The sequence below is a fragment of the Ammodytes marinus genome (assembly GCF_949987685.1).
Source record: "Ammodytes marinus genome assembly, chromosome: 18".
NCBI lineage: Eukaryota > Metazoa > Chordata > Actinopteri > Uranoscopiformes > Ammodytidae > Ammodytes > Ammodytes marinus.
In genome coordinates, this window is record NC_137222.1 from 13141249 (window position 1) to 13285427 (window position 144179).

General features: G+C 40.3%; 7 protein-coding genes across 9 annotated transcripts; 4 read left to right on the plus strand and 3 right to left on the minus strand.

Moving 5' to 3' along the window:
* Nucleotides 1-10066: 10066 nt before the first annotated feature.
* On the plus strand, nucleotides 10067-18110 carry slc5a1 (solute carrier family 5 member 1; the record flags this gene model as incomplete). Its single annotated transcript, XM_080046158.1, has 11 exons — nucleotides 10067-10171; nucleotides 10287-10392; nucleotides 10819-10899; nucleotides 11050-11258; nucleotides 12068-12203; nucleotides 12359-12466; nucleotides 12560-12710; nucleotides 12806-12974; nucleotides 17347-17562; nucleotides 17687-17792; nucleotides 17896-18110. Exons 1-11 carry the CDS (start codon nucleotides 10076-10078, stop codon nucleotides 18108-18110), a joined length of 1593 nt encoding a protein of 530 aa, XP_079902284.1. The 5' UTR covers nucleotides 10067-10075.
* Nucleotides 18111-30729: 12619 nt separating this feature from the next.
* On the plus strand, nucleotides 30730-31956 carry rnf208 (ring finger protein 208). Its single transcript, XM_080046369.1, has one exon. It carries the CDS (start codon nucleotides 30912-30914, stop codon nucleotides 31692-31694), a length of 783 nt encoding a protein of 260 aa, XP_079902495.1. The 5' UTR covers nucleotides 30730-30911; the 3' UTR covers nucleotides 31695-31956.
* Nucleotides 31957-32119: 163 nt separating this feature from the next.
* LOC307264843 (uncharacterized protein) lies at nucleotides 32120-37271 on the minus strand. 2 transcript variants are annotated; one of them, XM_080046368.1, is made up of 6 exons: nucleotides 36504-37271; nucleotides 34683-34838; nucleotides 34245-34467; nucleotides 33891-33973; nucleotides 33644-33741; nucleotides 32120-33361 (listed from the first exon to the last, which is right to left on the minus strand). In XM_080046368.1, exons 1-6 carry the CDS (start codon nucleotides 37155-37157, stop codon nucleotides 33271-33273), a joined length of 1305 nt encoding a protein of 434 aa, XP_079902494.1. In that variant the 5' UTR covers nucleotides 37158-37271; the 3' UTR covers nucleotides 32120-33270. The 2 variants fall into 2 exon arrangements, with proteins under 2 accessions (XP_079902494.1, XP_079902493.1); XM_080046367.1 differs by having other exon boundaries at nucleotides 32178-33361; nucleotides 34683-34841.
* A 1989-nt stretch (nucleotides 37272-39260) lies between these two features.
* cimip2b (ciliary microtubule inner protein 2B) lies at nucleotides 39261-44077 on the plus strand (the record flags this gene model as incomplete). Its single annotated transcript, XM_080046620.1, has 5 exons — nucleotides 39261-39322; nucleotides 39931-40139; nucleotides 40937-41011; nucleotides 43663-43875; nucleotides 43962-44077. The coding sequence occupies 5 exons, from the start codon at nucleotides 39261-39263 to the stop codon at nucleotides 44075-44077; spliced, it is 675 nt and encodes a 224-aa protein (XP_079902746.1).
* Nucleotides 44078-45920: 1843 nt separating this feature from the next.
* Nucleotides 45921-52880, minus strand: LOC307264967 (AP-4 complex accessory subunit RUSC2; the record flags this gene model as incomplete). Its single annotated transcript, XM_080046536.1, has 9 exons — nucleotides 51504-52880; nucleotides 50526-50811; nucleotides 49378-50385; nucleotides 48155-48231; nucleotides 47843-48017; nucleotides 47559-47664; nucleotides 47425-47471; nucleotides 46180-46864; nucleotides 45921-46026 (listed from the first exon to the last, which is right to left on the minus strand). The coding sequence occupies exons 1-9, from the start codon at nucleotides 52842-52844 to the stop codon at nucleotides 45921-45923; spliced, it is 3831 nt and encodes a 1276-aa protein (XP_079902662.1). The 5' UTR covers nucleotides 52845-52880.
* An 8133-nt stretch (nucleotides 52881-61013) lies between these two features.
* scarb2c (scavenger receptor class B, member 2c) lies at nucleotides 61014-74287 on the minus strand. The gene is made up of 12 exons (XM_080046518.1): nucleotides 74090-74287; nucleotides 73239-73396; nucleotides 71875-72019; nucleotides 71201-71392; nucleotides 70953-71044; nucleotides 69824-69943; nucleotides 68803-68981; nucleotides 68154-68272; nucleotides 65995-66068; nucleotides 65490-65541; nucleotides 64896-65048; nucleotides 61014-62518 (listed from the first exon to the last, which is right to left on the minus strand). The coding sequence occupies exons 1-12, from the start codon at nucleotides 74210-74212 to the stop codon at nucleotides 62480-62482; spliced, it is 1446 nt and encodes a 481-aa protein (XP_079902644.1). The 5' UTR covers nucleotides 74213-74287; the 3' UTR covers nucleotides 61014-62479.
* A 2119-nt stretch (nucleotides 74288-76406) lies between these two features.
* On the plus strand, nucleotides 76407-121115 carry rai14 (retinoic acid induced 14). 2 transcript variants are annotated; one of them, XM_080046382.1, is made up of 21 exons: nucleotides 76407-76695; nucleotides 78076-78160; nucleotides 102267-102397; nucleotides 104290-104378; nucleotides 104724-104788; nucleotides 105793-105850; nucleotides 106390-106460; nucleotides 109570-109676; nucleotides 109823-110007; nucleotides 110578-110603; nucleotides 110968-111054; nucleotides 111568-111657; nucleotides 112443-112568; nucleotides 113109-113210; nucleotides 114026-114706; nucleotides 116011-116495; nucleotides 116804-116972; nucleotides 117097-117264; nucleotides 118390-118548; nucleotides 118697-118762; nucleotides 119200-121115. In XM_080046382.1, the coding sequence occupies exons 2-21, from the start codon at nucleotides 78125-78127 to the stop codon at nucleotides 119284-119286; spliced, it is 2988 nt and encodes a 995-aa protein (XP_079902508.1). In that variant the 5' UTR covers nucleotides 76407-76695; nucleotides 78076-78124; the 3' UTR covers nucleotides 119287-121115. The 2 variants fall into 2 exon arrangements, with proteins under 2 accessions (XP_079902508.1, XP_079902509.1); XM_080046383.1 differs by lacking the exon at nucleotides 110968-111054.
* The last annotated feature ends 23064 nt before the right edge of the window (nucleotides 121116-144179 follow it).

The window sequence follows — 144179 nt, forward strand, 5'->3', positions numbered from 1 at the left end:
CTAACCCGACTTTAGTTTATTGTCATATTTTCTTTAGAAAAACGTACTACAACATCAATAATGGATCTTAGGTTGTAGTCTGGAGATCACTATTGATCATATTGTGGCATTAAATATTTAAAACACATCACTGTCAATACTATTATCAACCTATTGTTTAGGGAAACAACGCTGAAGGAGGAAACAAGATAGTGACTAAAGAAGTTACTTTTTTCTTAATGTATCTGCTTATTCATAGGTATACACCTTGGTTTTATCAAAGGCACATCTATGATAATGCAGCTAATGAGTTTCCAGGAAACGAGAAGATACACCCAAGCATCCACAAAACATTACATTTCATTGCTTGGTATAAATAAATGTACAATAAATAATAATAGAATAACTAAAGAGAGCCAAAGCAAAAAGTGGTTAAAGTTGCTAAGGGTGGGGCACTCCCGTGGAGTAGGCTAGTGGATAGAGCGCGTACCATATTGGCTCCTTCGTTGCAGTGGTCGCGGGTTCGAGTCCGACCTGTGGACCTTTACTGCAGGTCATCCCCCTCTCTCTCTCTGTCTCCCCATTTCAACTCTGTACTGTCTAATAAAACTTGAAAATGCCAAGAAATTCCATGAGTCATTGCCTTCAGGTTGAAACCATGAAAGCAATTATTGCAATGTGAAAATGGACCACACCAGATGTAAATAAATCTAAATTCTGTTTGGTCTGGACCAAAGCAAGTGAACTAACGGACGTTCCCAGTATGAATACACCCTTAATGTCCTTAATAACATTTGACAAACTAATTATTTAGTTGCCAACTTGAATGTATTGTTTGAAAGTGCAAGCATAATCTCACCTTTCTGTGGCTTGTCTTTGTATGACGCTAGCAGCTGGAAGGCAATCCCAGTTTGACTCCTGGCCTCATGATTCATACATTAAGGGTCTCTACTGTCAGGCTCTTTCAAATGAAGTGTGCTGTTGTGGGAATCAGAAAATGATTTTACTATTAGCATAACTTAGCCTATCCTCTAAAGTGCAATTCTTTTGCGCAATGTTTCCTGACAGATTTACAGTTGACTCTGGTGTTTCCGCGCGGTTATTTAGCAAGTTGATGGGCGATGTTTTCCACTCTTACTTCTACTGGCTTAAGATTGCTTTCCCTAAAAGCAACAAAACAGGAGCAAGCAGAATACAAATCTCTGTACTTAAACCTGGATTTTACCAGACACATTTGGAATTTATTTGTGGAGAAAAACGAAGCTGGACAGATAGAAACTCGTTAGCCTAGCGAAAATAAAGCTACAAGCTAGGCTACGTTCTCTTAGTAGGCGAGCATCAAATTGTATATAGGCACTTAATGGCATTTTTTCAGAGGTAAGAAGTAATTTGTTTGCTCACCTCAACAGACTCCTTCAATCAAAGAATATCTGTTGTAATTGTATCTTCTGTGTGCCAGATCTCTTTGAGTGTCATTCCTCGCACAATAGGCTATCGACGCACTATTTCTACAGTGTTGTACTACTGTGCCACCTTGTGGCGAACCTATTCTGAAAGGTTTCTTGTAAAAGTGAAACAGAAAATGTGAGTTTTTATTTTATTTGAACTATTACTAAATTAATAAGACCATTCCTGGCTATATTATTTTTTCCCAATTAATTATTATTTGTTCACTCTGAGACCACACTGGTCATACTTTTGAACAGTTTTTTTTTACCCTGTTAGCCTACATGTTGTGTCGGACTTAGTTCGTCGTCACAAACCTACAGCAAAGAGTAGGCTATATGGCTTTGCTTCCAAAATGGTCATATTTGAAGTTTTCACAATATAGTTTATGTTGTGGAAATGGAAACTTGCAAGTCAAAAAGGTAAAGTTTGGATTTGACTGTTTAATTGCCTTCTGTTCCTTTAAAATTCTGTGCAACTTGTGGCCTAGGCCTACTGTATCTATCTGAATCTTTGTCACAGCGGACAGTTTTCCTTTCATTAGAAGAATAAGCAAAGATGCAACTAGAAACATTAACACCTCAGTTCTCGCTATTTCCAATGCAGATATGAACACTGTCAGGATTTACAGCTGTGTTTAAAGTCCAAATGACTGTCGTAAAAAGGTTTCCACAATGAAAAAATGCATCTCTTTTATGTGACCATGGTGGCTGCCTGTTGATGGAGACGCTGAAGCTAATCAACATGCCACTGAGGGTTGATGAAATGGAATACAACCAGTCCCAGCCTCCCACATTTCACTCTACGTTACCAATTTGATCAAAGGGAGGGGGCATTTTGGTTTTCACATATGGTACAGGGGAGCGTCACCTTTAACGACTGCCGTGGGATCCTTGTGAAAGTTCCGGCTGATCGCCCTGAAGCAATGCCTTCACCCGTGTCTACTACACACTGCACGACATCAACAGTTCCTGGGTGAAAAACCCCTCAGTCTTTGTCATGACTTGTGCTTACAATGCCCCTCTGTTACTGAATATGGAGCCTTGCCCTCAGATGGTGTTGTGATTACAACTGTTGAACTAATGCACATGAATTGTGCTGGCCTACAAGTGAACTCTGCCTCACACTGCTTTCTACTTTATTCTGTATTGACTGCACATTAGATAGGTCCAGTAATTCGGTCTGATAGGTATCTGTCACTTTGGGACTGAGGTTGATTTCGACATCATTTCAGTATGTGAACTTAAAGATTTATCTGAAATTTCTTTAAGGGATTTATAATAAAATCTTGAATATCAGTTAGCATTAGACACAAACCTCAAGCTGCAGATTGGCAGGTTTTGATTCATCAAGATAAACCCAGGGCTAATTAATAAATGAAATAATAGATTTTTATGAACTATTGTGTAATTACCTGGTACATTTTACAATAGCAGTCACTTGTGAATTTAAAAAGAAACATTCCGATGCACAAAAATACCACACAACAAAGTATTTTCTTTTTTCTACATTAAAACATTGCCAACACACAAAATAATGCATAACACACTGTTAACATAATGACAGAGAATCACAAAACATACAAAACATAATTAATGTTTCAGTGGGTATTGGTGCATTTTGCATTGTTCATTGCTGCGCTTAAAGAACTGGATGTAATTGTTGCCTTCCAAAGGTAGATGTGCTCAAAATAGAGACAGTCAATGGTCAAACTAGGATGTGTTATACTTCATTAGCTGTATACCAATGATTGTTTGAAATGTGTTACTATAAAACATTTGGACAAATGTACTTTTTTGATGCCAAACACCAAGATAATAGACACATGGGTGTCACTAAAGAATAATATGCATTTTGAAGATTTACACAATTGTTTTCTCTTTTAATAATGCTGTCTTATTCTAAAAAGACTATCTAACTGGGTTCCCCTTAATAGGCCTATTTTCTTGCCTACATTTTAATTTTTCATATAAGGAAAAGCACTTTAAACAACAATGTGTCTCTTGAGGTGTCTCAGTAATCCTTATTTAATACTATGAAACATTCTGTGTACAATTATGAATGTGTTTGTGGCTCTGGGAATGCTTTTAACACAAAATTATTTCAGTCTTGATGGGCATAGACATTGAATAGCCCACACAAAATAACATAGGTCTCAAAAATCTTGATCAGTCTGGAGCTGTTGGAAGGCCAACATCTCCTTTTGGGTTTTAAATCAGGACTGAAATCCCAGAGTGTGACTAAGGATTAATCCCACCGAGCACTGGCCTCATTCCAGTGATTGATTCTCATTCAAGTGAATATTGATTGTCCCCATTTAGGGTTTAAGCCGCCATTTGTAACATCAGCCTGATAACTCTCCCATCTCACTCTCTTAAATCTCTTCCTTTTCACTGTCACATTTCAGTACAGGCCTGTAGGGATGACTATCATCATGATTTGGCTTATTCTTTCTTAATTTTCTTTGTCTTTATTTGGCCATTTTGTATGGAACATTAACAAAACACAGGCCACATGTTTTTGCTTTGGCCTGTTGTTAACCCTCAATCACTTAATGTGATGCCTGCTCTCGCCTTCTAATCTGAGAATAATGCACACCTTTATTTGTGGGCAGTTCATAATGGCCTTAATTGTACAGCACTGTATTGAATTAACTGTTCAGAATACCTCTACTATACATACAGCCATTATTTTAACAACATTGTTTTTTGTGAGACATTGGCAGGCCTGCAAAAGAAAAGATAGGTATGTTGTGAGTGCTGGCTATCAAGTGAAATCTTTAAATATGAAATATAACCCATAATATGGTTCTATCATACATCATTCTTCATAAATCATGTCAGCATAATAATGATAGATAAAGCTGCAAGCATGCAATTCACTGGGTCGAAACAGTCCGGAAACAAGACTGGGACATCTTGTGCAATTTGGATTTTGTGAAAACAGTGATGTTACTGCTAGATCTGCCAAGGGTTAGACGTATTAACTCAAGTTTGAAGACATCCTGTACACTGCAAGACTATTAGGTACCTAATGTTATTTAATACAACAGCCTTCATAGTGTTTTTTAAGGGTGATTGATTGCTTAAGGCCATTACATTACAGGACTTGATGTAATGTTACAGGACTCCATGTACAGTATACTTATCAGGCCTCCCTGATCCCATAATGCTGGTCTTCTTTTCATTCCAGAGTTAATGAATCATCAGTCCGCAGGTGATCTTTTCCTACCAAGCCCCATTCTTCTGGAATCGTCTTCCCATACAAATCTTGCTAGCTCAATCGATTCTTTTAAAAGTAAACTCATAACACACCACTTAACATCTGCCTTTCATCACCTAGTTTCTGTCCTTAATACTATGGTATATACGATTAATTAATTATGCTTTTAATTCAAGTGGGTTGTAATTGAAAATGCATTGTTTAAAATGTTTAAATTCTTAGCTTATGTATACACTCAGCTGTAAAATCTAAATGGGCGTTTTCTGTGGGTAGATCCTGTAACCATGGGGTTAAAGGTAATGTGTGTCTCGTGGACATTTATACCATGCATACAAACAAAATTAAAGTAAAATGGCGACCATGAATCTTATGTCAAAAAACATGTCTTGTTGTTGTTATTGTAGATGGTATGACATCACTAAATTTAAATATTAAAGGAATAGTTCAAAATGTTTAAAAGGTGTCATAAACCGTTCCTGTAACTGTGCGTGTATTTTTGATGTAGAAATGGGCAGGTTAGCTTAGCTCAGGTAGTTGTGTTGTAGGCTACTCTGTCATTTAAAAACAAAATACATACTGGAAGAAAACCAGGAAGGGCCTGTGATGGTCACGTAAGTATTCAGATTCTAAAATAACAATGTGTTAAAAAAAAGGAGAAAGCAACATGATGTGATAAATACAGTAACTAAAGTCCCTGCAAGTACGCAGGAATGTTTAGTGATGTTATAAAGTTAATATTTTGACCTGCTCCCCTTGACTATCAGTGTTTGAGCTAATCTAACCTGGATGAGCGGCCTTTGCCCATTTCTATATAAAAATGCACACACAGTTAGGAACAGTTTCTGTCACCTTTTTTTGAGCTAGCGAGTGAGGCTAAAAGCAAATTATTCCTTTAAGGTGGCTGTCCTGGTAAAGATAATGGAAATTAGTGTAATGGAGTTAATTTCATTATCATTATTTTTTCTTGAGATCCGCATAACAATCTATTAAAGCTAATCTTATCCCTACTGTTACATTATAGTTTCTGATTAGATTTTGTAGATCATTCTGAATATGCAAGGTTACAGCAGTTAAAATTTTACTTTTTACTTCACCAAATGTATCAAATAAATTTTCATGAATAAAAAGAATAAAATGGCCTCTAATTTGTGGTGGAATTTAAGTTTAAAGTATCATAACATAGACATACTACTGGCAAGTACACGCATCTCAAAACAGTAGCCTGCTTCAGTTAATATACTCAGTTACTTTCCATTATTGGGAACCAGCATTGTTTGGAATACTACTGAATTCTATACTGCATATAGAGACACCTTGTGGTTGCTCATTGTACTTGTCCTGTATTTGTGCACTGATATTGTTTTCCTTTATTGGGAACCATACACGCCTTTCTTTGCAAGGTGTACAACATGCTGACAAATTAAAAAACTTACGATGATTCACCATGGGAGGGGTGAAGTGGTGGTTAAGTGCCTCTTATGCCTCGTTTCCACCGAGTAGAGCGGGTCGGGTCGGAGCGGTTCGGTCCGGGTAGTTTGGCTTTTCATTTGCCAAAAGTTGGGTAGGGTACGGTTTAAGCGCACCTAACCGCTCTGAGCCGCTCCCGATCTCAGTACTCCTCCGTAGGGGTACTAGCGGCCTGAAAGCGGGCCGAAAATGCATGAGAAGGCGGAGCTACACACTGCCGTCATTTGATTGGTCGAAAGAATCATTTCCGTCATGTGTAGATCTCGGCAAGAGTGAAGAGAGTCTTGTGTTTTGGCGAAAATGTGAGCACAGCTCTGTTTATTGTGTGGTGTTTTTCCTCGTCAATAAATTAATCAGTTGGTTACACTGTGTCCCATAGTCACGTAGCTGCTGCAGCCAGCACTGTTCGCTCACTGTCTCTATGAGTTGCGCCGAGCGGTCTCTGTGTGTTTACGCCATAGATAGTAGTAAAATACACGCTCACAACAACACGGGGGGAATACATAAAGAAGCGGCTGGTTTGAATCATCTCCGCCGTTTGTAGTCACCTCGGCTAGAGTGAAGAGAGTTTTGGCGAAAATGTGAGCGCGGCACTGTTTATTGTGTGGTGTTTTTCCTCGTCATTAAATGAATCAGTTGGCTACACTGTGTCCCACTGCTACGATGTCACGTAGCTGCCGCAGCCAGTGCTGTTCGCTCACTGTCTCTATCAGTTGCACCGAGCCGTCTCTGTGCTCACAACACGGGGGGAATAAATAAAGAAGCGGCTGGTTTGACCAAGCAAAAACAAGAGACCGCTGGCTTGACCACAGTTGTTCCCACAGCCCGATAGTTTGACCCACATTCTGGCGTCGGCTATCGCAGTCCAGCCTAAACCCCGCCCTACCAGTAAGGGTAGGGTCGGCGGTGGAAACAACACCGAGATTCTTAAAAGTGAGCTGTCCCGCTCTGAGCCGCTCCGATCCGACCCGCTCTACTCGGTGGAAACGAGGCATTAGTCTTACAGTAAATGAGAAAATATTTCCTTGTTGTAAGACCTTCCATGAAAATGCTTTGCTTTGCTTTAAACATTTTACTGTATAAGATTATTAACAATATTGACTGTAAGTAATTTGGGAAAAAGAAGACTACATCATGTTAATGTTTTATTATACAGGAACCATAGTCTTATTTATATCAGGAGGAAGCTACTCAGTATATTCCTACCTTAATGTTTACACAGTTTGATCAAGCTTACTTTTTTGCTTAATTAGCTCTAGTTAAGAAAGGTTTTCTATGCCACTGACATCATATTAGTTTGAATTTAATTTGACTGAAATAAATTAAATAATATTGAGTTGAATTTAGCTGCAGTGCAGATGTAGGTTATCTTTACTTGTGGTATTTCCTTGTGGGTTGATCATTAACTACATTATTTGCTTAAAGGTTAAACATTTTCACACTCATTTTCACATTCAAATTCACCTATCAGCATGGTTTATTTGTGCATCCTGATAGATTTTCAACCAAACACAATATAGGATATACAGTGTACTCTCTATTTTTCTCTCCCTCCCCTCCCCCTCCCACACCCACATCTTTCCTACAAAAGACAACTCTACCTGCTTGTGGGACCAAAGGTACACAAGTGTCTAACCCTTCAGTCATTGAGCAGTGACTCCAGCAACACTCTTGTTCTCTGGTCACCCACCTAGCAAAATGTCCCGTGACTATTTTGGATTCTCCCAAACAAGGAGCAGTGCAGAAAACGGCACAACCACTGTTGCCATCAACAATGCAGCAGATATCTCTGTTATTGTGATTTACTTTGTGGTTGTCTTGGCTGTCGGAATATGGGTGAGTTGTACAGCCTCTCTTTGGACCATTGTTCTAACACTTAAATAAACGCCTCACCAGTTTTACATTGGTGAAAGAAAAAGTTTGTTAAAATTAAAATCTGTGAAATGTAAAGATATTCTATCTATATCGTTGTTTTGTTTTTTGCTTACAATGATTTATATGTTGGAGAAGTAAATACAAATATCGCACTGAAACATATCACTATTAGCAAAACCTTTTGAGTGGACTGATATTTTGCAATAGTTCCATCTTACTCAAAAACCTGGTTTACCTTTGTTTTATATCAAATCAGAGGGCTTTCCAATATCATAATGCACATATTTAGTTAAATGAGTTTAATCTGTGAACAGTAGTGTTACTGTGATATTGTTGTGCATTTTCTCTTTTTTCCACTTTTTTTAATCACTGTTAAAACAGGTGTGTATAACATGTTTAATTGTTACCATTAACAAACATGCAGTGACTGTTGAAATCAAGTCTGTTTGTGTTGTGTACAAAGTCTGTTTTGTATTTTCTAAAATGAGCCCTTTCTCCTGTTGCAGGCTATGGTCCGTACGAACCGAGCCACTGTCGGTGGCTTCTTTCTGGCAGGGAGGAGCATGGTGTGGTGGCCGGTTGGTATCTAGTTCCTCAGAATGAGAGAAAATCTCACTCCAATACTTTAAGATTTAGGATCTTTAAGCTCTGTTACACTCTTCCAAACGGCAGTATTTATGGCTGAGAAGACACATGCTGTTGGAGAAGTTTGTGATATTTTAATACAAATTGGTAGTATAATATTGTGATGGAAGTTCTGTCAAGGTTGGAGGTCAACTCAGGTGGAAGAATATTTCAGGAGACTTGGATGTATTATGAAGCAATATTTATTACAGACTTGGCCAAGGAGAACCGGACTGAAACTCTCGTGACTTGCACTTCAATTCTGACAAACTCATGCTTAGAGCTGTGTTTTAACCTCGCGCTATCTCTACCACCTCCCCGGCTCGGGCACCAAGCGTACCAATGTTTTGGTTCAGAGCTGAACACAGTGAACGAAGAAGGAGATGAGACTTTATCTATACAACTGACCTAAGTGCCTCCTGTAAAGGTTCCAAGGCTGACCTAGAGTCTGAGAGACAAACACACAAGATAGGCATATGACCTATGAATCTTTCCCATTAATATTACAACTAAAGACACAAAATTCCCTCACAGATATGATGCAGTTTGTCATATTGGTTCATCAGGTTGTCTCTATTATTACTAGTGTGTAGTGATACCGACTACTTGACATGCTATAACTATGTCAGTCAATCCTCTTCTCTAATGTCAGTTCAAGCCCTTTTGTTGGTATCAAATGCATCCAAAAAAAGGGGTAAGAAGTGTCCAAATGATACCTGCATATTATTTATAAGTATAATTATGCAATTCACAGATCGGAGCGTCTCTCTTTGCCAGCAACATTGGCAGTGGCCACTTTGTTGGAATCGCTGGGACTGCTGCAGCTTCAGGAATAGCCATTGGTGGATTTGAATGGAATGTGAGTATTCACGCCTGATGTGCCATTACCCCATTATCACCTCTTACATAAATGTATTTTAGACCTGTGATACAGATTTGATATCTCTGTCGGGTGAGCTGACAAGTCTGTAGACTATGGATGGAAGAAACACAAGAGCCACATAACTAAATGTTGTCTTTTTAGGAATTTTGAGGAAATTGCTGTATTGATAATTCATTGCATGCATCCTTGTATGTTTGTGTGTTTCAGGCTCTTATAGTGGTTGTCATTCTGGGATGGCTCTTCGTGCCCATCTACATTAAAGCTGGGGTAAACAACAGAAAGGCCACATGTTGGACATATAAAACACCTTAATCTTCATACAAATAAATGTTAATTTCCTCTATCAAATTATACATTCACAACAGTTTAATCCTGTATTTTGTGTGAGTTCCTAATGTAAATCTTTAAAGGCAGAATGATAGGGCCTTTGTTGCAATGCAGTATTTTCTTTTTCAGCACAGAGCAATAAAATAAAGGAGGAGTAGGAGGTCATAAAAACAACAACATTAGTGTGGAGAATTAAGTGAAACAAACAAAAGTATAAATCTAATTTATTATGGATGTGTTCAGGTGGTCACCATGCCCGAGTACCTGAAGAAGAGGTTTGGAGGACAGCGTATTCGCATCTATCTCTCAGTGCTGTCCCTCTTCCTGTATGTTTTCACCAAAATCTCAGTAAGTCACTGTGACTCCACACCTGACAATCATTGATGACCCATATTTAAATTTACCACAATTGTGTTTTTTTTTAATCAAAAACTATGTGTTTTCTCCATTCTTCTCCACTCAGGCAGACATGTTCTCCGGTGCCATTTTTATCAACCTGGCTGTCGGGTTGAATATTTACCTGGCTGTTATCATGCTTCTATCAATTACTGCACTATATACGGTCACAGGTCTGTCCACTTAGGATAAATTCACTTCCTTTTCTCTCAGATCACTCATAAACCTCGAACCAGATGTCTTGTCTACTTAACAGTATGAGTGGCACCAGGCTGAGTTGCAAAGCCTTCTCAAAGCCATAATGTAGCCTCTCTCCTCTTGGCTTGTTTATCTGTGATATGTTATTGTGGTTTATAGCCTGTGAGTTGCGATAAGCAGTAAGAGGCCTTCTGCTGCTGTTTTGTAATAATGGAGTCTTGCCAACTTTAGTTTTGCAGAATGATCACTCATGTAACACCGAGCTTAACCTTGCATAATTAGGCCTGATGAATTGGATCATGTAGAAAAGCTAAATCGTAGTTTATTTTTTCCAATAAGTTCAATTATATACATTTGAATGCAGAATGTATACATTGGTAACGTCCCATATTTCATCTCAGGTGGATTGGCTGCAGTGATCTACACAGACACCTTACAGACCATCATCATGGTTGTTGGGTCATTCATCCTCATGGGCTTTGGTAGGTTCCTTTTTATCTTTATTCTCGTTTTCATAAGCTGTTATGACGAGACAAATCTGTCTGTCTGTGATAGCAAATTGTTGTAATGTAAAAAAAAAAGAAAAGAAAAAAGAGACTGTAAGTCAGTTTAACTTGCATACTTATCTTTAGCGTTCAATAAGGTGGGAGGCTATGAAAACTTCCAAACGCTCTACATGGAGTCGGTCCCTGCTATCACAGGCAACATCAGTGCAGAATGCTTCGAGCCCCGGGCAGACTCCTTCCACATTTTCAGGAACGCGATTACAGGAGACCTGCCGTGGCCTGGTCTTGTGTTTGGTCTCACCATCCAGGCCACCTGGTACTGGTGCACTGATCAGGTTAGTCCAGCAAATGGGCGGCACTGTTTGGTGTGACCGCTGTGATTGTGGTGATATTTTATTGTGCAGACTCGGTGACAGCTACTTGAAAAGAATAGCAACAATCTAGGTCATTAGCACACGCACTGACGTATACAATTGTTTCCTGGACATTTGTAAACACTTATGCAACTTTTATCTTGCTTGTTTTTGCCAGACTCACTCAAGCGGTCTCAGGTGACCTGTTGTAAGAGGACAGATGTGCTTTTAGTTAGACTTGAAAGCAATCCCAGAGACTGAGATAAGATTAACCGGCACACTAATGGATCTCGATGAAAAAAAAGAGATATGTTGATATACTACATGTTGACATCCAACACAAACATAATCACATTATGGTCAGCCTACTTTCTCCAGGTTCTGTTAATAAAAGAAAAAGTATTGCTTTCTGGATAAAGTGCTTTATTTGGATAGTTTTTTTAGTTGAGCCTGAAAGACAGAGAGAATAGTTGAGTCCATTACAACCATTTTATATCCATTTACCCATATTGCCATTGATTGAATCATGTAAGTATTCAAATTCTTTTAAAGTATTAAAGACACTTAATATGCAGAATAGTCTCTTTCTGTGTTACATTATGATATTATTGAATCATCCTTTTGAATGCATTAACATATGAAGTACCTAAAGGTGCTGTTAGGCTACTATTGCATGTTTTGTATTTAAAATATAACAAGTTGTATCTAAGTACATTAATTGAATTAATGGTTAAGTTACTTTGTAGCACAGCATGATACTACTTACCCTTTCCCAATTATTGTTTTTTTAGGTGATTGTCCAACGCTGCCTTTCAGCCAAGAATTTATCTCACGTCAAGGCAGGCTGCATCTTATGCGGCTACCTGAAGCTTCTGCCCATGTTCCTCATGGTTTTCCCCGGGATGATCAGCAGGATCCTCTATCCTAGTGAGTGTGTTCTGGTTTCTGAAGTTGATATTTGTGACTGACTGGTGTAAGCTGAAGCACTGATGTAGCCAATGCACATCTTACCACAGACATAATGGTGGATTTAAAAATATCTTAACATTCTGCTGATCTTGTTCATTTTTTTAAATTTCTAGATGAGGTGGCTTGTGTGGAGCCGGCCCAATGTGAAAAATTCTGCGGGGCCAGTGTTGGCTGCACCAACATTGCTTATCCCAAACTGGTGGTGGATCTCATGCCCGATGGTGGGTGGCTAAATACCTTTGTCTCGTGAGCTGAAAGTGAAAGCGACAGTTTTTCTCCTTAACCTTTCTAATAGGTTATTCTTTCTATGACAGGTCTGCGTGGTCTTATGCTGTCAGTGATGATGGCCTCTCTGATGAGCTCGCTTACCTCCATCTTCAACAGTGCCAGTACTCTGTTCACAATGGACATCTACACAAAGATTCGCAGCTCGGCCAATGAGAAGGAACTCATGATTGCCGGGAGGTAAGACATTTGTTTGGGGTTCAGTTGGATTGGAATTCATATGTGCAGCACTGCTAGGTTTATCCAAATGTGTGTGTGTTTTTGCCTGTGTATAGAGTGTTCATCGTGGCCCTGATCGGTGTGAGCATAGCATGGATCCCTGTGGTGCAGTCAGCCCAGAGTGGTCAGCTCTTTGACTACATCCAGTCCATCACCAGCTACCTCACACCACCCATCGCAGCTGTCTTCATGCTCGCCATCTTCTGCAAACGTGTTAATGAGTCTGTGAGTTTCCACTTCAAGCAAATTTCAGTTTTGAGTTCAATCTACAGCCCATTCCGTATTGTAAAAACAAGTATAATAATCTACAGCCAATCCAAAAGCTCTGTTAGGGTTGTACTTAGGAACAGCGGTGCACTAGCTGAAATGTCTAGGGCTCTTCAAAGTGATTACAATATAACTTGCTAGGGATATAAATGTGCACACTAAATAATCCATCCAATTATTATAGGGGAGAGTGGATTGAGTAGTGCCACCCCTTGTTTCTAGAAAACCATAGAAGAAATTGGAAATGTGACCACATATTTAAGAAGAGCCATCCATTTGACTCATCCTGTAAATAAGGGAGACACATGGAATAATACATAAGCACATTTAAGCTCAAAAAACATTTTTTTGCCTTTCAAAGTAACATTTCCATGATCAAGGTTTTATGATTATTGTGTCTGAACAATTATAGACACGTTTGAAAACATTTGACACATGTTTTAGTGCTTTAGTATGCTACACTTTGTGTCTATATAGTTAGCATGATGTCAGCCCTAAACTACTGCATCATGCTAATTATCCAAAATTCTGGGGTTGGGGTGATTTGTGCCAAAGGGCCTGGGGTGAGTTATACAGTCAAGTGCGAAAGTTTGTGAACCCCTTGAACATTTTGGAATTTTATTTATTTTTACCATTAATAATTCATTTTTATCAATACCAGTATTTTTTATATGAAATAGCAGGTGTTTGTTTATCAATTCAACATTTTTCTTTCCCAGAAATAAATTGTTAAAACAGATAAAACAAATTATTTGACAAATGTTGTATGATCAAAAGTTTGTGAACCCTAAGCTGCATTGCTTAAATCGAGCAAGTAAACACAATCAGATGGGCCAAATTGAGTCATGAAATGGACCAATGTAGTGAGAGATCTTTAGGGAAGAAATTGGGTGGCACTAGATACAACAGAGATAACACCAGGTCAGTTTAGGCTCACCAAAGTGAACCCATACAGGTCAGACATGCTAAAAGGGAACCCAATCTCTGAGGATCTCAGGAATAGAGTTTTGATGCTGCACATTTGTCTGGGGACAGCTATAAATTATTTTTTTTAAAGTTTGAGCTCCATCGGTCCACCGTGAGGCAAATCATCTACAAATGGAGAGCTTTAAGAGTGACTGAACATCTGCCTAGAAGTGGACTTCCTTCAAAAATATCCACAAGCGCCACAAGATAAGTGATTTTTCAGGTAAAAGCCAACCCAAACATTACATCTAGTGATTTGCAGACCTCTCGTGCAGCATCTGGGACAGATGTGCATGGTTCCACAATAAGAAGAAAACTCAGTCAACATGGCTTTCATGGGATGGTTGCTGAAGAAGCCTCTGCTCTCAAAAAAGAACAAAACTGTTTGTCACAACTTTGCCACAGAGCACCTGGAGATACCTGAAGTCTTATTCTGTGGACAAATTAGTCCAAAATTGAACTGTTTGGTCATAACCAAAACCGCCATGTTTGGGCAAAAACGCAATTCTGCCTACCACCTACAGAACCTTCTCCCAAGTGAATAATGGTGGTTTCAAATTGTCTGCAAATCTCCAGATGTAATGTTTGGGTTGGCTTTTACCTGAAAAATCACTTTTCTTGTGGCGCTTGAGGATATTTTTGAAGGAAGTCCACTTCTAGGCAGATGTTAAGTCACTCTTAAAGCTCTCCATTTGTAGATGATTTGCCTCACGGTGGACCGATCGAGCTCAAATTTTTTTTATGAATTTATAACTGTCCCCAGACAAATGTGCAACATCAAAACTCTATTCCTGAGATCCTCTGAGATTTGTTTCCCTTTTAGCATGTCTGACCTGTATGGGTTCACTTTGGTGAGCCTAAACTGACCTGGTTTTATCTCTGTTTTATCTAGTGCCGCCCAATTTCTTTCCTAAAGATCTCTCATTACATTGGTCTATTTCATCAACCAATTTGGCCCACCTGATTGTGTCAACCTGCTCGATTTAAGCAATGCAGCTCAGGGTTCACAAACTTTTGCACATACAACATTCGTCAAATAATTTGTTTTATCTGTTTTAACAATTGATTTCTGGAAAAGAAAAATGTTGAATTGATAAACAAACATCTGTTATTTCATATAAAAAATACTGGTATTGATAAAAATGAATTAATAATGGTTAAAATAAATAAAATTCCAAAAGGCTCAAGGGGTTCACAAACTTTCGCACTTGACTGTAAGTAAGTAAGTAAAATATATTTATAAAAGCACATTTATAACAGTTTGCACTGTCCAAAGTGCTATACATAGTGCATTCAGTATAGGTAAAAAATGAAGGTAAAATGAAAGTAACAAAAATAAAAGACATAAAGCCCAGACATCCACATATAAACAAAGATAGTAGTGCAGAGGTAAGATGGTTAATGGGGAGGAAAACAGATGGGTTTTGAGCCTTGATTTAAAGGCAGAAATGGAGGGGGAATCACATATGCCATGTGGCAGTTGGTTCTACAAGCGCGGAGCAGCTAGTGCAAATTACATTTCTGAGAGTTGTGCCATTGGCATGGCTGTATACGCTGGTCACCAAAAGAAAGTGATTGTCTACAGTAGCTCAGAAGAGACTGACATCTGCATTCCACTTAACGACACCACTGATGAGAGTTCAGATGGCCAGAAAGATGATGATGGTGACTTTGTCATTGTGAGCTTTGCAGGTAAAACCATTAGATCTGCTAGGCCTTGTTTAAGAAAATTGATTTTCAATCTTTGTAAAATATTTACTTTATTTACTTTAAATAAACCTTAAATAAGTAATTGTCTAATGGATTTTTCTGCATTACAGTTTATGAGATATATATCAATGGCACAATATACCCCATGATATTCTCTCCAAAGGGACAATGTACACCACACCGGGGGCAAGTTGTGACAACTTTTTTTCCGAAAGATATATTTCTTAAACAGTTTATTTCAGATCCAAAGTTATTGTTGCCGGGGATGCACCATATCCTGAAATATACATACATATTTTAGTTGGAGACATTATTGTCAAGGCCTCACTTTAAAGTCACTTTGAGTAAAAAGTGACACAGCTCCCCCCTCTCTCCCCTATATAATATATAATATTATTTTTTATATTTTTAATCTAGGGACTAATCCAATGTCCCTGTCACACAGAGAGACAGGAAGACAGACAGACAGACAGACAGACAGGTAGACACATAACCATTGCCATTGTGAAGTGAACGTTTGGGTTAAGTCATATAAGCATATAATATATAATAAGCAATCCGTTGTAAAGATCCTAAGAAATAACTGGCCAAAGGTCCTGGTATTACATATATTTTACTGCTTCCTCCAACGTCTTGTGTAAACGTGCATCATCTGACCATGAAGCAATTAAATGACAGTGCAAGTCATGTTATCTGATGTTGTGTAAACATTGTTGATATGATTCTTATTCTTACGATCATCCCATTTTACCCAAGCTTGACTGAAGTCATGCACTCCATTAGTCGATCAGTATTAGTTATCAGCATATTTACACAATTCCCAGTCACATTAGAACATATCAGTGAGAGAAGGTTTTTTAATAATCTCTAACATTCACTCTCACTCATGTTGCTGCCATTACTACCTTGGTTAATTTCTCCTGCCAAAGATCCAGCTGTATGGTTTCTTGCTAATCATGTCTACCATGACTTGAGTTGTATTATGTACAGTATATTTTATATCTCAGTTGTATTTGTCTGTCGGACATAATTATTTACATGCATCAAGAGAAGAACATTGGATACAACATCCTTACCATATTTTCGAAAGCTGCAGTCTCCTTTTTATCCATGCTAGCGGCATTGCTCCAGAGATTGCAATTTTGGGTCAGTTGGTCTGTCCACCACTTTGGTCCGGACCTGAAATATCTAAACAACTATTGGATGGATTGCTAAAGTTACATTCATAGACCCCAGTGGGAGAGGACTACAGACAGTGGTGATCCCCTGACTTTTCATTTAGTGCCATCAGCTTGTCGACATTTGTAGTTTTTAAGTAAAATGTATCAACATCTATTGAAAGTATTGTCATGAAATTTGTTTAATGATCAAATTACTGTGAAACGATTGACATTCCGATCAGATTTAGCTCAACTTTGTGTTTAGTGCAGATTTTAGCATGCCAGCACATCTAAAGTTAGTGGGCGAATATAGTAAACTCTCTTAAAAACATCAGAATGTTAGCATTATCATAAGCATGTTGCCATGCTAATCTCAAAATTTAGCTCAAAGCACCACTGAGTGTACATACATACGACTATAGACTCTTAGCCATGTTTATATAAACATTGCTGTGTAAACTGACAGTTTTCCCTACTTTTTGTCTTTTCTTCAGGGTGCATTTTATGGCCTTATGATTGGCCTGTTAATTGGCCTGTCCAGGATGATTGCTGAATTCGCTTATGGGACAGGCAGCTGTGTGAACCCCAGTAACTGTCCTACCATCATATGTGGAGTCCACTACCTCTACTTCTCCATGATCCTCTTTGTTATCTCCTGCGTCATCATACTGGTAGTCTCTCTCATGACCAAACCCATCGCAGACAAGCACGTACGTGACCACTGTTTGAAATGGGCTGGTTTAAACAATCTCCCAAACATGACCAATGCATACACTGCAATAACCAACATCACAAATATCTGGTTTCAACCCATGTGTTGTCTTCTTTGTCTAGTTGTATAGACTGTGCTGGAGCCTGAGGAACCGTACAGAGGAGAGGGTGGACCTTGAACAGGACGCTTGGGTTGATAATACAGATTCCAAAGATATGGGCATCGAAGGTAAGCAGGCATACATGTAGAACATACTGTATATAGGTGGATTCACACTTGCACGCACACAAGCAGGTTTTCTTCATTGCCTTTGACTTGTCGTCCATCACAGAACCCACCGAGCGGCCAGGCTTGTGCAAGAGGTTATTCTTGAGCTTCTGCGGCCTGGAGCAGCAAAGTGGCCCTAAACTGAGTGCAGAAGAGGAGGCAGCGCTGCAGAAGAAGCTCACAGACACCACAGAGGCACCTCTATGGAGGAACGTTTGCAACGCCAATGCCATCATACTCCTTTGTGTGGCAGTTTTCTGTCATGGTTATTTCGCATGAAGAAACTCGACAACGCCTGTTTCCCTTTTTGGATAGTGTAATCTTTGTTAAAGTGATAGTATTTTATAAGAATGTAAATTATGACCACATGAACTGTTGCCCACAAACCTCTTAGATAAGATTATAAAAAAAATGTCTGTACTGTATCATTATTACTGTACCTTGTATGGCTACATAACTCCTCCAGCATGCCCGTCTAAAACTCAAAATTATTCAATACCGTTTCTCTACACAAGTCTGGAGTACATTTATTTTAAAGTACATCACTTTTTATTCCAGTACAGATGAAAGTATTCCAGTGTTAACATGAGTTTTCTTTCCCGTCTTAACTGTTGTTTTTGATTTCAACCATAATCAGCGAAGGCAAGAGGATCTACTGTATGTACAGAACAGCTGCTAGACTCATGCTTGTCTTGACCTAACAAGGGACCACTCACACTGCCCATTGTAGCTGTGATTTATTACCCAGTTTGTGATGATTGCACACGTCCTTGTCATTGTTAACATGGTCAAATAATCGGAATGCCTTTGGCTTTGGCTACTTGTGATTCAGTTTTACTACATGAGTAAAACTGAATCACAATTACTGTGATTTTATAATTCCTGGTAATGACTGTATTTGCTACCTTGTTCTAAATGAGTCTGTTCTTTCACATATTGTGAGATCAAAGTCCATGGGCTCTGACACTTTGTTGCACCTCATTGTATGTTGTTTTAGGTGTTAATGAATAAAAACATCTCAGGGACGATGGGTTTAGACCACTGTCTGACTCGTTGCTTCCCTCTGGTGGTTCACAGTAGTTTCTGCTAGTCCAAGTGCATGACACTGCTTTGCTGTTTATTTTTCTGACGTTCAATGTATGATCAAAATCTGCTCTTATTGAGGTAGATTATACTTTGTGTCAATAAATGCTGGAAAACCAAAAAACACATGATGACTTTATCTACCACAAAGCTTGTTAATCAACTCATTCCATTATGACATGTTATCTCGCTCTGATCACTAACTCTGTGGTTAATGTAAACTAAGAACTATTGTAGGCCTGGGTTCGAGGTTGAATGATTTATGATTTCGGCCTTGGCCTTGCAGCCTTGCAGCCTTTGCTCTCTGTAGATTTATCTTTTTACCCCCGGCCTAATTATCCATCAGCTGCATATTATGTCATATCTTTTTCAATATTACCTTGGGCAGTTATTATACTGGTCCGCCTGGTGACTGATTGTCACACATCAGTCAGAAGTTAAAATGGACGTTTATCTCGCCCTCTGTAATATGAAGATATTTGTCTAGAATAACAGTTAGTCATTGTTTGAGGAAGTAGAATATAAAATTATAGAATGGATGAATAAATAACTGTTCTTTCAAAGGGAGAGTTCAGTATTTTTGAAGTGTGTTAGTATTAAGTACGCATGCATTGTTTGTCTGTTACCTTACGGAGATGGGGGTCAGCGCAGTCATTTTAAGGAGTTTGGGGGAGAAGTCGGCAAGTCAGCATTGTACTGTTGCAAAGGGGGCCAGCAGAAACAAGTTTTTTCGGCACATACTGTGTATGAATGCTTACCTAAAAAACAAAAATCCATTCAACTGTAAGATAAATTTAGGATTTTTTCACTGCCGACTTGCAGACTGATATGCTACACAGCACTTTTTTAAGTGTATTTTGGCCATGTATTACTATGGCAACTTGCCTCGATGCAGTGCTGCATATCAGTCCGCAAATCAGATGGGCAAAAATCCTACATTTAGTGTAGGCTAGAATTGAATGGATATTTATTTTTAGGTTAGCATTCTTATATTAAGTGAAAAATAGTTTTTCTGCTGGCCATTTCAGCAGCTGCACAAGGACATTTCTGCTAAAGCGACGTCCCTTCCAAACTCCTTAAATATCTGAGTTACATCCTGGAATTGAAAAATAGCCCCTTAATAATTAAGTGCAAATAAATCCAGGCCTTAACCAAAGCCTGCTTTTCTGGCTCACATCATCAAGGGGCTATGAGCACATTAGTGATAGTGCCTGTTCTCTGGCCAGTCGTGTCGACTGGTAACATGTTGTATTACTGATACCCACTCCTCTTTCAACACCTTGTGCACTCCACCACAAAATGATTTATAATGGATGGAATCCTCTCTCCCTGGCCTTCACATTCCGCTCCTTTTAGCTGCGGTGACCAGTTTGTTTGACACTCGCTTTGCCACATGCCAGGGATCAAATTTGTGGTGTTCGTCTTTGTTGTACCTAGCCTGGTTCTACCAGACCATCGTACTTCATTTCATTTGTACAGAAGGTCTGGAATCGCTCAATTGACAAACGTTAACTCACTTGAAGGCGGGTGTCTGTTGAAGTTTAAAACTATTGGATCTGCCCAGTGCCACTCTGGATCTGCCAACCAACCATGTCATGCGCCGGCTTCTGAGCTACTCCTTCTGTTTGCTGATTGGACCGGCAGAAATCTGTCCGGAGAAAACCTAAGAATATACCGCACACCCAGACTGACTACTGAAGGGAAATTAAAATTGAGCGGAAGTAGTAGGCGGGCGGTGCCAGGCTATGTCATACCCTCATTTACTTCACAATTTTAAGATATCCGTCAATGGAGGTGGTACAGACACTCCCTCCATTTTCTTGCATGGTTTTCAGTGTTACCTTTAAACATTTAGATTTTCCTTGAATCATGAGTACAGCATATAACCTTGAATTCCGCAACCTGTCACCCAGCACATTTAAAAAAAAACGTGCACGTGGCTGAGTGGCCTGAGGAGTCGCACCTGCCATATCTACAGAATATATCTGCTTCTCATGATTTAATGGTAGTAAACACAACACTCTTCCTTTTTTGGTCCAAGGTTTTTCAACAACAGGCAGACACAGACCTCTTCTTCAGTCTTGTACACTGTACATTTCCTCACTTATTGTTTTGAGGTTCGTCTAACTACAGAACCGTAACCGTCAAGTAGGCTATAGTGGAGTTGTTTGCTAATGTTTCGAGGGTGACTGTCCATAAAATCTGATCAAACCACACCCAAATAATTCTAAGGAAGCAGATTAGGTGAGTAATATGAGTCTATGAGTGTTATAATCTATTTTAATATTGCTGGTGGTGTTTTAGTTCTTTGAATTATGCTTATTAATTAGCAGTGTTTATGTTCTTTGCACATTGAATCAATAGCTCATAAAGTCATTTCATAACTTTACTCATCACTTACAAAACAAAAAGTTACATCACTCATTACTTTAATCATTGAGCACATCTCTGTCAAAGGAACTTTTAAACTCCACGCACACCTCCAAAACCACATGTCTGCATATTTTGTGTTTCACATGTTTGGAAAGAAAATTCAGTTGGAGGCATTAACTGACCATAAACAGCTAGCTTAACTTTAGCCCTGTCTTCAAGCAGCTATACAGAATTCCTGTCTTCAGACACTCACCAACACTTTTTTTTAAAAGATAACTTTTTGGCATTTTTCAAGCTTCATTGATAGTTTGGTGAGACAGAGATGAAACGGGGCAGAGAGGGGAATGACATGCAGAGAACGACCATGGGCCAGACTCGACCTGGTCTGCTGCAAAGAGTACTGAGCCTCTACGGGGACGCTCTAACCACTACCCCTCGAGTGCCCCACACCCACTAACTCTTAACCAAACCAGGTGATTCATGGCATGTTATTTGGATGACCTTGGACTTAATGAGTGTGTGTGTTGTACTCCTCTTTAGCTTAGGCTAGCTGCCTCCCCACAATTCCAAGCTAATTCATCTCTGACCAGTGTGTCCACTGAGACCCTCGATCATCAAACTCCTGGTAAGACTACAAAGCTGAATAAAACCCCAAAATGTTGAAGTAATATAGTAATATAATGGGCTTAGTTAGCAACTATATAGAAACTGCATTTTCAATTTACTTGCTACCTTACACTTACATCAACTTAAACTTACGTAATAGTGTAAAATAACCCAGAAAAACTGCTTAAAAGGGACAGAGTGAAATATTATCCTATCCCTTAATTACTGCCCAACCCTGGGAATATTTAATGCTATAAATAGAAATATTCATTTTCAGTTGCATATACAATTTTGCCTGGTAAAGGACATGTAACAGAGTACAAAAAAACCTGCAATCCAAATAGCAGCAGTTTGAGGAAATGATATTGTGTCATGATGTGTTGAGCACATACTCCACCAGGAAATATTAGGTGTTCAGATGTTCTGTTTTACCGTGTGGCTTATTGCTATATTGCTTCTCATTATATTATGCATATAATGTCCGCATTATGTAAGCATGAGACTCTTACATCAATTGAAAAATCACCTGTTGTTTTTTTTCCACTTTGATCTGAGGATGAGTTATCAGCCGGACGGAAGGCTTGAGCAGAGATACAAAACTTATCAAAATCCTCGTTATGTAACATCACTGCATTTTGTGATCTGTGGTGTGCTGTTCTGGATGATGCCTCGACTGAATTTATAAAAATTTCTTCAGTTAAGCAGTCAAGTCTGTTTTTCTGAGGACTCAGAGTCCCAAGGAGGAATATGTACAGCTCTGGAAAAAATCCACTCCAAATGTTCAGACTTCAGTGTCTCTTGTTTTACTCTTAAGAGGCATATGTTTTAGTAGAATGTACATTTTTGTTTTATAAGATAAACTACTGACAACATTTCTACCAAATTCATAATGAGAATATTGTCATGCAGAGCATTTTCATTAAGTAATGTAGAGATAAAGATTACATTTTTTTTTTCCCGGAGCTGTATATAATAATACCTCACTGCTATGTTGTTTACATGTTTGCTCTGAGGCTAGCCTTGTACGAAAGCATTGCAGCGTTGAATATGATGTATTTGTTTTGCGAAGTATCAAGTCAGCAGCCAGATGGACAGATAATTTGTGAGTGAATTTATGCTTTTTCTTGTCCTTTCAGATGTGCTGCTCTGCCAAGATTAGATCTATTTGCGCCAGCTTCCTGTATTTCCTGTGTGCCTGGCTGGTGTACTTAACAATGTGTGTGTGTCTCTGTGTGTGTGTGTGTGTGTGTGTGTGTGTGTGTGTGTGTGTGTGTGTGTGTGTGTGTGTGTGTGTGTGTGTGTGTGTGTGTGTGTGAGTGTGTGTGTGTGTGTGTGTGTGTGTGTGCATACGTGTGTTTCAGGGGTGGGGGTGGGGGGGTTATCGTTCCTCATTGGCTGAAATATTTTCTCTGGCGTCTAGAAAACGTGATCCTGCCTGCAGAGGCACTGCAGTGTGTGCTGCAGCGAGAGGGACCATCGAGAGGAAGAGAGGGAGTGTGTGTGAAAGAGAAAGAGAAAAAGAGAGAAAGAGAGAGAGAGAGAGAGAGGAGGAGGGGGTGGGCAGGCAAAACAAGCCCCATGCATAAGGAGGGAGCCAGAAGCACATAGACGGAGAGGGAGAGTGTGTGAGTGTGCATGTATGTGTGAAAACACTGCGCATGTGTGACTGTGAAGCGCACTGACTGGAGCAGACAGAGGAGAAAGAGGAGCAATGAACGGCAGCTGAGCCAAAAGGAGAGATAACAGCAGAGCAGAGGGATAAAGAGAAGGAGAAGAAGAAGAGATTTACCTGGAGAGCCAGCAGCTAAAGACAAGTGAGAGAGACAAGAGAAGGAAGACACGGCACAGACGCTCAGGTCAGCGCACAGAATAAGCTGCATATATCTGAGAGGGGATGGAGAACGCAAGACCAGAGGGACACGCTCAGCACAGACAGCTCGGAGGACAAAAAGAAGCAGGGGAGGGAGAGTGAAGGACAAAGGTGCCGGAGAGGAGAGGAGGAGAGGAACGAGGGATGTGGAGCACCCTGAGACATGACGCATCCACCTTGTAACAGCCTCCCTCCATCTTACATCTCCTCCATGTTTCCCTCTTGGCCTTTCACCCTGCTGCTAGAATCAAATGGACAGGAGAGAGCATCCTCCGTCTGCTGAGACTTCCGCCGAACAAAGAGAGGGAGACTGAGCGTCTTGGTTTATCTTATCCGCAGAGCAACATCAACGACAGCAATTGGAACCGGAGTGGGGTGGCAAGAAGAAAAAAAGACTGGAACGAAACAAGTGCGTATAGGCAGACAGGTGAGGATGAGAAAAACGGCTTTGCGGGTCTGAAATGATACTGAGGTGTGTGTGTGTCTTCGTATACCTGTGTGTTCTGTATGTTTTGGATGTGTGAGGTGTGGCTATAGCCTGTGTTGGTTTCATACTCACGCTTTTTTTAAACCTTCCTGGCTCTCTTTGTCGGGGAATCGAATTGACAGAGGTGGCCTTTTGCTTCGTTACGTTAAGCATGGGATTTACACGGTTGTTGCATCATAGCCGTCCATTTTGCAGACACACACACACACACACACACACACACACACACACACACACACACACACACACACACACACACACACACACACACACACAGAAGGATGAATGCATGAATGGAGACACACACAGATGCACAGGGCATACACCTGCACGCCCACCTTTTTGCACCGAACACAAACATAGACTGGAATCTGTGAATAGGCTGTGATGATGTGTGAGTTTTGGGATGGATGATATCTTCAGGGGCGACATGTCTCCAGCGGTTATGACATTTCCCAGACCTCTGTACAGCAGACAGAGGAAGAGGGGGGGGGGGGGATAGGGACAGGGCAGGAACGGCTTGTTCTGTCGCTGTCAGCAACACTGAGGCATCTCCATATTGGCCATACATTGGCGCTGCAGTGAGAGTGCTGCTGGGTACACACCATGCTGCGATTGCATAACTGCTGCTCCCGCACAAGCAACCCCTCCCACATTTGAGGCAGCACGCTAGAGCCGCTCCATCTCACACGGCCCAAATATTTTGGCATAATGGCACACACACACACAAGTCCCTCCTGACTCCCAGCTCAGACGACATCAACAGTGCCGTCCACCTTAAAGCATGTGCTGAGAGAGGCTCCTTAAAAACATCCTAATCAATAAAGTCGCTATCTCTAGTGAAAACCTGGACATTTGCTGAACCTTCTTCCCCCATAAATCTTCCATGAGGTCCGTGTCAGGCAGAGCGATCCTGCTAATGGCTGTTATTTTTCTGCCTGTGTGCAGCTCTGCAAGAGCTACGAGAACAAAGAGTACTTGGCTGTAATGAATTGCAAAGCAAAATGGCCGATGTCTGCCATGAATTAAAAACAACACCTCTCCACACATGCTCAGTAAGCACTTTCTGCAGCACAAACATATATCATACAGTGGCCTTTGGAATGTAAAGGTGATAATCAAAGCCAAATAGTAATCGGATTTAAATCATGTGAAAACCTATTTAAATCTCTTAGTTTGATATCAACTTACTGTGTGTTGTATGTGAGGAGAATCCATCCCTTTAATTCAGAAAATAAATATGAGTAAAAACCCATTGAGAAATGAAAAAAAAAGTCAAACAGAAACACAACATAAAAACAAGCAATACACAGAATTCCATCCGCCATTTACACACAAGCACACTCAATATGCTTTTTGCAATTCCCCCTGTATTCAAATCCTTCCCCATCTAATTGAATATGTAAGCGCAGTGTTTTCCAGTGAGAAGCTGCAGCCAGCAAACATACAGTAAATCTGGGGATTTGTCCTCAGATCACACTAAGGTCATATTATATGTTATGCAATACAAAACACGACATAATATCCCACACAGGTCCGAAGGAGAGGGACGTGGAGAGGAATGTTTTTTTTTGCCGAAGCATGAATGTGGATACATATCTTAACATTGCTGGAATACCTGACATAGTGCTGATAGGTGGTGTAGGGGCACAAAGACCCAGGCTGTCTGTTCTGTCCAAATTGTTCAGACAGACAGAAAGACACACAGCAATATGGAAATATAGATAGGTATATAGACAGACAGACAGACATTCAGACAGACATTCAGATAGATAGTTGGATGGATGGATGGATGGATAGATAGATAGACACATTCATTGAAAGCAAAGAGAGAGAGAGAGGTAGGGAGGCAGGCTGATGCAGGGCCTGATGACTCATTCAGAACATGGTGCCCTTCCTCTGATCTCAGATCTGCACAGGTGGAATCTATCCAGTGTGATCATGAGAATCTGACGTGTTTATATATATGTGTGTGTGTGTGTGTGTGTGTGTGTGTGTGTGTGTGTGTGTGTGTGTGTGTGTGTGTGTGTGTGTGAAATAGACGAAGGAACATGGTGGGAGTCTGAGATGATGATAGGAATGTTCTTTCGTGTGCAGCTGTGTGTGTGTGTGTGTGTTTTGCACACACTCACACACACACACACACTCACTCACTCACTCACTCACTCACTCACTCACTCACTCACTCACTCACTCAGGTGAGTGTTTGTGACACACACACACTCACTCACTCACTCAGGTGAGTGTTTGTGTCGGTTTAACCAGTCAGAGATAAATCATGCGGGACTGATAGCAAACACTTTCAAAAATATACCTTTCAGTGTCTCGTGTCTGTCTGTTATCTGTGTGTCTGCGTTTCTCCTGGAATGTACAGGGTGGTGCTGTGTACGTGATAGGGAGTCGTCTGATGGTGAGAATGTTCTGGTGTGTGTGTGTGTGTGTGTTCATGCTCAGTGCGTGTAATGGTATAAGGAATTTGCTGCTGCTGAGACACACTCCTCTGACATCTCTGTGGTCAGCTCTCCTCTTCCTCCTCGCAATGACGGGGTCAAATGCCTGCCATGATTTCATTAGTGTTATAATTCATCTGCAGGGACAGGGCCCAGAGCTATTGACACAAACACACAAACGCTTCCAATGTCAAGACTGTGGGAGAGCTGCAGCACTGTGTTAACATGGTGGTGTGGTCGGAGGATGAGCTCCTTACATAACCAGACAGGGCTCTGTTGATTAGGATGAGTCTGCGCCAATGCTGGCCCATCAGAAGACAGCCTGCATCAGTTATCAGCCCTTTTCATAGCACTGTCACCAAATTAGAGGGTAATTTTAGCTGCTTCATCTCCCCAAGGCTCAAAGGCTCCTCATGAAGCCTGCTTGCTTTTATCAATTCGACCCCTGCTGCCACAATCAGGCAGACATGTTTTCACATGCTGTTTTTAGCCACAAACTGTGTCACAGACACAGATATCTGCGAGAAAGTGGGGCTCGTGGTTATATGAGTTTCTAACAAAAGCAACAATATCGCTGTTTGAGAGTTTGTGAGGATCTGATTATGATGTATCGGTGGATAGTCATATTTAATGTTTTTTTTTATACAAAATAAACAGATATTTCAAACATTCGATTCAAATTGCTTATACTCTGCGATGATGTCATAACAAAATCGTTTCTAAACCTTCCGTATCATTTCTATGCTGCCATTCTTTATTATTTATTTCAAACAATACATATATCTGCAAAAAGGTAATATCAGCATATCGGCCTAGCTCTATTTCAAACCATTGCAAAGTTTAAATTCAAAAAGTCACACTTTTGCACATATATAGCCATTTTTAGAGGTGGAAAGCATCAATATATAATATAGTTTACTATGCCACCAGACCAACAACTTGTTTGAGCTGATATTTATTTATTTCAGGTACTGATATCATAACGTAGACATTTTTTTATGTTTTACTTTGATGATCTTAAAATGACAAAAAATACCTTTTTTTTTTATATATTTCAGCTTGATAGGCCTAAATACTGTAGCAGTCAATGACTTTAATAATTGTTTTTCTTAATTTACGATTCCAAGGGATTCATACTAAAAAATAACTGCCAGATTTTTTACAGTTGTTCTTCTTGGTGTTAATGCCTGTACCTGAAAGGCCATTATATAAACATTTTGAATGATGATTGTGTTAGACATTCCCTTCATGAACATGTATCACCATCTCATAAATAAATCCCCATCAAGATGTTTAAATGAAAAAAATATTTTCCTTCAAACGCTGAGCCGTATCAAACATAATGCAGACTGCATTTGCAAGAGGATGAAAAAGAAACAGCAGCTATTTTTGGGACAAGTGTTGCAGCACTGCAGTGCTGGAGGAACACATTTGGTGAGATTGTGAGCGATGATGACTATCAGCTCTGTGAGTCTGAGTGCAGGGAGCTATGTGTGCTATGTCAACAGATTCATGGAGAAAAGGATAAAGGGGTAAACAAACGTCTGCCTGCCCAACACGGCTCACTGCGTCACGTGAAAGCAATGGGCTTAAGCACTTCCGCCTGTTAGGTGCATCTCTCTCTCTCTCTCTCTCTCTTTCATTCGGGGTGAACCTTCAGCATAGGATGGGGGCAGGAAACCACCAAGAGGTGCATGTCTAAACAAACCATATATAGAAGCCAGGACCAGAGCTGTGCACCCTCTCCTCTTTCTCTTTATTTCTCTTATTCACCATGTAGGTCACCTCCTGCAGTAGCTACTCAGTTTTTTCGTCTCTAGTGAATCATCTCTGTCGACAGCAGAGCACAGAGTGAAAGATGTGTCATCCTCCCTCCTCTGCTGTTTGGCTGCTATTGTTTTGGTTGAACTAGAGATTTATTTTTTATCCATACACTTTTTCATTAACCCACACAGTATGACACAAACCCTTCAATGCGAATTTTTAAACCGTTCCCACGCACGTTAGTGTCTAACTGACGCAATTCACAAGTTTACAGAGCGCTGAGTGCAAGCAGGAAGTATGACAAGAGCAGGGCCTAAAAATGTTTCACAACCACCTGCTCACCAGATACCGTGGCAGGGCTTGTCTTTAAATCAATGAGTTATATTTATCTTATGCAGTTTCCAGCAATGATTACCATTAACCATTATGGTTACCATATAACTGATTTTCAACATGTTATGACTTTTAAGGATCTTTAAATGTGGTTGTTAACCATTCACAGAGATTTGCACACACATGTTTGTATTATCTTGAAAAGATTCACATCAAGAGATATCAACTTAAAATAAGAAGAGTAAGAGGAAAGCCCACCAGAAAAAAGCGCAACACTTATAATCTTCACTTTACTGAATTCAAAGAAATGCTTGGCAAATAAATATATTTTTGTGCTGGAATACAGCCCCACCATTACATAACATAACATAACCATAAATTATTTATTTAACAATGCCAAACATTTGGCAGCCCATACTTCAGAAGAACAGGTGTGCTCTGTTTATAATTCTCGCGCCTTTGTTCATGACATATCAAAACAATCTTTCGACTTTGTAACACACCAAATGTGTTTAGTCAAAAGAAAGGCGTGCTCTCGGTGCTGCGCCCCGGAGCGTGTGGCGACATGATAATTATCTCTCTCTCAGACTCACACCTGGGCCAAGGCCAAGATGCAAAAAGGAAATGGAACAATACATTTTTTTCTTCACCTCAGTGAGTCATCACAGCGGCCTCCATTGTAAGATAAATACAGATAAACTGGTCTTCATAGGTCAACTTGAAAGCTGATCAATTCCAAGGTTTAAAGGAATTCTGATCAATCAAATGCAGTAGTTCATCATTTTGAAGGAGTATCTTAGAGTCTTTCCAAAAAGGCATGTTTGATGAAAACCTATATGATTAAAATTTGTTGTATATTTTTGTGAAAGGCTGACCAACCGTGTATTCCATTCACTTTACATATTACGTTTCATTCAAATGAATAAAATCTTTTTTATCAGAGCAGAAATTCATGTGTTTTATACATCTCTTTTCTGTGTCCATAGGTAGATCGACCAAAGGAATCCCATGTACGAGTTCTGAAATCTGAGCCAGTGAAAAAGGGAGACAAGCACAGAAGCGTCCATCAGACTGTTATCACATGTTCTGCTCAGTTGGGAGGCCTGTCTTAGAGTAAAAAAAAAGAAAAAAAAAAGACTTTCACCTCTGAGGAATTCAGGATCCTTGGAGCTTGAAGGGAGTCATTCCAACAGCCACACACACACACTTTAAAGACCTCCCTGTTTCTTATCAACAAGCCACTTTGAGGGTCACACAGGGTTACGTGACCACACTGGACTAAGAGCAGAGAGAGAGAGAGAGAGAGAGAGAGAGACTGGAGGTTATTCTTTCTCACACACTTGAGTCGATGTGCAACACAACCGCAGCCAAACACAGGAAGTTAAACGTGGGGTAAGCAGGAAACACATGCAAGGGCTGGTTTGAGATGGCAAGAGTTTTCTTTGGCAGGCCACAGGATATAGTTTAAGACAATACCTCTTGGACCTTTCGAAACTGCCCGAATTAAACTCCCCCCACACACACAGACTCTGTGAATTACACCAACCTTTACTGTATGTATATATATGAGCAACTGTGTTCATATGAGATTATTTATTGGTGTTATCACTGAGTGAGAACATGTCTTTGTGCTAGACTTCTAACTGTCCTTGTATGTGAATATATATATAAATACGTTTCTGAAAATAGCTATCAGAGACAGCACAGTATCATCAGCATAAGTGAGTAAAAACCACAAAGAAAAGCTACCTTTAAGTAGTCAACACTGGTCACATACTGTAATTTGCACGGTTGAATCATCTCTACATATCAGCAGCAACCGAATAAGAGCTGCATATTGTGGTACTCTGGCTGAACTCCTCTATCTCTATTCCCCTCATAAAGACTCAGGCTGTCATCTGCACACGCTAGAGAGGGAATCACTGAGGGAAACATGGAGGCAACCATCCGTCCCCATGTCCCCTCCAATGGCTGACTTCTGAGGAAGAGCCAAATTTGTTTTCTCCCCTTGCCCAGAAACCAGGCATTGGTGTGTCCAGCACTGAGTAGAGCTAGAGCCACAGCCCCCCTCCCCCACCCCCTCTCTCATCCACCTCAGAAACAAAAACGTGCGAATGTCCTGCCTCAGGCGTCAGCCCGTCACCATCCCCATGGACACTGTCAAGATCATCCAGTCGGAGAAGTTCCCCAGAGACTGCCCTGTGCCTGTCACCCAGCCGCGCTATGCCCCGCCCCCCAGAGTGGCGTGGGACGGCGGGGGCGAAGGCGAGATCATCGTCAACCAGGCCTGCAGCGACCTGACCCTGGACATGGTGGTGGTGTCTCCCCGGCCATTGGTGCCCTCGCCGGTCCCTGTGGTGCGCCGGGAGCAGCAGAGCTACCTGGCGCAGCGCAAAACCAGTGCCAACGAAATCTGCTACCACCAGTTCCACTACAAGATGGAGGACGTCATCGTCAACCAGTACGTGCTGCGCTCCTCCTCCACCTCCTCGTCCACTTCCTCGTCCTCCTCGTCGGGCCCCGTCATGCCCTGCGAGCCCCTGGACTGCCCCACCTGCGGTCACACCTACAACTTCACCGGCAAGCGGCCCCGCATCCTCTCCTGCCTGCACTCGGTGTGTGAGGAGTGCCTGCAGATCCTCTACGAGTCCTGTCCCAAGTACAAGTTCATCTCGTGCCCCACGTGCCGGCGCGAGACAGTGCTGTTCACTGACTATGGCCTGGCTGCACTGGCCATCAACACCAGCATCCTGAGCCGCTTGCCCTCGGACCCCAACGGGCCCGTGCAGTGGGGCGGGGAGGCCGACCGCAGCTGCTACCAGACTGTGCGCCAATACTGCCAGTCGGCCTGCACCTGCCAGATCGCCAACCCCTTGTCCTCCTGTGGCATCATGTAGACAAGGGGAGGACACTGCAGGCATGACGTTGGCCCCTCCCCCTCCCCCACTACTCTGTTCGTCTATAAGCTCTACCCTTCCTGCCAATCTCCTCTCTCTCTCTCTCGCACACACACACACACACACACACACACACACACACACACACACACACACACACACACACACACACACACACACACACACACACACACACACACAAACACACAAACACACAAACAACACAATCAAACATTCAGTAAATAAATCCTTCCACAGATGTTATCTCTATATATTTAATAGCACAGATGGATGCTGTGTGGGACTAATGGATGCTGCTGGTTCAATAAATAGTAAATAAATGTATTTTATGTATGGACTGGAATCCTATTCACCCTCTCTCGTTTGGTTGGACGTGTTTGTCATTGACATCTCTTTACATGGGAATGCCAGGGGAGGTCTATCCCCCCAACCTAGGTGAATAAAGATAAAAAATAAATGAAAAAAGTAACCATGTGTGGCCTGCACTTATCTGTCAAGCTGAAGAGAGGATACAGCTAAAAAATGTATTTTCTTTTCTCATTTAGAATAGTGTACTTGATGCCTTTATGTTTTGGCTTTATTATTGACATAGATTTTAAGTTGGTCGTTAATGGATTCATCAATGCATTTGAGTATATTGTGGCATTTTGTTAAGGGGTTTCTGCAGCAAAAAAGTTTTTTCAAGCATGTTTTTATGCTTTGCTAATTAAGTTCATTTTCAGGTTCAAAGTCAGGGATGCTTTTCATGTTGTTGTTTTTTGCACAAACCTATTATATCCATTATTGCATCCATGCATACTCTAACACAGAAACAATTAAATTATTAATTGATTAGTCAGTCAGCTTTAAACACAAACTCATCATATCATTACACATTTTGATTCTTGATTAATTCTTTATGTCATTTATCAAGTAAAAATAATCAAATATTCACTTGAACCAGTTCCTCCAATGTGAATATTGGCTGCTTTTATTTAATTGACATTTGGTAATATCTGAGTTTTGAACTGTTATAATGTAATAATCAGTAGTTGCTGCCCCCATTAAGACATATTTGTCAGAAATATTATCATATTCAACACATGAAGAAGGTTTCTAGGAAGCCTAAAGGGTGCAGCCATTTCAGGTTGTGTAGACATATAGTACAGCATTTGTGTATTTGCTGGTTATGAATGTGGCTATGTTTTTTCTTATATTGCAAAAAAATTGCTTAAACAACATAAATGGGAATTTCAGAGGGATTGTTATATTTACAATTGACAATAATAGTGTGATTCACTGTATAGTGCACTGCACACAATTACTCTTTGCCAATTTTCAGCTTTGACGGGGTAAACATGACAAATACATTTCATTCCTATCACAGTTTTATATACAAACAGTATAAAAAGCAGAGGTGAGTAATAAATAAACATAGTAGATTGCTACATCACTTTGGCTCAGTAGGGTCAGTTTGAAAGCAGTGAATGTGCTTAGACTTTTAAATAAACATTCCTCCTCCTCAGAACTGAAATTAAAATGTCAAAAACAACACGACAGCCACTCTATGATCCATTTACACAGGCAGAGTTTTCCTCCTCCTCCTCCTGAACAGCTGGGTCAACCGTCGGCGGGCTGACATTCTCTCAGATGGCTGCGTCTGTTGGCTGAATTGTAAAAAAAAATAAAATAAAAAATCATTAAACCTAGCTGAAGCAAGCCATCGAAATAATATGTAAGCAGTATATAAGCTCAGTCATAGCACAGAAGAACAGACTGAAGGAGAACTCCCACCAAAGGCTCAGCATCTACTGTGCATCAGCTCTGGATGACTGCGTTAGGGTGGCTGGCTGCCATGTTGGAGCAGCACACACACTTCCTCAGTGCATCATGCACCATATGAGATTAATAATACTGCCCCCTTAGATGTTATGAATCAAATGCCTCACCTCTTAGTATCTCTCACAGCAGACGCATCTCTTCCCAAAGACCCAATTTTTAACTTCCAGTTCCTGTCAATTTTATTTGTCTCTTCTTTTACCGATTCCTGAAAAAGCAGAATTAAAAATAAAAAAAGCCTGAAAGTCACTAACACAAAATACAAATGATATAATGTGTGCATTCTTCCGCAGCTATTTTAATTGTTTATTACTTACAGTAGGTATCGATAATGTGTTGTGTTTGAGTGTGTTCTACCTGCTGTTCATGGTCTTCCTCTTCCTTCTCCAGCAGGTCATCTTTGCTCAGATGCTGCCCTCTGCAGTTTGTATTCACCCGTCCTGCACCAACACACACACACACACACACACACACACACACACACACACACACACACACACACACACACACACACACACACACACACACACACACACATCATTATAATACAGCTACAACACTAATTTCTTTCCATTTGGCATCCTATTTCCAAAGAAGTAAATGTTAAATGAATAAACATATATATATATATATACTATATATACTATCTATGACAAACACACATTACCAGCAAAGGTGAAAGTGGGGGGAAAAAAGTAGACTGTGTCTCACTTAAATGCAGTTTTGCAAGATTTGTGTCTGAGGCCGATCTCTGCCAAAAATGTGTGCGAGGATCGTATTTCCCCCGGCGGCCGTCTCGGGGACTTTGCTCTGCCGTTTCAAGACTTAGACAAGAAGAAGAGAGGTCCTCCTCCTCCTCCTCCTCCTCCTCCTCCTCCACAGCACCACCGTCAGTATCGGAAGCTTTAGACTCATTTCGACAGGTGTCGAGAGCCTGAAAGAGAGCCAAGTGATGGGACAGACAATGTTGTCATGGTTTTAATTTAAAAAGAACCCTCGGGGTGCGTGAAGAAGACATCTATTCATCAGCTGCTCGACAAGCTCACGTCATGTCTTTGGACCCAGCGCAGCGTTAAGAAAACTGTGACAGCCACTTAATTACCTTGCAAAAAAAAGCAACATGCACATGAACATCTTCACCTGGCCCACCTCCATGTCTGGTTGATGCTCCCCCAGGGCATCTGTCTCCATCTGTAATGCTTGGATGTGCATCTGTTGTCTGGCAAAGTCCTCTAACATTTGGCACACGTGCTCCAGGTAGCTGAGCCCAGGACTCAGGCCTTTCGTCTCTGCCTCGCCAAGGTTCTGCTAAAGGTCATAAAGCGAGAAAACGTGTTTGTAGGATGGAATACAAATGCAATGTACACACGTTTAGTTAAGCACTCTTACGGTGAACACTGTTAACATCATACATGCTGAAGATCAGCCTGTTTACATTTTGATGATGCTCAATTTAGAATTTAGCTCAAAGCACTGCACAGAGCCGTTAGCATGGCTGTAGACTTCAAGACCTTTTGATCAATATAATTGTGCTGTAACTATACCTTATTTTAATTGTAAATATATCCATGTTTTTAAACTAATAGCTCTGTCTACAAAATGTCAAGAAACAGTGATCCATCACAGTCCAAGTTGTCTTTAGATTTGTCTGACCATAAGTCCAAATAGGATCAAATATTTAAAAGAAAATACATTGATTTCTCACATTCAAGACAAATATTCCTAAATGAATCGTCTGTTAGTTAACTAACTTCATTCAGCACTTACTACAATTATAAAGTAATATAAACAAAATGCATCAAAATAATATCAAAACTATACTGATAATAGATAATGCATGAGAATTTGCTATATTTATAATATTAGGATGTGGATGTGTGCTATTAGATAATTCCTGAGGTTATACAACTCTAAAAGGGAAAGGGAAACACTCAACCTGTTTAATCAGAATATCCAGATGTGTCTGACGAACTGATTGCTTCTCAGTTTTCATTGATGCATGTTGGCAGTGAGTTTTGGAACAGGATAGTTAAAGTATAATTACGTGGGATTTAAAAGAGTATATAAGTGAGCAATTATATCTGCTTGGCATCTTGTGGCTTCTCAGTGTTGCATTCCTCAAAGCCTTTTAATCTTGGTTGTTGTACAAAGAAATGAACACACCTGCTCGAGGACTAAAGTAAACATTGAATTAAGTTAATTGAATACAACCAGTATAATTCAACGTTTTTTCTTTAAATAGTTTTAATTTTTTTCACACTAAGTCCATAAACCCATGGACATTTTTTTTTTAAGATATTTTTTTTTTTAATGCTTTATTGATAGTGTAGAGACAGAGTTGAAATGGGGCAGAGAGGGGAGTGACATGCAGAGAACGACCGCGGGCTGGAATCGAACCCGGGTCCGCTGCTGGCCGAGGCCCATGGGGGGGGACGCCCTACCAACTGAGCTAAGGGCGCCCCTACCCATGGACATTTTAAAGGGAGACATTTTTTCTTTCACATTATTGGTCAAAAAGTTGCTAATAATGTCTCACATTGGTCCAAAACCACATTGACTGCTCAACCCCCTTCCCCCACATGTCTCCATCCCTTCCCCTCGTGCCTCTGGGCTCAAAGTCACCTGGGCAGACTGGTTTGTGATCCCTTGGCACCACAGACAGACTTGTGACAGGCTGCAAATATGAAAGCCATCCTGTATGAGTAATGACCTGCCTGTGCTACTTTCAATGTTGCAACCCTTTAACTATGCTAAAGGTGCATTGCTACATTGTTGGCTTTATTTCAGGCTTTTCTACTACATTTACAAGCCTTCCAATATGCAAGACCATACACGTTACTGTGAAACTTCTTTCATTCTGCGACTGAGTATCGAACAAGCACAAACATTGATCCAGACTCAGTATAAAAGTGTAAGTATCTGTAAATTATTTGAGTTTCGACATACAGTATAGTATAGACTATATCTCACCTGAGATATTGTTTGAGACGGCTGCTCACACATCAAAGACAGCGGCCGTCTGCATATCGTTTCTGACATGGGCCTCGTGGGCACCGATAGGTTGACCGATCTCCTTAAGTCAAAGCCTTCTGCCCTATGACCTTTCACGATCTCTGACGAGTATCTTTTGGGAAAGAAAGACCCTTGTGGTTTTCTCCTGAGCACCACATTCCCTGCTGTGAGGGGTTCCGGGTTGTCCTTCAAACGTTTGGATTCAGTCCTTTGCAGGGCTTTCTCCACTTTAAGGTGTAAGGCGGCAGAGCCCTCCTGAGCTCTGCTGGCCCGGAGGCCGGGGGAGGGAGACGAGGAGGTTGAGAAAGGCGCAGGAGAGCAGAGGAGAGGGGACTGTGGTTGCGTGGTAGATGCTGGACTGAGTCTTTGGCCTCCTCTTTCTGGTGCAAATGTCGCCGAGAGAGAGCAAGGGGGAGTGGTGGGATAAGACGTGTCAGAGCTGGCCGTCTCGACTCCAGAGTCCACCGATTCAGAGCGCAGGTTTGAGCCCATGTCAGAGGAGTCCGATGGAGAGCCATTGTTGTTGGTGGGACGTTCTGAGTCCGGATTGGGGCCTCCTCCCTCAGTCATCCAAGCCTCGAGAAGGTTTCCAAAGCTCCTGTATAGATTCATCTCCAAAGTTTTTTTCGCCCCTCCGTCCCTAACACAACCTCTGCTCCTAAACTGCAACAGTAAAAAAGAAACAACAAGAGACCCAGGTTAGACTACAGCAGCACACCCAGTCATTAACCGAGGTGAACTGGCGACGTAGAATTCAAAACATCCCCTCTGATCCGCCTCTGGTCTTTCACCCCGCCCTCTTCCCAGCATCTGTCCTGTCAGAGCGCGGAGCCTGCGTGTTCATACCTGCTCCCTCCTGCCTGCTAAATACAGGGGGGAAGCACTGAGTCACCTCCTCCAGTGTTGTTGGAAATGTTGGATTTGTCTGCACACCTGTAAGAAATCAAAAGACGTAACAAGAAACAAGCCATGACACAGTGTCATGGATTTATCTCGGGACACTGTGTATTTACACACAGTATACAGGATAAAAGAATGACAGACTATCTCATTTGTAGTGGGTTTTTCATAAAAAGAGGTGCCGTTATGAGAGTTCAGAACAAAGGAATACTGTCTCAGAACTGCCCTTAAAAAGTTTCCTACAAGGTGAGATGGAAACAAAAGTTTACGCGAAGGGGTAACACAATATGTTGAAATTCCTTAGTAGACATAGAGTGCAATGGTATGTGTGTGTGAGAAGAGAAACTGTACGGAGGCGCTGAAACAGTAAACGCTGTTTCGTCATTTCAGCAAACCCAAGATTTATCTGAGGGTGTAGGAATGTGGAGAATGGACACTCCTGTCTGCTGATTGGATCTACATTCCCCAGGTGAACAGTGTCCGCATCAGATCAAATACACACCGGCTCGCTCACAATCCTGGTTACATAAAAAAAGTGAGAAGTTATTTTGAGACTGAGCAGTAGGCCTACAGTCACCTCTGTTGGTATGGTAACTGTGACAGAGGGACTCTACAGAAAGTATATACAGTATATATATTTACTAACCTAATCTGTTCATTTTAAGGTTCAGAAATGATCAAGTATTTCTTGACACACATTGCACACGTGTCCAGATCAGAGCCATTCAAGCTTCAATAGAGGATAATGGGGTCACGTCGTCTGTGTTTGGGGGGATAGATCTAGTGTGAGTTTGTGTATATTCAACAATTAATTACCAAATAAACACGGACAACACACACATTTAGAATGATATACCTGCAAGTGGAGATAGCTTTTAAAAACACTATTTAGACCTTTATAAAGGGAGGTGCAATCAACAGTTAACAGTTAACCAAATAATACAATCATTGTTTTGATAAATGCCTCCTTACAGGTAGAACATAACTTGTATTTGTTTGTTTGCTTGTTTGTTTTTTAACCTTTTTTTTAGACATATTTATCTATTTATTCGTATTTTTTTTATTAATTTATATTTTATTCTATTTATTTTTTATCATAATTTCTAAGATAAGAAAAAAGCGCATGGCACTTACATAATGTCTTGTGGTCACTGAAATCATTTCTCCTCTTCATACTATAGCCAGACAAGCTGCAGGATGTCGCTAGGGGACGACATTGAGTCTTTCTCAAGATTTAGGCCTTTACCGTATATTAAATAGTCACTTAATAAAATACGACACTACCCCTCTCCTTTCATAACACGATATTCTCATCAGAATAATACAATTGAGGATTGTACTGGTATTGTATTTTAAGCGAGGTCTATTCATGGTTATCCCTCATATGTTCTAACGTATCCAAATGTTTCAATATCGTCTTTCGTGTATTTAAAAAAAATTGTATATCGAAATCTACATAATACTTTTGGAAACAGTTCACGGAGGTTGCAGAGGTGTAGTGTCTGTCAGACGATACTAAGCTTAGAACAGGCATGCATTGTCTGCTGCATTTGACAGAGAAGTGATCAAAACAGGGCCAGCAATGCGAAAGACTGACAGTGGAACAGTAACTCAAATTGTGTCTAATAGAGCAAACAATAGCGTGTCTGTTAAGGTTTAAAGTTTCGGGGCACGAGCTCGCAGTGTGTGCGTCTCTCTCTCTCTCTCTCTCTCTCTCTCTCTCTCTCTCTCTCTCTCTCTCTCTCTCTTTAGCAACCAGCAAACAGCGCGGTCAGGGAGGAAGTGACCTGTGTCAGCCTCACACACTGGAACAATATGGAGAAGTACGCCCATAAATTCAGCAAAATGCTGACACAAGACCCACATTACATACCGGGGTGAGTAGCCTACATGCGTTGGCCTAATAGCCCGAGAGAGTGGTAAGAAATAACAAAATTCTTATAATTCTGAAGATCAAACAAGACACTGTATGACTGCGAACGGCACTTGGAATATTTATCATAAATAAATAAATCATAGTGTAAAGAGATACGAACATGAAAAATACATTTCAATAACATTTGGTAAATATAATTATCATGTGTAATGTGTTATGTATTAATATTAGGACTATTTGATAAATATTTTCTTGTCAGAGTAGTGCTATTTTTGCAGCATTATTTTCTGGTATGACAGGCCTATTTATAAGTATTGCATAAGAGAGTTTGGTGTTTTTGTTAATTTGTACACCAAAATCAACACAGACTTAGAGGATATGTAGGTAAGCATGGTAATAGTGAAGGTTTTGCCCATTACTGATTCATCCAATCAGCAATAAGTAAAAGTGAGTGTTTCTCCCATGTTACTCTGTTTAAGTGAACTGTATGATAGCATATCTCATTGCTGTAGGCTACTGCAGCTACTGAGCATGGACATATAAAGAAGCTACTGAGGCCGTCTAGATGCTAGATGTCTGTGTTTACCCCAGACTCCCTGTTGTTTTTAGGTATGCAGGCTATTGCCCACAGCTGAAGTACAATGTGGGGAGGTATTATGGCCTGGTCACAGCTGAGCTGCTGACCAGTGCTGAGGTGAGACACTCCAATCGTCTGGTACTCCACACAGGTCACGTCCCCGCCCAGGAGTCCCAAGGTGGTCTGACATTGAGAAGCATCAATGGCAGTGACTTGAAGAAGATGATACCAGGATACACAGGTATAGGTATAACACTAAAAGGGAAGGTGGGGGGCAACAAAGTAACTGAACACCTCATGGGAAATTAGTTTGTATAGAGAACACTAAAGCAAAGTTAGGTAACACTTGAATGCAAAAGCTGTTCATCTCATTGTGATGTTGAATAATAACTACATTTCCAATCAACAGTTATGACTCAATTCTGGCAAAAAGCCTTTAAATATATGAGTTTTCAATGCACAACATGATTCAACGAGAGCATGGAAATAATCTGGGTCCTTGTTAAATGATTGAGTATAAACGACCAGTTAAGTGTTGAAAATCAAGGTAACATACACAAATCAGGCACAGTTGTAGCAGTGCTTGCAGGGGTGATTTTAAAGGGTTACAGTCCTTTCCCCCCCTATATTAGTGTTTAAATAACTTTCTTGAACTTTACTGAAATATTTGGCACACACAGACACACTATTTTATAGCTTTATTAAAGGATCATGCAAATAATAAAATTAAATAAAAAAAAAAACATATGTTGCGCATTCTTCTTGTGATGCCTAGCCCTACAATTTGCTCTCTGTATAATCAACAGACCTCACTTTAAAGTTAACAGCAGAGGAACTTTGGGCCAAATATATAGTTCTGTTCTTTCTGATACTTTGAGCAACACATAGCAAACTGTTCACCACCAGTGTAGGCCTGCTGGGGTGAACGCAAAGACAGACATCGGAGATAGACGTCAGCAAATAAAACCTAAACTATGACTATACGCCACTAAAAATGTGGGTGAACCGATCATTGAATGTTGCATGTTGCTGTTTCAGGTTTCATTCCGAAAAGTCAAAACTACTTTGCCTGTAGCTACTCTGAAACCTGCAATAAAGCGCTGTCTGAGTTTTACTAGGAGGGGTGTTTGAAGATCCAACGGCAATCAACAGACCTGTCAGCTGTCGTCAACTACACCAACAAACAGTTTGATGTAACCTCTCTCTTTCACTCTGTTGCCAACACACACACACACACACACACACACACACACACACACACACACACACACACACACACACACACACACACACACACACACACACACACACTCACACACACACACACACACACACACACACACACACACACACACACACACACACACACACACACACATGTTGACATGACGCCTCTGAATAGGTTCCCTCTTGTTTAATTATCCATGGTGGAACTCCAGTGTCAGTTAACTGTAATGTAATCCACCCTGCAAAGAGACTGAGGCAGAACTGGTCCTGAAGGACTAAACACAGATTCACTAATCATCTCTCTGAGGTTCACATATATTTACATTTTTAGATAATTACTTTAAAAGAAATTACCAGCAGTATAATCATTTCTTTAGGGGACACATTTGCATTCACTTGCACTAAGCTACTGATGTCATTTTTACTGGAATTTATTAACATTAAGCATGTGTTTATTGGTATTATATATTTACATAATACAAAACAAGTACTTTATCTCAGGTACAATAAAGAGAACATTTGCAATTTATTTCCCCAGTAAAAGGCCTTAAAGGTGCAGTGTGTAGTTAAGGTGTAATTTGGCATAATCTAATGGTGAAAATTCTATGTTGAAACACTGTCTACCTCTAGCCTGGTCCTACCAGACCATCATACTTCATTTCATTCGTACAGAAGGTCTGGAATTGCTCAATTGACAAATGTACCCTGCGTTTCAAATCACATACTCTTTCATATTACTACACTACATACTAAAACACAGAAGAGTTTTAGGGCCACAGGAGAGAAAAGAAAATCAGATAAGGAAGATTTGTTTTTCATTATGTCGAGAAATGCCAAGAATAAAGACGAATACTCAAAAATGCTATTGGAGTTAGTGGGGCAACTATGTATGTTCAGCATACTACAATTGACATGCATGTTTTGGGACATCCTAAATCTTTTTCTGGCATACTAAATAGTAGAGAAGTATGGGGATTGGAACGCAGGGGTAAACTCACTTGAAGGGGGGTGTCTGTAGAAGTTTAAAACTATTGGATTTTCCCAGTGCCACTTTGGATCTGCCAACCAATCGCATAACGTTTAGTCGTTGTGACGTATGTCATGCGCCGGCTTCTGCAACTGAAACTGGTGCACGTCATTGTTCTCAGCCACTCCCTCTGTTCGCTGATTGGAACTGACTACTGAAAGGAAATGAAATGCCAGGCTAGTCTACCCCTCCCATTCATATAATTTACAGAAGCTACAGTGGCCTTCAAGGAAAGGAAGCTAGAAGATGTATTTAGTTATTTTCTCTATAGATATTCTTCTTCTTCTTCCAACCGGTGCATTTCCGGCAAACACCCACTATATATAAAAATGTGTATGGCTGTTAAGTTTGTCCGTTCTGTGCTACCATAGAAACATGGTGGTGCAACATGGCGGCCTCTGTGGAGGCCATGTTATGTAGATATAAAAATCTCATAATAAGGTAATAAAAGAAACAACACCTTTTATCTTCAAACAATGATTCACTATCTAAACATATTTATGAATATTATTTTCCATTTCTACAAAGTTTGTTGTGAGAAATGCCAGTTCCCGTTACACACTGTGCCTTTAAACCTGCGATAAAAACAAAAAATTGGCCTCTAGCTGTGAATGCAACATACTGTATATAGGAAAAGCTTGTTAGAAAGCAGTTGACTTATTTCATATCTACCAGATATTGAGGAAAATAAGCATTCAGTTGGAAAAAAAATTCACTCTGCGTTTAGCTCTTGTTTTGATCTCCACTCACTCCTGAAGGACAGATGTGGCTCATTAGCTATTAAATCCTAGCTCTGTCTGCTGTTTGTTGCTAAGCAGGTAGCATACAGTACGTTTTGAAAGCCTTTGCCGTAAACTAAAATAATTAACTGAAAGATGTTGAGAGGCTCCGGAGAGCCAAAGAACTGCTGTTGGGATGATAAATCTCTGTGGGCTCATCACCACAAGCAATCTCTTTGCAATACAAGTAGATATGTGCTCCATTGTTATTATGAAAATATTGGTTATATAGCAGCTTTAAGCTTTGAGTAATCTTTTGGCCATTACAGCAGAAACATTCCTGAAATATTACAGACTTGAAAAGTTGATATGGCTATGCATTTTCCTGAGCAACTATCAACACATCCGTCAAGCACAGGACGATGATCTCCCAATTAGTCACGTTTCTGGAAACCAGACAAATATTAAATAATATTCACTTACTTTAGACATTTACTTTACTCACTAGGTATTGTTTACTTTGTCTTTCTGTTGCTGGTCAGGTAACACATAGAAACCTGCATTTGTAGCCTGAATGTCAATTTGCTTTGCCGGAAATGCTAAGAGAAAGCTGTGAAGAACAGCAGAAATGGCTCATATTTGTTATGTTTGTTCATCACTTTGAATGATCCTTTTCATGTGACACATATTGTTATTTAATTTAATAGAAACAATATTGATACTGGCTTTTAGACTTTTTTTTCTTTCTGCCACATAATTCATAAAATACTCCCCAGCTCACTGATTTACAGGTTTTACAGGGCATGTGCCAAAATCTCGCTTCCTGATGGGAAAAGGTTATCCCATCGCTACTAACCAGGCACTGATCGATTTTGGGAGGCAGTACCGGAGTGATCCCACGTCCCAGAACTTCCCAGGGAGTAAGGACTGCACCACAGCTCCCATGCCAACCATCTATCCATCAAACAGGGGTGTGGTGCCGTTATTCACAGGGGACATCCCAGGTCTGTGATAGTGTTAGCAACACATTTGACATTACAAAGCCTCGCGAGTGACTCAAGTGAATGTCTAACTCTACACCTCCCCACAGGATATCAGTTCATGTACGGGCATACCTTCGGTCATCTTTCCCAGAATGCACTGGAAAAGAGTGGCATCAAGAAGACCTTTAAGACAAAGGCATACAAATGTCACACACTTCAATGAAAAGATTGTGACTGGCTAGATGAACTTGTGACATGAGTGAAATCTAAGAACTTGTCCGAAAGCCCTTACATTTCCATGATAACAATGTGTGCTGGATTGTAGAAATATCTGGCACATGAATAAACGTGTACTATAATGACAAGAAAAAAGTCAATATGGAAAGCCTTTATTGACAGACTTTTGATTGTCACTGGGCGATAAGCATTCAAAGATTGAGAACATTTTTCGAATAATTTCACAGACTTCACATTATTGCACCATATTAATAAAAAAATCTCACAGAACACATTTTCTGTTCTTTTCTCCCCCTCATCTATCCACCAATCTATCAAAATATACCTGACACACGTTTAAATACCTGAAACAGCCACAAGATGGCTTGGATTTGTGCAACTGCACAAACTTCACTGGAAGACCAACACCAAACAATTCCACACAAATCTCGGTGCTGGAAAATGTCCAAAACCTAACAGCTATAAAAAATTAACAGGAAGTTAAGAGTAGTAAGCTGTGCAGCATCCACTGTTGGCTTGTTAACTCATGCATCTACAGTAAATCCATGCTGGGTATTTGCTCAAGAAGGCAAGTTACTGGAAATAAAACATCACTGACAATCCACAAGGCTAGTGTGTAGCATATTTGGCACTAGTATGAGTGTATTGCTTCCTTTTTTTGCCTAAAGATGAAAGCTACAAATATGGAGAGAAAGACAGTGAAATATAAGAAATTGATAATTTTGCACCACAATAATGTCCAACAGTCTACAGAAGGTCAATAATAACATTTTGGATCAATATTCGTCAACAAGAATAATACAAAGGAGAGTAACAGGTAACATAAGCACCTATTTGCGGTAATTACAGAGTGCAATTGCAAATTGGCTCTCATTCATCAAGCTATTTCCTGGAAGACAACTCAAGATCTACTGTGCAAAAGATCCAGCTTTAAATTATAAAAGTAGGCCTATAAAACAACAAACAAGGGACATTTTTTACATTATGAACTGGTTGCACCAGCTGTTCAAAAGATAAACTAATCACATTGCAATGTAGGCTAAATGTTTACTAAGTGAACATAAATGCAATACTACATACACTGATTCATCTCCATGTGTAGTAGCATTAGCTAAACCAAACACCAAAAATACTGTAATTTGACCTTTTTAGATTGAAAAGTAAGAGATAATGTGAAATTTAGTCGACATACAGTATCTGAATTGTCAGGGAAGATAAAAAAAACAAAAACAACAATCAACTAAATAACAATATAGTTATTTTAAATTACAGAGGCATGCTTACTTCAAACAAAATGACTAGCTTTATTGCCTCTGTTAGATTAGCATAATGCAAATATTCCAGGTCATTCTAAATTCCGTAAATACTTCTAACTAAATATAACTGAATGTTTAAATAATACAAATGTATACCAACATCAACAAAGGATAATATGCTGAATGTGTTTTATGTATTGATTGGAACCCAACATTTGGTTTTTCTGGTAGATGCTACCACTTGTGATGCTACAGCGACTTCCTGTTTCCATAGTTGATTCCTTTTGATTGGACAGTGCCTCAGTGGTAACACATTACTACACTTTTACAAGTTAACACATTCCTGAAGTTTTAATGATGATACCTGATTAACACACACAATTAGTAATGGATATGAGAATAGCTGGTGCAACCCGAAGCTTGATGAATGTGGGCCAATTGAAACAAAGCTGCTAACCATGTATTTGTTGTGCTTTTTGATCAGTTCAGCAGTGTGATTGTGCACTGTATGTATTTTCATGCAATTAAGACTTTTTCTTATTACAGTAGATAGGCCACCCAAAGGTTAGGTTTTCAGCAGTCAGTCTGAGCCCCTCCTAGCTTCATTGACCTGATGGATTGAGCCAACATTCCAAGCTGTGATCTGTCCAAATGCAGCCACTGCGATGGTCGCTTGCACCTATGGAAACAGTAATAAAGAGGTATTAGTTGTTAGTATAGTGTTACAGTGTACTGTCTACCATCAATCTAGATCCCATTGTCACAACAAAAAATAACCCAAGAATACTTTAAAGTAGTGTCTGTTTTTTCATTGCTCACTGTTGGCTCTTACTTTCTGGTTTGTGCTTCGATATGACTCTGAGGAACTGTCTCTGTTGTCCTAGTGGAAGTATCTGCCGCTCCAAACAGTTTGGCCCATCGCAACCAACCCTGACATGGACTCTCCACCTCGGCACAAGTTGATGCATCCGCTGTCTGATTGTCTTTCTCTCCCCTCCTCTCGTCTTGCCTGCTGTCCACACTTATTGGAGACCAAGTATCTGCATCATTCTGGCTGCAGTCGTGCCCTTCAACCACGCCATCCAAGAGGTCAGGCTCTTTGGGCCTCCACTCTGGAATGAAGGCTATCAGTGGACTCCCACTGGCCTGCATCCCTCCGCAGTCCTTCTTATAACCACTTATATTCTGAGCACTGAGAGGCTCTTGGTGATGTAGATCTATGTGGTTTGAGATCTTAGTTTGCTGACCACCGTGGCTGCCGTTTACCTTCTTGTCAGCTTGCAGTAGTGGCCAGCAGGTCACTAGATGGGCCGAGCACGGTTGAGGTGGAGAGGCACCGTGCTCCTCTGGACAAAGCTGTCGGTTAAGTAACAGTCGGGGTTCCAGGAGCAAGTTGAGGTCAAACGGCAAAACGGAGAGCGGCTGCAGCAGAAGAAGCAGCTCCTGAAACAAGGGCTGACACTGGCCCAGGGACATGGATAGAAAGCCCCAAGAGTGGTAGTATGTTGTTACCACATCTGTGGAGACACACAAACATTAAAAAATATGCAATAACTGTACGGTAAAGCTCTAACAATGACTTAACAAGAGTACCCTAGCGGCTCTATGAGGGCATATCTGAGCTAAATGGTCAAAATGATAATGAAAACATGCTGCTTCTGAAAGTGTATTCTTGACCTTGGAAACCGTCTGACAAAAATAATGATATTTTCACATGGTCCACTGTTTTAACTCATTCACTAACCTACTAACTGACTGTCTAAGTAGGTGTTAAGCAGGTTATGTTACATTATTCATCATCTCAGTATGGCATGTCTGTAGGCTAACAATTGCTAATACCCCTTAACACAAAGCACAAAAAGTATTGGACCAAATAATGGGAGAAATCAAAATTTGACTTGATTAAGTGCTAAATGAAAAGTCAGTAAATCAGCAAAGTAATTTTGATAAATTGTGTGAGTGCCCACCAAAATGGTAGACCAACGGATCAGCCGATATCGCCAATTGACATTTTGCCAATCTGCAATCGTGACAAAAACTAATTTTAAAAGGAAGAGTAAATTGACTGTGCACGCACCTTTCTGACTCTGGAGGTGACTGAGCCAGAATTCCAAAGATCTCAAGCTGAAAGAAAAACAAAAGGTAAATGCTGTGTTTACAATAGAATTGTTTAGCATCAATGATAAGGCTAAGGGTAATTTTGGTACTAACTTCAGCAGGCCCATGATGAAGGCTCTCAGTCTCATGCAGTGGGTGGTAAGCTGGGGACATTGCCTGATTTTGGATGCCAGGCTTTGAAGGACTCTGGTGGATGGACCTGTAGTGGAGTTGGAGAGAGCCCAGAAAAAGAGTTAGTCATAGAGCACAAAACGAACAGTGAACCACAAACAATGCTGCTCCACTAATACATCAAGCCAAAGGAATCTTGGTAAACTGATGCAGATCTACATCCATGACATTTCCTTTTGAATCCTGATCACTCTAGTTGCATTTACCGATCCTAGTAGAGACTTCCACCACACTCCAGGAGTGGTTGCGGCGCTGCCCGATGATGAGATCCAGTTTGTGATCCCGTAGACCATCCTCTAAAATATTTTGGATCGTTGGGCACAAATGTTCCAGGACCAGTCCCGCGATTGTGGGGCTGCGAGAGCTGTTGCCCAGACGCATCTGTGGCAGAAAAAATATATGATACAGTAAATATGGTACTGCTGACACAAGTTATTTGATTCCAGTCCTAGAATGTCATTTTGGCACTTTTCCATTGTGAGATATCTCTCAAGCTGCTGAGCTCTGCCAATTCTTACCTTTTCGTCAGGGTCTCTACTGCTGCCAAAATGAGCCATGATCAAATCCACCGCTCTGCTCACAGCCCTCAGCAAACCTACAGACATTGGACGATTCAAGAGGTCGGATGAGCTGAAGCTGATATTAATGCTATATACTGTCCATTTAGCATTGATGACGTTTGGACGCATACAAAACAAGGATATATTGATATACAGCAAATGTGACTTTGCAAAATGCCATATTATGTGATTTCTGTGTAATATTGATTGCTAAACATTTGGTTTTGAAAAATCAGGTAATGTGTTTGGATGACCTGCTTCTACTACGAATCAACTTATTTTGTGAACCAACTTTTCGTTGTAGAAGATACCAACATTATTTTCTGTAACATTCTTTTAGAAGGTTGATTTGTGTTGGAAACAACTCAAAAGGATGTGACTGTACTGAACTGGCAGATTCTTTACTTGTTTAAAGAAAATAGGACTAAAATAAATATAATAAACCCACTGCCCAATGAAAATAAATATATAAGTATATTTTCAAGGTTCAATATCATACTGCATTAAAGCACATTCTAAAGCGAAGGAAATATGAAAGAGTCAGTTTTCCATTTTAGCAGCAGTGCTCATTGACCTGCCTTCCTCTGCCTTTTCTTTCTTCTCCTCAAACTGTCTAGCCTCTGCACATGTCATGGTAAATTCTTTATGCATGTTGATGCTGCCTGCAGTGCTGCACCACACTGACTGTTAAACACTGCTGTAAAACAAAAAAAAAAGATAGAAAAATCCTCCATCGTCAATTATCCATTGCAAAATGTTCACATTTACAGACTTGGAATTTGCACCCAGTGGTCCCATATGGTAGCACTAAATGATTAGGTGGGTTATAAATCAAGAGCACTGTTTCTACTGCATCATTCCTCCTCTCATTCTCTATCGCACACACATAGGCTACGGAGCAGAAGGCTCAGCCAATCCCGTGCAGGGAGAGTTAAAAATAGGTCATGTTTGAGAGGAAGCCCCTTCAGGGTATTGAGGGCACTGCTGCAGCACAGTGAGTTGTATTGCTGCTCCTAACAGCTCATCACTGTACAGACAATCCAATCAAGAAGGAACCCAGTCATTACTGCTATTGGGTCACTTCATTCTCCATTCACATTTCAACATGTGGCATATACTTCTTTTTTGACATCATGTTTTATACTAACTGATATGGTGACTCAGTCATTCATTGGCCTCACCTCTTCTCTGAAGATGGCTGATGGACATGGACTCATAAGATGTAGCGGGCGAGAGGCAGAACTCTGTCGGAGGCCTGTCACTTTGGATCAGAGATTCGCTGTGTTGACTCTGGCTCGGCTTCCCGCTGACCCCAGCAGTAGCGTCCTGGTTTTGCTGTAGGTGCAGCCCGGAAGCAGCCAAGGATAGCAGGGAACTCAGAGAGGACAGAGGAGCTACAGAGGACAGGGCAGCTGTAAAACTGCTGTGAAAAAAGCCAGAGTCAGCAGCAGGTGCAGCCTGGACCTGAGGGAACTTCCTTTCTGGTTGTGAGGCCGTGGGAGGAGAGAGGGACACCAGCAAGTTTGGGTGACGGGCATCAATGGTTAGGGGTAAAGTGGGAGGGGTACGAGTGAATACTGAATGGTAGGAGGTTTGGTTCTTGGGCTGAGTGTTGGCATGGCTCTGCTCAGGGCTGAGGTCAATTAGGCCCTGATAGGTGGGGTTTTTAACAAGGTTGCATTGATATGAGGCTGAGATCGGATTTGAAAACGTGTCAGTCTGAGTTTTCCATGGGCTCGTTTTATCTGGGACCTGCGATGGTCCGGGCTTTGGGCAGTTGTGAGTTGAATCCAGGCTGTGTTTTGATGTGCACGGGCTCGGGCGTCCCCTGCTTCTGCTGGACGGGCTACATGTGTGTCTGCTGCGGCTATAGCACGCGGGACTGGGAGTGCAGGTGGAGCAGGTGTCCGAGCTGGAAGGAGCCTCTAGGAAGACGGGGCAAGGGCTGCCCATTGGTGATAGATGAAGGTTGGTGAAACACTGACTCCTTTTGCCCTGGAACTTGAAACCCGATTGGGAGCTGGCAGACTTGCTGCCTTTCTTATTTATGTACTGGTCCAGAAGACAGCCCAAGTGCTGGGCCTGGGGTTTACCTTCTTCCGGTACCAGGACAAAGGGCTGGATGGGCAGTGATGTCGGTCTCTGGGCTTTACTGTAGCGCACCACTGCATTTTCCATTGAACATGCTCCTGAGATAGTTAGAAGATGAGATTTTCTTTTGTAAATAACAACAGAAGTTAGATTCACTTCACACACAAACATGTTTTTTTTCTCTCTCTCTCTAATAAACACAAGCAACAACAAAACAATCTCTTAATCACTGCCTTACCCCTCTCAGTAGCATCAGTAACACAGTGGTCCTGGTCCAGAGTCACAGATGGCCGTGTGCTTGTGCCTTGGCATTTACTGCTATGTGGGCTACACAGGCTGGGGCACAGTGAACGGGGCATGTGGGAGATGTTTTGGATGCCGTCTGTATGTTTCTTCCCGCAGAGGGCTTTCTCTGTGGAGGTGGAGGCAACCTGGTAATCATAGGTCTGAAACTCACAGCGGTCAAACCCGGCGCTGCACTGTGCAGGGGAGAACCAACTTTCCTTTAGATGATCCTCTTCTTCCTAAGGGTGTAACAGAAAATGACAGAACTGCTTAAAATTACACAACCAAATCACTTATACATTTTCATGCAAGATGTTGGTATTAACAGTCTAAGAAGGAATTCTTTATAATGGGTTTTTATAATCCTTCAAGCTTTTACTAATGCTTTACAGATCCTTTATAAGCCATTAATAAATACTCGTCTCTCACTTTCTTAAAAGCCTTTGACTCTGTAGCTGTAAATAAGTCATTAATCAATTGTTTATTTTTTTAAAGATTTTTTGGAGCACTTTTCACTTTATTAGACATATTTTTGTATGAGAGAAATAGTTGATATGGGTTAAGATGGGAAGACATGCAGAGAACTGACCATGACCATGTGTCGAACCTGGTCTGTTTTATAATAATCTATCTAGAAAATGTACATTTCTGATCAATGGATTTTGGTCTAGCCTCTACTTTTCAACTTTGTGACAATGCACTTTATCAGAAACTCTATGTTCGACCATTTTTTTTTAACTCTAGATATGGAATTTTCCTGACCAATTAAGTTTGTATTGGAAACATATATATAGGCCTACGGATGAATGGTCTTTTTTGGACAACAAGAATCTTGTTTTTATAAAATAAAATATGCATTATTTTTTGTCATTTTCCCTGAAAAATAAATATTGTTTCATATTATAATAACATAATTATATTAAATAATTACCTGCTTGACTTCTTTCTGTTGTCCTCCTTTCTTATGGTCAACAAAGAGGTGCTCGGAGGGAGGGAAGGAGCTGCTCTTACACTGACCCTCAGGGCAGCTGGTGAGGCTGGACCAGGCAGGGCTGGGCGACTGGGATGACAGATCACAAGTCACAAGCTTGTAGTACTTCTGGTTGGTCCCCATGGCCAGTGTAGCTTGGCTTTGGAGACATGCAGTCAGATCAGATACCTCCAGTGAGGAGAGACCCTGGGGTAGGGGCTCTAAGGAGTAAAGATTGCAGTTAGAGTCCAGTCCCTGAGGAGACCAGCAGGAAGCAGAGGGCGCCACATCAGCCTCCTCTTTTGGGAGAGAGTAAACGGCCATGTCATGATGTTGGAGGTCCTTGGCTGGAGTCTTGGGAACAGGTTGAAGGTTGAGGAACACAGAGCCCTCAGATGACCCAGAGGGGTGAACTGCAGGACTGCTGAGGTCCTGAGGCGTGGCAGGGTTGTTGCTCCTGTTATACATGGCGCAGAAGTTAACCACCACGCCATCAGAACTGTTACAGGAAGAGTCGCTTTCTGCGTGGCTGTTGGAGAACAGGAGCTCTGGGGAACATTTGTGTCGGCTGTGGAGGCAGCAAGAGGACAAGTCGTTATCCTTCAGGCTGTCTGAGTCCACCGTGCCAGATCTGCTCACGTGAAAGCAGAGGCATTCAGTCTGAAGAGAGTGCAGCTCTTTCGGATGGTTAGAGAGCCACTCTCGGTCGCTCTCAGTGCCCAACATGGCCCCTTCAACATTGCCCCATTTACTAGTGTCCATGTCCCCTTGGGGCGTTGGATAAATCCTGGCAGCATTACTACTACTTAGTGGCCAGTCAGAATTTCCGTGCAACACAAACGACGAGTCCTCGTGATATCTGTGGAGATTACCTCCGTCGCTATCTTCATCTTCCTCCTCCTCCTCCAGCTCTGTGTTGGGGAGGAAGGAGTTGTGTGAGCGCAGACTTCTAGCCCCTGAGTTTTCCTTCTTGGTATGGGAACTGGTCTCCTCGGGTGACGAGTTGGGGTCGTACCTCCCGCTGCTGTCACTGCCCCCCTCCTCCTCCGCTCGGTCCTCGGTGAGACTGCCGTAGCTGCTGGAGAAAGGTCTCCGGCCACCGGCGAAGGCTTGCTCTGGGTTCAGCGAGTCCTTCTCCGGGAGGGACACGGCTCGGGTCAGGCCCGCCGAGCACAGCCGGCCAGCGGGCCTCTTGGCCGAGCTGCACAGGGCCTGGACAGGGAGTTGCCAAGTGGGAAGCCGAACCACAGGGAAGTGGCACGCGATCAGGGTGTCCCCCGAGAGACTGGATGTTCCAATCATACTGCTGCTGCTGGATGAGGCAGGACCACGGAATCTGTCTCCATGTTCTTAACATAAAATCCTGAAAGAATAGAACAGAATAGATACTAAATACAGCGGCCTGCTTACTATCTGGTTTTTATGTAGTGTAGAAACACATTCACTAATGCATCCAAGAGTACAATGCTAGATTGTATGCGTGTATATACAGTATAACATACACGAGACAATCAATTACGACCACATCTACGGTGTATTCAGTCCAGAAACATTTTGGTTGTCAAGGGAAATGAAACATCTTAAAAATGCATAAATAAGCCAGAAGCATTATGAATCCTCCTCAACACAATTCAAAAATAGCTCATGTGATCTTAAAGTTAGCACTGCATGAAAATGGAAACTGGATCATTTTGCAACTGCATATTAATTGTTTATGTTGTTCTCCCTGTGGATCTGCTTCTTGAGATTTCTCAGTTTTTCTGACAACAGTGTCTTTCTTCTCTTAGGGACCTAATTACATATTTTAGTTTAAAAAATGTTTTTGCAGTAAATCCCAGCAGAATAAAAACAGATAAAAACATGAAGAACAACTGCAGGCAATTGCTGTCAGAGTCTGCTCCCTTACTTTAAACCAAAAGTCCTGGTCCTCCAGTCGAAAGTCCTACTGTGTTGTCTGCACACTCCGCTCAGCCTAGGCTCCATAATTCAGTCAACCATGACCAATCCCCTCCTCTCCCTGCCTGAGCCAACCACAGCCTCTCACTTACTCAGCTGCTCTGTAACTAGGGCAGCTGCACTGCAGAGACGCTCCGCTGGCACTGCTAAGAGTAAATAACATTTCCACATCAGTTTTAGTTCATGAAGCGTGTTCTACCGTGTTCTTGCTCCTGGTTCTACAGACATCAAACTTGAAACAAAAAAACTATACAGATGCAACATAATCATTCAGGAAATACAACCATGGGAAGAATTGCTGTGTTAAAGTAAATACAAAGCATCTGCACATAAAATATATTAACCCCCATTAAATCACAGAGAAGAAACTAAAGTGAATAATGAAATAATCCATTTAGGTTTTTAGGTGTAACTTCCTGTTTTGGGCTTTTTGTCACACGCCAAGCAGCCATCAGTTCAATAACATCACATCAAAGTGCTACTGTCTGGGCATAATGCGTAAACAATCTGACCAACATCTGTTGCAGCAGGCCGTAATCCTCTTTATTATTACACTGCTGCTATAAACAACACTGTTACTATGGCAATGAATAGTAAACACAATAACATCTTGATTCACTCAAAAGCATTAAAAGCCATGCAGTGCTCGTCTGATCAGAAATACTGAGCAAAAAAAAAAGAGGGTTAATCTGTTTATGGTACGATGTTAACACAACAACTGAAAAGAGAGGTATATTAAATGTGGTTATTGCCAATAAACTTCTTTTAGATTTGTATTGATTTTTATTTTGTATTAGTGCGCACAGATTCAAGTTTCTTTGCAGATACATGTGCTGTTACACGCTGGCCGAGTTCTCTCTTCTTCTTGCATGTTCAAGAAAGTAAATTATTAGATAATTAGTAGCCTTTTTCTGAACAAGCTGCTTAAAGATGGGACAACATCCTCAATTAAGGGCTCAGATTGTTAGAACTTGGCTGCTGAGGTCAAACCAGAAGGCTTAGCGTCTTTTCATCTCCACTCACCCAGAGATGGTGATTATTGGTTTGGAAGAGATGAGGTTGAGATGTCCTGAGCTAAGCAGCAGTGTTAACATGTTGGGGCAATTTCAGTCTAGAGCAGCGATTGCGGTCTTTTTTGGTGTTTTTTGGTTGTATTTTGTATTCATAAATACTAAGCCATTAGGCTATTTGAAAAACAGACAATCGTTTGGCTCCAGATTGTACAACAGCAGAATATCTCTCTTACGGTTGTAGTCGCCCAAGAGGTAAACCAGATAGGACCTTAAGTATATGGTTGGTGTTTTGTCCTTGAGCAACTTGATTCTGAACTTGACACTGATTTCTGATTATCCCCTTCAGCCAAAATAGATATTTCCCCTCAGAAAGTAAACCTGTAAGAAGCAGAATCATTTTAAAATCTACACAGTGTCATTTGATTATTAAGATTAGTCTCTCATATATAATGTCATTATGAGGGATAATATTACACTTGAGAGATGTAAATGCCATGTTGCATTAAATGTCAATATATCCTGTCCTTGCTTGTTTTCAACAATTCAATAGATCAGTACAGTACCACACGAAAGTGGGCCACTGTGACCGACTACTTTTTTTTGCAGAGGACTAACAATTCCACTGCAGAGCGGGATTCAGTGATGCACACTGCGAAATGTCTGTCAGGTTAAGTCAGCCATCTCACATGAGCGATGAGGCTCTTCTGTGGTTTCTATGTGAGGAAAAAGATTCAGATGTCCACTGTTGTTGTTATTGGCAACATGTTTACAATAACTTATTGTACAAGGTGTACTCAGGATGCTGCTGCTGCTACATACCATCAGTGATGTCTCTGTGTAATGAGACATCATTACAAATTGGGATGTATTCACAAGAGGAAAAGTGTCAGTAAGAACTCAATATAACTGCTGAACAAGGTCAGATGGAATGTTCCACCTCCATTGAGAAAAAATAAGTTATAAGTAATTTATGGACAGAGAGATAAGGAAGGTCAAAGGTGTTTGGGAATGTGCTATGTGGCCCAGTGCCTGTGTGCCTGTGTGTGTGTGTGTGTGTGTGTGTGTGTGTGTGTGTGTGTGTGTGTGTGTGTGTGTGTGTGTGTGTGTGTGTGTGTGTGTGTGTGTGTGTTGGTTACCATAATGAAAAATGGAATCATCAAAGTGTCTGAAGTAGGGCAACATGTTAGACAGCAAGAAAAAGCGGGAACACATGACACAAAAAACAAATCAAGCCAGAAATATCTCAGACAAAAAGAGAGAGAGTGAGAGAATTAATCCTCAGACAGAGCAAGACAATAAGAATCGAAATAGGCAAAACTGAATAATTGATGGGGTTTAACCACCAGCGGCTCTTTTAATAGCCTATATAGCCTACTTAATTCTTAACACCTACTTGAAAACTGTCGTCAGTCAGAAGTGATGTCCATCCATCCTCCTCTCCCGGCGATTCTGATTTAAATACGCGGCAACATCATGCAACCAAACTGTTATTTGAACCAAAAAAATCACGCGAGTGCTCGACGTTTTCCCCCCCATCAAACGATCACTGGGAAGCTGCTGTTTTCAGTTCTGTTACGTGATATCTGCGGGGAAAATAGCGTATCCGTGGAATGTACAACTATAGTATGGTAAAGAGCCCGCTCTGTCACTGAGGTCCTGGACGGACACACAGTGGTCCCCCACGCCGCCACCTCAGCTTCAGGACCACGCAGCCCGGCGGAGCTGTGACGTCACGGTGGCTTAAACCAATGGTGAGGGAGAAGTGGCCTGTCACTCAAAGCATCCGAGACATCCGGTAGGAGAAGAGTTGGTCGTCTTAAAAGCCTATGTAAATATTGTTTTGTTTTTTGAAAACACGATATAAATAAAAGAACATTGGCTTGTGTCTGCTCAAAATCATGAGAAATATTTACTGGTAAAACATGATTTTGATTCAAGGAAAAAACATACCTGATCATAATATATAGGCCTATAGTTAGTAGCCTATGTGTGCCATACTATTAAGCTACTCACGGGATATTTTTTTTCACAATATCTATTTATTCTTTTATTTTTATTAGCATAACTTTCACTGTTCAGTGTTCAGTAATAATGACACATCCCCACAGAAACAATAGATCTGGCATTATTGTAGAAGTAATCAGTGTAACTGATTCCTCAATAACAGAGACTATATGCACACTTTCACAATGCTTTAACTGAAAACTTAAAATCTGCAGACTTTAAAACTGCTTGCTGAGAATAAAATTACCTTATAAAATACTACAGTTTATTGGTCAAACCTAAAACGTGCTGCTGGCATATTTGGCTCAGCTCGCCCTCCAGTGGAGAAAAGGAGAATTTAGTTTGAAGCTATTATAGCATTCATTGTCAAGGACGGCTGTAAAATATCTATCACGTGGTTGCCCCTATTGTATAGGACTGTAGGTAAACGTCACATCTTAATCCACATGGTGGGAATGCTGCTCTGTGGGTATCAACAAAGAAACCCTCAGTAACCAGTCACAGGGCGTTGTCTCTTGCTTCAAAGAAGAGACATCCATTCTACAACAATGAATGTCTTCCAGGTGGGTGCCTTATGTAACTCTTAACCTCATTTAAAATACAAGCAGTCATCTTCTACATCATTTGGAAAAAATCTCTTCATTCAAACTGCTCCACAGCTGAGGCCCTCAAGGCCTTTATATATGGGATATAATCCAGAGTGTCATTGCAGGTGAGAATTACTTATATTTACTAGTAATGCAGTAAACAGATGTCAGAGGTCAATCATCGTTTTACCAAATCTGAACATTAAGACGGTAAAAAAAATGTGCTCACAATTATTGACCTTTCTATCAATTTCAGCACCTCTAACACAGTAACCGTTTCATTTTCCATATGGGAAAACATTAAATCTGTGAGAAAAAGTTCCCTCAGTGGGAAGTGGAGAGTAAGGAATCACATTATCCCCATCTTGTGGCCTTTATAATTTTACCTTGTAAGTGAAAAGTAAATTTGGCCTAGATAAAACAAATATGTATCTTCTTTATTATTATCCAACAAACATCAAAGTGTTCAGCATCTTTTCTCATTGCATTGAAAAAGTAGAAAGGAACTGTGAGGAATAATTTAATTAGCTCGGAGCTTGTTGACAAAACACAAAGCGGGCAACACAACCTCTTACATAAATGTTGAGTATATATAGATATTTACATTGTTTACAGTATGTACAAATAAATATAAGTATAATAATAACATGATCCAATAAACTCAGTGCACCTTCCAACCTTTGAATGAATATTTATATTTTCTTATTAAAAACATGTTTTACAGCCTTGTCTGGTGTCCGGCAAGTGTTTGAGACAAATTCAAATGTAAAAAATTAAATAAAAGATCAATACCGCTCTAGATTGAGCCATTTGATTGCTCAGGCGAACACTGCATTTACAGCTTTGTTTTGCTGCAGTGCAGTGCCAAATCAGATTACATTTGACTGAAAACACATGAGTGTGATAAACTGCCAGTAGGTCCTTTAGTTCAAGCCAGAAAGCCAGAGCAGTCGTTCCATTCAGGGTTCATTTGGAGGCACGTTGCATTCTTTGCTCCACAACACAGATGGTTGTTTTGTCCCCCTGATGGAGTTATGTTTTCTGTCTCCTCTTCAGTTGTGGTGCCAGAAGGAGCAGATCTTTTTCCTGTAGAGATAAAGAGCAGCTTTATTGCACTGGCATAACTGTCTTACTTTGTCTGTGCCATGCATGATTCATGTGGACAACAACAAAACTTCACACACTACAGAAATACAGTACTCAGTTATTATTGCATGCTGTTTGTATAAACTACAAAAAAGGAACATTATGTCTATTGACTATCATGGATATGCAGGGGCATCTCTGGTTTAAACCAGACAAAACATTAAAGATATGCAGCTAGTCTTGTTAATAGCCTTCAAGGTAGTAAATGACATTCATCAGAAATAGGCTGGAAATGTGTTGAGTTTCCAAAATGCCAAATGTCTGAAGTCTGAGAAGCTCATGCTATACCTGCAGTATGTTGTGCCACACTCTGAGTGTTCCCTGCAGCTGGCGCCCACAGGCTTCAGGCTGTTCCAACGCCACAGAAGTGACCGTTTGGTGCGCTGGACCAAACCGGTCCAGTTTTCAGGCATCGGCATTGAATTGACCTGTAAACAGCAAAACACAATACCTGTCAACACTCAAGTGATACATGGTGTTAAAATCAAACCCCTCCCAAAAGCCTAGATGTTTTCTTTTAGCACAAAATAAAAACAAACAGTAACACAGGGGTAATTGACTTACCTGAACGGCACAGATCAGAGTCAGAAACAAGGAGAGAACAATGATTTTTTCCTGATGGGTCTTCATCCTATGTACCTGCAGATGAGGTTCAACAGAGAGGCTCTGCGGTTGAGTCTGTTGTATTGTCCCATGCCACTTGTATTAAAGGCTTCAACTGGGTATGGGGAGGAGTTACCTGCTGGCATATACAGTATTAAAGACTGCATTCTCCAATACGCTACTTAATGACTGAGGCAGGGTTTTGGCAGAGAAGCTGATCTCAAGTCAGAGCCGCCGATGCAAACTTCTTTGCAGTGCGGTACTTATCAGTTTTATAATGGCAGCCAGGGTCAAAGGTTATCTGCAGGGAGCCAAAATACACTTTAACCCTGTAATTGAGGACAATTCCACGTCGGAGGTGTCAGGCTATAATCTTGGCATGTATCATGGGCTGTAGAAAAGTGTATCCATGTACATAAAGAACAAACTAGGTCCAAGATGGTGGTCCCTGGACCTTTATGCTGAGATGTGACTGCTTGCTACTAAACCGCCTAAGTGTGGATACATGAATTGTCCTCAGCTTGTTTGGATCTTGGGGTGGATCACAATCAAAGTCAAAGTCAAAGTCAGCGTTGTGAATGTCACTATCATAACAATATTGTAACGAATAATAGAGGCCAGCAGACAGATTTGTATGTTTTTGAATACTTTTGCAGATGTGTTTAGACTACCGGATAAGAAATTGAACAGGCCACATTCAAGGCCACTTCACACTTTGCATTGACACAGACAAACTGAACTGAGCTGAGAACTGCTAAGTTGGTCTCTAAATGCCATTGCCACTGTTTGTTTTTTTTCTTATTTTTTTTTATTGTTTGTTTTATTTTAAATTTTTATAATTTTCTGAAACAATAACTGTGTATCTGTGTATCTAAATCCGAATCTGATGAAAATGGGGGCGGGACCTGATAAGCCTTTGGCTTCTTCCGTCACCCTTCGGACAACACAAAGTAAGATGTATGAAGATATGAAAGAGAAAATTGTGTATTGGTGGAATTGTCCGAAAGAATAATAAATAAATAAATAAATAAATAAATTACTTTTTTTTAACAGACATACAGAGGAATCGAAATTGTGTTTGTCTCCAACCCACCCAAAAAAAAAGTAAATAAATTAAAATGTGCAATATGTGTAACATTATTTACAATATGTGCACAATGCAGTAGACTGAAGAAATTGAAAGTGTACATTATAAAGGAAATACATAGATTCATAGTCCAGAGTTCTTGGGGGGAAATGTGAGGGGGTTTCAAAGTCCAGAGTTCGTGGGGGCAGAGGTGAGGGAAGGAAGAGAGATGAGCTTCCTGACAGCCTGGTGGAAAGAGCTGTTTACCTGTCTGGTGGAGCCGGCCCGGAGGCTGAAAGAAGTTTGCCAAAATGAGCTGTACAGAGATGACCACAGATTTTACCATGGGGGGTTAGGGTTAGATACAGCAAATTTTTGGTTAATTATTTCAATGTTCAACTTGTGCTTCTCGGAATCTCACTGGCCAACAATACCAAACTGCAGAAGAGTAGATAGTGCAAAATTAAAGGAATAGTTAGACACTTATTATTTTTGTTGTCCAGAGTTAAATGAGAAGATAACCGATAACCCACACACATGTCCGTTAAAAAGAAGGACTAGAAGAAGGGAGAAACAGTTAGCCTGGCTCCGTCCAAAGTGAAAAAAAATCCACCTAAACACATATCTTAAGCTCACTAATAATCATATTACATCTGTGAAATTCACCAATCGTCGTTTAATGTGACTTAAATTTAAAACAAAAACTTAAAAAAAATGTTTTGGTCCAGGTCGGTCTACTGTGAATACGTAGAAGTCTCAGGGGTGTAATGCTAAATTGTGCGGAGAACTCTTTAAAGATATATTTTATTTTACAGAGAAAACTTCTACAGTGTAACTTAATTTACAACTATTAGTTTAACTGACTCATCTGTTGAAAGAGGGGCGTGTCTGTGTTGTAAGTGCAGCTATAATCAGAAAGGTTTCAACACAGACTTTCAATATCTGCAAATAATAAATTAGTCACACCAACCCCGAAGACAGTAATAGGGTCACTCGCGCTGGATGTCTACACAGTACAAAAAGGAAAAAGATAAATAAGTAATGATAAATATAAAGCTTAAATAGCACTTAAATGAGCAAAATACAAACACGAACGTGAACATGAGACAGGTTTATTGAAATTGTAGCAAATGGCAAGACAATGTACACATTGTTAATTATGTGACCTATCAGAGTACTGGTATGTAAACAGTGATGTCATGTTTATTTCACTATATATGAGTATTATTTATTTGTACACATACACATATATAATACATTTAAAGACAGTTAAGCGCGCGCTCTCTCTCTCTCACACACACACACACACAGGGATCAAACGGTGGTAATTGCTAAACAAATACACATCATATTCTAAACAGAAAATCAATTGCATAACAGTGGGTAACCATCAGTCTTTTCACCCAAAACTTTTGATAAAGTAACAATAATCTGATAAAAAGCTTTATAGTAGTGCACAATTTAATCTTTAAAGTCATAGGCAATTGCTAGTGGTTAAAAGGAAATGTTCTGTTTTGTAAAATATGTATCAGTAGTATAACTAGCATAAAGCTGTTCAAACACGGATTTTAAAGTATCAGTAAAAAAATTCAATATCATACATCCATGGCGAAGAAAATGTGCTTCACACCATCACGAGACAACAAATACACCGCCTGAAAACCTTCCCTTTATGCTGCTACTGTACAGGTAATACTGGTTTGGATGTTATTCCACATTGCACCGTTTACATTTAATGTGGATCGCTTGATTTCCACTGAAATAAAAAAAATCAGAACACATGCTTTTAAAGGGAAGCTGATCTAGTGCCAGCCAACCCAAGAACTTAACACAGAAGTCTTTTTTGCACTGCGTTGACTTCACCTGGTCATGGGATTGTTCCAATACAAAACGGTAAAATGCTGATGTTACAAAATTATTATAAATAAAAAGGTTATTTCCCTTGCATCAGAACCGCTAAACTGTTTCCTGCTTAGAGATGCCTCAAAAATATCACCAGACCATGCTATAAACGGATTACAGACCCACTTAAAAAAAAACTCAGTATTCCTTCATTACAATTGTCAGATCTGCAGCCGTTTTTCACTTTTCACCGACAGACACTTTACATACAAAGAAAAGCAGCAATATCGCACACAAATATGGGTTTTGGTGAATTATTGACACAATTTTTCACTTTAACCCCAAGATGTTCGAACAGATCAGAGCTGACTCCATATAATTCAAATTCCTTCGGAAGGGGATTTAAATTATTTTTCACACAGTTTCAATCCAAAATCCGATATTTATCTTTAAAAAATAACAATGTACTCACTTTAATATTTCATTAAAAGTGACTCATGCCACTAAGACCAAGCCTTGTTACAAGCAACACAAAGAGAGGAAACAGTCCTCTTCCCTTTGTGTCCTAAAAAGACAACAGATTCAAAAAGGTGGAATTCTGGTTATTAATGGAAATTCATACTTTGCTGTTTATAATAAAAACTTTGGATTAATTGAAACCTTGATGTTAAAATACACTGAACCATGGCAATCCCCCTCCTGTTAGATCCTTTTTTGCTGTTAGGATGAGATCAGGGGCTGTCGTTCAGCAGCAGTGCTCTGAAAAATGAAGCCAGACACAAATTGGCATTTAGACAGTGCTGAAAAATATTATATATAATATATATATATATATTAGTGCTGTCAGTTAAACGCGATATTAACGGCGTTAACGCAAACCCATTTTAACGGCGTCAATTTTTTTATCGCGCGATTAACGCTCGTCATGTCCTAGGAGACGTTGTGGTTTTTTCACAAGCTGTTGAATCAACTAGTAATGTTTTAACAACTGAAACACCACAAACTATACATATGGCTCGCAGTTAAGTTACTGTCAATTCAAACGGAACATGTCCTACAGCGTAATTTCACATTAAAATCATTTAACTGGCAAAACGACGAAACGTCAAGTCAATTCTGACTTTTATTTTGAAGCAGAAACCGGAACCTAGCACTTCCTAGCTCAGTTACGCGACCGTCACTAGTCTTCCGTGTGTGACTCTGAGACCCATGCTCTGAGTCTACACCAGGGGTGTCCAAACTACGGCCCGCGGGCCAACTGCGGCCCGCGGCCCGCTTTTTATTGGCCCGCGGCCGATTTTAAGAATATAATGTAATATGGCCCTTTAAAAAAAAAAAATTTTTTTTTTTTTTTTTTTTTTTTTTTTCATTTCTTAGTTAAGCCACTAGTGCAGGGGTGTCAAACACTGATTGATTGGCCTGTGGCACATTTTAAAAATATAATGTAATATGGCGCTTTTAATTTTTAAATAATTTAAATGCACTCATTATATTACAGAGAAATATGTCCCATAAAAGAAAAAGAGCCCATCCCAGAGGACCCTGCATAATATTTTATTTTAAATTAATATTATTATGGAAAATCTATGTCCTTCTCCAATAGCTTCTAATTCATCTGACACAGTGTCTCCATTTTTTTTTCATACAAAATTAATACTTAAAACTTAATTTCCCTCTCAAAGTGCACCAGATTCATGCATTTCACTTTAAAAACGTAAAAAAATCTCCCGGGGGGGCATACCCCCGGACCCCCCTAGGAGGGTCGAGACCTCGGCTGGATACTATTTTCACCCTGCTGGATATTGGATGCAAAGGCAGAAAACACTGGATGTATCATTGGCATATAAGCAAAAGGGGAAATGTGTCTGTTTAATGTGCAAGGAAAGTGTTACCGTGAAGAAGGATTACAATTTACGAAGACACTATGAAACTAAACATCAGAGCAGCTACATGTCCTGATAAATGTGTTATTTTTGCAAAGTGGCCCGGCCCTTCGTAGATTTTTCTGTATGTGGCCCTCAGTGAAAAAAGTTTGGACACCCCTGGTCTACACGGAAAAGAACAGAAAAGAAAGCTTTTCATTTGCAGAAGTCTAACTTATAACCCTGCGCGCACACCAAAACTTCCATGAATGTTAGTGGCAGCCACCAGTCATTCATTTTCACTTTAATTTTCGCTACGAAGGGAGACTGAAGCCTCGGCTGCAGCAGCGCCATGGCAACCACCTGTGTGTCCACTCAACACAGTCTGAAATAAGTTGTGGATGAAAGACTCCCAAAACATTTAGGCAGCAACCAGTCTAATGTAGCCTTAATACTAATTTGTTTTATATACCCTATGTTGTTTTATGGTTTGGTTTTTAAATAAAAAAAGAAGTTCCAATATGTTTGTGAATGCTGTTCAAGGGGTAGGGTGCAGGGGGGGGGGGGTCAATAGGCTATTGTTATTTGCACTGAATTGCAAATTATGATATTTTAGAAGAAATATTGTATCATTGTAATTCAGTGTATTTCTTCTTAAATATCATAATTAGAATGGGTGTGATAAGAGCATTAAAATGAGAAAATATAATGGGACAAAAAGAAGTCAAGGGACATTCAGGCTAGAATAAATAAAAATGCGATTAATCGCGATTAATCGCGAGTTAACTATGACATTAATGCGATTAATCGCGATTAAATATTTTAATCGCTTGACAGCACTAATATATATATATATATATATATATATATATATTATATTTTGATAATATTTTGATAAAAGTTAACATATACAGTATAATATGAAGGAAAACATATTAATACAACATTTACATTGGCATTATCAATTTGCCCCGTAACATTATCAATGAATAATATGCATAAAAAAAACAAGAGCTGACTTTTAATATTTAATATGTTTATTGTTATTCATAAAATGTTGACAATTGCTTAATTGTTACAGTTCTTTGGTAGAGCCCAGATTTTGTGTTTAACGGTCATTTATATTATTTTACATTTTATATTTCTATTTAAGTTTTGAACTGTTGGTCATAATCATTTAATCGATGGTGAATTTTTTTTAATTATTTTTTTATAAAATTATTTTTAGCTGCAGTTCTAAGGACCACACAAACCAATTAACCTCCAACACTCACCTCGGGGACCTTCTGTAGACACATCAGGAACATGAAGACGCCTCCCAGAATGATACCTAGACCAATCAGCATGAACGGAATGTTCTCCACGATGTTCTGCTCCGTAACGATCACCTGCAGCTTTCTGACTGAGGTGTCGTCGATGACAACGCTCTGAGAGGATGGCAGGAGGGCCAGATTAAAGGTAATCGGTCAGAGTGGAATAAATACACTGAACAAAGAAATAAACTTTTGCCAGAGCTACAGTACATCCCCTATTAGAGGGAATAGTAGACTTTGTTGTTCTGCCGTTTCATGACTGTAATGTATTTTAAAAGGTGAGGAATTTTAAATTCTATAAACAACTGGCATTCAGTTACTTATAAAAGTCAAGTAATTATGTTTTTTCTTCACTTCCAAGAAGCACATGCTTCACATTAGGCTCTTTTTTAATCTGTAAACTATCAAGAAGTGTGTGTGTGTGTGTGTGTGTGTGTGTGTGTGTGTGTGTGTGTGTGTGTGTGTGTGTGTGTGTGTGTGTGTGTGTGTGTGTGTGTGTGTGTGTGTGTGTGTGTGTGTGTGTGTGTGTGTGTGTGTGTGTGTGTGTGTTTGTACCTCATTGAGATAAACCACTGGAAAAACCACAGTCCTCACGTTTCCTGTTAGACTGAAAGAAAAATGTAATTATTTCAAAATGTGTCACTTACTATGATAATTATGTTAAGTATGTCGCCTACAAATTAGGGAATAAGCGGAATAGAGACATTTAGAAAACATGTTCATGCCCTTTAATGTCTTTTGTGCCGCCTGTTGTTTACTTGTGTAGTCTACATTTGGTTTGTGTACATGTAGTATGACATGTACATCTCTTCGGTCTGGACTAAAGATGATATCCCTGTTTGTTTCTTCAGATGCCAAGCAAGTTTAATACAAGTGAGCCAAGGCTGTCCAAAAGTAATTTCATGATGACGGTGGCATGATGAATTGCTTTACACTATCTTACTGGCAAGCCTTTCCTAGATACACAGCTAGTCATACAGCTGTTAAAGACTTCATTGAAGCCAATATGGTGAAGGTGGAGTCCATGACAAAAGACTGATGGAGGCAATGAGCCAGTTACCTGAAGGCGGGAATCTGCTCCACAAAGACGTTGACCTGGAGCCGCTTTGCTGCTCGCAGGATGATTCCTGTAAGCTGTGAAACAGAATTTAACTTTGTGAGGAACACATGCATTAAGAGAAACTTTACAGCACCGACTACACTCACTGCTGTCACTTAGTAATATATACACTTTAAAGCTTCAGCACCAATAAGACATGTTCACAAGACACTGTATTATGTCGAAGATCTTTATGCTGCAAATACCTTTTCATAGATGTACTTTGTGTGTTTGGTTCATTAATGATTTGACACACCAACTTACACATGCTGTTTGTACGCTAGTGAAGTTACCAGCAGAGACACTTTATTGTGATAAAATCACAGCCCTGAAGCTGGCAGTGCAGTTATACAGGGCACCGTAACCCACTGTTTATGACCAAGGTCGAAGTACTTTGACCAGTCTCAATAAAGTCATGTGTTGGGACAGTGAAGATTAAAGTATAGGAGGAAGGATATAAACAGACAAAACAGTAGCTTTGTTTACTGCCTTTAGAGACTGATTTTAACTCATGATGCCAACACCTTACACGTCGGCATTAATGAGGTGTTACTTGCTGGGTTGGGCCAAAAGACAAAGGTTTCTTTGATATATACTGAATATCTTTGATATTTACGTGTCACAATTCTAGGACTAAGCTTCAATTAACTACATAATACATATAGGGCCAGTTTCACAGACATGGATTAAGCCTAGTCCTGGACTAAATGGAATTTTGAATGGAGATTGTCCATTGAAAGTACAATTTAGTCCAGAACTAGGCTTAATCCATGTCTGCGAAACCGGCCCTTAAAATGGCAAACCTAAATTAATTAATTAAAGTTTCAATGCAAAGAAAATTCAGAAAGACGACAGTTTCGAACATAACTCCTTATAATAATTAGAACTTCTTCACTGTTTATGTCTTTGTAGTGATTTTGCATCCATTACTAATTAGATATTTCTACATATAAGGGTGAAGAGACGTCCAGTGAAATATTGTGCTCCTGGCAGGTGTTTTTTTTTTATGTTGATTCCTGTTTTCAAAGATTTATGACAGTAACAAAGTTATTACAGTATTACAAATGATAAGAGCTGTAGAGCTTATCTTTTGCGACAGCTCCGTTCCTTGTACCAGCTTTAATTGTTAACCTTCGTAAAAGGAGAAAAAAAGAGGCTGTGCTTGCATGGGTAACGATTGGCTTGCCAAGTCATTCAAGTTAAGATAGTTCACCATCTAGTGGCAGAACATGCATGCTTTTAAAAAAAAAATTAAAGATATTTTTTTGGCATTTTTATGCTTTATTGATAGTGTAGAGACAGAGTTTTTTTTTTTTTTTTTTAAACCTTTATTTATACAGGTATATCCCATTGAGACTGAAGACTCTTTTGCAAGGGAGACCTGTTTTTCCTTTCCCACGTTACCATTCACACACACATTCATACACCGATAGCAGGCTAACTATCGACATTCACATGAGGCAAGGTGGGTGAAGTGTCTTGCCCAAGGACACAACAACTATGAAACAGGTGGCAGGGCGGGGATCGAACCTCCAACCCTTTGATCATCGGCCGACCCGCTCTACCAACTGAGCCACAGTCGCCCAGAGTGGAAATGGGGCAGAGAGGGGAGTGACATGCAGAGAACGACCGCGGGCTGGAATCGAACCCGGGTCCGCTGCTGGCCGAGGCCCATGGGGGGGACGCCCTACCAACTGAGCTAAGGGCGCCCCCATGCTTTGTTTTTGTTCCGTGTTTTATAGTATACTGTCCGTTCTCATATCAGCTTTCTACATTGGAACTCATGACTGAAAAATGACTCATTTTAACATCATGTGGTTATTGGGTCATTCATTTTTCATTTTCAAGGGAAAGTTTGAAAAGTGTGAAGAGGAAGCTGGAAACCTCCAGCACACATACACTAAGAATAGATTTTAAGGAAGAGTAGGAGACAAGACATCTTGAAAAATATTTGAACATTAGCAGACTGTTTAGTAAAGGAGAATGTATAAATGTAATTTAAAAAAAATTTTTGGGGGGAGGGGGGCGGGATACAAATTATTATTCCATGCATATTATTCTAAAAAAACATGTCTTTAGGCCCAGGGGATCTTTAAGAATTACAGTTGAAATGTTCTTACCGGATTGATATCAATGACTGTCTGGTGCTGCTCCTTCTTAGGCTTCATGCCAAATACACCCTGAACAAATTTCTCATCGCCCTGGTAGAAGTGTGGTGAAGACATTATGATGGGAGCTCCTGAACAGACAGAAGATTCAGTTAGAAGAACATTATGAGAGATACTCAACAGAGCAGCACATTCAGAATGACAACAGTAATGAAGATCCAAGAATACATTTATTATAGCTAACACAGTTAACATAAAAGGTGCTCTATGCAGTTTCAAGAGGGGGGGATTTGTTTACCTTTGCAGAGCCTGCAGTTAATTTACTAAACATACTTACTTTCCATGTCATTCTTAGTATTGAATAATTCTAACATCATTAATCAAAACTAAATTATTTTGAAGAACCTGGAACCAAATGAAAGACTATAATATGTTTGAAAACAAAACGGTGGGCCCTGCTGCTGTGACCAACAACAGTGAAAAGGTAACTTTTCACGTTGCTTTCTAACTTCAAACTGTGTTTCAGGGATCCAATTTTCCTGTGAGGAAAGTTTGTTTATTTAGTTATGAGAATAAACCTAAGAAAATGTTCAGTTGTATGACACACCTAAAGTTACATAGTGCACCTTTAAATAAGATGTGTCACAATGAGACTTCCCACCTTGTTTACAGGGGCTGACATTCAGCACGCCTGAGCCCAGGCAATTATCATCAGGGACACAGAAGCCTGCGTTGGCTGGGTTCACAGTGCTATTGGCAAACACCTGGCTAGGGGGACTGAAGCGATACCCGGGGATTCCCTTCACCGTCACATCCTCCTCGTACAGAGCATACAGAGACCTTGGGAAACAGAGTCAAATGCTGGTTAATCTTCTGCAGACATTTTATTTGTGACATTGTGTTTGTTTTATGAAAGCGAAACTAACAAATGGGAGAGTTTGGAAAATACATGAACAAGTACATGAACTGTATGGTAAGCTTATTTACAATATTTTTTTTTGTCTCTGAAATGTTACTGGCTCATAAACCTTGGCTGTCTTCTTTTCCCAACCCCAGTCAGTAGTTAGTTGATCCGTGCATGCTCGCTTCACCCTCAGTTCTGATGTATGAACAGACAGCGTCGGAGAGAGCTGATGTTAGTTGTCTTAGTCAGCTCTAAATAGGAAGTAAGCCAACAGTGACCTAATTCAGTGACCAGTCATGCGAACAACAGGGCTAAATTGGATTCCTTAATCCTATATTCAGACATGAATAAATGCTGAGGGAAAAGGCCTAGGAAGAAGACATTCATAGGTCGACTGAGGGGGGAGCCATTTCACCAGCACACTCACAAGCCAGGCAGAATGAGTCAGCAAAAGAGAAAGAAGAAAAAAAAACCTTCTTTATTGCAGTCAATTTCATAATAAAGAGTCCGTGCTCAGTTGTGCTAAATAGGTGACCTAAATTAACGACAACATGCATTGTAGCTGTTGTTGAACATCCCTGAAGCTAATCTCAACATATGGAAATGACAAAATAATAACACCACCCACATCAGCTTAAAAGGGACTTCATTTACTGTTGTGTTTTTAATATTCTGTGGTCGAATGTTTAGGCTCATCCGACTCAATTTTAGCGCCTTCAGAAAGCCCCACTGACGCACAACCACAATATTTGAAAAAACACTTTTTAAGTCTACTCGCCTGCATAGGTCAGAGGAGAACATGTAGAGAGTCTCCTTCTTGGTGATGAGTGGATGGAAAGACGCCCCATTGGTTCCATTGATCATATTGCACTCAGCAGATGTCCACCAATTCAGCGAGCTGCGTGCACACAAAAATAAATAATATCATTAATCATTTCTATAGTTTTTTTTAATCAGTCTGTCATTTACTTACTGTCATTTACTTATTTGTGGTTACTTATGAAACCACAAATATTTCATTTTTTGGCAGCACTATTGAAGATTACTAACCAACTTTTATTTTTTAAATTTAAAAAATGTAAATGTTTAAAATAGTGTCTGCTTGCAGTAAATAAAGAGAGAAACTGTTAGAAATGTGAGCAAGTTGCTTTAACTAACTATTCTAAAAATTACTTTTATTAGCCATGACAATCACAGGCTCAGGAACAGTGTTATGTTAATTGATATGTTATATGACAATGTCATGAAAACAGGAAACCAACTTGGAAAGAACCCTTGATAGAATCAGACATGATTAAACAAGCCTTGATGAGGTTCCTATCTGGTACTACTGATGCAATCATTTGTGTAATCCAGCTCTCGTCCAATCAAACTGCATGTTATTGTGGAAGAAGTTTTTTGTTGAAGAAAACTTCACTATAGTCCAAAATTAAAACAAATCTTTACTTAGTTTCAGAAGACAATACAGATGATTATGGTCAGCATTCATGCATGGAGAGAAGACCAGAGCATCCTACTCAGAGCAATGCCAGGGTCTTGACTGAGTTGTATACAAAATGAGCTGCTTTATACAGAATGGTTGACATTGTCAGATAGGTAGAATAACAATGGAACAATCAAGTTTGGTTCTTGATGACATCAATGCTAATCTGAATCTGGGAGCTTCCTGGATGGCACACACCTAGGGTGTCAGCCCAATCACACTGATTTAATTACAATAGAAACTCCAGACAGGATACATCAGTAGTTAAGATGAGAGGAAATACACTTCATACAATGATCAAATAATGAATGTTGAGACAAGAGTAGAATTAAACTAATCAATATAAAATTGGCTTCCACATTATCAATGACTCTCACAAGGGCTCATTTTCACACTAGCATTTTGTGCTGGTATAAACAATTACCTGTCACCGTTCCATGTATCCACTCTAGCAAAGTCCAGGTAGTTTTGCTGACCAGTGAAGAACACATATTCACCATCGTTGGAAGCGTTGTTCTGTAAGAAAAAAGAAAAGAAAAAGCACTCAATCAAGGGCCTCTATGATTAATCAGAAAGTAAATATAAAGGTTTATGTGCAACTATCTCATATATTTGGAACCTTTTAATAATTGACCATACTTTACACTATGCACCGAGTATACAATAACATACCTTATAGAAGAGTCCAAAAACATCATCCAGATCAGGTTGGAAGGTTTTGAGGGCTTTGAGCAGGCCGTCTTCATATCCCCACAGCATCTCTCCCACGGTGCGCGTAGTGAACAGGCCTTCTTCTGTTCCCTTCATATAGGAGTTGATTACATTGGCCACGAATGGGTTGTCCTTGAATCTCTCCATCACTGTCTGCCCAGGAGAAACAAGGGAAGGTATCTTGTTAAAGACAGGCTGCTGTAAGCACTTTTGCATAACTTTCATAAAGAAAACCACGTAACAAAATGAATCCTTGACTTAAGTACCATGAAAAAAAATTGCAATGCATCATTTACGGCTGTATTATTTTAACAGTAAAAGGGAAAATCACATCTAGCTGTGCAGTGTATGAGTAAACAATTTGATATTTGAAGTAAAGTTAATTATAACAGCACTAACTTGAGTGTGTTGTTTCTCTATAAAGTGGCGTACTGCTTTCAAAAATAATGTTACTCCTTGTAGTTATAGGTTAACCTAGTGATCTTTAAATGTTCACCTTAAAAATATGACAAAATACTAAAATAAATTGGTAAGGCAAAACTTACATTGCTAATAAAAAAAATAAATAAATAGAAGTTAATGCTACTGTGAGTCAATTTTGTATAATGAAACACCACTAGTAAGTCAGGGCTCACCATTGCGGGGATGTTGACTGTTCTGATGAGGTCACTCTCTGGACCTCGGGACATGTTACGATCAAATATGTAGGTCTTGGTGTTGACAGCGTTTACTTTAGTGCCATTATCCTGGAAATTCACTTGCTCCATAGGCCGGTACTCTCTGTGTAGAAAATTGTAATAGAGAAATTGTCATGAGATGAAAGAAGATAACTTGATACTTTCTTGTTAGCCTGCAGCAAAAAAGTACAAATAAAGTATGTCTTCATCTTTAGCACCCTTAGTCCAAAATGCACAACTTTAAAAGATACTGCATGCACAAGATTGACTTTAGTCACACTCTATTCATGTAAAGCCTAAATTGACGACGCCCTGTCATTTTTTTTAACTTGACACCTTCAGGGTATTGCAATTATTTGTTAATTAAAAACTAGAAAATCAGTCTATTCTTGAAATATACAGTACTGTGCAAAAGTTTTGGGCAGGTGTGAAAAAATGCTGTAAACTAAGAATGCTTTCAAAATGCTTATCAATTAAAAAAAATACTAAAAGTGAACAATGTAGTTATACTGGATAAGCAAGGTCTCTCCCAGTCCCAGACAAAGATTTCTGAGTTAAAATTTGAAATATGTGGCTGTAGCAGAAGGCAGTTTGTTCGCTGAAGGGCTAGAGAGCGGGACAATAATGCGTGTCTGCAGGCAACAGTCAGTGAAGCATGGTGGAGGTTCCTTGCCAGTTTCGGGCTGCTTTCTGCAAATGGAGTTGAAGATTTGTTCAGGATTTATGGTGTCATCAATGCTGAGAAAAGTAGATGGATGTACCAGGGGTCATACTGGTTTCTGCCAGTTCTGAGCTGATGGCACTGCTGGATTTAGATTTCTCTTCTGATCGTTCACTGCATTTTTTCACACCTGCCTAAAACTTTTGCACAGTACTTTACTTATCAGCTTTGTTGACTTCTATTTGTTATCAAAGCAAACATTTTGCATTACAGTGTATATTAGATATTGCTTGTGCATGTTCTACTTTTATGTGGACATGTTCCCTGTGTATCTGTGGGTCTCTTCTTCATTGTATGAGCAAGTTTGTATATGAGACAGCAAAACGTTTTGCAGAATAGTAGGCTATAAGAATGGGATGCAAGTGGCTTTTCAGTTTTAGAATGTTTTACTTGACTTCACAGTTTGCCCTTTTCTGTTCATTTGCATTCATGTGTTTCATTTTGATATTTTAGAAGAAGTCATCTTGAATGAATTTGCTTCCCCTTCCTTTAGATTTGAGCGGATGTTTTTTTCTCCCACGGTGACATCTTCACTTCTGTTTCATAGAATTATTGATGCATAGAACAATCAGTCTGAGTCTTCCCCCAGATCCTCTCTCACCTGTACGTATATGGGCCAATCTCCACCACAGCGGGCCTTTCCCCGTCCAGCGCCTCTTCGGGATTGGTCAGATTGAAGAAGTAAAACTGCATGTAAATAGGGGCCGGTGGATCTGCCCACGCATCAAATGCCTCCGAGCCATTCTTCAAGACTACTTCCTAAGGGGGACAAAGGGCAGTGGGTTACTTGTCCTAGACGGTTGAGAAAAATGTGTGACACTAGACAAAATATCTTCTGCTGACTAAGCTGTCCTCACATCATATGATAAACCAATGCTGGATGGCGAAATATCATGTGGATGAATTGTCATGAAGTCATAAAGTTGGCCAGAGGTGGGAATATCACAAAGCAGGAATAGATTCAAATAATTCTGAAAACTATGCCAGATAACTAGGAGATTTGAACATAGCATGATTATATGATAATGATGTGAATGCGGATGAAATTTCTATTTCGTTTAAACGTTTATACTGACATTAATATACCCAAACAGCCAACAACATGGTGAGTTCCTAAAACTGACTAAATCATTCTACACCAGTATTGGTAGCAGCACATGCCACAACATAGCCTCATCGAGACTACCACTCAGCTAGTCGCAACACAACTTTGTGAGAAATGCTATTCGTAAATATGAGTAAACATTCAACTTCATTTCTCAGTTAAAAAACAAAAACTGTGCAATACCCATTTTCAGAGTGTAACTGAGTTCCAAATACGGCAGACACTCTTTGATGTTGATTTTAAATCAGGCTAGCCGACATTAGCTGTCACCAAATGTCCAACGTTAGATTATTTGAGGACTAACCCTAACGCTTGTTATAAAACGTTAGCATGAATAAAATGCTTACCGTTTTAACCATCGACTGTACAACATGTTGAAAAACTCGAGACAAGTTCAAAGAAATACCCAAAATCAAAAGTAGCACGGAAAAAACTCCGAGGGAGTAAATACAGCATGATTTGAGTAGCATGATGACACAGAGGAGTGGTATCTCCAACGTTGACGGGAATGGCTTTCACCGTCACCAACAGTAGCTACTCCTGTGTTTGTTATGATCTGATGGCCCAACCAGGAACTTGCTCGAAGGAGCAAAGACACACTTCCGGAACTAAATAATTACCTATTGCCACTTCCGCTTTCTTCGACAGTCGCCGTGCCCTCTGGAGCATGCAGCCGCCACAAATACACTACAAGGATATATTTACAATTGCCAGATTAATGCAAGTTGTAATGATGTATAACTCTAAAATGTGATGGTCCCCTAACATCTATTAGAACATGTTTTCCACAGTAGGTGGTGACTTTAGCCGAAATGCGGTGAAAATATTTATCTTGTAGATAAAACCTCTTTGATTTTAATCACATGTATCACAGTAACGTCATTCGTTAGATCCCAGTCACAGGCAGATCCGGATTTTGGGACTGTGGTAGTTTTTTGTTTAGCATTACTTTTTTTGTTAATGGGCACCACTAAACAGGATATCCACTAAACATACTATAAGGTGGGTCCTGCATAATCATCTTAGATCCTATGTTTTGTTCAGGGGCTCATGGTGTTTCAGTAAATTAAAAACAGACCTAAAGACCCAAAGCAAAAGATGAACTGTGTGGACCTTCTTTTTTAATGCGCAAAAGTACCCTTATTTCCCTCTCCTAAAATGTGTTCTACCACTCCATACAATAAATACCTACATTTCTAGTGCTTTTGACTTTGAGTATGGGTCTTGAATCAATTCTTGACCAAATAACCAATTCCTATATCCTTCAGGTTGTTCTAGTGTATGCAGCATCCTTACCAGCATAAAATAATAGACAAAAACATCACTTTTTAGTAGCATAGAAACCACATTAAATTAGATATTTTGATGTGTCTTATATTATAATAAGCATAATGTAATATACGATATGTTTTGAGATGTATGACATTTATTTATAGGTCATTTTAGAAAACCCTTTTGTTACCATCTATTTATTATTAATCATACAATTTATATTAACAATCTAGTAAATAGCTTCTCCACTAGATGTCACTGTCTTGGCATTTAAGCACACCATGACCCACATTCTTTATAGGGCTATAAACTGGAGTCACAGTACTCAATATTTAATACAGCCTAAAGTAGGCCACACCTTGGCTAAACAGAGTAACCTTTTAGCAGACTCTGTGTCACACTGCCCTTTTATCTATATCACTTTCCTTTCTCTGATTGTCCACACAGAAACATAATTTCAAAGATTCTGCTCATACTCATTTAGATCTGCCAACACAATTGAATAGATCATAGATTATATGCCTGATTGACACTGAACTAAGTGAGAACAGGATTCATTTAACAGAGATAATCTTTGGATCAAAACATTTGAACATTTGCTTCAAAAGAGTGGTTTTGGGTACAATGACAGACCCACAGACGGTGAGGTAGGCCTATAGCCTTGGAAACATGATCTCATCTTACCAAATAGCATCAACATCTAAACCTTATTCAGCCCAGACGTGTTCTTACCTGCACTGATTAGTTTCATTGCAGGGTTGTTGCGTCAATGCCCGTATTATCAACATGACTCGTCTGACAGGCGGTTTCTCAATCTGAGAGATGGAACGCAATGATTTTACAGACACATTATGTGTACACACAGCCTGTAAAAACTACTTCTGTGGAGCTGGAGGAGCTTTGTCAAGTCAGAGATGCATTATGGGAAATGTATGGCCCAGCTTTTTGGAGCTTGGCTCACTGGGACTAATCTTCAAAATATATTGGCTCCTCCTGATGCATTCATTTTGACCATTTTCACCACACAAAAAATCTGTCTATTTGTGCCCCAACCATAGACTGTGTAAAAGAAGGCACCAACTTTATGGAGACAAAATAATCTAGGCATATGTATATGCTGGGACATGAAAACACACAACAGTTTTAGGGGGAGTGTATGTCTGGTCAAAAAGCTTACAATTAGCCTATAGTGATTAATTAAGAAAAAGTGGCGCCAAGAAAAGAATAAGAATGTCTATTCTATTCTAAAATATTCTATTCAAGTTGTGTTAGTGCAGTTTTGTGGGAAATGTGAGAAATGCCCCTTTAATCAGAACATGAATGGGGCACAATGGAGAACACGAGAGGGCTCCTTCACCGTGGTCACGAGAGCACTGGGAGAGTGACGTCATTTTCCCAAACCGGGCAAGAGCCGAGAGTTGAATCCCGAGTGAGAGACAGTCAGGAGTCCGCGAACAAGTTTTAATGTATGCGGGCCGAGTCTGCCCAGTGTGTCGGAGCCAGGTCGGAGCGCACCGTTTTCCTCTCCTTTATGCATCCGCCTGCTTGATTTAGCTTAACAACGGCTCGCTGTTCCCTCACCGGCTCGGTAGCTTCATCTGTTTTTGGCACAAAAAGCGGTTGTGTGTCAGTTCTACTTGTATGTTTCCAGCCTTTTTTGCGACTCCCAACACACAACGGGGTAAGTGTACATGTACAGCAAATCTCATGTAAATAGTTGTTTGTAGAAATGATGGCTAGTTATTGTTTTCTTTAAACAAACCCCTCACAACTGACGCGTTTGTTTGTCTCAGCGGTAATTCAAACGGCTCCCGTGCGCAGCTACAACAAAGCGTCCAATCTGATATTCCAGTGTTCTGTGTGCAATGATTTACGTCGCTGGCATTCTCTTCTGTGCGAAACCAAACGAGTTGCAGCTTTTTGTTTGTGCATGTATTTACGCGTAACTTCAAGTGGTTGAGCAGCAGTATGCAAATATGCTCAGATTACAACCATAGACAGCGTTCTGAACTGATTGTTTGGCGGTGGACGGTTTTTGTTAGCATATTTATTCAGCAGCCTATCGAAGTTAGCTGTCCAACAGTAGCCTAAACATCTTTAGGCTAAAAAAGATGTTTTAAGTTTTTGCAGATGTTTACAATCCACTTCAACTTCTTAATAGTTGATTTCATCAACAGCCCATCAATTTTATTGATGGGCTGTTGGTACAGTAGTTATCTCATCAGGGGTCCACAGAATATTAATATTTGCTTTATGAATGAGGTAGGGAAATGTAGGTTTATCTCAATGGCTTGATTGCTGCCATAGGAGGATGCACCAAACTAGGCCCACCTGTATCTGCCATCATAAAAACAAAAGGCTTTGTGAAATCTGAATAACTGATATAATATTTGTGTCTGCAAAATCTTTATGAATGCATACATTTTTTTGAACAGTATTCCTTCCAGCAATCATTGCAAAGAAGCTCTCAAATTGCTTTCACAGTGCTCTTGGTTGAAATACAAGCCGACACAGGGGACCCTGGAAATAATAATAAGCCGACTAATTTGGACTGGAATGCTCACAATTATATTTTAGGAGTGAAATCATTTGACAAGGTCATTTCAGGCATGAAAATTGCTCAAGGCATTTAAGGTGCAAAAAATAATAATACTGTCACCAGGTTCCCCCGGGGCTCTTTGGTGATTTAAAACATCCTTATAGAAAACCATACAAGCCAGAAACCATTTTCAGCAACATGATACAGACTAAAGAGTTCAGTGAACAAATTAATTCTACAATATTTTTTACACATTGATTATTGTCACTAACTGTAGTTTGAGAAGTTGTGCTGTGAATGAGGCTTTAATAAACATCACTTCTTAGTAATGAGGAAAATGTCGTTTTACTAAGGCTGTAGGGTACTGTCAAATCCCTGCTGCTGAACTGCAAATGTACATCTCATATCCATGACTTGAACTTGTGTGGTTAATATAGTGTCACTAATACTAAGACTGGTTATTTATCCTTATTTGAAATGGAAGCAAATTGAGTTTAAACATTTGTGTGTTTTTCCTCACAGCCTTGACTGCTGAGTGATTCGGTGAGTGACTGCATGGACCGGACTGAACATGAAGAGCCTTAAAGCCAAGTTCAGAAAAACTGATGTAAGTACTGTAACACATGTTCGTGGCTTTGCAAAGTGTGTGTACAATAATACATGCGACCATGTGTTCACATGTGTGCGTCTGCATGGCTGAGTCAGTGTCTGTGTATACGGCTGTAGCGGTTGATTCATGGCAGATTTTCTCAACCTTGGGAACCTCAGCAGCACCCCCGTGGCCTGTTGATATTTTGTTATTTAGGAAAAAATAATTGGCTTTGATAAATAAAAATAAATACATTTGAATCATAATGTCTCCCTCCATGCTCTTGTAAACAGATAAAGTATGCCATGCCCAATTTCTCATGACAACTTGTGAGTTCTAATTGAAGGTTTATTACCCATTATTTATGGTTTTAGTAACATATCACAGACTTTTATACAGACATGTAAATTACTTTGGAAGGTGACTGTACAATGCAATGTGAACTATTTTGTCCTACAAAGTCCTTCAAACCAAAGTGGACAAATTTCTCCAGAATCTCTGACTCTACACCGCTCCCGATTAGGTTATGATCCCGCTGACTATATGAATCAGTCTTTAGGGAGGAATCACTTCATGTTGGTTCAGCCATTCATTTGGTTGGAAGATACTCCACACTCACAGGAAGTGAGGCGTCTCCACAGCGGCTGACTCATCTGTTGTCACAGTGACCGCAATGACACAGAGCCAGACAGGAAAAATCTGGAGGCTTGCTGGATGAATGGGATAAGTTTTAAGGGAATGGAGGGAGTGTCAGAAGTAGAGAAGTTGGCCAGTTGAGAGAAAAATGCCAATTATATGAGACACTTGGTTCATGTAGACAGTTTCCATGAGGTTAAGAGTGTGTGGCGGGGCAGGATGGGGATCTGTGTTCAAACGGCATGCTCTGTTGAGAGAGAGAGAGAGAGAGACTGTCCCACAGAGGAATAATTAGGTGGAGTACATCCTTGCTTTTACTCAATTATAGCCACAAGCCTATATGCAAGGCACATCTACTGCATTGTTAGGTAGAAAGCAATTCAGTAGAAAATGGCAAAAGAGTGTCTGGTCATCTTGAACACGGTGCAGTTTGACATGCACTGCAGCCTGAGCCTAATATTAGAAAATTATTTTTCAAATTCAGACAGCTATGTGAGGGAGTACAATAGTACCCATTGTTCCACACAATGTTGAGTCCAGAATTGGGCTGCAAGGTCACAGTAGTTACTCCTTAGTGTGTAAAATGGTCGGTTGCTGTCTCACCTTTAACTGGGTGTTTACCAGTTGAAACCTGTACTGTTACAGTAAGAGTTGAAAATACTTTGAGAGGGATGAGTCTGGAATGAAATGCTTGTCCTCACTGAACTAGCCAGTCGTAGGCGGCATGAGAGAAGAAAGGGAAGAGCAGTGGATGTGAATGTTGCTTAGAAACACGACTGGAGCCATTAGCAATCATGGATTCCTTTGCAGACCTCACACCCATGTACATTGTCGCGTTTGATGGTTTGGTAACTTGTCTAATGATTATTGGGTCTGTAATGAATCCCAGTTTACATATCTGTGCATTTATGTGATGTTTGATGAAAGAAACGACTCAAATGTTGTGCCGCACTAGTTACAGTAAACATCTAAATCTGTTGAAAGCAGTTTTAATTGATGTACCATTGCTCTTGCACTTAATACAAAGCCCTGCCCATCGTCCAAGTCAATATTTCACCCTCAGTGTACGTATGTATGTCATACCCTGGAAATCCAGACTCGCCGCTAGCAAATTTATATTTGCTCTGCAACACTCTGGGCACGAACCAATCGAAGCTCATTAACTATGTCAGAAAATTCGGAGCTACCAATCAAATCGTACTATCTGATATGGGTGGGCGTAACCGGATGACGACAGTGCTGCACATGCGCCGTTGAAGTGGTCAAAGTAAACACCAAAGAGGTCTGCTGATACGTTGTTTGAATGATTTGGACTTTGATTTTTTTTTTAATTAACAGAAGACAGCACTCAAATCTTTCATTAGCAAGAGAGATGAATTTGCTGTTTTGCCGACCGAACACTGCAAAAGTGTAATTTACCAGTTAGCCCCGCTGTTCGTTAAACGAACGGTTCTGAATATGTCACCTGGTTCATTGCTCTGATTGGTCGTAATGCTATCCAATTGTGTGCAGTGGTATTTTGAAATGCATGCATTGGTGCCGCCCCTTGAGTTGGAAAGGTTTGTTGCTCATCGCCAGACCCTACATCATTCCATAATCAGAAAACTGTGTATCTTCTCTGCTACATTGTGGAAATCCACATCTTACCAATGGTATGCTTGGATTATTACACATTTAATTTCTCTTGAGCAACTTTGTGAAAAATGTAGTGCATTTTATCAAAAGAAAAATACATAGATGTACCTTTTTAAGAAACTACTAACTTTCGGTGAACTACACATTGATTTTGTATGCAGAAAAATCCCGTGTAAAACGATGCCAGTATTGAAGTGCAAACATGATGATTAAAATAAATGGTCCTGATTAAGATATGCAGAAAAAATGTTTCAGAAGCCAGAAGAATGTTTATCCTCCGGCCCCGTAAGCCATTCCAGTGGTCTTTATAGAAACCCTAAACAACCATAATAGAAAGAAAAGATCTCCTTGGTTCTATTTTAGGCTTTGTGTGTCATTGACAGATTACCCAGGAATGTTTCTCCCCCAAAACAGGCCCTTAATTTTTTTTTAAACAAAATAACAGAAACTTAATGCTTCTGTAAATAGCTTTTCTATGAAGTCAAGATATTTCCAGATAAAGTGTTACACAATCTGTGTTTAAATGTTAAAACTTTGCTGATCGCTTCACTTGAAGGATCGTCCTCCAGCAGATTGAACTAAATGGATCAGACAGCCAAACCTTTACCAAACACCACTAGAAAATCAGGCTTAAATAAGGTAGAACATGTTAAAAATTAGACTGGAGAAGTGAATAAGATGTGTTTGTACTGTAATGAATGAGACAAATTAGCTGGACTATACGGCCAGATAATTAAACCTTGATTTGTATATTTTTATAATTCGTTGATGGTTTACAACTGTACTATATTTTCATCTCGACTCAAGCTAGAAAGACCATAAAACACACTTATACAGCAGACTTTGTATTCTTCATCAAGGTGACCTCCTTCCATGTTTGTTATAACATAATTAGAAAACAACAGAAGCAATGATTACATTCTAGATAGCTTGCTAATTAGCTGACAATACCACGGTATTATTTGTGTGACAATGCATAGAAAAAGGGCTTTTTCACTGCAGACATTTTGACCTGTCATAGTAGGAAAAGCACAGGTGGTACCAATAAGTTTAACGATGGCTTCATACTATTCCCAGTAAACCTCGACAGTGAGCCTTCATGCACACTATATACCACGGACCTGGTAGTGGCAAAACTATATCAAGTGCAGCTATTATTAATGTCATATATTACACGTGTTTTTTTCCAGTAGTGGCACGTTTAAATGTGTCATGTCTAAGACCTTTTGCCACCATTGTATCCTAACATATTTTACACCATGCAAAGTCAAAATAACCCAAAAATTATGTTGCTTGTTTAACTTCACCTCTCCCACACAATCATGGCTCATTATATCAACAAACTGACACATTTTTTATTTTGTTTCATTTTTATATGATAGCTGTATAATTACCATGCCAACTAGCTTGAAAACTGTACAGCCAGGCAAACTCGGCAGGATGTGTCACCAGGTTAAGTAGATCTGCTTTCTGAAATGCTGCACTCTGAATGCGGTGAAAGGTAGTGTGAACGCGCCGCCTACGCTTAAGGTGCTAATGCATTTCCCACCTGATTATTTAACAGCCTTATCGCTGAACAAAAGATCAACTGAGAACGCAACTGAATGGATGATTTTCTCACAGAAAATACAGCAGACTTATTCAATGGTATTTCTTCTGCTCTGGGATCATCATCATGGCTATGTTGTGGTTTGACGTTTTTTTTCCACATGACATTTTTCCAACATAATTTTGTGAATGCCAGTACCTTAAAGGGAGTAACAGACTCTGTGAGCAGGTCAGGTGTGTGCAGTTATGCAAGGCCAAAGTGAATCAGAGGAATGTGTATGTGTGTGTGTGTGTGTGTGTGTGTTCTGAAATGTTTGCACTGCCTTCTGCCTGACTGGGTCTGTGTTTGAGTGTTGTTAATGTGTGTCTGCCTTAATGTCTTTTGAATACATAATTGACATTTTTGGATTTGTTTGTGGATAATTTCAGCTAAGCCTATTTGGCCAAATAGTGGTGTGTGTGAGAGAGTATGTGAGAAAGGGAGACAGAGCAGTGTTGAAGGCAAGCAGACAGTGTAATCTGGTTTCTGGGAATTGGATGGCAAAAAGCCACTGGGAGACTTACGGGCATTTTGCTTCAGCCATGTCTGAACAATCAGCTATCAGAAATGGCCGTTGTTAGAAAGTCCGATGGCTGTTCCGAACTCAAGAGTGCATGCTCTGCTGCCGTGATGCGCGCAGCCGTTGATCACTGTGACGCGTGCGACCAGCGTTGATTGACAGCTCATACTCATGCTGTCACTTGCCCATAACTGTCCCTCGTAACTGTCACTCGCTTATATTATTTCGACCGCGGATAAGTTTGCCCGTTACGTGGCTTGTCAATGACTCCTTTTCCTGTTAAGTTGTAGCTGAACACCATTGTATGGATGCAAGTGTGTGTGTCAATGACGATTCGTGAGTATTTTCATCTGTTTGTAGAAGTTATATGTTTAATTGCCGTTGATTTAGAAACGGTTGGATCGCCATTGTTTGGTCACGTTATGTAACGGCCTCGGATATGTTTTACTTTCTTAATATATTAATGGCCGATTATTTTCCTGTATTTTATGTGTTATTAGAATAGTCCAGATTTACCATTAAGTGGCGAGTGCATTGTTTTATGTTATTTGCATATGAGGATTTGTATGGTTTATATTCCTTAATTACAAATACCAATGTATATTTGTTTCCCTTTCCTTGTAGACCACATTCTTTGCATCTGTACTGCCTAAAACCTCCAGTAAAATCCTAAACTGCATTTCTGACTCAAGAGGTGTTCTTACCAACACACCAAGGCGACACCAGCAGTCCGTGAACTACCTATACAGTCCTTTACCATACACCAGTTTTAACATTGGTCCTTCGAGCCGGATCAGTGGTGCTACCTTGGATTCCTAAGCCCTTCAGAATGCAGTATCCCCCACCTGATGAGGAAGTGGTAGACTCTACACGCCCTAAACGCTGGTCTCAACCACCCGCTTATCTGAGGGATTATGATGTCCAACTGGCTGGTCGAAAGCAAATAATGCAGTCACAGGAACCTTATGCAGTACAGCATGCACAGAGACTAGAAGACAGGCGCCACACCATGGTGGTGGATGAAGCGAGGAGGATGACGCCACATTCATCCCGCTCAGCCAGCCCTATTAGCCAACATGCAGAGTATGTACTGCTAGATGAATGGAACATAGCTGAGGAGCCACATGCAGCCAAGTATTATGCATATCAAAGTAACAAGCAGTACGCCTTTGATGCACAGATGGCGCTGCGATCAGAGAGGGAACCCAGGTTACAGTCACCTTTCCACAGACCCTGGGAGAGGTCTGAACATCCAGGATTACAAGCGGTGCATCCAAAGGCACCTATGTGGTCGTCACCTTACAGCCTGCCTGCCCAAAGTACTGATGGGGAGTATGTGCCTCCATTCTATCAGCTTCCTTCTGTCGCTGCCCAAGCTCCGCCTACACAATCTAGCCCTTTGCATCCTTCAAAGCCTGTGCTACAACTGCCACCTCAGAGTTTTAGCACACCTGTCTCAGCACCTCAGTCATTGATGACTGCACCTTATTTTCTACAGAGGGATGTGAGACCAGATCAAGCACATGGAGCCTACAACTACTCTGCAGACCCACCTGCTCAGCCAGCAGACGACAGAGAGCAGCTCCTGATGGATTCCATGAGCAGGATGATGGGTGAGTTACAAGTCATAAGAGCTCAAGCGGCATCAGCCCAGCCTAGGAACCAGTCCTCAGTTGCACCACATTCAGGCGTGCAGCCCAATACTCCGTTACCAACATTCCAGTACAACGGAAGAGGTCATAATCAGGTGCCTGCTGCTGACAACCAGTACGTTGAACGTGGGTATACACAACAGCCTGCTACTAGCTGGAACCCACCGCTACCTTCACAGCCACTGCAGCCAGCCCACCTCAGCCAGCCATATAGTATGCAGCCTCAATATGTGCCACATATTGACACCTTGTATGCTGCGCCTGCACAGCGGCCACCTGCATTCCTGAGTGAACGGTCCTACCGAGGTCCCATTCCAAAGATCCCAGATTTCTCCAAAAGAGACCCTAGTGAGTTCACACGTCTAAAGATTGCCTTGGGAAACCTCCTACCTCCTGATGCCACGGAACTATTCCGCTATCAGGTTCTCCTCGACCACCTCAAGCTCGATGAGGCTCGTCTGGTTGCTGATGCCTATCTGAACTCACCTATGCCATATACGGACACCATGGCTGCCCTGACGGACAAGTTTGGCCAACCTCAGAAGCTAGCCATGACGAAAATAGCCACTGTGATGAATGCCCCAGACATTCGACAGGGAGATTCACAGGGCTTCCAGAAGTTTGCGCTACAAGTGCGAGCCCTAGTGGGGATGCTCCAGGCTCTGGGGCATGAAGGTGCAGTGGAGCTCCAATGCGGGTCACACGTCGAACGGCTCTTAAGTAAGTTGCCCTCTGATCTACGATCTGAGTTCCGGAGATCTATGTGTCGGCGACCTGGAACAGGGTCAAACCTGGCAGACTTCTCAGAATGGCTGCAATATGAGGCATGGTGCCAGGATAGCGAAAGCCAATCTAGCTTCCGAGAGCACAACTCAGACGCTAAGAGGAACATGGATCGAAAGCACGATACTAAACCATCTCGTCCAGCCACAGTGCTTCATGGTGCAGAGGATACCTCTGACAAGCCTCCTGAAGCGCCAGCACCAAAGGAGCCTGACAAGAAGAAGACAAGGCAAGCTTACTGCCCATATTGTGAAAGCAAAGAGCACTTCCTGAGTCAGTGTGATACCTTCAAGTCTTTCAGCAAAGACCAGATTATCCAGTGGATAAAAACAAACCAACGCTGCTGGCGGTGTGGAAGAAACCATCAGGCAGCACAGTGCACCCTTAAGAAACCCTGCAGTAAGTGTCAAGGTAAACATCTCCAGGTACTGCATGAGGTCAACGTCAAGCCCGCCAGAGAAGGGTCATGTCTAGTCAGCTCTGCTAACGATACCCTTTACCTAGGCAGACCAACAGAGTGCAGCCGTGTCCTCCTGAAAATAGTCCGGGTCCTCCTGCAGCACGAGAACAAGACACTGGATACTTACGCAGTTCTAGATGACGGCTCGGAACGCACAATGCTTCTTTCTGCAGCTGCTCGTGAACTAGGACTACAAGGAACTCCAGAAAACCTAGCCTTGCGAACCATTCGCCAGGATGTGCAAACGTTGGATGGCATGTCTGTCACCTTCCGAGTTTCATCCATTACTCAGCCTAACAGAGCCTTCCTCATAAGTGATGCCTTCACTGCCAAACAGCTCAGCCTCGCAGACCACACGTATCCAGTGGCCACCCTCAAATCGAAGTTCAAGCACCTCCAGGACATTCCTCTACAACCATTTGACAGAGTCAGTCCAATGCTACTCATTGGGGCAGACCATACTCACCTGATAACTCCAGTCGAGCCAGTTCGCCTGGGACCCCCAGGTGGCCCTGCAGCTATTAAGACCAGGCTTGGTTGGACGCTCCAGGGCCCAGCAAGACACGCAGAGTTGCAGTCATCAGTCCAGTGTTTGTTCACATCTCTCAGTCCTCTGGACGTAGAACTGATGAGAAACGTCGAGAAACTTTGGCAATTGGATGTTTTGCCTGCTAGAAATGAGAAACAGGTGACGCGTTCAAGAGAGGACCAGCAGGCCATCGATCTGCTCGATGCCAAGACCACCAGGGTTGATGTCAATGGCATTCTCAGATATGCAACCCCGTTGCTCTGGAGGAAGAACTCACCTATCTTACAGGCTCCTATGGATGCTGCTATGCCGAGGCTTAGAAGTCTGGAGAGGCGCCTTTTAAAGGATCCAGAGAGTTCAGCCGCTTATGAAGTGGAGATAAAGAAGCTGGAAGCTGCTGGTACTGTGGCAAGGTTGCCTGCGCAGGAGAGCACACGCGGTAAAGATAGTTGTTGGTATATCCCTCACCATATGGTGCATCACAACGGAAAGAACCGAGTCGTATTCGATTGCTCCTTCCAGTATAAAGGCCTTTGCCTTAACAAGTCTCTGCTGCCCGGTCCTACATTGAGTCCTTCCTTACTGGGAGTCCTTCTTCGATTCCGTGAGCACACTGTTGGCATAAGTGGTGACATAAAAGGTATGTTTCACCAGGTGCTGTTGCTGCCTGAAGACAAACCCCTATTGCGATTCCTTTGGCGCAGCCAACAGAAGGAAGAGACACCTCGAGTATACGAATGGCAGGTGCTGCCATTCGGAACCACATGCAGCCCCTGTTGTGCGACCTACGCCTTACAGCGTCATGTCTTCGACCACAGCAGTACCGACAGCGAGGAACGGTCCTCAGTAGAAAGGTGCTTCTATGTTGACAACTGCTTACAGAGCCTGCCATCTTCTCAGGAAGCAAAACAGCTGGTCGACAAGCTCAGAAGCCTTCTTGCCACTGGAGGATTTGAACTACGTCAGTGGGCCAGCAACGTGCCCAAAGTCATAAGCCACCTACCTGCGGATGCCAGGTCGGATAAGTTGGAACTGTGGCTGGCCCAAGACAAGTCCGAAGCGCACGAGTCAACGCTAGGACTGAGCTGGCGTTGTGATGCTGACACCTTCAGCTACAAGCACCGACCTGTCAACTACAAAGAAACCACCATGCGTAACATCTACCGTGTGTTAGCCAGTCAGTATGACCCTCTTGGGTTTATACTTCCTTTCACCACACGAGCGAAGGTACTGGTTCAGCGGCTGTGGGACAAAAGGAGGGACTGGGATGATCCCAACCTCCCTGAAGACCTTCTAAGAGTCTGGCGTACATGGGAAGGGGAACTTGAATACCTGCCTCAAGTTCAGTTGCCTAGATGTTACACCACAGCTACCATGGACCACCCAGACACCAAGAGAGACGTACACATATTTTGTGATGCCTCCGAAAAGGCCTACGGATCGGTGGCCTACCTGCGTTCTGAATGCGCTAGAGGTATGGTTCATGTTGCCTTCCTCCTCGCACGCTCAAGAGTTGCACCTCGGAAACAACTTTCAGTGCCCAGACTGGAGCTTTGTGCAGCCGTGACGGGAGCTCGGTTGGCAAAGCTACTGGAAGCTGAGCTCACCTTTGAGATTCGTCACCTTGTGCTCTGGAGTGATTCAACAACAGTCCTAACCTGGCTTAGTTCAGAGTCATGTCACTTTAAAGTCTTTGTAGGCACCAGGGTGACGGAAATACAAGAGCTCACCGACCTCAAGGCCTGGCGATACATCGATTCGCCTAGGAATCCAGCAGACGACCTGACTAGGGGTAAAACCCTCCAAGAGTTGGTGAAACCTAACAGATGGTGTCAAGGACCAGAGTTCCTGCAGTTATCTCCTGAGGAGTGGCCAGTCCTTCCTCCACCGAACTGCCCTGAAGCAGAGGACACCACAGAGCTTAAGCGTTCTGCCTTCTGTGGACTTGGTACGACTTCAGATTCCCAGGGAACGGATGGATCTACCTTCAGGACTTGGAAAGAGCTGGTTGAGTTTCATGCTCGGGAGCTTCACGGGGCGGCTGGACCACCACCCGCTAGTGCATATCAAGCTGCAGAGATGCTCGCCTTCAGGAATGCTCAGCGAGAGAGCTTCAGAGAAGAATATGTGCTCCTCCAAACCGGTAAACCTGTTTCATCCAGCAGTCGTCTCCTTTGCCTTTCGCCTGAGTTCGACACGACACATCAGGTCATCAGAGTGGGAGGACGGCTCCGTAGAGTGGAGGGACTCGATGTGGCGGCCGTACACCCGATTGTGCTAAGTCCTAACCACCCTTTTACCAAGTTACTCATCCAGGAGTACGACTCCAGACTGTGCCACCCCGGACCGGAGCGGGTATTCGCTGAATTGAGGCGTACCGCATGGATCTTAAGAGGCCGCGAGGCAGTGAAACGTCACCAGCATGGATGCGTGGAGTGCTGTCGATGGAGGTCCAAACCAGCCAGCCAGAAGATGGCCGACCTACCACCACCTCGGCTCAGGTTGTTCAAACCTGCTTTCTACTCCTGCGGTATCGATTGCTTTGGCCCACTCCAGGTGAAGATTGGCCGAAGGACGGAGAAGAGGTGGGGCATTATCTTTAAGTGCCTCACTACAAGAGCGGTACACCTAGAGGTGCTATCTTCGATCGACACCGACTCCTTCCTGATGTCTCTCCGGAGATTCATTGCTCGGCGTGGCAAACCAGCAGAGTTATACTCGGATCAAGGAACCAATTTCCGAGGGGGTGAGAAGGAGTTAAAGGAAGCATTCTCCGACCTAAGCGCTGACCTCCAGCAACAACTAGCAGCTCAGCAGATTTCGTTCCACTTTAATCCGCCTGCTGCACCTCACTTTGGTGGTGCCTGGGAACGAGAAATTCGCTCAGTAAAGGCTGCTCTTTACCCAACCATCGGCTCCCAGACGGTGAGCGAAGAAGTGCTCGGGACCGTCCTCATTGAAATTGAGTCCATACTCAATTCTAAGCCTTTAGGCTACGTTTCGGCAAATGTGGCTGATTTGGATCCCGTGACACCAAACTACTTGCTGATGGGGCGGCCTGACAGCTCATTACCCCAAGTTGTCTATCCACAGTCAGAGCTCCTTGGACGTCGGCGGTGGAGACACTCGCAGGTGCTCGCTGATAGGTTTTGGACTGCCTTTATCAAGTACTACTTACCTGGCCTACAGAAGAGAGGCAAATGGTCGACTCCTGCTCCTGACATCACAGTTGGATCAGTAGTCATGATGGTGGATCCCCAGCTACCCCGATCCCTCTGGCAGATTGGGAAGGTGATAAAAGTGTTTCCAGGTCCTGACAGCCATGTTCGGTCAGCTGAGGTACAGATGAAGGACAGAGTATACACCAGGCCCATTGTTCGCCTTATCGTTCTACCAGAGATCCCTGATGACGAAGCAAGCATTCCATGATGCAGATGGATTATTTTCGGCCTTTCCAGAGAACACATTTGATACCAAATGTGGGGGCGGCTATGTTAGAAAGTCCGATGGCTGTTCCGAACTCAAGAGTGCATGCTCTGCTGCCGTGATGCGCGCAGCCGTTGATCACTGTGACGCGTGCGACCAGCGTTGATTGACAGCTCATACTCATGCTGTCACTTGCCCATAACTGTCCCTCGTAACTGTCACTCGCTTATATTATTTCGACCGCGGATAAGTTTGCCCGTTACGTGGCTTGTCAATGACTCCTTTTCCTGTTAAGTTGTAGCTGAACACCATTGTATGGATGCAAGTGTGTGTGTCAATGACGATTCGTGAGTATTTTCATCTGTTTGTAGAAGTTATATGTTTAATTGCCGTTGATTTAGAAACGGTTGGATCGCCATTGTTTGGTCACGTTATGTAACGGCCTCGGATATGTTTTACTTTCTTAATATATTAATGGCCGATTATTTTCCTGTATTTTATGTGTTATTAGAATAGTCCAGATTTACCATTAAGTGGCGAGTGCATTGTTTTATGTTATTTGCATATGAGGATTTGTATGGTTTATATTCCTTAATTACAAATACCAATGTATATTTGTTTCCCTTTCCTTGTAGACCACATTCTTTGCATCTGTACTGCCTAAAACCTCCAGTAAAATCCTAAACTGCATTTCTGACTCAAGAGGTGTTCTTACCAACACACCAAGGCGACACCAGCAGTCCGTGAACTACCTATACAGTCCTTTACCATACACCAGTTTTAACAGCCGTGCTGTGACCTGCAATGATAATGTCAAAAACAGTGGTTCTTTTTCAAACTCAGGGAATTTCACCTAATTTAGTAAATTTTAGTATCTTTGGATGCGTAAGAAACTGAGACATGTACATAACCTTTGCAAAGTACAATAAGATTGCAAATTACATTTTGTCACCAGTTTGTTCCCTGTAACTATACTAATACACGTTTTAATTAGTTTAAGTCTGAGTTTAACAGAAGGAGATTGATATGGCTCAGAATTGTTAACGATTTTAAACAATACCCAAAATACCATTGCAGTATTATATCTGAGTGTTGTAGTAAAACTTTCCTTCCACTGGGAGTATATCTCTCAAAGCTGGACAAGAACTTTGCCTGCAGGAAAACCATCTAAAAGCTCACAAAAATGAAGATTTTAATTTGGAATTATCTCACCAAAGTATAATTTATCAACTGAACAAGCCCCACTTTCATTACTCGATAGTTTGAATACTTGTTCTATACACGTGCTTGACCTATTGCATTTCAATAACAAGCCCTTAATAGTGATATGTTCAGAAATTCATTCTAAAAATGTAATGTTATTTTCAGGTTTTCTTCTTAGAAAAACCAGTCATGTTTAATCAGTCTGATAAATCTTAATTAAATTTTGTAGTGCGCGTCAACCCTTTGAGACCACAAAGGAATCTGTGCCTGCTGTTTGAGCAGAGTTGCTCCAATTTAGTTTATTTGATAATACTGTTATCTTAGCTCTTTACTATGATGCCACAAGCACATGACTTGCAGGTATGCACACAATTATTGTCATAATGAGTGTATTTTATTGTGGTATTAAACCCTCACCCACCCCTGCATACTCACACTACTTTAACCTGCTCCCCCAGCTGCTAGACTAAGCAGGATTACTCTAGGCTTCCCAAAACACACACAAACACACGCGCGCGCTTTCACATCCATGCATAGACCAGCAACCACAGCATATGCGCGCACACACACACACAAATCCTCACCCTCCCTTTTCATTTAGTCACACTGTGTCTAATTGATGTGTGGATTACGCTGTCTCCTCTCACTCCACGCAGCTGTTTCATGGCATCAATTCATCTGAGCTACATGACACTGGAGACTAAACTACTCGCAGTTACTGTTTACTGTATATTTGGCACTTGAATTGAAAATGTATGGAATCTGAATTTAGCTATGTAAACACGGGAGGAAATGGATTGGAGTGCTACTTATCAGGAGTTGGGAAATGTGTCTGCTTTGTTTACTGGAGCAGCACTGCAGAGAAAGTCACACGGTGATAATCTGAAAACATTTCCAAATAATGCATTGTGCCCCGTTTGGTTGAACCCTACTTCATCCATCACAGTTGAAACCTACTGCAGTGACAAAATACACATCATTATATAGTAACTCAATAATGTAGCAGTCCTTCAATAACGCACAGCCTGCAGTGTCTCCCCTTGGCTTGGTTTGACTCTTCCCAGTCTGACTTGGAGGTTTTCAGTAGGGGATACTACAGCAGTCTAGGGAAGTATTGCCATTTCACATGTACTGTAGTATTTAAACTCTAGATTTACGATGTACTGTAAACTAAACTGATCTACATCCAGCTGAGAGAAATGGCAGAAACTGCCGATATTGATGTAAAAATATATACATGCAGCCAATGCAGAGAGGGAAATTCAAGGGTGACATGGGTTCATAGCACTTATCAGTTTGATTTAATAAGTCAGGAGGAGGATGAACGTCCCACCAGCCAATCACACGTACGACGTAAGCCGTGGATTAGACAAATGACAAACATTCATGGATCCAGCTTTTTTTTTCTACATTCTCAAATGTAACAAAGGAGTTTCAAACTTTCTATGATTGTTTTCTTTGAAATAAAATATTAAATGAACACGTCTCTCAGACGGTTATGGTCTCATAACTGGCAAAGTCAGCCTTTGATAGTAACCTTTTATCATAATAGTAGCTATTTTATGACAAAAAAATACATTCTTCATTCCACGCTTCTAACTGTTTCATATGGCACATTCAAAAGGTTTTAGATTAGTCCTTGTTGTGAGTACAGTATGTCAATCTTGACTAAAGGTGTAAGTAAAATGTAAGTGCCATCTAACCCAATGTTATTTTTGTCTCACCTCCGTGAAACTAGGTAGTCCCGCAATGAATAGTATTCTCTGTGCATTTGCACTGGTCTTGCTTACTGTCTTGCTGGTGTAGCTTGCAGATCACCAGTCCACCTGTTGTAGCCATAATTAGTCAGCTATCGATTGCACTAGCCACTGTACTCGCTGTCCTAAAGATTGACCCTTAATTTTGACTGTAAGCACTTCTGAAAGGTTGTTTACAGAATTCATACTTTAACTGGTTTAACTGGAAAATGGCTGAGAGCCTGTTTAAACATGGATCTAATTAAAGTAAGAACTGCCCATGGGATCTCCTTATTCCTTTATCGCCTGCGTACATGAACTACAGACATACTGCCAAGAAGCCTGCTTAGCAGCAAGTACATTTCGGCATGACTATGGTGAAAGCAGGCATGTGTGATCCTCTTGTCTGTGCATGCTCATTAATTTGTGGGTGTGTGTTTGTGCATGGCTTTCTGGTTGTCTGGTGTGAAGACATTAGGGATGAGGCAATGTGCTTGTCTGCTCTCTTTATGTACGGTTGTGTTTATGACACTTTGTTAGTGTAAGTTTATTTATCAATGTGAGTTTGAAGTTCTTTAGAAAACTATGGCCGCACATCCAGACAGTGTGGCATGACTCATTACACTGTAATGTCTGTTGACATGGTTTGACTACATGTAGATGAAGTAATCGTGTGAGACACTAAATCACTCGTAGTGTGGGTTATACACTAGAGAGGTAGACAGGAGCAGATAATGTGGATGATGAGGGAGTTAGTTTGAAAGCTTGCAGAAAAAAGGTAAATAGTTTTATGGAAAAAAGAAAAAGATGAAGGAATTATGAAGAAGGAAAAAGCAGTTAAAATTAAAATGAGACATTTGGGCTGATGGAGAAGACTGAGCAGGAGAGAGAAACCCTATTTAGGTGAGAAGGGCAGTCAAGCTCTCCGCCCCGAGTTCTGTTCAGCAGGGTTGTTTAGTTTGGCCTGCGCTGAACAACTGGAACAATATTCATGCTTGGAGATGGATGGAGGGAGGGTTAGACTCGGTTCACCTGAAAAAACGATGAGAACTTTCCTTTCGCAAGAGACGTTTTGGCATTGCATTGCAGAGCTTGATTTGCAGTGTACTTCCGAGAACTCGTTCTGCAAATGTTTGTAAGATGTGTTTGTAGTTCTTCTATTGTCTATCGTTAAAGTGATTACAACAACTTTGAAGTAGAGGAGCCAAATGCTGTTTCCTGTTACAGATTTGTCTGCTCAACAAAATGATCAATGCGACTTTGTAACTTGTTTTATTTCTCTTATTTGACCCTACGTTGACTCTTTGTACACTGACTGTTAGACGTCTTTGTGCATCTATGTGTAAAAACCGTATAAGAGCTACCCTTATACTGACTGATACATTATATATTTGCCCTACTCCACTGACTTTATAAGCAGCCCTCGAGTTTAATGAGTTTGGTTGCCTTCCAAGTCCAGTGGTGTTTATTTATAAGGCAGGAAAGGCTATTTGTGTCGGGAGGAAGTGTTGCACGATGGCTATTTTTTACTGGAGGTCTTGCACCCATAAATGTCCTACGCTGGCTGGACTTCAGCATCAATCCTTGAACTTTTAAAGTACATTCATTGAAATGAAAAGTCCCCGCAGTAAGATCATTATGGACATGTAGTAGGCCTTTTTTGGTTTGGCATCTTCTAACAAAGCGGCAGAAAAACCCAGTACTGTATGCTGTCACATTCCCTGAAATCACATTTCAACTTGGCTGTAGTTTTATATAACTGATGCTTGTCCCAGCATCTTTGAAAGAGAACATATGTACAATGGTGTCCTGTTCTTGCAGTCATGGTGGCCTGACCTCATGGTATTCCTGTCAGTACACAAGTTGTTTATGAGAAGAGCATGAAGAACAGCAGTAAAATAGGAGGTAATTGGTAAGGTCAAAGGGAAATGTCAACTAATGTTATTTTTTCAAGCTCCCATACTAAAGTGAAGGGAAGAGAGGGCATGGGGGGCTAATGGATGACGTGAGGACATTTTTTTTCTTCTTTTCCTCTCTGTTAATGCCTTTAGGACATGCCAATCTTGAAGTGCTTATTCTTTAAAATAGTTAAATATTGTGAAACATGAACTTAGTGCGTATTTGGAATCAATTGTATTTTCACTACTGGAGATCAACCCGGGTCTGCTTGCAGAGTGATCAACAATTTTTAGTCAAAATAGACAAGATCAATGGTTTTTACACCATTGGCTGATGTTCATTGGATGATATATTGATAGTGTCTATGTTTACTAGTTTTGAGAGTAAAACATGTTGCAGTTAATCTAGCACAAAGCTGCCAAATGAGGAAAATGTTCTCATGATGTAAACTTCTTTCCGAATCTAAACGTGCGGTCCAGATTGGGCACTATTGTGAAATACATGGCGGCATCTTTCATCATGAGAACAACCATCTGGTCTTTGTTTAACATTTCTGTCTACAAACTCTCTTAACTCTGGGTTTGAGTTTGAGAGTCTAGTAAACTAATTTGTGTGTGTGTGTGTGTGTGTGTGTGTGTGTGTGTGTGTGTGTGTGTGCGCGTGTGCATGCTGGTGTCAATGTGTGTTTGTACTATGCAGGGTTGTAAGCGGTTTCAGCTGTGTTCCAGGAGAAAGGAAGTATTGTTTGAGGACACATGAGCATCTGCTTTGTTGTAGATAACAAGTTGGAAGTTAACAGCCACTACTGATCAAAGGGGCAGCGATACTGTAGATGTATCAATGTCTCCCTCTCTCCCCTTCACTCTTTCTTTTCCTTTTGTTGTTCTGCACATTGTTCACTTTTCCATTCTCTCCGTTGCGTCCTGTCTGCACTACCCTCCTCTGTCTCTCAACCATCTCCTCAAACAAAGACAATTCTGGTTACTTGTATGAAGATTTTTTCCCCCTCTGGAGTCTGTTTTTTGTGTTTTTTTTCTCCCTCCCATCTAACCTACTTTTTCTTCTGCATTTATTTATTTTCACCTATCATCTCTGCATGTAATCCATAGACGACTTAAATCTCATTTACCCAAAAGACTGTTGTGTGTGTGAATTGCGACAGTGGATGGTTTTTGTGTGCGTTTGTGTTATGTTCACTTATCTGAGAACCTGTGAGGAAGAAAATACTTTACATTTTTCTGCCTCAGTTTTTTCCTCATTTTCATCCTAATAATCCTATGACCTGACTTATCTATTTTATTTCCTTTTTGTTTTAGCCCTTTATTAAGTCAGTTATACTGTATCTCCCATGCATTACATTTAAAAATGATACTTCCTTATACATTCTACTGCTTCTTCCGTCTACTCTGTCTGTTTTTTCCTGTCTATTTCCCTTCTGTTCTCTCTTTATGTCAACGTTTTCTTGTTTCTCTTTCCTGACTAACAGCAGGAGCTGGTTGGTCAGTCTGTTTGTCCAACTCTTCAGTTAAAGCTCCCATAGTATACACTTTTCGGTACTATTATACACCATATTATATGGTCTTAGTGGCCCCTAATACGTTTTTCTTTAATTGTTTGCTGAAAAAAACTTTCAGATAATTTATTGTACTATGCTGATGTTCAGCTAATCTCACAATGGCCTATTTTTTAAAAAGAGCTGCAGCTCCCCTCGTAAATATACAATCTTTGAGCTCCCCCCGCCGCCTGTCCGGAAGCGAAGCCAGATACGCCTCGCCCTCTGTCTGTCAGGGCCGTGGACCAATAAGAAATAGGGGTGTGGGCTGCACAGTGGAAGCTTCTGGCTTTCCAGTTTTTGAGGTCAGAAACGAGGATAATTCTGACTGGAGTATATTGGGGGGGGGGAGGGGTGGGGGTTTCAGAAAGGGGGAGAGTGAGAAAAGGAGAGATTGTTATTTTTTTTTATATTTTGGCAGTCTCTAGGCACACCGTGGACCCATGGATATGTTAGAACACATTTAAAAAGTGCATTTAGCATAATATGTGACCTTTAAGATTTCCTGACAATGACTGGCCAGATCCACATGAAATTGGCCAGGGATACTTTTCATCCCTAGTGTTTTATTAATAATGATTGTGGTGCCATCGTCAGGTCAAATTTTCCTAAAACAAATCCATCACAAGCATCTGGCAAAGTAATTCAGGGATTTGTATGAAATTAGCTGTGGATAAGAAAAGCCTGTTTTTTGCCTTCCACATTTTATTCTATTTTTTTTCTATTTCTTGGGAAAGCACTTTCCTTTTACCGGTACATGTTTTTTTTTTTTCAGTGTCACCAGAGTTCATAAAGTTCACAAATGCAATTAATTGACCGAGCCAAAAGGCCTTATGGGCTCTTTGCTTATCTGGCCAAGCTAAACTTGCTTCTTAATACGTTTCTGCATTGAAATAAACAGGCCACCCCCTTATTTTGTTTTCTTTTTAAAGTGATTTAAAACACAACATAACATAGTCAAATGAGACTACCTAAAAAGTCTAAGAAGAGCAAACAACTTTTTATCTGCGGACCAGCACAAATGTTATTTTAGGAATATTGGGAATAAAGGTTTTCAAAAGTAAATGTTTTTCAGCTAAACTTCACCTGCTCTTTAGTGGCTCAACTCTACAAATATACAGACTGTGATGTCGGAATTACTGTTTCCCGATCTTGGTTTGTTTTTCCTTCAGAAAACTGAGGAAGTTCAGATAAGTAGAGAAAACACTCTGAGCATTGAGCAAACAGTCCCACATACTCGATGAGCAACTGTTTTTTTTGCAATTTATTCTAAAATGTAATAAGCCATGACTGGATGTTTGAAGTTGCAATTCCATTATTTGTTTTAACAAAGATTGATCAAACACCAAAGGAGGAAGCACAAGGAATGAGGGAGGTGAAGCAACCCACAGAACATAAATAAGTTGTAAAAATTCAGATTTGTAGCGGTTGGATATCTGTTTGTTATGGCTCATACCAGGTGTCTGCCAAATCATTAATTACTTTATCTTTTCCTTAACTCTTGCTAATCGTTCTCTTGTCCTTGTCCTTGCGGCCAGCCTCAGGCCTGGACAAACAGGAAACACTTAAAGTTATCAGCTAACCTAATGAGTGTCAGGCTTAAGACATGAGGGAAACAACACTACCGTCCACACCCTGATCCCACTGTAAACACACGTATCGCAGCACAAGTAACAGAAAGAGAGGGAGAATGTGAAAGAGAGGCAGGCGGACAGAGCGAGGCAAAGAGGATGGGGGCAGTCGAGGAAACACCAAGGGAGGAAGTGTGAGATCCTTTTTGCTTCCTGGTGGGACACACAGAACTACAACGGTCTCACTGGTTTCAAATCTATGGATTAGTGACCTGTGACTTATTGGTGGTGCAAGCCAATGTGGGCTAAACCCATGCTGTCATTTGCAAGCCAATGTAGGCTAAGTCTACACAGTATTCAATACAAGCCGTCGCCGATATTATCCACAGTTGTGCTCTTATCTCATCTACCCAGATTATATACATCAGGAGTAAGCATTTTTTTTTCTTTAAGCAACTAAAAAGCTAGAACTAGGTTATGTTTGTCGTTTTTTCTTGACCATTGAATGATTACTGAAGATTTTAATTTGACTAATTGCTTCAGCTCTAATAAAGAGTTAAGCAGTAGTTCTGATTACAGTGGCTTGGGCTTGCCTGATATTATAGGTGTTTTGGCACTTATAATATGATAGTAAACATTTTATTAAAGGTTCAATATATAACGTTTACAAAACAATTTCCATTATATATTGCATATACCTGATTCAATCACTTGTAGAGTGCACATATTCATACAAGGTAGCACCAAAAATAGTCATTTACTTTAAGGACATAAAGATATGTACCCATTGATGCACAGTGAGGGTATGGCACACCTTTTGCTCTCTCTCAGAACAGGCAAAATCTTCCTGCGTGTTAGCGCTTCACAGTTTACAAATGAAGTACACTTTTCAATCCCTTTCTGTTGGTGCCGAGACCAGCACTGATCTTGCACCATCTCTGCAAGCACATGATTATTTAATCGGCCTCCCTGCAATGACACTATTTGTGTATGGGGCCGAATGTGGAGCACTGCATTCCGCTCTACTTAAACCTGTCCATTACAATGTAGTCTAATGCTATCGGTGTCATGCTGCTCTGTCGTGACGGTCCTTAGTTTTTTTTGTTGAGCCTATTAAAATCACAGAGGCCATTAAGCGGAATCAGGCTATACAGTACATCAGTGTTTTCCCCCTGTAATTTTTCCTATTACTGCTGGTAGGGGGCATTTGTGTTGGTAAGGGTTCAACATCCATTCCAGTTTTTCTCCCACATGCAGTGCTTGTTAATGAGACCATGATAGGAGCATTCACTGCAAATGTTAACTGTATACTTGTCAGAGTCAGAGATGTTGCTTTTAACAGTAAAATAGCATTAAAGATAAGCGCAACCCACAAACCATTTGCTTTGACTGAATAAGTCCACCCTGAATTTTAGCAGTCAATTGACAGAAAATGTTCTTGCAACTCATTTAGTAATTGAAGTATATTTTTAATCAAAACTGCAAAACATTTGAAGCTTCCAGGTGGTCTAATGTGAGTTTTCACTGCTTTACCCTGTCTTACGTTATATTCATTTAAATATCTTTAGGTATGATGAAGTTTCATTTTTTTTTACAAGATTTGAATGGGTTTTATATTCCAAAAAATGTATCAACTAAAATAACAGGCATGAAATCATTTCTATTGGCATGCCCTATATATATATTTCTGTCTTTTGATTCTTGCTGCAGTGGAGCGTGGCCATGGTCATGCTTCATTGCACGAAGAGGAAGTCCAGCTCAATATGAAACTAATTAATCATGAAAACATGCACTTGTGAGGACACAGACACAGTGTGAAACATACACAAACTTTCTTTGTCATATAAATTCCCTTTGGTTAATAATAAATGCCATCGTTATAAACACCCAACAGTGCGTATTTCTGTTTGATAGCGAAGTGCTAGACAAGGGTTGACTCTAATATAGTGGAGGTTCAGATGAGGTAAAACTTTGGTTAAAAGCTTTTGAAGAGTATTTTTTTAGAGGGAAGCTTTAGGCGAGTGGGCCGTCCTACCCTTTTCTTTGCCCTAGATGTTCTGCAGTTTCTTGTTTTTAAAGCAACTGACAACCCACGACAGCATGAACAAATCTGAACTGAAGCGAATATACAGAGAAAATGGTTGTCTGCTGTGACTGTAGTGTTCTAAATGATAGAACAAAGATATTAACTAATACAATATATAGTAATTAGATTTAATAAACTTAGTTTTAAAATGCTGCATAATATATACCTTGTTTTATTGTTGTTTCCCTCCATAACCACACTCTAACTTTCTACTGGCCAAGTTTCTACTTCTACAGCCTTCTTAGGCTTTACAAGTTTGTGTGGTTGACCATGTTTTATAATATACTGTATATACTGTAGTATAATTCAGTTTTTTTCTGCACATCTTACGTGGATGTCTTTCAGATAAACTTTGGTAGTTTAATTTGCACGGTGCAAATAAAAACCTGTGTCTTCTCTCCGTTAGACATTTTCCCAGCATACTTAAATGTCATCAAGGCATGGCACCAGTATTTTAGTAGCTCAGTTGGCAGGCTTCAAGTTTTTTAGGATGTTATCTTTTTGAGATCTGATAATTACTGAATTATTCCGCTGCGAACTAAACAAGTTAGACTTAAATTTAACTGTAGTACCCCAAATCAAGTCACATTAAGTGACACCTCACCATCTGCAAGATATTGCTACTCCTGTAATTCCCTGCTATTTCAGGATCACAAATGCACTCAATTACAGCACCAAGGTCCGGTCCACCCTTCCTGATGTCCACAAAACATGATAAGTAGAGTTCTGGGCACTGTGTTGAGTAATATAAACAAACCGAACAAACCGATTTCCAGCTCCCTTAGATTCTCTTTGAAGATTTAAGTAAAACTTGGGCAACAGAAATACAGGGTACATTCATATGAGCGTACATATTTCTAATTGCGTCGGTTATTTGTATTTTTCTTCCTATAACGTCTTTTAAGTGTACCAATTTTTTGTGTTTGATTGCTTCGGTGCCCTGCACACTGGTTAAACAACACATGACAACTCATGAGTCTTTTTTCCCCCACCAGCCCACTGGGAGGCAAATCCAGCCCACTTCTGTGAAAACAAGGAATCCTAACCATTACACTGTGTGGGATATGTCCTTCTATAGCTTCGGCTATCTCCTGCTGTGTCATGTTTCACCGTACACCAATCATAGTGACGGTCAGACGCACATTCTCTGTTTCTATTTTCATTTACCCCCCTATAACCACACAGAAGTGTAATGATTTAGAGCACTGGATTTCCCCCGATAATTGTATGAGGACGAAATAGTAAGCTACCCGGGTCTGGATTCTGGTTCTTGACAGACTTGGTAGGACACCTGGTAGACATATCTTTCTCACATGTCTCTGCCAGTGCTCAGCTGGGAGTCTTTATATCCAATCTGTTATTTCTAGTCCGTCAGAGGCCTCACTCGTCTTACACCGCTTCCTAAATAGTAACTCACCTCTTGTTTCAGTGCTTTGAAGCCTGTATCGTGTGTGTGTGTGTGTGTGTGTGTGTGTGTGTGTGTGTGTGTGTGTGTGTGTGTGTGTGTGTGTGTGTGTGTGTGTGTGTGTGTGTGTGTGTGTGTGTGTGTGTGTGTGTGTGTGTGTGTGTGTGTGTGTGTGTGTGTGTGTGTGTGTGTGTGTGTGTGTGTGTGTGTGTGTGTGTGTGTGTGTGTGTGTGTGTGTGTGTGTGTGTGTGTGTGTGTGAGAAACTTTACAACATTCTTCCTAGAATGTTTGTTCTTTTCAGTTTTCAAAACACCTATAATTAAGTATTTTTCATTTCCTCAACGATCCACATTGATGACTCTGTGGCTTTGACTGCAGTCAGTGGTCACCCTAGTTTTTTCCATGTCAGAAGGGAACCTAATAGCCCTGCGTTTTTCCACCAGCTGTGCAGAAATCTATTGCTGTGTTTGCATCTGGGTGTTTGCCACATACACCATGTATCAACATGTTGGCTTGGCTTATTCCTATCTCAAAATAGGATACAGTATGCCACAGCAAGTATTTCTGGAGTCAGAGAGTTCACCCCCTTATCATGTTTAGGTCACTAGGCCATCAGGTCACATATAATACTGTGATGCATCCCAATATGCACAGTTGGCTGCAGGGAGAGCTGACCATTAAACTTGTGCTGCCAACATGTTTGGGGTGCACGGGTTCAGTTCTCCTCCCTATTCCGCTATCAGGTTTAGAAAAACTACAGTTTATTTCAACACATTTCTTATGTATTCTGTCTCTAATACAACACTTTTCCTTCAACTAATTTCAAGTTTGTGAGTCCCTCATCCTTTTTATATAATGCATATTATTGGTGTGTTTTAGGGTTTTGTAATTGGCCTAGGATAAACAGTAAAGTGGACTTAAGCTTAGTTTCTATGCTTTATTTTGTGCCCCCAGACTGCAGAGTAGCAAGACGCTCTGTATGAGATCATGCTTGATGTTTCCTAATAGCTGACTTCCCTTTATCTGCAGCCTGTCAATGATACAAATGTGGGGCCGTGTGTGTGTGTGTGTGTGTGTGTGTGTGCGCGGCGCGCACACATATGGACACAAACGTTTTGTGTGGGCCCAAGACAAGCCAAAAAAACATTCTCTCCCTCTGAAAAACATTACTCACGTTAAGGGCATCACAGCCAACTTGGCTGCTCAGTAAGATTGGCTAATGTGTCTGACAATGGGTAATGACCATAGGTAATGACGTTGTGAGAAATGTTTACATAATTAATGATGAAGTACATTCTAAGAATTAAAACTGTGAAAACACAGGTCACTGATGAATATCTTAACGAGATAAGACTTGCATTGCAGTGTCCTGTTGCTTGAGTTTCAACCTTCCCCATTGATTGCAATTGACATGCATTTCTTTTACAAATCACTCCTCACAGGTCAATGAGTGGAACAAAAACGACGAGCGCCTGCTTGCTGCGGTGGAGCACGGCGAGGTGGAGAAGGTGTCATCGCTTCTTGCCAAGAAAGGTGCCAGTGCTGTGAAGCAGGACAACGAGGGCAAATCAGCGTGAGCATTCTTACTATTCTACATTATCTACAAAATAATACAGGAAAAAATAGACATTGGATACAGATGTAGGATCAACAAAATGTAATATTTTCATGTTTTAGTGCATCTTGATATCTTCCAGTGCATGAACCCTCATTCCTTCATGCGTAGTAATTCATTTGCAAACAATGAGACAATAGTCTGCTGAGGCTCCTGTAGGATGTGTATTTTATGAGCAGGTAGACGCAGCCTCAATCAAAAAAAAAGATTCACAGATTCAGATCTACAACAATAGCAAGGCTGCAAACCAGTGTATAATACAATGAGCAAAACTCCTGTTGGCTGCCTGATAAGTAAATAGTTCAGCTAGTTAGGCACTATCTGGAAACTCAGCTTACACTTGAGGTGATTTGGAATAGTTTGATTGTGGTAAAATAAAAGTGGGTGTATACCATTTAAAGCTATAGTGCGTAACTTTTTCATATACAGTAAATGAATGTCGGTTACATTCAAGCCATCGGCATACGAGTTGACACAAGGTTGATAAAGCCTATCAGCTCCACAAAACAATCTCTGTATTTCTTAGTGTGGCAGCGTTTACAAACTGGTTTACATATGTATCCCTACAGCATAAGTGCACTTTCCTCTCCTAAAGGAAATACTTTCACACTGCAGAGCACAATGTTAAAAATGAACGTTTAAACTAAAAATACAGTGGCTTTCTGTCGTCCCTGAAAGATTGACATTTGCAACTATTCACTCAGTCTCCCTGAGCTCAAGGGTTATGAGAACCTGTTCATTTCTACAGAGGCAGTGGAGCTTGTCGGCTCACCGGGTTGAGATTGTTGATAACACACAGTCTGTGTTAATATTTGACCTCCTTTCTTTTTCTGAAACACAACACCCACTGACCTCAATGTGTTAAGCAGCTCACACAGAGACAGGACCATCAAAACACAGGGAAAAATGCACTGCAGAAAGAAGTGCGCAGATTCGCACATGCTGAAACAAACACACACACACACACACACACACACACACACACACAGTGGCTTTTTTGTCCCACCATTAGTTCACATCCTTGACCTTTTTCTCTGTGAGCAGAACACAGAAGCACACATACAGATGCGTACTCGCAGCCTTTGTAAATCACGATGAATGTGGTGGTTTGGGATTTTGACACTCAGATCTTTTCAGGACGCACAAAGGAGGAGTCTACAATATCTCTATGGTGATAAAACCTGATTGAAAGGCATGTGGGCATAGTTGTATGTGTGTGTGTGAGCGTGTAAGAGTGTGTGATTGTGTGACCGACGAACACACTATAGGTAAGCCTGGGCGTGTGCAGTGGGTTTTTTTTCACTCTGCTCGCTGAGCTGGAGGTCGTATTGATTGCCTGCAACACACAAACAGACAAATGAAGTACAACAATGTAAAGTTCTGTTTTACATTGGGTTATGTGCTGTTAAGTTTGAAAAAAAATAGATGCAACTTGTTTTGGCAGGTGGATTTTTTTAGCTTTGGAAAGGGCCTGGCTGGCTGCTTCACTCCTATTTCCACTGTTAATGCTAAGATTGATATTATCCTCTAACACTTGGCCAGAAATCGTATACTTCCCTAAAGGCCTTTATGTACGTTTACGCCTTTTTGATCAAAAGGAACCTTGATTTGATAGGATGGCTGACCTGTGATTGATAAAACAAATATGACAACCTGATTACCATAGGAAGGACTTTACTTATACCCAATAGTGTAGCATGAGGGAACCACTGGGTTCACAATTTTTCGTCCGGAAATAAAAAACTAAACTTCCAAATAATATTGTTAAAATGTCTGTGTACAGTGCTTGGCTCGTATAACTATTGACTGTTATTGTGTTCCCTTCTTCTTTGCTTTGGGTTTGTGTATAGTCTTCACGCGGCAGCTGCTCGCGGTCAGACAGACTGCCTATCTGTCATCCTGTCCCATGGAGCTGATCTGTCAATCACTGATGCTACAGGTATCGTGCTTTAGTTTTATAGGGTGATGATAAAACGTATGGAACATTATTATAAACGTCTGTCTATCTGCATAAATGTATGACTTCTTCCAAATAACTGTAAATAGAAATGTTTAATGTAGTTTTACTTGTTTGATTTGGGGAAATCTGGAGAATTATCTGGGTTTGGCACTTTACATTTGAGGTCAAGATTATTTAGAATATTCTAAATCTTTGGATACTTACAAGTACCACTTAACCTCGTCTCTCACATGTTTTCTTATGGTTGCTATCTTACTCATTTTATTCAATGTGTCACTCAGTTCTTTGGCTTTATGAAGATCTAAACTGAGGACTTATTTTCAGGTTCCAATCCCTTACACCTGGCTGCCAAAAACAATCACATCGAGTGCTGCAAAAAGCTCATTCAGGTAAGGTTGGAAAAGTGGATTTCATGAGTAAAAAATGCGGATCTCTAAAAATCGTCGCAGACCCAGGGTGGAGACATTCTACATGTTATTTGATGTAATATAATTGCTGTGCAATATTATTTTTTTCAGTGTCATGTTTCAAAAAGTTGTGTTTAACAATAAGAACAAGAAATATGGAATTAGGAATGTTTTAATGGCAGAGTATCTAGTATCACTATGTTGTGAAGATGTCTAAAGACAGCTTTACTGCTTCATTTCTTCAGTCAGCTGATTGTGTGTGTATGTGTCCTTCGATCAGCAGGAGCAGAAACACACACACACACTCACACACTCTCTTACTGCTCTCATCTGCTGATCTAACTGTCCCATGACAGTCTGCATCATCGCAGCAACTGGTTAAAAATCCATGAAAATCCACTTGTACACACAGCACAAATTTAAATCTCTAAATACCTTTCTACATGTGTTATTCAAACTGCTTTTTACTGTAACATGCTAACAAACCTGTGTGGCTTTACTAGACATGAATGTCTCTCTTTAACTGCTCACTGGCTGAACACTCTATCCCCTCTGTCTGGAAATCTTCTATCATATGCCCTGTGCCTAAAAAGAGTAACCCCACCTGTGACAATGACTGTGGCCTTAACATCCCTAGTCATTGTATGTACTGTTGGGTATGGACACACCCTGCTGCTCCTCCACATATGAAGTTCCTAACAGAAGAATACAATTCTTTGAATTTGAATTGAATTGCATGAAAGTGTGCCTGATAATACACGTTTATTGATGTCATTTTGTTAGTTGCAAACTGCCACCAGAAAACTAAAAAACAATAAATATGCAAATTCACCAATATATTGACACAGCAGGTTGATGATGAGTGGAGACTTAATGCAACCAGAGCAGTTCCATATATATTTAACTGTGGAACTTTCCTTTCATAATCATTTATAATTATTCTGTAACATTGATTTGCACACCTAATATGTTTTTTTCACCTCCAGAGTAAATGTCCTATCGATGCTATAGACGGCTCAGGAAAAGCTGCTCTGCATCATGCTGGTAAGTGTGGCAGTGTCGTGAGATGTTTTCCTTTGAAGTGCTTTTATTGAAGATAAGTGCTCAGACAAGGACGTGGGAATATATCTTGTGAGATAAAGTTCAAGATCTACTTTAATTTGGATGAAATTACCTATTCTTATTTGGAATTAAGTGATTAAATGAAATTTCAGCCAGTATCCAGAAATATTTTTTGCAGATTCTCAGTCAAACTAAACTATACACTGATTGATGATTGGATTCTCACAGACTTCATCTTTCGGACTTTACGTGTCTGAAAATGTTTTTCAATGGCTGCATACATTGAATTTACAGATCTCTTTTCATTCTCTTTTATTTTAAGTTTTTCTCAATGTTATTCTATGTTTTTTTGTTAAGGGTTTTTGATGAAAAGGAAAGTAGACAGTCTAATCATGTTTAACTTATCTTACCGTTAATTCATTTGGTCTGTTGTAAATTCAACCGATCTAGACCACACTGCCATCTCTGCACACCTGTGTGCTATTATCCCTGGTCTGACTGTTGTTTTATTTTATCCTCAGCTGCCAGTGGGTACATCCAGACCGTCCAACTGCTGTGTGAAGTCAAAAGTCCAATCAACCTGAAGGATGCAGTATGTACTTCCAATATTACTTCCCCCTCCCCCCCAGACATATTTTTCCTGGCAGAATAGTAAGGGGCTCGGAAATAGAATACAGACCACATAAATGCTCTATTTAGTCTCATTCATATCACTTTCTACTCGCTCAAGGAAAGTTAAACTCTGTTTCAACATTTTGGATTGTCTAAAATATTTCCCTGACAGCTTTTTAAGTAAGAGCAGAGGTAGATGCACTGCAGTTGTCTCTTAAAGTTGTAAAAGTTCTTAATGAAGTGACAGTTCTTCTCATTTGTCCTTCTCCCTTCAAAGATTCATTTATATTGTACATTGTTTTAGGTATAAGGTCAGTGTACTGTGGGAACTCTGCGCTTATGCCGCAGACATGTGGTCTCCATTGCAGAGACGCTCCATGCCTGTTGTTTTTTACCCTGCCGGGGTGTGTGTGAGCATGATATTTCGTGTGTGTAAAAGAAATGGAGAGTAAGTGAGAGAAAAGAAATGGAGAAGAGAATGTGTTGCCCATTATTTTCCTTTTTATTGTCATGCCGCAGATGGCCTGTTGGAGATAAACACACGCTCTCACTCACGCATACACACTGTGGTCTCTTAGAATACATGTAAAGATGTTATGTTATTGCTAATTAAAATGCTTTGTTGCCTCATGCTTGTTAAAGCCTGTGACAAGTTGTATGTTGTGGCTTTTTTTTTTAAACTGGTTCATGCTACCACATTACACCACAGGCTCTTACGATTGTAAAGCTTAGGTGAAGTAGTAAAACAGTTCTGAAAAATATACTTAAATTCTTTTTAATTACTGGAAGGTTTGTTAAGATACATGATGCCTTGTCTGTGCTTTTAAGAAACTGAAACCAGCTTGGGCAAATTACACATTTCACTCAAAATGTGTGAAGAATTTTTTTTGGATTTATATGTTTTACACACTCGCACAATTTAGGTTTTATACATGTGAGATGACCTAGTGTTATTTTTAACCGGAGACAATGCTGTAGTGCTGTTTTCCTTTCTAGGCATAATCGTGTGTGTGTGTGTGTGTGTGTGTGTGTGTGTGTGTGTGTGTGTGTGTGCGATGTAAGCCGCTCTTGTCTGCTGTTAGTGGATATGTATTGGATTGAGAAGCACAGATTCATCTGGAACACATTGCTCTTTCTGTGCTAGAGTAGAGCATGCCAGCTTGTTTGCCTCAAGCGTACGTTATGGCTGTAAGAAATATCTATACCTGATGTAGGCCTATATTTGTCTAAAATAAACACCGCAATATATAGAAATAAATGTAGGAACATCTGCCAGGTCTTACATATGTCAGACAAAGAATGTTTATAGAAATCAAGTAAATGTAAACTTAAATTCTGCTCAGAGAACGTGGTACTATGTAGTGTAAAAGCTTTATGTTTTCAGTTGGAAAGGAATATACAGTATATATTTTTTTTGGGTAGTCTTACCTCCTCAAGGCTAAAAAAAAAGATTTAGCTGAAACAATCTGATTACTCTTTGTTTTAATAGTGTTCAACTCATGGACGTATGAAACACATGATGAGATCACAATTAGTCAGTGCCTCATTTTACAGTGTTGCCTTCTAAAATGCATGGGAATCACTGTTTTTTTTCATTCAGCAGCAGCACATTAAGTGATGGAGCTAGCACACTTTATAATGACCACTTCTTTGGTTTTTCATTATTAAAGTGGCATAAAGAAATGCTCTCCCTAAAATAGCCTGTGACTTACAACTTACAACAAAACATGGACAGTTGACCCACATTACCACTGCACTCCAACAAAAACACCACCACAGTAAAAAAGGCCCATCACAAACTCAACTCTAGAGGCTTTTTTATGTATGTCTTTTATAAATGTTACTAGATGCAGGATACAAAATAACAGCTTCTTTCTTAAAATGTAATGCTGGTCTTGTTTATAAAGTTTCAGGTCAGTTTTAAAGCCTATTTCAACCCCACTATGTTTGCCTGTCAATCTTGATAATTATGGTCCATTAGGAGTGTATTAAGCCTAACCAGGGCCAAGTCTCGTGTGTGTATTTACTTTGATTGACACACCTCCCAAGAAGTCACACTTCACTGTGACGGTTGCAGCGCTATTTATCTGCCAGTGCCTCACCTTGTTGCCCAAATTTGGTATTCTGTCTTGAAGCTGTCAAGATGGCATCAAGTTCCCCTAACATAGCTCAAATAAGTGGGGACAAACAAGCATTTATACACCTGTGCTCTCCTCTCGCATTCGTCCACACAGACGGACAGTGAATTTATGAGCCTGAGAGGAAAAAATGTTTTCTATTTTTTGGATTCCATAATAGAAACGGTTACACAGACTGAGCAGAGCAGAATCAGGGCTGCTGAAGTCTTTAACAGAGCTCAGAGGAACCCACAACATAGTTTGGTCCTCTGTGGTGTGTGGAAGCAGCAACCTTGTAATATAAAACACAAAGCTCTGCTGACACACTCTATCGCCTATTGACATTCTTTTGCTTTTTTCCAATTGGATGTGACTTCAGTGACTTCAGATTTTCTTTTCACTCAGTTTAACTTTAAACAACATAAATGATCCGTGGAAATGTATTCACACTGTTTAATATTATCTGCTGTCTTTGTTTTGTCACATTTTTAGATTAGATTTAGGTCATAGATGGTTAAAGTTAGGTTCTATGTTATGCTTGGGGTTAGGATCTGTCTACCCTGGTGAATTATGAGCGATCTACATTTCATGAAATACCGCCCAACTTGCCTAGCCACAGGGCAATCATTTCTGCTGGGCCATACCATTCATTTAGAACTGTAAATATATAATTTTGGGGATGTTTCCCAAATTCTATGCCACTCTAGAATACGGAGCAATTTTGTTTATCTGCTTGGAAATTCATTTGGGAGTCATCCTTTTTCACATGGATCTGAGAATTCTCTCAGCACACAGACAGTTACCATAGTTCATGTCAAGGCCCACGTCCTGATGTCACACAAAATAAGTTATGTGGTGTTGTGTGTGTGCCTGTGTGTCTTTATATAAATCTGTGTTATGTTGGTTTGTCTTCCTTTCACTACACCTAATTAAATTCGTATCTAGTGTTAATCATTTGCCTTTGTCCCAAAGGACGGGCTCACCCCCTTGCTGTTGTCAGCCAAACACGCTCATGCTGAGGTATGCAGCACTTTGCTGGACTGCGGTGCTGAGGTCAACTCTTCCGACAACAGTGGCAGGTACAAACACAGTTCAGATACATGTGGAAAATTCTGAAATGACAGGTGTAACGGTAAAGACGACTGATTATTAGACACTGCTATTTTTGAATGATGGGTGGAAATGCTGCATTTGTGGTCAATACTTGTACTTTTCTGTGTTGCAGGACAGCCCTTATGCTCGCCAGTGAGTCCAACGCAGTGTCTGTGATTGAATTGTTGGTTCAGCGAGGAGCAGATCCGTCAGCTGTAGATGCACAAGGCCATGATGTTGTACACTATGCCACGCTGTCGGGCAACCCTGAGGTCAAAACCGCCCTAACTGCTGCTCTGAACAGACAGCAGGTCACAGGTAAGAGTTATGACAAGACACACGCAGAAAGAAAGAACGATCGTGTCACGAACACTGTGAGCATTAAAGTAGCAGATATGTTATTTTATATGGACAACTTTTTTATGACCCTATGACTGGTCTATGTACACAAGAAGTTATTTTGATACTACAGGATGTTGAATTGATTTGCATTTTTTTGCAAAGGATTAGTTATTGCCTATTGGTTAAGTCCTTACCATAAGCAATATATGATCTATATATAATATTTAATGGTTTTTGCCCTGAAATGCAAGTTGAGTCGACATGATGTTACTGTTAAAGATCATAATAAATACAGACATACACACACCACTATACTATTCCTACTGCTTTGGTTTCAACATAGTCAACACTGCCATCTGGTGGAGTTCTTCCATCAGTTCTGCATTTTTTTTCTTTTTACACTTGGTGTAAGCATTTATCTCTAAATGAGATGTTACATGTATTTAATACAACATAATAATAATAAAGACATAGCTGTTATGATCAGTAAAACGTCTTTCTTTCTCGTGTATCCATTTCTGATGTTATTCCTGTCTCCTTTGACAGATACAAAGTCTCATAGAAGTCCTCAGGTAAGACACTAGTCTTGTTCTTTCATACTTTAGAAAGCTACTAAAAAACATTAACTTACAACAATCAACTATTAATGACAGTGTAAGAGTCATTTGTTTTTAATACTACAGTTTGATTCATAGAGAGCAAGATTGAAAAATAATGATTCAATTTATGTAGCCACACTTCATGGACAGCAGTTTGATATCACATTTAATGTCAACATCTAATTTTTTTGAATTGCTATTTTTGGAAAACAAAACTCAAGACCTACTGTAGCACTCATTGATCAGCTCTCCTCTTACTAACCAGCACTGAACTCCACCTTTCTTTTTCTCTCTTTACGTTTGCCTATCTGCTCCGTCTCTTCTGCTGGCTCTTCAGCATGATCAAGTAGCTAAGCTAAGTGATGAACGGATCACAACTCCCAAAAAACGAAAAGCACCTCCGCCTCCCATTAGCCCGCTGCAGGTAAATGCATGTGTCTCCGTGTGTCTGTCTGCTTGTATCAGTATGCCACTCTTTATATTAATGCATGTCTACATTGTATTCCAAAAAACAAATAGTCAGACCTGCATGAGTCCGGTCTATTGTATGTTTCAATATTATGCTATATTTTTGTTCTCTCTGTCAGTCCTTTCATCAGTTTATTTAATTAGAGTATACCACTCATATTGTTATGTTCATTTATGTACTCATTTGTATTTTTGTTTTCCACAGTTTACGATATAAACAATGCATTGTACAAACATCTAGTGCAGTTTTAACTAATTGTTACTTAATTGTCATACTAAAACACTTACATGCTGAATTGTTGTTCCTGGCGTTCCTGTACCAAGACCTTATAAACACAATGCACTCATCATTGCTTCTAACAAAGTGTTTTTAAAGCAGCTCAAGAACAAATGCTCATAAAGGGCTTCATGAGGAAAGCAAATCCATAAACTAATCAAAGTAACACTAAATGACTTCATCTTTCTTCAGAGCTCTGGGCCCTCTTCTCCTTCAGTCGTTACCTCCGCTGGGACCCCCGTATCCAACAAAAGTGACACCCCTAAAAGATTCCACTACAAGGTAATATGAAAACAGTTTACTTAACATAATAAGTACATTGATTAACAAGTAGAATAAGAATGCCAAACTTTAATACACAAACTGATATATTTCAAAAGAGCTTAACATCTTCAAAACTATCAACAGGAAATAAATAGTTTAATAAATATAGTTATACATGTCTTTACAAGAAATATTCAATAAGCCCCCAAACTGGCGCTAAATATCTTTTGACCATGTAACAGTGGTAGACAATAGGAATAAGGAGACCCACTGGATCGACAGAAACTACATACATGAAAAAAAGGTGTAAATACACAATTAATTATTACACAAAAGTATGTAGGCTTAACCTTAACATAAAGTTAAAACGAGAATCAGAAGAAAAAAATAGTAGAAACCTAGGTGAAAAGCAGCGTAAGATGAAGACTGCAGAAGCCATTTCCTCATCTTTTTCCAGAAAAAGTTACAGTTCTTGCTTAGAAATTTTGATTGATTTTTCCATTTAATTTTCTATAGCACATATTGCTTCACTGTGATAATCAAACATTAGTCATCCTTATTTAATGGTATTTGGAAGCTCTAATAGTACAACAGGTCCCTGGTAAGACTGTTACATTTTAACCCCAGAGGGAGGGTATCAATTATTCAACCTTCTTCTATTTCCCTTGCTTGTCCAATTTTTTTTTTTCTTTTCCTTTCTCTTCCTTTTCTCACCGTTTACTCATTTTCCTCCTCATTCATAATTTGCTCATCTGCCCTCCCACTCCTCTCTCCCTCCACTCCTCCCCTTTCTCCTTTCAAAGGAGGATGAGGTGAGAGGAACAACACTGAGAGCGGAGGTGGAGAAGCTCCATGAAGAGAGAAACATGTTGCTGGAGACGATCGAAGACTTGAAGCAGACGGTGACTTTTCCTGAGCTGGATACTAGGGTGAATAACGGCTAAGCAGCTCTATTGTGGGTGTATCTATATTACGAATGAGCAGATCTGAAAACAGATGTGGTGAATAGAACAGAAGACGTGGTTTAAGTTAATAAGGTGGTCAGACTATTACTTTGAAAAGTAGAGCACTAAATCCCAATGTAGCCTACATGCATTGAGTCTAATTATTGGTCTATAAACATGTTTACAATAAATCTTCCACCCAATCGAACTTAAGCTTTTTCCTATTTTGATGAAGATAATTTAAAAAAACGTTGGGCTACATATAGCAAAACATCTTCACATGGTTGCTTTTTTGACTTTTGAATAATATTGAACTTACAAAAGGTCTTGCTTTTTTAAGTTTAAAAAAATTCTCCGACAACAGACTGCTGAATTCTTTTACACTGGGCATTCTTGAAGGAGGTCTAACCTAGGCCTCAGACGTGCCACAACTTGTTGTGTTTTTCAGTAGGTAGTGGTCCTTAACATTGCTTTTATGTGTCTGTGTGCCTCTGCATGTATGTGTGTGTGTGTATGTGATGACAGGTCGTGCACAGTGTTACAGCGTCTGCAGCTCTGGTTTCTGCTCTGCAAGCCAAGATTAATGCTCTGACTTTGGATAACCAGCAACTAGCAAACGAACTCAAGGTATGTAACCCATTCATTCATGCTCACAAGTTACACTATAAAAGGACTTAATCAAAGTGAGGGCAGTACCCTGTATTTATTTAGTTATTTAAGCTAACAGCTGCACATTCTTCATTAGATAGGCTAAGAACTACAGGAAATGTTTTTCAAATGTTGTTTTATTTTAACAGCAATTTACAATGAATATACCTGTTACAAAATAACAATATCAAACTTGACTTGAAATTTAGAAAATATGCAAAATAAACATTTAAGGAAAAAAATGTAATTCCTTTTATTTATAAGATCGTTAGACTTTCTAAAATCCAAAGATATTTATTTTAATTTTTTTATTAACCTTTATTTTTCCAGGAATATACTCATTGAGATTCAAAATCTCTTTTTCAAGAGAGTCCTGGCCAAGAAGGCAGCATAAAAACATAAAAGTTTCACATTAAAAAACAAAATTTCACACTTAAAACAAGACACAAAACACAATAAAAAGTAAATAAAAATAAAATAAAAAGATAAATATTATATATAACATTTTTGCTTGAAAAATACAAATAGCTACTGAATAATGTTATGCTCTAAAACCTTAAAATTAAAAATAGAATCACTTTGATGTACCACAGCCAAGTCAGGAAACCAGTATTTGGATTCCCACCACCAGAGAGCTGGTTCCCTGGGCATTAACACCAGATTTATTTTTCAGTGCTGAGTGCACAAAGATTAGCAGATTCTGAGGAGATATTCAATGCGTTCTCCAGAGTAGCTGACTCCACCTTTTAACTCTTTTACCTCTTTACTCTTCTACCTGTACCCTTACCTCACAGAAACATCCATCCATCCAAGGAGGCGAGGACCTGAAGGATACCAGTCGTCCAAACAGCATGGCCTCCAACTCCTCCTTCCACTCCACTCAGGACGAGTTCAATTCACCCATGGCTTCGGACGGACGGGAGGAAGAAGAGAGCGAAGGAGGGAGCAAAGAGGAAATCACACTGTTGAGACAGGCTTTAGACAGCGTTCAAATGAAACTGCTGGAAACCAGGAAGGAGAATCGCTCGCTTCAGGCACAGCTGAAACCCGAGCGAGACAGAGAAAGAGAGGAATATGAAAGCGTAAGGGAGAAAGGCAGGGAAGAGGAGTTGATGGAGAGTCTGGCAGAGCTTCAGGCCAAGCTGACGGACACGCAGGAGAGATACCACCAGGCTGTGGAGGAGGTGGAGGAGATGAGAGCGGCGCAGATGGGAAGAGGGGGAGGTGAGCTGAGTGAAAAACAGGAGGTCCAGAGAGGTATGGCATCCACACTCGAACATGAAGTGAAACAGCTGAAGGCACAACTCGTCCTATCGGGATCTGAGCAGGAGAAAGCGGCTCAGCGAATCAGACAGCTGGAGGAGGCCCTGAGGAAGGTACAGGAGGAAAGAGGGAGTGTGAAGGAGGAAGAACATAGGACCGCACGGATGGAAGTGCTGTACCAGGAGGCACAGGAGGAGATTAGGATGCTCCAGGTAGATATGGGCCTCTTCTCTCTGAAATTGTGTATGACTGTAAGGGAACTTTTCACAGTTCTGGGGGTGTACTAGTGTTTACTGCTTAGGTGAAAAAGGAGTTGTAAAAATCCTCAAGTGGCTCCAGAGGGAGCTGTGCAAACTCGTAGATCCCTCAATTGATGTCACTCGAGGCAAGTGTTGGTTTGGGCTGAGGAGGAGAAAACAAAAAAAAGGATTTTGGCAGTTTACCACAGCGCTCCTCATTAGGGTTGTACATCGCTGGTTTTCAGCCCAATACGATATTAGATCGATGTACAACGATTTGCAGACAAACTGTTTCTGTAAACTTCTGAGTTCATTTTGCTGCTGCCATCATGTGTTACAGTGTTGTTGTCAAGATGAACCTTTACCAAAGTGATGGAAAGGCTAAAGTTTGGAGAAAGAAAGGATCTGCTCATGATCCCAAACATACAAGCTCATCTGTGAATCACGGTGGAGGCAATGTCATAGCTTGGGCTTGCATGGCTTCTTCTGGGACGGGCTCATTAATCTTCAATGTTTATGTAACACGTGATGGCAACAGCAAAATTAACTCGGAAGTTTACAGAAACATTTTGTCTGCCAATTTAAGGAAAGATTCAACCAAACTGACTGGAAGATCCTCCACCATTCAGCTAGATAATGACCCAAAACACAACAAGTGAAAGTTAATCAGGGGCAAGAAGTGGAAGTTTTTAGGCTGGCCAAGTCAATCTCCAGACTTAAACCCTATGGAGCATGCATTTTACCTATAGAGCATGCATTTTACCTGCCAAAGAGGAGACTTAAGAGAGTAACCCCCTAACACAAACAGCAACTGAAAGAGGCTGTGGTGAAAGCCTGGAAAAGCATCACAAAAGAAGAATGCAAAAGTTTGGTGATGTCAATGGGACATAGGCTTGATGCGGATATTGCAAGCAAAGGATTTGCGACAAAATATTAAGTTTTTTTCACTTTAATTTATTTTAAGTCTATCTGTTCCAATACTTTTGCTCACGTAAAATGTGGTGTTCCTTTACAAACAATGATATTTTCTCAGTTGTGTCCTGGAAATGAAAGCTGAAATGTTGATCTCTTGTCTCATATTCATCTTTTGTTGAGCAAAAATAAAGGAATTGCCCTCACTGTTCCAATACTTTTGGAGGGGACTGTATATTAATACACACACACACACACACACACACACACACACACACACACACACACACACACACACACACACACACACACACACACACAATATATTTAATTCATCCTTTCATTTATTCTGTCCTGATGTTTAGGAGGCTCTGAGGGGCACAGTGCCAGTGGAAGCTGCGGCCAAAGACTTTGAAGAGATGAAGTCGGGCATGAACGAGGTCAATGCTGGGCTGCAGCGCCGCTTGCTGGAGCTCTCACACTCCTACAGCGACACCAAGAGTCAGCTAAGTGCTGCACAGAAACAGCTGTCCGAGGCCCGGACTGAGAGCAACTCGGACTCATCTCCCTCTGTAGAACAGCAGCAGCAGGCCCAGGGGCTAAACAGCAAGGTGGAGGAGCTGCAGGCATTGCTCGCGGAGACAGAGGAGAAGCACTCTGCCGCTCTAGGGGAGATTTCAATCCTGAAGCAGGAGGCAGAAGCTCAGGCTCAGAGCTCTGTTGCTCTCGCCGACCACACACAGGTCATGTCTTCTCTGGGAAATGCCATCAAAGAGTTGGAAAGCCAGTCAGAGGTCTTGAAGGAGCAGCTACAGCAGAAAACCATACAGGTGGAGGCTCTACAGAAAAGGTGAGGAAGAAAGCTGTTCTATCACTCGTGGTTGACCGATACATCTTCTTCTGCAATTTTTTGAAGTGTCTGCAGTTGGATGCTGGGGTGGAGATGAAATTTTGAAATAGTGGATGAGCTATTGAAAAAAACCAGTGGAGGAATGTAACTGAATACATTCACATAATGCATTTATGTGCAATGTTCTCAATCAAGTAGATCAATCATCTGTTTGTGGTAACTAGTCAAACTACTTTTTGTCAGCCAGAAAAATTACTCCAATACTATTTGTCTCACCATGTCGTTTTTTGTGTCTACTCCCTAAACAGACTGACAGCAGAGAAAGATGTCATCTCGGATGATTCAATCTCCCGTGTTGAGCACGAGACTATAAGAGAGCAACTGGCAGGCGAGGTGAAGCACCTGACGCAGCTCCTCCAGGGGGCCCTCAGGAAGCAGGATGAAATGGCTCTGGAGGCTGCCGATGCATGGCAGAAGGTAAGAGTAACAAATATGAAAAAACTAAATGTCCACAGAGGACGATGAAAACAAATTTCAAATGTGGACTCTATATTAGCTTCCCTCATATCATTTACAACACTATTATCTATCCATCCGCCAGGCCCGGGACAATGGTGCAGAGCGCGAGGCCCTGCAGGAGCTGCTGATGTCGAGGGAGAAGGAGAACCAGACTCTGACCTCCAGGCTCGCTGAGTCCCAGGATGCAGTGTGTCAGCTCAAACAGCTGGTGGAGAATCACGTGGCCTCAGAGAGAGAGAAGAACAAGAGGGTCAGTAATATGGTAGCCACTGCATTGGGTACAAATGGGTAACTTGAAACATTTGGTTAGAGACCTTATGTATTTGAACTGTGACTGTTTCACATAGATGTATGTCTTTTTATGGAATCAATATCATTTTAGAATTAGAATTTTTTTATACTTTTATTATATCAGTGATTCTTAAGAAGCGGGACAAAAGGCTGTCTTCCAATATTAACTGCTGTTATGTTTAAAAGTAAACATATTTAAAATTGTAGATGTTATTAGGGATTAAGAATAGAATGTCTGGAGTACAATTATCCCCTTAAATGTAATTTTATTATTATTGTGTCAAATATATGACACTTGTTATCTTCTCATGATGTCCGAAAGCAACACTAAATAATCTCTCGTATCAATAAAAACTGTTCTACAACACATTCATGTTTTATATGGTTTCTAAGTGGTGGGACACTTTTTGTCACCACCATCAGACAACCCATTAAAATGTAAGAAAATCAGCCAAAATAAGAGGCAGCTGTCACTATGAAGGACCTCTTGTCACATTCTACCTCTGCAGAGTACATTACAAGTACAAGTGTTGTAGTTTTAGAATATTTTACATTCCAAATCTTGAAAGTCCTGCGTCACAACCATGATACGTCAACACCGACTTACAATTTCTGAAGTTATTTGAAATGTTTCGATCATTTATTTTCCTGAAGTAGTTCATACTAGCACCTAACATCAACAGAAAAAACAAATGGCTGCTAGAAAAACTCCATTTGTTCTCTTTAAGAATAGTTAAATATGTCAACACCGTCAGATGTCAAAAAAATGTATATTCATGTACATTTTGAAAAAAAAATGTGTGGCCTCTGTCAGTCTTGGTGAATATTGTCTTGATATATTTTTTTTCTTTCTTTGGTTTTCATGTTTGTACTCAGGTCTCACTTGCAATTTAGATCTTTATTATCTCAATGTGATTTTCCTGATTATATAAAGTATATACAGAATATTGTAGTACTTGAGACTCAACCAGTTAAACAGAACATGATTAGACTATAGAAATTCATTTGTCGTTTATCGTTTATATGTGTTAATGTTTACATACAGTGTTTCATTAAGCGCATGTTTTATGCTCTTCCCTCTCAGATAGATGATTTGTCTCGGGAGGTGGGGAAGCTGAAGGACGCCTTAAACAGCCTATCACAGATCTCCTACAACTCAAGTTCTCCCTCCAAAAGACAGCAGCAAACCCAGCAGCTTGAAACGATGCAGCAACAAATCAAACAACTACAGTACCAGCTAGCTGTAAGACTTGTTCAAAATCTTCTTGGATAGAACATGCAACACATTAAAACAAATGAAAGTGTGCGGTACTTTGCATACTTTAATGTACATTTGTGATTCTTGAACACTAGCTTAAGTATTCAATATGTACCTATCTTTTCCTTTGCAGGAGTCAAAGAAGCAGCACAATGAGATAGTGTCAGTCTACAGGATGCACCTCCTCTATGCTGTCCAGGTAAAGTTTTATCTTTAATTTTAAAAGAATGGTTTGCCCAAGTATTAACTAGTTAAGCTATATAGCCCTTTACATAGTTTAATTTTATTTGTTAAGGTTTTGAAATATCAATTTCTAAATGATCTACCTCAATCCAGCTACTATGGAAGTGAATGGAATTGTGTTTGAGGCAATGAAGGCAGTCAAAGGAATTTCTACAGTATATATGGGATTGTTTCTTTGGTAAAAGTTGTTCCACTGAAACCTGTTTGCAGGAACGTATGTAATTATAATGTATACAGAATAATGGGAAGGATGTCTGTTGTCTTAATTGTAGTATTTCAAAGCTGTGAGCACAAACAACTCATCAATCATTTAAATGACATACAGTAATTATTAGGGTTTTATTGGATGTATTTATTTATTTAGTTAACTGAATATGTGCTGTGTTTCTTTAGGGTCAGATGGACGAGGACGTCCAGAAAGCCTTGAAGCAGATCCTGATGATGTGCAAGATGCCAAGCCAAGCCAACGAGGCCTGCTGAGACACACTAGGCCTGGTTTCCCAAAAGCATGTTGTAAACGCCACTGAAGTGACCATGTCTACACGTGCAAATTCACACATTACTTGTGCTGATCACACGCCAGGCCAACACATGGTGCCTCTGGATATACCTTGAGTATTTGTTAATGAGGAGCAGGTTTACAATCATATGTCAATCGCCTTTGCTAATGATAATTTGATTGACTAAGATAATCGAGATCGGTCATCAATGTTACAATGGAAGATGTTTTTGGGATACTGCAGCCCAGCATACAGATACTGCACACCCACCAACTCTCCATTGAAATGAATGAAGCAAGTGATTATCTTCTATCAGCCAAATTTATAATCTCTGTATGTGCAGTAACCTTAAATCACATGCAGTTGGTGCCAAGTGCCAATGCAAACATGTGTACTCTGATACGTGTGCACCAATCAGTCCAATGAAAACAGTGAGTTTGATGTGGTTTATTTCTGTTACAATGTGCACTTAGAGAAATAAAAGTCTCAGCTAGCACTGCTGTTAATAGTATCTATTTTATGATACAACTGTTCTTACCTTTTGTCTAAATGTTTTATGGTTGCCAACATTTTCCTGATACAATCTAAATTATTTGTGCCCTCTGATGTGACTTTGCTCAACCCCAGCCCAAAAATCATTTAGAAGTGTTCTGAGGCCGCACTTCTATGAAGAGAAAGCATGATACTGTTAGTTTTTCTATTTTCCTACTAGCAAAAAAAATGTACAAGGATGAATTTTACTGAATTGTAATATGCCATGTTTTTCTAAGTGACTGTACTTTAATGAAGAGGTTGGATAGCTGTATTCTGATGGCCTTGTTTTGTGTTTTTGTGAATGAGATGCTTTTTCCTCAAGTATAACAATGCACTTTTTGGTCTAGTGACACCGTATTATTTTCCTTTCCCCTTAATATTCATAATTTACATAAAAGGGGTTGAATAGAATTATTTACTGTTATAGGAAAAAATTAACATTTCAATTGTAACAAATGCTTAGCAGTAGGCTCAATATTTTTGTCTTTTTAAATCAGAGGATAGCAAGTTCTCACGTCTTCATTTATTTACTCGTACACTTTCTTGAAAAGCATGCAAAATATGTTGTCTGAAAGCAAATGGTTGAGTCTGCTGTCACGTGCCTCTTATCAGACAGTATTGTTCTGCCTTAGCAGTACTTTCAAAAGAGGATTACCGTCAATACCAGTCTTTCTTAATTATCATGGAAGCCAAGTTCATTAGGCATCCTAATGCCATGTTATTAATTTATTTGCATTTACCAGGAATGTTTTCCCTCTGTTTTTCCTCCTTGTGATACTCCTGTCCTCCTGTCTCTATCTGTTTCTTTGTTGGTACGGACACACGCTGTACAGCATTGGAGAATACATTTCTGTCAATGTGTCTTCTGAACTATTTTCACTTCACACTCCTTTGCCTTAGTACTGTACATGGAGCCATACACCCTCATATATCACTTTTCATCTGAACAGTTTTTGAGATCATTGAGAGTACATTAATGACCTTTAACTGTATAGTCACATAACATGTATTTGTATCTGACTGACTGAAGCTTGTTTCTTACTGAGGAACTTTTTTACTGAACATGATTTAACCTCGACTGAGATTTGTTCAAGCCAGAGTAGAGCTTTTGCTTTATTTCATAGGTGTTGGAACATCACACACAACTCTAACTATCCTTAACTGACATGTTTTGTAACAAGGAAGGGAAAAAAGAAACTTGGAGAACTTTTGAAAAAAATTGCTTGTTTGACAACTGCTTTTTAGCCCACATAAATAAATTTGCAAGATACTGTACCGTTGTGTGTCTGTCTTACCTATCATTTTAATATAAGAATGTGCAGAAATTAAATAGACTTATTGCAAGATAGATAGTTATTTATTTATGTATGCTTTATTAGCATTCTAGCATACAATGGCAAGTGATGGAATCAATTAAGTTTTTTATCGTTTTGTGTCATGCCTAAGCTACATGACGGCTACCTAGCATGGCTTTATAAGCCACCACATATTATAAACCAGATTCACAATTACATTTTCAAAGAACACAACCACACTGCCCTTATTCCCAGGCTGTTGAGACAAAGTTTGTAAACTTAAACACATCAAAACGAATCAACCGTTAAACCTGCACAGAAAATGTCCAGGTTTTCAACACTATTAGATCATCAATTCATTTCCAGTACAAGAGAAAATGGGACACTTTCCACCTGACCCAAACCACTCCAACAATCTATTTTCCTCCTGAATATTTTTTATTTACCAACTTCAGTGACACTTACACATTTGAGTTCTCAACTGTGCAACCAAAGATTGTAAGCCTCTAGAAGAGTCTAGATAAATGAGATCTCCTTTTACCTGCCAAGCAAAGACCGAGCCTGTTTCCCCACTGGACCAAAATATGCCAACAGCTGTTATTGTTCACTGAGAAGTGTAAAATGTCCTTAAAAAATACTTTAGGCAAGTGTTCCAAGAGGTTCAAGAGCAGGAAAAGACTGCACAGGCAATAAATTACCACTAGATGGTAGCATTTGCCAAAATTAGATCTCTTAACTCTGCTCACACGCTCACACAATTTACAGATTGAATAATTCACATTAATTGAAATTAAACGTCTACAACTGAATGGTTTGGTGAGTATGAAAAGTATGTGGATCATTCACTGAGGCCTTCATAGTCACCAAAATCGCAACCTTATTGAATCATACTGGATTTTTTTGACATGGAACATGGCCTACACTGTGAGTCTCAAATAGTGGAGGAGTCATTTTTAAGAAATTCATTGTTTATGTTCCTTTTGGGCTAAGGCACACAGTCCTCCATGATAGCATTCTGTCTTTCCCTCAATGTCCACTCAGCTTTTGGCTCTCAGAAGTCCTTCCAGCCAACTCTGGATAAATGATCTGCCGTTCTGTTTCCTCTAACCGGTGACATAACCACTTAGTTTCCTGCCCTGTGTTCTGCCCGCTGGTCAAACACTCACACACAAACATATACGCATGTGCACGCTATTAGGTGTACACACATACACACACACGCACAGACCTATGCCTTTACACAACAACTTCATGTCCATCTTGCTTTCCCACACGTTCTGCCCTCAGGCCTCGGTTATGTGGAGAGAGATCTTGCACTGTGATCATAATCGAGCTATGGTATATAGTTGTCAACCAACTCATGCTTTAGAGCTCAAAGTCAGGAGTCCGTGAATGGCAAGAGGAGCTCGGCTAAGCCAAAATGAAATATTAAATTTGATATTATTTCTCCATTTCTGTTGGTTATTTAAATATTTTTTTTATTAAAGTAACTTTTCAGGGTTTTCAATCCAAAATATCTCAGTTCTTAAAGTCGCTTTAGAATAATTTGAAAGTTTTGTTTCACATGTTCATGCTTCCCACATGAAGATTAGCAGCTTTTTAAAATGTTTATTTTTGGGTATCAGATTATTAGTTGGACGCAAAAATATTATTATTGGCTCTGGGATTAATATTATTTTGACAGAAAAACAAATAAACAATTTACTGTATAAAAAAAATCTGCAGATTTATTTACGATGAAAGTTTTCCTTAATTGGTGCCTTACTTTGATGCAATATTTTATTTTGATTTAAATGTTCAAAACCAGACATTGTGATTTGTATGAAAGCACCATTAGATCCATTGACAGAGATTAGACGATGTGAAGAAGTCATGACAGGAGCAGGAGCTGAAGGAGCCCAGTCTGGGAGGAAATGAGAAGAGGTTGTGTCCAAAAGAGCAACAACATGGACTAGCAAGTGCAGCAGATCAGGAGAGAGGGACAAGGGTATGTGTCTACTACTGGAAGGATGACTAATCTGCGACCAAGACACTCCTCTGAAGTGGCATAATACAAACCTGCATCAGCTGCCAGAAGCACAAGCAGAACAGGCTGAAGAGGGGAAGAAGAGCTAATGAAGAGGTTACACGGCTCAGTAGTGATTAATCATGGCAGCAATAAAGTTGTGCACTTTTGGCTGCCAACTCACCACTTTTAGAAACATTTTCAAAGTTTCAATGCGTTTCTATTTACACTGTATATTTCCTAGTAATCAAAGTTTGTGTGTTGTGTAAACATTGTTAAATGGCTTCTCATTAATGTGCATCATAGGTTGTATGCTTGGTTTCAGGGAGCAGACCTATGTTATCTGTACAAAGTGTTGGTACTTGTATCACAAAGTAGTGTGTACGTTTAGCTTGTGTTGTTGTTCTGTTCTGATATTTCTGGCTGATATTAAAGACATCTGGAATGTAAATCCTTAGCTAAGTAGAGCACATTTACAGAAATGTATCAACGTATATTGTCTTGTCTGTTACAAGTTAGCTCATTTACAACCCAGTGCTCCAACCTGCATCTAAAGCCTCAGAGCTGAGAGGTTATTTGGCCTGGCGACAACCTTAGACACACTGTATCTGGACTACAGCTGAACTCTGCCCTGTGACGGATAAATCTGTGGTTAGTTTTGCCCACAACAAAATGTAGTATCAAAAGACTGTTAAAGAGCTCCACTCCACTGTGGTTTTCATTTTCCACCCACTAAGGGGAATGAACAGATTTGCATCTGTGCATAAAAGGATCTAACACACGTGTCACAGGGCTTCATTTCTCTGATTTTACAGGCCTCAAAAAAAAAATTCTCTGGTTGGAATGTGGATTAATGTGACAGTGTGTACATTTGAACATCATGTCATTTAACAGTATGTTGAGATTACAAATGTGCATGCTCAGGATGAACCAATCCTATATGGCCCAGTTTGCAGACAACCATATCTGATTGTTTGTGTATGTTGGGTCTGGCGCTGGTTTTCAGAACAATATGACCCCATCAAACACCTTTGTGGTGACTTGGAACCAAAGAACGACCAAACACTAGCAAACAAATTGGAGAAGAAGAAGAAGAAGAGTTAGCACAGCAGTCGGTGACCACCTTTCCCTTCACTACTACTCACTACAATACAACAATTCTGTGGAAGAAGGCATCACTTCCTAAAATTAGTGCCAGATCCCCCCTATGCCTCTGTGACTGAATGTGAGAAGCCAGGTTACACAATCGTGTAGTGTCCACATACTTTTTAGCCATTTTGTGCACTGCAGCTCATGTATCAATGACTACTGAAAAGGCCTGGGCTAGCCATTTGTCTACATAAACAACACCCACGTGAGCCTACAAGCAAGTATTTGTTGATTGATTATCTTTTGAATTACACTTCAAAATAATTACACTGTGACATTAAGCTACACTAAGTGGCTCTCAGCAACGTTGGGGACAATTAGCTTTTGGCATCCAGGCTTCTATAAACAGGGGAAGGTTTCGGTGTGTCAGACATCTCCGCAACGCAATCGCTTGCGTGGTCACAATGTTGTCATCGAGGAACTCAATGGAAGAAAAACAGTGATTTTCACTGATCTGCGGTTCCCTCCTTGGCAGAACATCGGGACCACAGTGATGTTTACATATGTATATTGATGGAAAGTCTGATGGCTGTGAACGCTGCGGAAAAGAAGGAATTAAACAAAAAACAACAGGTTTGATGCAAAAGCTTATTTTCGTTTCTGGTAATTTTTCAGCAACTGTCATCACATTATAGCCTTTACCTCTCTCTCTCTCTCTCTCTCTCTCTCTCTCTCTCTCTCTTTTCCTTTTTACTCGGTTCATGCCTTCCTAAGACCTCCTCCTCCCTCTTTCTTTTTATCTCTTCCTTCTGCTGTAGCACTCTATGGGTTGTCAACATTGTTAACATGCTTACATTCCATCTGATACAACCACATTTTATTGTCAAGTAATTAACTGATTTGTGCAACATGTTGTAGCTTTGTTCAGCCACCAAGCTGTCAAACGTCCCCAGCTTGTCTAATGCAGGCTGGCCTTGAAACAAGACCCTGCAGTAGACGACTGCAGGGGCGTAAAAGACGCATGCAGCTTAATTGCTGCAATATGTAACCTCGCCTCCAGCCTAGTGTGGCCCACAAACACTCTCCATCACACACATTCATTCACAGGAAAACATGCGCACACACATAAAAAACATGCAAACAGACAATCAAACATGTCCACACGTAGCTACTATAATGCATTTATTTTTTTTACTTTTCAATGTGTTACCCAATTACAACATGACTGGATTGTTTTTTTCATTCTGCGTCACAGCCCTGACACAAACTACAGTACATTTATTTAAGACAATTATGGTTTGTTTGCTGGTTTTAATTCTACTACAATGCTATCCTTTGATGGAGAAAATTCAAAAGCCCTCCTCCCTGAAGAAAACCAAATGGAAACAAACCAAATCAAAATTATTGGAAATCTACGAGTTTTGTTTCCTTGAGGCATTTTAAGACATGCTTTGTACTAGAGTCTAACGGATAAAAGATGATATTAATTCGGAGATGCTTTTGAGTAATCGACATTTGGCTCTTAGTAGAATCCCGTGAAGCATTACTCAACAGCAATGATGAAAGGGATCAGAGGGACAGGAGAAAAGCTCCGGCCCGATTTGATCTTACACATGAGGAGCGTTCGTGTGGCCACAAAGGTAGCTCCTCTAAATAACACAATTACAATATTTTATTTCAATGATTGTTGAATCCCTATCGACGTATGTGAACAATTAACGCAGAAACGTATAGTCAGAAACAATTGATATGCATAGGTCCATAGAGAATCAATTGGAAAAGTTGGACAGGGTGACTGTAACAACATGCTGGAACATTCCCTCGCAGGAAATGCACATTTTAAGACACCAATCTAACATCATCCAAAAATCAAAAAATTATTTCACAAAATTCAGTCTCATCTTGATTGTTGCTCTGGGCGGCACACCATGATGACCTCACATATTACAGTCTCGACTCTCTGGTTTCTCGCTTTGGGAGAAAAGCTATCCGGCTCTCTAGAAAAGAGATTTGATGGTGCTACGTTGTGATGATAGCAGATGTGATTTTCCTTAATTGAGTGGTTTTCCCCTACAACCACTACACCGTATCCTTTTCCTGACATCACTGAGCTGACTGCAGATCTGCCAGCGGCAATAACCTGGGTCACCGAGATACAGTTACACTCACAACTCTGGAAGACCCCAACACAGCCGACCACAGAGAGGTTCACCAGCCTGCACAGTTGGCACAGTAACACAGCAAGTGGTGTTTTGCAAATGAGCCATGCTTATGATATAGTTTAAAATATTTAGAGTGGGAATGTGCGTATAAAATGTTTGATTTTAGGTCACACATTATTCCTCCTCAGGAATCAGCATAACAGTCACTGTCTTCTATCTTTACAAATCTCCAATTTTTGCATGTGTATCAATGATATTCAATGATACACAACCACGTGCTGCATCCCAGATCATAAATGCTCTTTTGCCCTGTGTATGTGGAATGGCTGGACCAGATCCTTGAGTTTTGGCTACAGGTCCACACCCTTGAGATGTTTATTTCTGCATTTGATTTAGCACAGAATGATTGCAGCAATACAGTCTGGAGGTGGGGCAATAGCAGTGGGCAGGAAAAGGCCTTTGATCATTGGCTATTTTCTTGTATGTTTTACATTATGGCATCTTACAAAAATGTTAATAGTGATGTCAACTTTGTTGTATCCCAGGGCACCTATACTTTGTAAACCAAACATATAAGACAACATAATTATATGATCAGCTTGTATATCGTGAAAAATATGTGCATGTAAACATTTGGCAGGGAGCCATGAAGCTAAAGAATCTGGAAGGGAACATGCTGTGTACGATGTGTCAATGTTAGACTATGTGAAGAGGAAAACACTTTATTTGTCTTTTTATTGTTCAAACTGTAGAATTACTTTTTGCTGGTCTTACTCTCTTTCCCAAGAGTACCTCTTTTTTAACCAACTTTGGGAGTTTTGATATATATAGGCTACAGCTCTGGAAAAAAATTAAAGACCACTCCAAATATTCAGTGTCTCTCGTTTTACTATTTATAGGTTTATGTTTGAGTAAAATTAACATTTTGGTTTTATTCTATAAACTACTGACAACATTTCTACCAAATTCCCCCCAAAATATTGTCATCAAGAGCATATCCATTAAGTCATGTAGAGATGAAGATTCAAGAAAAATCACCTGGTCTCTTAATTTCTTCCAGAGCTGTATACGTATATATCAAGGAAGTGTATACCTGCTCTCTGAAATAGCTGAGACTGTGATTTAATTACCTTGACCTGTGCCGCCGTTCCCACTCTAGGTCAGGCTTGCAGTCCCTCTCGTTCAATCCGGCCTCCTCACATCAGGTTCTGATGAGCCTAACTGGAACCACGTGCTCCACGCTGGCTCCCCTGACAGATGGGACAATATCACATTATTAATGACAGAAAGAACGGACGGAGGGAGGGAGAGAGAGAGGTGGGGAAGGAAAATCCTCAAAGGGCTTGCTGGTCTTAAATAGCTCAACACTGAGCTGCCATCGCTTCTGAGGAAGTTATTATGGGAAAGGCAGCATGTCCGTGTTTGCATATGGAATATCCTCTTAATCTAACCAAATACTCCGCAGGCTTAGCCCCGTGTCACTTTTCTCAAAGCTGCTGAACTCTAGCCCCTCATGTACACTGATGACAAGATACTACATGCCCAAAGAAGGTGGACACCTCATTTTTGTACATCTGATCTGGGCTGTTTTCAGTTAATTTTAGTTCTAATGATTGAAAACCGTAATATTGCAGCTTTCAATGACTTCATGATCTTAAAAATATTGCATTTTCAATTTTGTGCGCCATTTACACAGAGGTATAAAGATTGTCGCCTAATAGTAAAAAACTGCATCTGCTCAAACCCTCTCATGATTCTATGTGTGGTGTGTTTGCTTGCTATTGCATGGATGTTCACAGGGCTCCAGGCGACGTGGGGGGAAAGTTCAAATTTGTTGAACTTTGCTCTTAGCTGTGCTGACCTTTGTGCATTCAGCCAATTGCTGTTGACCAGTGCTTGAACTTAAAGGTGGAGTCAGCAATTCTGGAGAATGCTTGCTGTCAATTTTTTTTTTGGCCAAATCAGTGAATATCTCCTGACGATCCAATACCTTTCCATACTGTGAGTGCACTGAAAAAAAACAGATACAAAAAAAAGGATTGGCTTGGCGAAATAACAACATGCAGATGTAAATAATAAATATTAGCATTGCTTAGGTGGACAACATTATAGTGCTTACGTTCTGGACGCTCGGGAATTATACTTACAACACCGACCATTATTTTTCCCTGTGAATACGCTTTAAAGAGCCATGTTTCTATGTTAATCAGTGACATAATAAGTCATTTTTTACCATCCAAAACTAAAAATATCCTTAGCCATCGAACGAGTTAGCAGATGTTCTGAGCCCTACCGCATTGAGAGGCCACAGCATTTCAGCTCAACACACAATATTGTGAGATTTTATTGACCATAACGTTTTCTGTTTTGTTAAACTTACTATTTCATTATTATTTTACTTTGTCCGCTACTATCGGGCAACATTTTTCAGCACCCTGACCCTGAAGGAAAACATCCTTGTGGTACAGGCTGAGTCACAAAGGCAGGATTCACCTGCACCAAATTACTCCGGGAGCCTAAGGCCATGTGTCTCACCAGCGCAGGAAGCACTGAGCATGTACATATCATGTTATGAGGGAGATTTGCGAGAGAATAGACCATTCTCTTCTCTTTCATGATGCCAAGTTGAGCTCTTGTGGGTGAATGGAAGCAAATATTGCAGGCTGTTATAGCAGCATAATCATCCATGGTTTCGGAAATAGGCTTGGGTGTCCACATAGTTATGTGTATGATGGGGCGATAAACAGATAAACAAGTTGTTTTGAACAAAAGAGCACATGCTGAGCTACAATTAGGTGGTCTACTGCTTTAATGGCTTTCTTCGACCCAGTCACCACTGATTCACTTTGTATCAAAGTACCGGAACCTACATTTACACTGAGTCAAATCACCAGAAACAACCTCTCTGTCTCTCCCTTTGATTTGCCCTCTCTCTCATAAACACACACACACACACACACACACACACACACACACACACACACACACACACACACACACACACACACACACACACACACACACACACACACACACACACACACACACACACACACACACACACACACACACACACACATGCATGGACAGTGCCACAGCATATACACAGGAAGGGGTCTCTGAGTTTGCACACCAGTGACAAATAATTTACAGGCGTGTATATCTAAGTGTGCATGTGACAAAGTGTGTGTGAGAGAATTGAAAAGAGAGAGAGAAAAAAGGGTCTGACACTTGTCTATGAGTGCGTTATTAAAAAGGTGAGAAGTGAGTGCAGTGTCTGGAGGAGGGGGTTAATTGCACTCTTAAAAGAGGACTTCAAAGAGAGGCTGGTGTCAGGGCTGAGGGGCATGGACGCAAGAAAGGACTAAGAGGAAGAGGGGGAGGAGGAGGAGGAGAAAAAGTATACTGTAACTGATGAAGGGAGATCAGAGGGAAAGCTGGGAAAGGGCAGAACTAGGGGCAAGGTTGGGTTGAAGTTATATCAATGATTTTTGAGGTGCTCCATATAGAGAAAGAAGAAGTTAAAGGAAAATGAAGAGGGAGACCAGTTTAAATGAGATGTTTTTATAAAGGGATGGAGGCAAGAACAATGAGAAGGGAAAAAAGGTAATGCTGAGAAGCAAGAGATGGTTCCTTGAGGCAAAAAGAGGTTGTGTGAGGGAGTTATGTAAATTATGCTATACAAATTCCTGTAAAGATGCTGTTTAAATTGAAAGAATGCACCATAGACTTTATCACCTGTTTTACCCTAGTGACGCAGTTCTAGAAACTGCAATGTCCTCAACAAATTGAAGTCCACAACAATTTGCACAAACAATAAGTGTTCCCAGATTATGTACTCTCGTGTTTTTGGTTATCCTCTAACTAAAGTGCCACAATGAGGTTTGCATCTGTGGTTTTCATTTAAATAATTTTTCATCCAACGCCTAAAATCAAGCCAAAAGTTTTATTTGTCAGATACTTGTGTTTATGACCAAATATCTGCTCAAGCTGTACTTTTTGTTTAGTGCTTTTCTTTAGTGCTAATTAGCAAATGTTAGCATGCCAACTTGAAAAACTAAGACACAGAACTTGGTTTACATTTTACCTGCTAATAATCGGCAGTCAATGTTAGCATGACTTTCAAAATGGCTGTCAATTAACTGTCTTTTGACTTACTGATAAAACAACTACATAATCTTAGCAAAATACAAAATCCTATTTGACCTGAAAATACTTCTGGATTCAGACTGTTGTATCTGCCAGTTCAGCAATCACTTAGAAACGATAAAAAGAATTAATGAAGTAGGCCTATCTTCTGATCATCAGATTGACATTCATTACTAAATACTTCAAAACTTTGCTATTAGTTCTGAGGTCTACGCTAATACTCATAAAGTCTTTGACAGTAACGGTTCTTCTGGTGAGATTAACTTCATGACCACCTGATTAGAGGTGTTAGATGTTAGCTTAATGTAGCATAGATGACTGGACATTATCATTGTTCTAATTAGACCTTCTACCCTCAGGCAGCTGTAGAGCAGATGGGGGCGTGCAGCCCTCAGACTAAACAAAGAACCAGAAGAGACAGATTCAAATTATTTGATATTGCTGCTTAAAACCATATTACAATACCTACATTTAATTAGTAGCCGAGAAAAACAGCTGTGTTCATGGCCTGTTCATTCAACAGGTTATGAACAAAACTCATAAAACATTTATTTCAGTAAAACATGAAAATATATCTCACATGACTTACTGCAGATGAGGGGTGACTGCAGTTATTACATTGACATTTAGCTATTTCCAAGTATGGATTTGTTAAATTATTAACATGTTCTTGGCAAACCTCCCTTAATATACTGTGACACAGCTTTTCAGAAAAAAATAAATGGCATGTAATAAAATAAAAAGAAGAGAGAAGCACATGCACTCACAGCCTCAATGCAATAAAAAACCTTATGGAAAAAAAGTTGTACCGATCACTAAGGGACATTCCCTTAAATGCTGTGAATCTTGCAATTACAAATCTCAAAAATGTGCTTTTTGCACAGAATATTTATGATGTAAATCAATAATGACCATTGACCAAACCTAAGGTGAACCAGCTTGTTTGCCGATACAAACAACAGACAAACAAAAAACCCTCGTAAACTTTTAAACTGTTACACTCTACATACAATGGTACGCAGTGGCAGGTTGAAGTTCCAAACTACTAAAAACTGAGACACATCAACGAGAAAAGTAGTGTTAAATCCTGAAAAACAGAACTATTTCAAAGAGCCGACTAAAAGGCTTCCATAAGAGCTGTCCAAAGCATTGCTGAATAATTCCAACACAGATTTTTAATCAACATTAAACCTATTCCAGTGATTCATGTTTCATCCATGTTATGTTATTTCACCTGACACTGATTGCTCTCCTCTTAGACAGAAGGCTTTGTAGCAGTTGCATAGAGGGAATTCACCCAACCGCAGCACCAAAGAGTGAAAATGAAAATAAAATGTGTAGCTGAATCAACTCGTGTCTTTTTCCATCGTTGAAAAAGGTTTTGGGCTTTTAAAGCCATTTGTCTTGTGTGATGACATGTTTTCAAATATGCTTTCAAATGTTGTGCTGGCTATATTATGAGGATAGTTTGTGCTATGATAGGTTCATAATATTGTTTATTTGCCATTTGCTTGACACTTTTAGCTTTTCTTTATACTATATATAGCCATGCATATGCACACACACATACACACACAAAACTTAGGCGTTGCCTGTGCTTACATGATACTATAATGTATCCCTCCGAGGCATTCCCTTCCAGCAACTGTCTGACAATAATTACAATGATTCATTTAGTTTTATTGTAAAACAAACATCTCTCTTTGTGTGTGTCTTGGCCTGGAAAGACCTAAGAGTCTCTAAGTGATGGGTCTTTAATTACAAGCACAAACAAAAGACACCATGTACATATGTTCTGGCTTACTGTAATGAGGGAGACACCAACATTAAAATAATGTTGTCATCGCACAAAGGATTACCGAACCACAGATATCATATTCTCTTTTTCTATCTTTCCGTGCCTCTTTTCCTCTGTCTCGCTGTTAAAAGTAATCATCATTACTGTACATTTAGTAATCCAATCTGCTGATATTGCTTTGATCCACTGATGTTGCTGAGGCAATGAATCTACATGTACTTCAGAGTAATGAGTTAGATCTAAAGAGAATCTAGATCTGGAGTATCTGGCCCTTGGATTCACTTTTCATTAGGGCCTTACAGCAGTTTAACCATGTGTTTCTCATCAGCTAAATTAATCACTGTTTATCTGATTCTGGCTAAGGTTCATTTCTCACTACGGGGAAAAAATTACAAAAAACGCCAGCTTTTCGTCTATGTCATGCTCTTTGTCTCTGTCACCTGCTTGTCAAATGTTCAGAGGAGAGAGACCAAACTTGGTCCAAGCTTCAGTCAGGTAACAGGCCAAATAGTCTTGTGAGCTGTATGCACACATGTACAAGCTCTAAGAAGTGTTTTTGTGCATGAGGGTACACATGTCATTTCTGTAGGAATGTGCACGACTGTGTTCCTGCTGAATGTACGTGTGCGCACAACTGTGTGTACTTGTGTGTGTGTGTATGTGTGTGTCTAAGTGCATTAACAGAAACACCAGGCGGTGTGAGTAATGCCTTAGCCTTTGGATATTTCTCACATGAAAAGACGTCAGAGGCTGTTAGTAAATGATTAATCAACAACGTTATTTGGGCTAATGCTGTCTGTCTTTTTTCCTCAAAGCTCTGGAATTTGTCTTCACAGCTGGACTTTTACAAGATCTCTTGAAAAAAGCAGCAGTGTTGCAGAGTTGCAACAGTATAGAAACCTCTTTGACAGTGGAAATAAGTGAATACATTACATACTATATTTAATACTGAAGAATTTGTTTAAATCTCAGCTACCAAACCAGCAACTATAATTAATAATAGTGATACAAATGATAAACTAAAAGTCGTTTTTGATGTATTACAAGCACAACATTCAAGCTGGTGCAAATACTGGTTTGCAGTCATCTTATAATGTATGACAGTGATATATGTGTCATTGCATTTAACCCCTCTCCCCATCCCTCTCTCTCTCTCTCTCTCTCTCTCTCTCTCTCACACCATCTTCCTAAGATAACAACTTCAACACTTGTTTTTATCTCCCAGACAAATTGTTCTCATGACATCATTGCTTCTTACATATATCACAGCCCTGAGCCCACCCACTTTTCTTAATACTCCCCCTTCCTACCACAAATCCCTAAAAGCTTTAGCTCATTGCTCAGATCATCATTAGCCATTATCTTTCCTACTATACTTTAGGATGGTTCCTATTTTTATAAGGCAGAGTATTGAAACGTAAAAACCATTAAATTTTTTTCAAAACTTAGTTTTAGTCTATTTCTCCTAAAAGTGAAATTTATGGAAGAAAGTACATTTAATAAATATTTGTGCAATAAAGCAATGCGCTTCCAGTTTGAGTTTTTCAAACCATAAAGTATTTTGTACCACAATCCGTCTTTTTCCACCTTCCAACATCAAGCAGACTCCTCTTGATTTCACGCTGCTGGCTAGATATGCTAGAAGTGAAGGACAGACGTATATAACGTCAGACATGTTGACAGATTTACCACTGCAAAGATCACTTCATCTGCTTGGCTCTTGCTGGAACAGATGAGCATGATGGGAAGGGTTAGCAGTTTTGTGTAACTTTTTGGGAACATAAAAAACATTTTATGGTTTAGTATGCATGTGTGTGTTTGCATGTGCATGATTGAGAATAAGAAAAAAAGATTTTGAAATAATTGAAAAAAGGGATGCTGACAGATATACTGGACACCAATGGCCAATTAATTTTACACCAGATTAATCTTTTGGCAGCTGTTGGTTTGGGCAGCACCATAAGAGCCAGAAACTATGAGAAACTGAACAAGCTGAAAAATAAGCCTGGACCTCTGCTGGGTACTGTTCTGGACCGCCTAGAGTTGTTTGTGGATCTTGTGCAAGGATGTTGCACAAGATGCTGTTGATAATGAACAACACCAAACACCCTCCATACATTCTACTGGTTGGTTGACAGAGTATTAAGTCAGAAGGTCATTCCTGCCTACAGCACCGGGACAGGAGGCACCCCCTCTGAATATACAATGCACATTTTAAGTCACATTTTGACTTTAATTTGACTTTTAATTTAAATACAATATCCAACAGAAACCCTGATGCTATTCAAGAATATAAGGATAATCTACAATTTCAACTATAAAACAATACAGAACAAAACAAACAGATGTCTGTTGAAATATCTGAAAATACAGAGAGAACAGAACATTCTTTCAAGGAGGAACACAGACAGTGTGGGTCACCCTTCTCAACTGAGTTCACTGGCCTGGCATGACCCACTGCTGGATGTCTCTACATGCTTAACTGACTGTTTGATGGCTTTAACAGGCTCCACACAGGACAAGCTAAACAGTTATGTTATTATCATTAATCCAAATCAAATATGAATGGATATGTTTACCTTTGGGCACATGAAGGCTTTAATTTGGCAGCTGCTTTGAATCGTTTGCTTTTCGTAAACCTGACAGCACATTTTTACATTAAAATACAGTGTATGGGGAGCATAAAAGGTCATCAAATTCACAAATAGCTACTACTCTACTACTACTCATTTTGAGAACACTATTATATGTTGTGGGCACAACAATAAACTATGAGATAAGACAGAACAACATTAAACAGTATCTGGAACAGCTGGTTTTAAGATCTGGAAGAACCGTTTTTGAAATAAAGTGGTTCAAAATTGAAAACCAAGCACTTCACACAATTCAACCAACTTTGTGCAAAAGGCTTTTCGAAAACTGATACCATGAGTGACAGCCACTGCAGCTGGTAAAATGTGAAAAACTCTGATTCCCCCCCCCCCCCCTCAGGAAACTTCAGCAGTCAAACTACAATGAACACCCCACTGATATTGAAATAACTGGCAGCTCTGGGCTGCACTTTGTATTAAACAGAACATGACCGAATGCATAAATCCTATCAACCAACATCTAACACTCTTAACAATGAAATGACAAATGGGTCATTTGTAATTGCTTCAGAACGACACAGATTACGTAATTTGTCGGTGCCTTCCAAAACTGTTGCAAGTCAGCACTGCGAAATAATAATGTTTTCTGGCACTGCTTTGGTTGAGGTTTTCTTAGTTTTAGTCACAAAAGCGACTTTGTTAGGGTAATAGAAATCTCAATACTTGTAATAAGAAACCAAATGCTGACTGTAAGGAGGAAACAGCAACAACAGGTTGAAACCGTTCTTTTTGTCGACTTTTTTGCTCCACACAATAACATCTCACTACTTCTTTCTGAGAGACAACAGTTATAATTCCAACGGCCGTTAACAGAAGAAACTCTTCACAGAAATCCTTCTTGGAAGGAAAGTCTCGCAATGATGACGGGAAGTCCCAGAAATTTTTTCAGGATATGCACTCAGTACTGAACCTTTCAGCCCCTGCTCTGTGTGTCATTGCCCCGCTATAGCCAACATTTAGAGATAAATTAAAGTAAGGTTCTGAGACATTATCTATTGTGCATTAAGACTTGCAAAACACAGTGTAATTAGTTTAATTTTGCTAGTACAATATATCTCCAGCTAGCTTCTTTAACTACTTCTAATCTTCTGCTTTAACCTCCCTCCTAACCTAGGTTACACTGCAGAACCTTTAAGCCATCCGTCTCTGGGCTGAATTTGCAAACAGCTGCATAGTTTGCTCTAAATTTGGTAAGACATTTGGATTATTTTAAAGAATTCAGATTGTGTTGCTAAACTGTGTAAAATGTGTGTTCTAATTAATGTTATTGGTATCATGGCTCGCCATCACCTTAACAGGCAAAAGACGTCTGAATTCTAATACTCGGTTCAAGACAAGATTCCATGGGCCATGATCCAGGTCCCTCCTGTTGAGTGAGCGGATGTCTTGTTTCGGCCCAGTGGACCAGTCAATGTCAGGTTCAGGATTTAATCTGTCATCAGACACAATATAATGAGGTTTCAAAGTACTGTAATCCCCATCAGTGAAAGGTTGAATAGTCATTGAATCACATGTGTTTGTTTAAGGCTCAGTAGGAAATTGGTGAGGGTTCCAATACTTCACATATAAGTGTATATCCTCTTGACAAGCAAATATTATATGTCAAGGTGTATCATGCATCTTAAAATTAAAGTTTTTTAAGGTCTACTGTATCTAAAGAAACACTAGCAGTTGATGAAATTAGTTAATATAGTAATAATATTTGTCTTTTATAAGTACATGTTTGCGTGTTTTGTCAAACCAAATCCCCATACGTCTTGTAAAGCTCTAGAAATGAGTGTCGATGTGGTACAAGTGTGTCTTGTGTGGTCTCCTAGATGGATTAAACTGATTTATTGGTGAGAGAGACTCAGGTCATAGACCTTATAAATAAAGAGAAGTGGAAGGAATCAGACTGAAAGAGAGGAGAAAAGGAGTTAGGTCCTATTTATATTTGATGAAGAGAAGAATGAACAAGACAACAGAGAATAGGGATACACAGTTTAAATAATCTACATACAGTAAGTGGGTTAATGGGTATCGAGGAGTGTAAGCAGGTAGGAAGGTTGGTATAGTGGGAATATTTCTTTCTGCAGGGCATTAAGTTAGTACTTAAACATTTACTGACAGCATTTGGGTGTGTGTTGATGGATACAAGTACAAGAATGAAATAGGTTGCAATGCCAGGGTGCTGTGGTGTAGAAGGCAAATGTTTTACATGCCCAACAACCACCGTTACCCTCCACCAAGCCTCACACTATTTCTTGCATTGTTGCTGATTTAGTTCGCCGCATTTCAACTGCGAATGCAAAATAGTTCAATATGAATGTCAATCTGATGCACTCACACTCTGAAAGGGCTGCAATTGATGATGCAACATACAAAGATATGTTGTGTTAGCTCTGAAGGACAGATGATTATATGTTGACTCTTGTAACTAATGTCAAGAATTCAATTGGTATATCTTGATTAAAATTAATGAATAACAAACTAAAACAAACAATAGTTTTCATTGGCATGAATACAACCTTCATGATTTCAGCTTTCATGCACTTCTGCCCTCTGTAATTGGTGCATTCCCAGCAATCCACAGCTTGCTAGCACATTTGTAGGACACTGCCTTCACTAAATACCTACTATAGGTGTGCAAATGCAAAGTCTCTTGAAAGCAGTATTACCAGTGTTCTTGATGAGTCAGCTGAGCTTCTGAAAAATTACAGAACCAAAAGTTATGAAGAGAAGGAAGGCACTTGTGCAGAGTCTACTGCTGAAGAAAAGACCTGTCTGCGGCAGCAGCAGGTGGTTAATGTGTCTCGGGCGGCACAGTTTAATTTTGTAGCCTCCTCAGCTGTCTCCGTCCATCAGTCCAAATGGCTAACAAACATGCTAAATGGACTCCACTTATATAGCACTTTTCCCTGTTTTTTCACAGACTGAAAGCGCTTTACATTGTTTTGTACACATTCACCCAATCACACACACATGCATTCACCGATAGCAGCAGCTACCACGCAGGGTGCAAGCTAACTATCGGGAGCAATCCGGAGTTCAATGTCTTGCCTAAGGACACTTCGACATGTGGGGGGGAAGCGGGGAATCGAACCACCGACCCTGCACTCCAGTTAACATAAAGAGAGGAAAGAGGATGTCGTTGATGAACTAACATTTAAATTAAATCTGATTCATGGCTCCTTTTCTATTGCTGTTATGTTGTTATTGCTGTCAACAACTCTAATTTTCACCTACAGTTGTCCAGTTGGAGACTTTTTTGCCTTTAAATGCTTATCAGTTGCCAAAACACTGCACAACAATTTGCAACACTGCAGTAGCACAAACTACAGTATTTTATCTTTCGTCATACCCGTCATGCACGATATATAGTAATATTGCAATTGCGATCTTGCGATTGGACAATGCATTGCCTTGCAGGATGATATTGCACAAACAACTTACATGGCACCCTCCCCCTACTTTGAGGGATTTCACCATTAAAATAAAAAAAGGCAAAGTTTTTTTTCCTCCCAGGGCTCAAATCGATAGAATGTGGCTTTGCATGGACAAGAGTAAACAAGTTTAATTAAAATAATTAAAGCTTCAAAAGGAAAATATTGTATTTAAAAATAGTGTAGGCTACTGTACATATTATATAACATTATGATACTTATTCTTGCCTTTTAACTGTAATAACAGCCCTGTTTGTTTGTTTGCAGTACAGTTTGACTAATGCTTAATGTAGCACATCACACATCATCTAACAATGATTTATGTATCAAGTAGGGGAGAACGGGGTAATTTGTCACATGGGTTGGATGTCACATTCGTTATATCTCGCCACCAGAGCGCGCTAGCTCTGAAATGTTGATATAAAAAAGGTCCAGAATTGGGATCAGAGGTCACATACATAGACTTCCTTGGAGGAAGACAGCTGCATTTCAGGTGTGGAGGATGTTTTGTGTTTTTCATGTCAAATTCCAAATATTTTGCTTCTCAGTATTTTTCTTCTAGGCTTTTACACAATGGGTTTATAACAAAACACTTGTTACCCTCAGAAAGTGTGAAGGGTAAACTATAGTTTAGATTGTGGTTAGCAAGCTAATTAGTTGTCAGATGGTTGTTGGCCTTGATGCTAGCAAGAAATTCAAGTTGGGGTTGGTCGTCAAATTTTTTGGGGGGTTGGTTGTCACATGTTATCTCAAGGCTGCAGCCAGAAAAGGAACCCAATAACGAAAGAAATTGTCAAGCTGTATCCTCACTGACACCCCAGAGAAGGAAAGAATAGAGCAGGAAAAGGCAGCTAGCAAGCAAAAGAAAAAAGGGCAACAAAATCAAAACAACCCAGTGCATCCCAAACTAGACCAGCTGCCAAGGCTACAGAACGTTATGTAGGCCTATTTGTCAACTTGACAATGCAATTAAACATTCAAATTTGGTTCTGCCTCCTTGCCTTCTTTTTAAGATTTTTCCCATTAAGATAACATTGTGACAAACAACCCCATAGTGTGTGACAACCGACCCCTTGATGGGGTTGGTTGTCACAATGTGTCAGAGTGTCTTTGATGGTAAATTACTTCTTCATTACAATAAGTTGGAAAAAAAGAGAGACACACATTTCTAGCCAACACCTTAAGCTTCAATTTAATGTAGGAATGGCTATTGACAGATGTTTTGGTGATGAGCAATTCTCACTAGAGTAAAAAGTGTGCCTACTTACCCCGTTCTCCCCTACTACTGTAATTGTTCACCTTTAAAGTAGTTACAGGTGCCCGGTGATGTATAACTGGGTTGAGGTAGGCCTAGAGTCTGCTCATGTAACACACATGTGCAAGCTCTAATGTACTAACAGCTATGTATTTTACTATAGAGACCATGTTTCCTCATTCCTTGTTAAACATCTCAGACAAACCACTATACAAACAAATTTGACATGTTTGCTTGTTGTTTGTAAAGTTCATGACCTTTATTTTAGGGCTGCTTGTTAATCCTTTTCAGTTATATTAGCCATTAATCATCTCTCTGCCAAACATGTGGACTCACTGGGGTCTGCATCCAAAACATCAAAGATATTTGTGTTGCTGCCTCCACACAAGGGAGTTGGCCTCAGCTGACAATTCTTTCATACACTGCAAAAGGGTATCGCAGATGTGTGTGTGTGTGTCTGTGTGAGAGGGAGAGAGGCAGTCTACAACAGAGAGAGAACAATGTCATTTATGCTGCTTGGTCACCTCCATAAGTGACTTGGCCAAAGTTGACACACGCTGACAACATCTACAGAAGAGTCAACCTGCCAGTCGCACTGTCAACATTTTGGAAAAGACCATTTTAAATGTATTAATCTGCCTTGACTGGAAAGCACCTTAATTGGACTCGACTTAAATAGCGCTTTTAAGATGATTTTTTGATCATCAGTTAAGTGTTAGCTTTTAGGATAAAGCTGGTGAAAGTCAATTATTGGTCTCACAAGTAAACCCATGAGTAAGACCAACAATTAGTTTTTTCTGTCACTCAAAGCTTTCCAAGCTTACCCTGTCTATGGTATTCATCTCCGAGGCTGTTGGTAATTCTTTCCACAGATAGGAAAAACATTGCTTAGCTATACTTGCAGCATGGATCTAAAGGAATGGCAATGTTGTTTAATCCGTCCATCACTTTTGTCCAGACTGAATTTACTCTACAGCTATTGGATGGATTTAAACTTTTTACACACAGACCCTATAGAGGAAAAAATATATTGATTTTGGTGATCCCCTCATCTTTCCTCAATCTTTATTTTTTTGCCATTTTAATGAATAATATGTCGGTAAACGTCTTTCAGATTGATATAGTGGCACTTTGTTGGGTCCTGGTATACTCGACATGAGAACCATTAAGTTTAAATATAGTGGGCTTCACCTTCATTCAAAACTTGTGAAAGACAGCTGCTGTGGGAACCCTTGAGTCAAGACATCAGCAGTTAGACAAGGGGAAGCCCAGCCTCACGATCCTCATTACAGGAAACAGACCGTTGTGATGAGGAAGCGTGATGACTCCTTTTATGTGAGACCAAGTCTCAAGTCTAATGGCCCTCTGATTACTGAATAGTGTAAACAGGAGAAAACACAGCATACAGACATGGGATTAGTCGTGGAGTAAGTGTTTGTTGTGGTTTTCAAACCACAGGATCATGTGTGCGTTTTTGTGTCTGTTTAAGTGTGTGCCATCTCTGGCAGCAGTGCGTCTTCTAACGCTGTCAATGCATTTGTTGTTGTGAGCCCCAGCATGGAATCAGAAGAAGCTGGAGCACATAGGTGTTCATACTGGCCTTGTAAAAACTTGCAACACAGTTTATACAGACACATGACAATTTATATCATCATCCAACCATTACCATAGCATTGTTTTAAGTTGGGCTGCAACTAATAATTATTGTTTCCTATCATATAAGATATTTAAATCTTCAGTTTTCCAACAAAAACATCAAATCCTCACACACAACTCAGGTGCAGTTTGCAGGTGCAGTTTTGGATCATGAAACCCAGATGAATATGTCTTGAAAATCCTCCCTGGACTGGTTGCCTTCTTTGAGCCTTCTTTGTATCTTTGTAAAGATTGTGTATGAAGTACCTGCTCAAAACATCAAGAGCTTAGTAAAATAATCTTTCTTGAAAGATCTTTAAAGTGGAGCACATAATACTCAGACAGGTGCTTAACAGGTTCATTCAAGTGCATTTCAAGTGCTTCAAAGTACTTTCAAAGCATTTTCTTCTTATTTTTTTGCTCTTGTCTCACCTACTTACAAATGTCTTTGTCCTCGCATATGGACTCTTTTTTGCTTTGGTTTGTTTGCTCGTCTAGACAGAATGCATTTTATGGGTCTTTGAATTAGTTGTCTATTGTCTACCTGTATACCCGGGAATGGTCGGGTGGCTTCACCACATCACAGGGCTTTGTCTGCCCGAGTTTGTTCTCTCATGAGAGACCAGACATAATTGGCTTTCAACTCCTGTCGGGCTTCTCTTCTACTCACTCATGTGTTATGCGGGGGAGGTGGAGCGTCCTTACCTGCCGTGCTTACATGCAGGATAAAGCTACAGGTACCATGGGTCATCTGCAGACAGAGCTTGTGAAGAGAGGTTAGGGAGGGAGTTATTGGCCCACTTAAAACTGATACCTGAAATTCAACCTCAGCACATGGAACAGGACAGGTGTCTGGTTCCAACTATGTCCAAGGTAATGGACGCAAGTGGTGGCAGGCAGTGAGTTTGTGTGTGTTGGTGTGGTTGGTTACATAATCCTTGGTAACATTAGGAAGGAGCTGATAAAACTTCCCATGTCTCACTCTTTCCTCTGACCTCTGACCCCTGATCTAACTTTCATATAAATGTCTTGTGTGTGTGTGTGTGTGTGTGTGTGTGTGTGTGTGTGTGTGTGTGTGTGTGTGTGTGTATGTGTGTTTGTGTGTGTTCAAGAACGTGTATGTTTGTGTTTCAGTGTGTAAAGATGGAGCTGAGTACATGTGTGGTAGCGTCAAGGTAAAGAGATCACTGACTTAAATGAAACAGATTGCAGCACTGTGATGTCTTTGCTGGATGTTCTTTTTGTTTGAAAGGTCTGGGAGCATTTTGTCTAAATAACTCTCAAGCCTCTACTCACACACACACATACACACCTGGCCTCCATTTTACATCCTGCCTGATGCAGCCCTGCACATCATGGCAGCCACTCCATGGACATGTACCCTACAGAGGAACTTTGGTTACTGCCAAGCATGCTGGTATCAATGGACCATTTGGAAACAAATATCAGAGCAGTAGGTGTTTGTGAAAGCTAGCTGCAACAATTAGTCCATTTGTCAATCGACAGAAGCCTAATTGACAAATATTTTATTGTCTCATAATCTTTATAGGTTTTTGTACGATTTAGGGAACACTGCACATACAAGTTTTACAGACTCAAACACATCTCATCTGTTTGCCTGCTTTCAGACAATATAACAGCCTTGCTCTTGTCCCGCCTTCTAATGAACCAAGATTTAATTGGTTCTGGCGTTCATCCCGCATTTAATGATGACCACTGATTGGTCACAGGCCTACTCCGCTTTCAACTTCCCGCCTGTTGAAATAAACAAGAAAGCCGCGAGAATCATCAATCATCAAAGACAATCACCCTCCCTTCCCCCTCTCTCTCTATCCCTTTCCCCTATGCCCAGTCATCCCCCCTGCTTTATACCTTTATTCAGTCTCTTTTTAACTACACATGTCTGGACTATGACAGATGTGCAAGTTTATGCTGGATGTCAAACTTCATTAAGGGCACATAAAAGGGGCCCACTTATGTCTGTTAAATGTTATGTAGCAAATTAATACTGGGCCTTAGACTACATTAAGATAGGAAACAGCGTACATGCAAAGTGCAAAGGACAAGCCAAGCTAGTTATACAGCTAGCTATTTATATGTATTTTAGAATTAATTTAACTCCACAAACCAGGACACATCAAGATTAACTTTGAAAATAGGTTATTTCAGTAAAGTTCGAGTTAGTAAATTCTAATGTTTGTGATCTGCATTTTCTCTTTATCTTTCTGTGCTTCTTTTGCCTTTAATTCTTTTTAGAAAGGTGCACGGAAGGCTCTATAATCATTAATTTATCCATCTGCTAGCTTTCTCTGAAACCAGAACTAATCCACCTGTTGCATTATTCACCCGGAACCACACTCTAGTCCCCAACATCAATATTTCAGTGAGGACCATGCACCTCCACTGGACAAAATGATGAGATTGATGTGGATGTTGGTACAGGTCATAATGGCTACAAATGGAAAATATAATGTCAGTGAGTTAATTTCCTCAACAATAATGTGGATGCAAGTAAGTTAACAGCCGGCCGGGTGATTGAGATTATCATCGCTTTCGTGAAATGTGATTTCTTACCATGTCAAATTATCACAAGAATTAGCATTCCAGTGGCAGTTATGTTTAACTTTTTAGTTTTTTAGTCTCGTATGTACCGCACAGTAATCATGGGCTCCATGTAGTTATCATTAGTAAAATATGAAAGCTATCTCAACTTGCAGGAGTACTATTGGAATAAGCTGTCAGTGTTGCCTTGGGCAACAGTTCAAAACTTTATGTTTATATTTCAAAATGTAAACTCAGGCTGAGAGCTGGCACCATCTCATATGGGGAATCACAGTTTGTAATTTAAGCCAGTAGTTGACAAATTATGTATGGATCT

Coding starts and splice junctions, on each gene's coding strand:
- rnf208 (XM_080046369.1), top strand. CDS start 30,912: ATGTCCTGCCTCAGGCGTCAGCCCGTCACCATCCCCATGGACACTGTC.
- LOC307264843 (XM_080046367.1), bottom strand. CDS start 37,157: ATGAATCTATACAGGAGCTTTGGAAACCTTCTCGAGGCTTGGATGACT. Junction 33,974..34,244: donor TCTTGCAAAACTGCATTTAA/GTGAGACACAGT, acceptor GTGTTGGTGCAG/GACGGGTGAATACAAACTGC. Junction 33,742..33,890: donor AGGAAGACCATGAACAGCAG/GTAGAACACACT, acceptor CTGCTTTTTCAG/GAATCGGTAAAAGAAGAGAC.
- scarb2c (XM_080046518.1), bottom strand. CDS start 74,212: ATGCTACTCAAATCATGCTGTATTTACTCCCTCGGAGTTTTTTCCGTG. Junction 71,393..71,874: donor CAGTCAACATCCCCGCAATG/GTGAGCCCTGAC, acceptor TCTCCTGGGCAG/ACAGTGATGGAGAGATTCAA. Junction 71,045..71,200: donor TTTTTGGACTCTTCTATAAG/GTATGTTATTGT, acceptor TTTTTCTTACAG/AACAACGCTTCCAACGATGG.
- rai14 (XM_080046382.1), top strand. CDS start 78,125: ATGAAGAGCCTTAAAGCCAAGTTCAGAAAAACTGAT. Junction 114,707..116,010: donor AGGAGATTAGGATGCTCCAG/GTAGATATGGGC, acceptor CCTGATGTTTAG/GAGGCTCTGAGGGGCACAGT. Junction 116,496..116,803: donor GTGGAGGCTCTACAGAAAAG/GTGAGGAAGAAA, acceptor CTCCCTAAACAG/ACTGACAGCAGAGAAAGATG.